General features: G+C 43.9%; 5 protein-coding genes across 7 annotated transcripts in view; 2 read left to right on the top strand and 3 right to left on the bottom strand.

Moving 5' to 3' along the window:
* Positions 1 to 35: 35 nt before the first annotated feature.
* Positions 36 to 21,369, top strand: LOC139364584 (collagen alpha-1(I) chain-like). The gene is made up of 47 exons (XM_071101448.1): positions 36 to 250; positions 2,559 to 2,750; positions 3,277 to 3,299; positions 3,558 to 3,593; positions 4,774 to 4,866; positions 5,576 to 5,647; positions 6,198 to 6,242; positions 6,720 to 6,773; positions 7,311 to 7,364; positions 7,533 to 7,586; positions 7,783 to 7,836; positions 8,067 to 8,120; positions 8,223 to 8,267; positions 8,421 to 8,474; positions 9,034 to 9,078; positions 9,241 to 9,294; positions 9,816 to 9,914; positions 10,040 to 10,084; positions 10,235 to 10,333; positions 10,475 to 10,528; positions 10,726 to 10,833; positions 11,561 to 11,614; positions 11,792 to 11,890; positions 12,093 to 12,146; positions 12,280 to 12,378; positions 12,732 to 12,839; positions 13,142 to 13,195; positions 13,305 to 13,358; positions 13,545 to 13,589; positions 13,804 to 14,010; positions 14,230 to 14,391; positions 14,726 to 14,779; positions 15,051 to 15,158; positions 15,395 to 15,448; positions 15,573 to 15,626; positions 16,006 to 16,167; positions 16,370 to 16,477; positions 16,780 to 16,941; positions 17,158 to 17,265; positions 17,565 to 17,618; positions 17,736 to 17,843; positions 18,130 to 18,183; positions 18,322 to 18,429; positions 18,535 to 18,817; positions 19,058 to 19,248; positions 19,382 to 19,624; positions 20,049 to 21,369. The coding sequence occupies exons 1-47, from the start codon at positions 169 to 171 to the stop codon at positions 20,193 to 20,195; spliced, it is 4,350 nt and encodes a 1,449-aa protein (XP_070957549.1). The 5' UTR covers positions 36 to 168; the 3' UTR covers positions 20,196 to 21,369.
* Positions 21,370 to 29,071: 7,702 nt separating this feature from the next.
* Positions 29,072 to 93,402, top strand: LOC139364583 (protein phosphatase 1, regulatory subunit 9Ba). Its single transcript, XM_071101447.1, has 11 exons — positions 29,072 to 29,397; positions 32,283 to 33,813; positions 70,087 to 70,219; positions 74,387 to 74,507; positions 74,626 to 74,730; positions 78,895 to 79,030; positions 82,355 to 82,498; positions 82,661 to 82,714; positions 82,855 to 83,084; positions 89,459 to 89,555; positions 89,741 to 93,402. The coding sequence occupies exons 2-11, from the start codon at positions 32,350 to 32,352 to the stop codon at positions 89,792 to 89,794; spliced, it is 2,538 nt and encodes an 845-aa protein (XP_070957548.1). The 5' UTR covers positions 29,072 to 29,397; positions 32,283 to 32,349; the 3' UTR covers positions 89,795 to 93,402.
* Positions 93,403 to 102,465: 9,063 nt separating this feature from the next.
* LOC139423910 (uncharacterized) lies at positions 102,466 to 106,824 on the bottom strand. Its single transcript, XM_071175551.1, has 5 exons — positions 106,727 to 106,824; positions 106,233 to 106,369; positions 105,559 to 105,690; positions 103,950 to 104,087; positions 102,466 to 103,820 (listed from the first exon to the last, which is right to left on the bottom strand). Exons 1-5 carry the CDS (start codon positions 106,740 to 106,742, stop codon positions 103,626 to 103,628), a joined length of 618 nt encoding a protein of 205 aa, XP_071031652.1. The 5' UTR covers positions 106,743 to 106,824; the 3' UTR covers positions 102,466 to 103,625.
* Positions 106,825 to 115,241: 8,417 nt separating this feature from the next.
* LOC139364582 (26S proteasome non-ATPase regulatory subunit 3-like) lies at positions 115,242 to 121,610 on the bottom strand. 2 transcript variants are annotated; one of them, XM_071101445.1, is made up of 12 exons: positions 121,540 to 121,610; positions 121,257 to 121,421; positions 120,409 to 120,599; positions 120,066 to 120,203; positions 119,721 to 119,857; positions 119,365 to 119,555; positions 118,877 to 118,980; positions 118,180 to 118,294; positions 117,979 to 118,098; positions 117,729 to 117,832; positions 116,094 to 116,300; positions 115,242 to 115,500 (listed from the first exon to the last, which is right to left on the bottom strand). In XM_071101445.1, exons 2-12 carry the CDS (start codon positions 121,414 to 121,416, stop codon positions 115,423 to 115,425), a joined length of 1,545 nt encoding a protein of 514 aa, XP_070957546.1. In that variant the 5' UTR covers positions 121,417 to 121,421; positions 121,540 to 121,610; the 3' UTR covers positions 115,242 to 115,422. The 2 variants fall into 2 exon arrangements, with proteins under 2 accessions (XP_070957546.1, XP_070957547.1); XM_071101446.1 differs by having other exon boundaries at positions 121,257 to 121,417; positions 121,540 to 121,579.
* Positions 121,611 to 141,984: 20,374 nt separating this feature from the next.
* Positions 141,985 to 144,179, bottom strand: part of LOC139423909 (leucine-rich repeat-containing protein 3B-like) — a 5,893-nt gene continuing 3,698 nt past the window's right edge. The window contains exon 3 of one of the 2 annotated variants that reach the window (XM_071175549.1): positions 141,985 to 143,907. In XM_071175549.1, the coding sequence (XP_071031650.1) occupies positions 143,021 to 143,860 (840 nt within the window). In that variant the 5' untranslated portion in view covers positions 143,861 to 143,907 and the 3' untranslated portion in view covers positions 141,985 to 143,020. The remainder of the gene's footprint in view (positions 143,908 to 144,179) is intronic. The other variant, XM_071175548.1, reaches the window with a different exon arrangement.

Below are 144,179 nucleotides of genomic sequence, written 5' to 3'. Positions count from 1 at the left end.
TTTGGAATATAAAAGGAAGGGCAAAAAGTTTCTATAGGCAGTAGGGAGTTTTCTGCGGGGTCTGGATTGGAAATACAGAGGACTGGACCCTACTTGTATGATTGGAGTCTAACGGAAAAAATAACTTCCCCCCTCGCCTCAAAGAGTCTACATGTCTAATATTTAGACATGTTCAGCTTTGTGGATATTCGGTTAGCGCTGTTGCTCAGCGCAACAGTGCTTTTGGCAAGAGGACAAGGCGAGGACGATCGTAAGTGTCAATTTTGAGTCTATCCTTGCCTCTTGTATCTATTGTCTTAACGAAGTTGATATGGAAAGACTGGGTTGAAGGAGAAAGGTGGTTTTAATAGGAAAAAGGTTTGGTGATGACTGAGCCATTCCGATTCATGTGCAAATTAGGATACATTTCTATTTTTTATCTGTGGTAAATGTTTATTGACTGGTTAACTGTTCTTTTTTTTGTGAGTGGGATTCATTAGGATAGCCTACCTCTTGCAGCTTGAGCAGAGTGTATGCGCATCATTGCTTGTGGGCCTTCTCACGCTTGATTGCGCGTGCCTTTGGAACGAGTTGGTACAGGTTCCAAGGCTTTCTCTTCCACTCGTTATTTGATGCCCTGGAGGTACATTTTAACAGCTGGAAATATTTGAACGCATGTAAGGGATAGAGGGGAAGGCTACATGGCATGCCAACTCTGTGCCCATTGGATAGAGTGGAATTGAATGGGCCTGTATGGCTCAACAGTCTGGAAGTAAAGGATAAAGTTATTCCGTTGGTTATGGAGGAATAATTCATAGCCTGAGGCTAAATGTCAGCCATGTAGAAAAGGAACAGGGTCAATCCTGAACGATGGTAATCTTGAGCCTCGAGTTTTTCTAAATGGAATATATCCTAGTATACAGTCATTCATCACAGGTAGACTATATTTTTACTTTTGTGGAAAGAATACAGTGACCTACACGTTGAAGGAGTGGACAAAGCATCATCGTGCGCAACTTCCTTTGAATAGTTTCAAGCTCAGTTATTTGGCATAGGTAGCTACTTACAAAAAGTGTATTCAAAATAGAGATAAAGTATAAGAACCTAAATACATTACCTATAGACAAACTACATAAAATCCTTTTTAAGTTATTGGCTGTATGGTGTCACCCTACACTTGAGTATAGGGTTTCTAGTTGCATCTGGGGCGTACAGATGTGCAAATTCGCTCTACGGCCCTGTAGCGCCACCATGTGGTTCTGAAATGCAATTCCACCAACATTTCAATGTTTTCGATGCGCCCCCTACCATTCCCTTTCATTTTTTTAAATAATTGAAAACACATTCAGACTTCGGAAACTTTCCACTGAGGTATAAACGCTGGTGGTTGCCAAACCGATAGTTTTCAGTTATTTCAGCAGCGTTTGGAGGACAGCAATTGACAACGTGGACCTTTTCCACTGACTGTTTCGCCCTCTACAGTCAAATTGTAGCAACTCCTGTGCACCAACATTGTTGGTTTGGACACAGGTAGTCGGGCCAACCGCTAAACGAAGACCACAAATTCGCCACCAATATAATATTGGCTATTTAGGCCTAGTTCAAGCTCAAAACACATTTTCAGAGGTAGTCAAGCCTGATGATTATACTACAAAGCCGGATCAATTAGTTAGCCATCTAACTTTAATAAAATAAACAAATACTTATTAATTTTCTTAATGATGCAGAAAAGCAATAAGTTATTTCAGAATTTTTAGGCAAGTTATCCGGGTAACTAATTGATCCTACTTTGTAGTATACCCCTCAGGGCTTACTATTTTGCGGGTGGGTATAATTTGTGAAAGTTATAACAGGAATCTGTTCCAAAAACAGGATGCCAAAAGACAACGCATACAAAGTAGCATGATCAATTCACCCAGCTAACTAGCTGCCGAATAGGTATCAACTCACCACGTAGCTTATTCTTAATGTTTGTCCATAGGCTACCAGAGTGAGGACAGATTTTTTTCGGAATAAACGTACTGAGTGAAAACGTTTGTTGGCAACCTTGTTATTTACGAAGTTTTTGTAACATATTCTTGTTGGAACGTACCACAAATTATACCCACCCCTATTTTACATTTCAAAAACATTTGTCAACATAAATGTAGGAAATAGACTTCACTTTAATCGTTTTCCAGGCCTTCTGCCCTGTTGTTCATTCCAATCAAGGCATTACAAATACATGTGTCATTTAGCGCAGCTTTTCTTAACTCCAGTCCATGAGTACCACCGACAGCACACATTTTTGTTGTTTCCGCTGACAAACTCACATGAATGAACTTGATTAATGTTAGTTGACAAGTTGAATCAGATGCGCTCGTCTGGGGCTACAACGAAAAGGCGTACTGTGGGGGTTTTCAAGGACTGGAGTTAGGGAACGCTGATTGAGCAGACACTCTTATCCAGAGCGACTTGGTGAGTACATACATTTTCGCATGCATCACCTGGTCAAGGTGTCATCACATGGGCATCCGTGCCTTCTAGGTCGACATTGAAGGCAAGCGTTCTAAACTATTTCATCTCTGCATCTTTCTCAGGCACTGCCGGCAGCTGTACGTTGGACGGTCAATTCTACAACGACAGAGATGTCTGGAAACCCGAGCCATGCCAGATCTGCGTGTGCGATAGCGGCACCGTCATGTGCGACGAAGTTATCTGCGAGGACACATCCGACTGCCCCAATCCAGTGATCCCCCACGACGAATGCTGCCCCATCTGCCCCGACGACGGTACGCCGATTTCCTCCCGACGCAACGTTCACGAAGTTTACCTTACAGGCGCAGGCACTCTCAGAATCAGTTTTGACACGTTTTTCGAGGCCTCAGAGGGACTGTTCGGCTTGTACTTTTAAGGGGTTCGACAGCATTTTATGGATGGCCAATGAGGAATAAACTTGGATTTACCTTTATTCCAATCACACCAGTCATTTTTCCCCCATTTCCTCCGAAATGGGATGGGATACTATTCAGTGCTTCAGGCACATATAATGTGCATGTCCAGTCTGGTGCCACTGCCACCTCCTAACTACCTTTGGCCTTCCTTTCAACTTTGACCCAGTCTCAAATTGGGGCTTTGTGTACATTTTCACTAGGCCTAGTTCAGACATTGTCGTCCCCTATTAGTTCTAAATCTAATAACATTGGCCTTATGTACAATTTAAATGCACCCTACACATATTTTATTTGTTTTACTGTTCAGACTATTTCAGATATTTCACATTTTAATCTAATTGTTGTTTTTCTGTTGCTACCATAGGCTTCCAGGAGCCAAAGGTTGAGGTAAATATGAAATTATGATCCTTATTGTTATTAACTATTAGATAAGGCTATTATAATTAGATTTGCTATTATTGTCAACGTTTAAAGCGTACTTGTACATGTATTTATTATTTTTTTTAATTGTTGATTCATTATAAATACATCATTGCAACAAAACTATTTTATCTTGCACTGCAAAACTAGTAAGGCCATGGCACAATAAGAACCACATCTTCAAGTGCAACCACGACCTAATGCTGCTGTTTCCCCGTCAAATAGGGACCCCAGGGTGATCGTGGAGCCAAGGGAGAGCCAGTACGTTTCACTTCCTTATTCCTAGCATGCTTTTGTATTCACTTCCTGTCGGGCCAAAACCTGACAAACATGAGATGCGTGCAAAACATTTAACGTCACAGCCCTTTCACTAATCCTCCATTGATAGAGGTGTGTGGAGGTTAAAGGTTTGCACCTATATCCCAAGGTTAGGATTTGGCCCTTATGTTTCTGGTGTCTTTTTGGACTTGCGTGCCTCTTGTCTCAGTTTTAAAGGACAGGCCTAGCATCTTGCACACATCACTCATAATGACTGTTGTACTAGCTCGTTAGTACTCATAGCAGAGTTTTGGCCCATAAGATATTAGCTATTAGTAGATTCAGTTTTTTTAATGTTGGTAATGTCTGACATGGGGTTAGATTATAATCGAAGGCAATGGATACACCTGTACATCCAGAGTCTTTGGAGTTTACCAGTGGAGCTAAATGGCTAAATAGTCGGCCACCATCTTCCTTCTTTAAATCTCAATTCATGTTTTTCCCAATGGGTATAGATGTTTTACTTTCATCCAAGCCCAACCTGTCTAGATACCCATTTGGTGACTAGTATTTTGAGATATGTGTGGATTTGTATTGGGCCACCAGCATATGCAGGTATATTGTGCATTCAGTGAACTAGAAATACAATTTCTTATCTTGGAATAGTTCTACTCCATTTCAAATGAATTTGAAGAATAATGTGGTGCTCACAATATCTGGGACAGTGACTGGTTGGGCCCTAACCAAGTACTTGAAGTGGGTACAGTGTGGTGTTCCAATCTTCATGACTTAAGGTACTTGGGATTGTCTTGTAACTGAGACCGTGTCATTTCATCTCCGATCCATTGGACGGATGGATGGACTGACAAACAGACTGGTAGATAATTATACGGTTGGATGAACAAAGAGAGAGATTGATGTATGGAAGGACAGGTAGATAACTTGACTAATGTTCAAGTGATCTGAAGGTATTACAGATATGACCCATCAATTTGCTTGTATTATACTAAGGGCTTATATGCCTCGAGTTCACCCCAAACCCTAGGCCCTATGTTAGCTTTTCCCTTGTCACTCTTCACTGATGCCTTATCCCCCATAGATAACAACGAAGCCCTTTTCCCTGTTCACTGACTACTGCTATAGTTCATCACTAACCAGCTTCTCTCTCTTGTCTCTACTGCAGGGACCTGCTGGTTTCCCCGGCAACGATGGTATTCCCGGCCAGCCCGGCCTTCCTGGACCCCCAGGCCCCCCTGGACCCCCTGGTCTTGGCGGAGTAAGTATCTCAGGCCAAGACGGACGTTTAGCCTACTTAGCACTGACCCAGAGTCAGCTTTGACCCAGGTCAAATGGTTAAACGGTTATGCGTTGTACAGAGGAAACAGATCCTAGATCAGAGATTAGGGGCAGCTTCTGTTGGGGGTTAGTAACTTAGATTTAAAGAAAGTGGAGAAAGTGGCTAAGTCTGACAGCTGGGTGGAGAACAAACCAACACCCTCTTATGATGTCACATATCTTAACCTCACTGATCTCCATGTAGTCTGGACAGGCTCCAAATACAGTGTTTGCGCAGTGAATACAACAGGAACTGTTGTGCTATTCTATTCAGAATGGAAATCTCCAAATCATAATGATAAACATCCCAAAATAGTAGAGGCAAGAGCACGGGAGGTGTGGTGCTAAGCTATCCTGGTTAGAGCGCAGTGCAGTTTGTATTTCAGCACCAGGGCAGGTGGACAGCGCCCAGCCAGGAGTGGACAGGGAGGTAACGCCTAACACAGCTAGGAAACGCCAGAGAGGTAGTGACCCTGTAGATATGTAATGGATATGAACAGATCTGTCATTGATATGGACAGGCCTAGTGCCTTGCATTCTCTAGCCGGGTTAGGCCCATCCATATACTCTATCTCGGGATCACTGTACTGTTCTCATGATTCCCAATACTGACTGACTGTAACACATCTCTACCTTGTGTCTCCCTATAGAACTTCTCCCCTCAGATGTCTGGTGGTTTTGATGAGAAGAGCGGCGGTGGCATGTCCATGCCCGGCCCCATGGTAAGGGCATAAAACGACACAGAGCCTGTTGGCCTAGTTGCATCACTGACTCGCGGTATCTGTTTTGTGTATAGACACTACCAAAAAAAATATGGCCATGAGAGATTTTTGCTTAGCAGAAGTCCTGCAAATTGGCCTCTGTGGTACTCCATATGTCACAACAAATACTATCCCATAAAAAAGATGTACTTATGTACATCTTATGTACTTCCATATTCCATAAACGACTAGCACCACGCATTACATGTTTGAGATATCTGCATAAACTTTGACTCTTCCTACTTTGTCACTTCAATAATAGCATCAATTCCCCTGTTACCACTGTGTATAGGTCTTGAAAGGTTACTGATGCCACTATTCTAATATCACTCTTCATGGTGCGACTGTTGGGCATTAGAATGTATACTTTGGGAGGACTTTAACCCTCGCCCACCCAACCTTTGGTTGATCCTTCGGTCAGTTGGCTCCTTCTCAAAGATATATTCTAATGGGAAGACTGATGTGATTGGTCAATAATTTACTGATCGTTTCTTTGCCTTTTGATTGACAGGGCCCCATGGGTCCCCGTGGTCCCCCAGGACCTCCTGGCTCAAGTGTAAGTATCCCTTCCCTTTGTGTTCTAGCTGTTTAAGTGACATTTGTCATGTAGGGGAAGAGACCTCGGGTCAAAGGTCAAAAAGAGGTCAGTTTATGACTAGGTGAATCGCATGATGGGAGTTGAAGTCGCTCTCAAGTTGTTTAATTGTAGGTGTGTGTTTTTTTTTAAGCATATATGGCTGTATGTTAACTTGGTTTAATTTGATAGGTTCCTGACCATTTCTATTTAGTATCTGTTAAGTTCTTGTCATTTTATTTTTCATTTTAGTAAGCTGCTAGTCTGTCATTGGCTTTACTTAGTTGACTCTTTTTATAGATTTTTTTTTCTCCTTTTTTTTTTTTTTACATTCAGTTTCAGTCTTCGATAACTATAATGACAGTGGGAATGTTTTACCCACAGGACTTATTGCCCGTTGTCAAAAAAACTATGAATGAACATCAAAGTCTGACATTATCTCTTTGTCTCCCCCTATAGGGACCTCAGGGTTTCACTGGCCCCCCTGGTGAGCCTGGTGAGGCTGGTTCTTCTGTGAGTATCTCGTTCCGGAATATTCCAGAAAATGATACGCCACCACCTCAGTATCTGAATCCCTCATAAACACACACTTTGAGCTAAATTCTACGCCATATTCTGCAGGGCAATATAATGCCAAAGAGCAGAAAAATAGCTCAACATACAATGACTACACTTAAAAAAACTACTTCCAAACAACCTCCAGGCTACTAAACCACCCATTACCTGCTGCATAGGTCCTGCTCTATCCTGATGCTTGGAATGGAGTCAACTAAGGTCACAGGGTCACCAATATATGTTAATGTGCCCCCCCCCACACACACACAACACAGACCCCCATCGCCACCTTCCAATAGTATTTTGATTTAACTACCTATTAGGTAATCACATTTCTAGATGAATGACAGATGATCCTAGATTATTTCCATCACTGACAAATTGTAATAATATTTCTCATATCAAGGTAACTCTCTCTCGCACACACACACACACACACACACACACACACACACACACACACAGCCTTCTCACCCAGTGGTTTATCTCTTACAGGGTCCCATGGGCCCCCGTGGTCCTGCTGGTCCCCCTGGCAAGAACGGAGATGATGTAAGTCACCAAGATATCCATAATTGAAATCAACCTATGTCCCAGGACAATTTCTGGGTAAGATATTCATAAAGGGGATGGATTTGGATCATCGTTTATTCCTCACCTTGTCTCCTCCTCTCCATCCCACTCCTTCCTTCCTTCCTACCCTCCTCTACTCCCATCCAGGGTGAGTCTGGCAAGCCTGGTCGCCCCGGTGAGCGTGGAGCTTCCGGCCCACAGGTGAGTCGCAATGTCATTCTAATGTCACTCCATACTCCATCCATACACTCACTCTAGAACGTTAGTCTCAAGAGCAATAGCACCTAATAGTCAGACACCATGAGACATCTCATATCCTTCAAGGAATGTTAAGCCATCAACTGCACTGATAACATGTCCCGTTATCTTTTTTTCCTCTTTCTCTCTCTCTCTCCAGGGAGCTCGTGGATTCCCCGGAACCCCCGGCCTTCCCGGCATCAAGGGACACAGAGTGAGTCACCGCACCCCCAAACTGTATTGGTAGCTGTTGCTCTCCAGAACAGATCCAGGATCAGCTAAACGTCTCCATGCCTAACCTTAATCATGAAGGGGATTGCATGCTAAACTGATCTTGGACCAGTGTCTGGTGTCAACATCAGCCTATACTTCCCAAATAGCAGCAGTACAATCTGCCCTGTTTTCCTCTCCTCTAATATTGTCTCTCTCTACTTCCTTCTCTAGGGATTCAGCGGTCTTGACGGAGCTAAGGGAGAGTCTGGCCCTGCTGGACCCAAGGTGAGGCCCCTTCTCGTCCATCTCCCCTGCTAATGTAGAAATCACACATAATTCCCCTCGCTCAACCTCCCTTCACTGACCTGTCCGTTTGTCCTTCCTCAGGGAGAGGGTGGTGCATCCGGTGAGAACGGAGCCGCTGGAGCCATGGTGAGTCCCACCCTCCATTTTTGTCAACAGTCCTACACAAGAAAATGAGTGTAGAGAGAAGATCACACTAATTTTTAGCATTCTGCAATACAGTAGCAATGTGAATGGCAGCCATGATTACTTACCGTGCCAATATCTGTCCCTCTCTTTTAGGGACCCCGTGGTCTGCCTGGTGAGAGAGGCCGTGCTGGTCCCAACGGAGCTGCTGTAAGTCAACCCCAAAACCACCCCCAGGAACCAGTGGTGGAACAAGTTCCCAATTGTCATACTTGAGTAAAAGTCAAGATACTTTAAAGTATTTTGACTTAAGTACTTTACACCACCCCCTGTAACCATAAACAAGGGGTGCACTATCACCATCACAACATAGTTATGAGAGACACTATTCCTGTAGCTCAAGGGTCATCGCGTTTCCCAAGCGTTTTGCATATATTTCAGATGTTTACTGATCAGTCCAGGGCTAATTTGTTGGAAACAACCATTCTTACTCTCAATCTACAAAAGGCCTCACAACCTGATTTACTTGAATGCCCTATATTGTGGAACATAAGCATTGTACCGCCTTGTATACTGGCCTCAGTAGGAAGCCATATTTCACATGTTCTTACAACTCAGTGTGTCAGTTATTTAGTTTTACAGTGTCATGTTGGATTCTGACATTGAAGGGTCAGCCATATTGAAATTGGACCCTGAAGGGGTGATGGCTAGTTGCATCTGACCCTGTTGTGCCTCTCTCTCTCTCTCTTTGTATCTTTCTCTCCTGCAGGGTGCTCGTGGTAACGATGGTGCTGCTGGTGCTGCTGGTCCTCCTGTAAGTACTGACGGCAGCTATCTATTCACACATAAACAGTACACAACCATCAACAGAAACATATTGGTACACAAGCACACTTATGCAGTATTCATCATTTAGACTGTAACTCATTTCTCTCTCTCTCTCTCTCTCTCTCTCTCTCGTTTTCTCGTATTCTAGGGCCCCACTGGCCCCGCTGGTGCACCTGGTTTCCCCGGTGGCCCTGGAGCCAAGGTAAGATGTCAACTTGCACCTATCCGTGTTCACACACCTGTATACCTCCTACCTTCTTACTGTCTATCCTCCACCCTCTACCCTCACCTCTAAGCTCTTTCCCAGGGGGCAGTATTTGGAGAGGTAGATGAGATAAAAACATACATTACATCCATTCTAGCACAAAAAAAAAGCGGCTAACTACATCGGCCCCAAGTGACGAATCATCCTCTTTCTTTTATAGAACAGCTGTTGGGTTGGTGCTTATCTGAAGGATGACCCCTACAGGGGTCATGTGGGGTCAGAGGTCACATTGATTTATATGGGGTCATGATGTAGACATCATTTAATTGAATGGCAGCATAGTACAGTACTACCATAAGGAAGTAATAGGGAGTAGGGTAGTACAGTACTAGTACAGTAGTACTTAACTTGGTAGCAGTAGTACTACTAGAGTAGTACTTGTGTAGGGTAGCACTTAGGGTAGTACTAGTACAATATTAGTTCCAGGTTCTTGCCCTGACCTATCTTCACCCCAACAGGGAGAGGTTGGTGCCCAGGGAGCTCGTGGTGGCGAGGGACCCCAGGGATCCCGTGGAGAGGCTGGTAACCCCGGACCCGCTGGCGCTGCTGGCCCCGCTGTGAGTCTCAGCTCTAGAAACCTCTAGTGAAATACACCTCTGGACTGCGTTGGAGACTTTAAGTTACATTTGCTGTCCCTGTGAGAGACGTTCCCCTCTAACCCGTTGGTTTGTGTCTCTTGTAGGGAAACAACGGTGCTGACGGAAACCCCGGTACCAAGGGTGCCCCTGTAAGTATACACCTCCCCCCACTCCTCACTGAACTAGCCATTTTAGTTGTCATTGGTTTGTCTATTTGCCAATATTGTTGTCACTGACTGGTCACTCAGTGATGATGAATCCAGGAAGTATAATGGTTGTCTCTCTGCTGCCTCCTCCAGGGTTCTTCTGGTATTGCTGGTGCTCCTGGCTTCCCTGGACCCCGTGGACCCCCCGGACCCCAGGGTGCTGGTGGAGCTCCCGGACCCAAGGGTAACACTGTAAGTCCAGCTCTCTCTGACTTCCATCACTAGATATTGTACAAAAAATGTAAAATATATGTTATCTTAATTTATATTGATGTTATAACTTGGTCAGAATGCACAGACCATTGAGTGTGGATTCTGATTTCTTCAACCTAGGGTGAGGTTGGTGCTAATGGAGCCAAAGGAGAGGCTGGTGCTAAGGGAGAGTCTGTAAGTACACCTTTTTACTTCCTCTTTGGCCAAATACGATCCACCAAGTCACCCATAGCACGTACTCTGTCCGCACATGCTCAGTCAGCAGTCCGTATGTGTCTGAACTCTACCACTGTACTGATCCACATCTCAGCACAATGCCTTGCCACCCTCCATTTCTCTGACCTTCATCTTGTTTCTTCTCCATTACCCAGGGCCCCGCTGGAGTCCAGGGACCCGCCGGCCCTGCTGGTGAGGAAGGCAAGCGAGGAGGCCGTGGTGAGCCCGGTGGTGCTGGTGCCCGTGGAGCCCCCGGCGAGCGCGTAAGTAACCCAGATAGACACAGTGTCCCCTCTTCATCATACTGTTCTCCTGTCCTTTACACGTAGGTGTCCCCCCCCTTCCCCTTCTCTTTAGGAGAGAGAGAGGAGGAAAGTATGCTATAATGACGGAACTAGCCCGGTGTTAGAATCTGTTGACCAATATCTCCTTTTCACTGTCTTCCTATCTCCTACTTTTAGAATAGCACCCCCCCCCCCCCCCGGCTCACTAAACTCTGTTGTAGTCCTCCAAATCTACAATACTCTTGCTCCACTGTCTTCCTATTCCAAAGAACCACCATTGCGTTACTGCCTCATACCCGTCAAAATGATATGATTTGAACCATCCAATATAATGCTTTAAATCAACTTTAGGAACTGGGTCAGTAGTAGAGTGCTATACAAGAACTTGGGCATTTGGTCTTTTTATACATTGCTTACTTCCTCACAGTACAGCTAGTATTGGCACATGCATACACAAATATGATATCTATACCACTATTCCATCACATAAATAATCACATTGACTTATGAATGCTTATCTCTTTTTGGAACCAATAGCTAGCTCATAACCTAATTTGGCCACCAGAGGGCTGTGATTGCTGAGCAGTAATGTAATGTTACTGAATGGCTGTGTTATGGTACTGAGGTAGCAGGAATGTTGTGGTACTGACGGAGTGACAGACAGTGTTGTGGTATTGACCTGTGTTGTGTTTGTCGCCCCCTACAGGGTGCCCCTGGTAGCCGTGGTTTCCCTGGTTCTGATGGAGCTTCTGGCCCCAAGGTGACTACACACATATACCTGGAACATACACACATGTTCAAATGTATATACCACAATTCACCTCCAAACGTTGCTACATGCTATGGCCAATAGCTAAGTATAGCAAACTCCTCTCTCCACCCTTCTCTTTCCATCTCTCTCTCTCTCTCTCTCTTTCTCTCTCTCCCTCCATAATAGGGTGGCCCTGGTGAGCGTGGTGGCGCCGGAGTTGCTGGAGCTAAGGGTAACACTGGTGAGCCTGGCCGCAACGGCGAGCCTGGTATGCCTGGATCCAAGGTGAGTTAGACAGGGGACCGGTCTCAGATCACAGGACCTTTTTGTTATACTTTATCATTGTTGGATAACTATTCAACAACTAATAGAAACTATAAACATGAAACCAATATATTCATGGTAATATGGCATGTCAAGATGTGTATGCTGCCTATGTTATGTGCCTGACCTTTGCCCTCTCACCTCCCCCCCCCCCCATCTCTAGGGTATGACTGGTAGCCCTGGCAGCCCCGGTCCCGATGGCAAGACTGGCCCCTCTGTAAGTTCCTCAGCTACAGATTCACCTGACCCTCACGACACCAATTCAACGACACTGAAAGACACTGATGACCTATGGCTACTTCCACCGATTATCACTGTGGTCACTGACTCTCTGCCCTCTCCTGTGACAGGGTGCCGGTGGTCAAGATGGTCGCCCCGGACCTCCCGGCCCCGTTGGAGCCAGAGGCCAGCCCGGAGTCATGGGATTCCCCGGACCTAAGGGAGCCGCAGTGAGTAACCCTTCTCTCTCATGCTGCTCTTATTCGGGCACAATCATTTACGGGCTAATTTGAGAAATGAGATCTGAAAATGAGAGGTAACCCAATGTATACAGTGGAGGCTGTTGAGGGGAGGAAGGCTTATAATAATGCCGGTGGAATGGAGTCAATGGAATGGTATCAAACATATGTGGTTGATACCATTCCATTGACTCCATTCCAGCCATTCCTATGAGCTGTTCTCACTTCATCAGCCTTCACTACAATGTATGACATAGTTGTCCATAGCCTAAAACCTAGGTTTCAGTATACAGAATTGCTCTCTGATGGGAAATGAGCTAATGGGTATTTGTCTTCCCCTGTAGGGTGAGGGTGGCAAGCCTGGTGAGAGAGGAGTCATGGGACCCGGTGGTGCTGTTGGTGCTCCCGGCAAGGATGGTGATGTTGGTGCTCCTGGTGCTCCCGGTGTTGCCGTAAGTATACTTCCACTCTCCAGCATCCCATAATGCTTCACTCCCATTCTCCCCAAAGCTTTGAGAGGACAACATTCTTCAGCATTACCTGCACTGCGTCACACTTGCACACAAGCAAACACTATCACTAATACAAGCCAGCATGGAATCTCCTAGGACTCCTAGGACTCTCCTAGGACTGCAAAACCACTCAGTTTGTGTTTCCTTACATGATATGGGGGTAACCCCATCACAACCAAGGTGTAGCACCCACCATTATGCCGGTCACACTGATTTTCCTAACCGACTCTTCTCCTCCTCAGGGACCTTCTGGAGAACGAGGCGAGCAGGGAGCCGGTGGCCCCCCTGGATTCCAGGTACAGCACTGAACTATGGGAAATGATCAGCACCTGACCAATCGCAGACCTACTTCAGGACCTCTGACCCTTGCCTCACCTGTCTCTCACTTGTCTCTTTGTATAACAGGGACTTCCAGGACCCCAAGGCGCTATTGGTGAGACTGGAAAGCCCGGAGAGCAGGTAAGAATACTACAGGACTGCAGCACCTTTGGTGTAGTCACTCGCTGCCCCATGCCTTGTCCTTGCTACTCATTACTACATGACACTTGACTTCCTGTCAAGATTTGGGACTTGACGCAGCTGAACATTGAGCATCACAAATGCAGATCTCTAATATCTTCTCTCTCTCTCTCTCTCTCTCTCTAGGGTCTTCCCGGTGAGGGTGGTGCCCCTGGTTCCGCTGGATCCAGAGTGAGTATCCCAGAATAATAATGGCATCACTTCCTGGGTGATGGACTGCTACAGCTACACTGTGGCCTAGCAAACTTTGCCAAGCAGCAACAGACTAGCACTTAGCTGACCCAGGCTAAAGACATTAGCATTGGCATCGATGACATCCTTCACCTTGTATACACGTGATGCTCCAGAACCAAAGCTGATGCCCTCTCTTCTCTCCGTACCCCAGGGTGACAGAGGTTTCCCCGGTGAGCGTGGTGCCCCTGGCCCATCTGGACCCGCTGGTGCCCGTGGCTCTCCAGGCTCTGCTGGTAACGATGGTGGTAAGGGAGAGGCTGGTGCCGCAGGTGCCCCCGGTGGCCAAGGACCCCCTGGCCTGCAGGGAATGCCCGGAGAGCGTGGTGCTGGTGGTCTGCCAGGCCTGAAGGGAGACAGAGTGAGTACCAGTGTCCAACCCTTAACTTATCATCCTCCATGCCCAAATGCATGTTCATCAGTGGGCCTCGACTTCATACTTCTGTGACACTCCGATCCATCCAAACTCCCACTTGCATTAACAGTGGACTTGACTGAGTCCAGAAAAAGCTCTCCTCCGTCTCTGTATCTGCATAACCCACAGATTACAGTACTAATTCAGCTGCTCTTGTGTCGACAGGGTGACCAAGGAGTCAAGGGTGCTGATGGTGCCGGTGGTAAGGATGGCGTCCGTGGTATGACTGGCCCCATTGGACCCAACGGCCCTGCTGGATCTCCTGGTGACAAGGGAGAGACTGGCGCTCCTGGGCCTGGTGGACCTTCTGGTGCCCGTGGTGCACCTGTGAGTACCTCCGTCCCACCCGGTTCCCATCTCGCCACAGACATGACACAAAAAGACCTAAAAAAAAATTGCTCCCCATGCATCCACGCCACAGGCCTCTCTCTATGGGAGTCAGTCTTGAAGCTTCAAATAGAGACCACGTCGCCACAATGCACGAAGAAAAGATGAAATGGTGCCCGGAACGTACCGAGCACCAAAGCGAGCAATAAAGAATGAAACTTAAGTAGAAATGAAAGGTGTATAGAAGAGAGAACTGACCCACACTCATATGATGCTTGTCCCTGACCTTTAACACACCCCTGACCTGACTAACCCTAACCTTCTCCTCTCCCAGGGTGAGCGCGGTGAGTCTGGCGCCCCTGGACCCGCTGGATTCGCTGGGCCTCCTGTAAGTACACACACACACACACACACACCTCTTTACCTGTCCTCAATTCACACAGAAATTGGCCTCAATTCACACAGAAATCAGTTGCCAATTAAAACGGACGTGGGGTGTCAATCAAGATGACGACTCGCAACATCTTGCACACTATGGCGATTCTAAATTGATTTCATTGGCATTAAATGAGACGGGCTTCTCTTACCATAGCAGCCAGTCTAGATGAACCGCCACACTAATCTGCTCTGCATTCACTCAATTACTTCTTCTCCTTCAGGGTGGTGACGGTCAGCCTGGTGCTAAGGGAGAGGCTGGAGATAACGGTGCCAAGGGTGACGGTGGTGCTCAGGGACCCGCTGGACCTACAGGAGCCCCTGGACCTCAGGTATAACACGTGGGACTGACCACTGGGTACCCACCCTGGACCATCTTAAATGGTCCTCTGTAGCTCAATTGGTAGAGCATGGCAGTTGCAATGCCAGGCTAGTGGGTTTCGATTCCCAGGATGACCCATATGTAAAATGTGTGCATGCATGACTGTACGTCGCTGTAATACATCGTATTACAGAGGTGTTTGTATTGCTCTTGCTTACGGACTGAAGCACTGCTGTATCCACACAGGGTCCCGCTGGAAACACCGGAGCTAAGGGCGCCCGTGGTGCTGCTGGTCCCCCTGTAAGTAGCTTTGTATCTTATCCTCTCATCTGTCTGACTGTAAAAGATGGCGTTTGTAAAGTAGTATCATGCTTCCCAATCTGATACAACTAGGTTGACCAGTGCCTCTCTTTTCTCTCCGTAGGGTGCCACTGGTTTCCCCGGTGCTGCTGGTAGAGTTGGACCTCCTGGCCCATCTGTAAGTACTTCTTTCTCCACCACCATTCCATTCACACTGAACCATGCCCATCCTCCATCAGTATGCCAGTCAATACCCTGGCTGTGGCCATAGGTTCCAGATTCAACCATAGGCTAACACTAAGCAAGCGAACGGCTCGATGACAGCTTAAAACAGCAATCCCACAATACAACAGCACAACTATCAAGAAAACATATTATTGTGCAACCAACCCAAGACACAATGGCATTGCCTGATGCCCAAACAAGCATCTAGCTAGGCGTTAGCTTAGCATGTAGCTGATCACAATACGGTCATTGATAACAGCCATTGATACTGGTGTATTCGGTCAACTTTGGGCCGCATCTCATACTCAACCATCCTCTCCTCTTTCTTTCAGGGCAACAACGGACCTCCCGGACCCCCAGGCCCTGGTGGAAAGGAAGGACAGAAGGGTAACCGTGGTGAGACTGGCCCCGCCGGTCGTCCTGGTGAGCTCGGCGCTGCCGGACCCCCTGGTGCCCAGGGAGAGAAGGGACAGCCTGGTGGAGATGGTCCCAATGTAAGTACCCCTTTTTTTTTGGGGGGGGGGGGGGGCGTCACCGTTACCCTAACAAAGTAACACTCTGACCCCTACACTGACAAGCCAGAACAATACGAATACTCCTTTTGGAGTGCACCTGTAACACACGCCGCTGGAGTTGAGATCTGACGCTTTAGAAAAGGGACGCCTCGATGACCTATTCTCTCTTTCTCTCCTACAGGGACCCTCTGGAACTCCCGGACCTCAGGGTATCGGTGGACAGCGTGGTATTGTTGGTCTGCCCGGACAGAGAGGCGAGCGCGGTTTCCCCGGCCTCGCCGGACAACTGGTCAGTGCTGTAGAGAGCTAGTTGTAGAACTTCACGTTAAATGCCGTTAGGCTTTTGCAGAGGAGACCAAGTTCATGGTGGAGATCCCTAGTTGTTCAATAAGGCAGTGATTGGATAGTCTACAAGCCTGCCGCAATGATGCTAAAGGCCCTCTATGCTAGCTCTGCCAAGATGGCAGCCGACAAGTGCAACGCTCTTGCAGTAGCTTATTCATACAGTTGAGTCGCCATTGCTCTACTTCAGTCGTGGTTACTCTCGTGTTGTGGTTGAGATCTAACCCTGTTCTCTGTTTCCTGCTTTAGGGAGAGCCTGGCAAGCAGGGACCTGGTGGCCCCTCTGGTGAGCGTGGACCCCCCGGACCCATGGGACCCCCTGGACTGGCTGGAGCACCTGGTGAGTCTGGTCGCGAGGGAACTCCTGGTAACGAGGGATCTGCTGGTCGCGATGGTGCTGCTGGACCCAAGGTGAGAGCTCTGCTCATACACATGTCCTCAAGACAGATTCAACCCTTCACTTTGGGAACCAGCCTGTTGGTATACTGTAGACAATCTACACTGGGCACCATTACACAACTACTTGCATGGCTGAAATAGGCATCACATACTGTAATGTATTGGGATCATGTCCAGGAGGTTGATCTTCTCTCGGCCCGTCTCTGTTCCTCTTTGTCCTGCCTATAGGGAGAGCGTGGTGAGTCTGGTGCCGCTGGTGCTTCCGGTGCCCCCGGACCCCCTGGTGCCCCTGGACCCGTCGGCCCTGCTGGAAAGTCTGGTGACCGTGGAGAGTCTGTAAGTGTCCAGATCCTCCACCATTACTCCCTTAGACTGACGAGGAATACATAACTGGGCGGCAATTCAGACTCGATAATGTTCAGAGACCTTACTGCATGTTAAACTGTTGTAGCCTCAAAATGGCCGCCTATTGCAAACTAGTTAAGGCTGTAGAAGGGGTTGAGGGCTTTGTTTGTAGTGCTGTTAGAATACAGCATATACTGGAGGTTCCTAGTAGTTGAGCTACATAGCCTTTATGACATGCCAGTTGGGATTATCAATGGAATTGATTGTCATAATCTCTCTCTCTCCTTCAGGGTCCTGCTGGCCCCGCTGGGATTGCTGGCCCTGCTGGTCCCCGTGGCTCATCAGTACGTGTATACTCCATCACAGACTCATAAAACCATCACGAGGAACACAATATCCGCTCTTCCACTCTGAGTCTGAGGAAAGGGTATACTGAACACACCTGTCCTTTTCTCACCCAGGGACCCGCTGGAGCTCGTGGAGACAAGGGAGAGGCTGGCGAGGCTGGAGAGAGAGGCATGAAGGGACATAGAGGATTCACTGGCATGCAGGGACCCTCTGGCCCCTCTGTGAGTACCCCTGCTGATTACAAATCGACAACAATAACGACACACAAGTGACTCCAGCAGAAACAAGGGAAATGGCTACCCTTTATCCACATTGCAGTACACCATAAATGGCTAGATTTGGACATGCCCACAAAAGGCACAGGGGAAGAGATATTTCTGCATGAAGCCGAGATATCACAAAACCTAGCAAGTGGGTGGGTGGGGGAGGGGGGTGGAAATCAACCTTCTCCCTGTAATATTGTTGTTTGATATAACAGGCACCTAAATCTATTGTTTCTGCCCATAGGGACCATCTGGAGAGTCAGGACCTGCTGGAGCCTCTGGCCCCGCTGGACCTAGAGTGAGTATGACCCACATTACGACAGCGGTCACACAACTATCAGCACAGCAACGTTCCGACTGTGGATCACTGCTCTGGTGACAATATGACGTGGATAGTCCACGCTGTCGTATTAAGCTATGGCTCTCCTTACACTAGGGACCTTCTGGATCTGCTGGTGCCGCCGGTAAGGATGGTATGAGCGGTCTGCCCGGCCCCATCGGACCTCCCGGACCTCGTGGTCGCTCTGGAGAGATGGGACCCTCTGTAAGTCACATCAACCACTTCAAAATCAATATATTTTGCTCCTTGTACTCCTCTTATTCTTCTTTACATCCTATCTTGGTTGGCCTTTGCTTCCTCCACATATAGGGACCCCCTGGCCCTCCCGGTCCCCCTGGCCCCCCCGGACCTCCCGGCGGTGGATTCGACATGGGCTTCATTGCTCAGCCCGCTCAGGAGAAGGCCCCCGATCCCTTCCGTCACTTCCGCGCCGACGACGCCAACGTGATGCGCGACCGCGACCTGGAGGTTGACACCACTCTCAAGAGCCTGAGCCAGCAGATTGAGAACATCCGCTCTCCCGAGGGCACCAAGAAGAACCCCGCCCGCACCTGCAGAGACCTGAAGATGTGCCACCCCGACTGGAAGAGCGGTGAGTCATAGACCCATTCTTGACTACAGTTGGTCGCTCCTCGTTAGTCAAGAAATTGCTTGGCTTTGAGGAAAGCATGGAGCTGTATTGGTTCTTTGAAGCTTTAGCATAGGGTGTAAAGACGTCTTCAGTAGACACATGCTCTTTGAGTTTCTGGTGAGTCTTGCTGTCCGTGTAGTCTCTCAACAACAACAATCACATTGGATGTTCCTGACGCAATCCACTCTCTTCTCCATGTAGGCGAGTACTGGATCGACCCCGACCAGGGCTGCACCCAGGACGCCATCAAGGTGTACTGCAACATGGAGACCGGCGAGACCTGCGTCTACCCCACCGAGGCAGAAATCCCCAAGAAGAGCTGGTACACCAGCAAGAACATCAAGGAGAAGAAGCACGTCTGGTTCGGCGAGGCAATGACCGATGGCTTCCAGGTGAGAACCTCGGCGTGACAACCTGGGCCGTTGGGAAAAGAGGACCCTAATCGCACCATTCTCTGGGATGACGAGTCCTTGATGCTAACTCCAAACCATGCTAACTCTTATCTCTTTCTCCTTTCCCTCACAGTTCGAGTATGGCAGCGAGGGTTCCAGCGCTCAGGATGTTAACATCCAGCTGACCTTCCTGCGCCTTATGGCCACTGAGGCCAGCCAGAACATCACATACCACTGCAAGAACAGCATCGCCTACATGGACCAGCAGTCCGGCAACCTCAAGAAGTCCCTGCTGCTCCAGGGCTCCAACGAGATCGAGATCAGAGCCGAGGGCAACAGCCGCTTCACATACAGCGTCACCGAGGACGGCTGCACGGTGAGTCCTCCTTCCTCCTGTTACACACAGCAGAGAGTATCTTAGCCTGTGTCCGCTCAGGGACTTCTCTAGAAAGAATCCCTCCTCTCAGGAATGGTTCAAGAGAGAATTCTCTCCTCTTGAAGAGGGAGTTGATGTAAGACTGTGGGTATGAGCAGCAGTAATCTTGTTAAGGTGAAATTGTAAAGGGCTTTTGGGATTATGGTGTTGGTATAGGACAAGGGTCACTAGTTGGAAGCAGAGATGAGGGATTAATGTGAGGGGCTTTGTGATAGTATCTGAGATGTTATTCCTCATAACTCTGTATTTCCAGGAGCCATCTTTTGAAAGGGTAAATGGTGAGGGCAGGGAATGATTTAAATTGATCAGGAAATGCAACTATGGATTCTGATTGTGCCGTTTTCATCTCATTTTCTCATCACAGTCGCACACCGGTGCATGGGGCAAGACAGTCATCGACTACAAGACAACGAAAACATCCCGTCTGCCTATTATTGACATCGCTCCTATGGACGTTGGTGCACCCAATCAGGAATTTGGCATTGAAGTTGGCCCAGTCTGCTTCTTGTAAAAAAGAAATCTGGACTTGAAATTGTTTGTGTATGTTTTTTTTCTAGCAGTCATCCCTCTCAAACTTTTTCTATGCATTTAAAAAAAAAACTAGAGTTTCATTTGGCTGTTCAAATGGTCCACTTGCTTAAAAACTGCACTTCTGAAGACAGTGGTTGTGTGTCATCAAGCTTTTTTTGAGACCACTATTACCACCACCATCAACACCGAGGACACTTTAGAAGACTCAATGGTTTTACTGGCAAAAAGAAAATAATATATACTTGTAAAGTGTAAAATCCCCCCTGGAGTTTGACAGAAAAAAACATCCCAGATACAGGTGACTTTTTTTTACCACTGCGGAAGGACAATGAAAAATAAAATAAAATGCTTTGTACCACTTTCAGGTGATGTCAAATAAATCTTAAAAATGACAGTGAAGTGTCTTGTTGTTGTACTCACCTGTAGAAGCAGTTGTTGTTCCTTCTGAAGTCACACGAAAGCAGAATTAAAGGCATGGGTTCAACTTATTTTTTAATCTTATGGCTACCTCAAAAAGGAAATCCACGTTACCCAGTGTTAGTGAAGCCCAGGTTAGATTTTACACGGCAGAAGTATGTTTGAAAGTAACAGCTGCAAAAGGTGCTATTCTTCATGAGGTCCTGTCAATGGAGGGTGATCGGAATTGTGCTACTATGTTGTCATTCTTGCTTGCAGGACCTTAGGTGCTAAACTAGCAGATTATCTTGATGTCAGTCGTAAAAAGAGGTTTCAAGTGTTGGCTAAGATCTCTGCAACAGAGGCGTAGCAAGAGGTATACTGTAGTTGAGATGCACACGGTCCTGTCTAGTGTAGAATGAGCAGGTGGATTTGTTGTCTGTTTTGTTTTTAACATCTTTGACACTTTTTGGTTGTTGTTTGTTTCGTTTTTAAATCCCCCCTTTTGTTGTCCAATTGCTTCTAGCAGTACCCCCCCCCCATTGTTTTAGTTTTTTTGTTTTGTTATTTTAGAAGGGTTTTGGAAAAAATTGAACACAGAAAAAAATGAAAATATCATCAAATTATGAGAGAAGCAGACACACCGTTGGGGGATTAAAACAAGAGGATCTGTACCTATTTTGTATATGTATAAAAATTTGAGATGTTTTTAATTATTTTGGATGCTGAAATAAAGCATGTTAAAGTGGTCTACCTTATGTTTGTCAGACATGATCTTGACTATTCCCTGACTGCCCAATGGACTTGAATGAGGCACAGCTTGCACCTGTTACCGTTGTTTTGACTGAAAGGAAGATTAAAGAAAATCTCGGAAATGTTTGCCTATGTTTGCCAATGGTGACCATTGCTATTATTAAAGACAGTTCAATAGTACACAGCACAGAAGCTGGATACTTCAATACTCTACCTTTACGATATATGCTAAATGGTTTAATCCTTTTTCTGATTTAAAACCGCTCAGGGCAAAATCCGGTTTGAAAATGCATATCCAAGACATTTGGCTTTCCCACGCTGATCATGTCCTTTCGACGCGGTTGATTCGAAAGATATTCAATTCTGTCCTACCAGTGATGACCATAACCGTCCACATTGGCGCGCCCTTGGAGACAGCAGCGGTGCCCGAAACCTGTATGCAACAAAATCTATCGTGCCCACAGTTTGCGCATTGATGTTTACGCATCGATAGGCAAAAGCAAAACCACTCCATAATTGAAATCCAATTGGTTTCAAGCATAGTTAATCCGAAATAGAAAAATAAATACAACAGGATAATCATCCGTAAGACATTCTCTCTGATAGGCATTCAGTTGTGGAGACCCGGCACCGTAGTCTAAACGTCTCTGCCTTTCAGTGGCACAAATTTCAGGTGGGCTCTACTGTACCAGTTAGCCCCGAGTTGGCTTTACAAAGGGCCCGTTTGTCCACTCTGTTGTGTCAGCAGGCAGCAGCATAGTAGGCGGCTACCCCCAAATTCCGGAGAGGGCTGTCTATAGGGGTTTGAATTCGTCTGTAAATTCCAACTTTTGGCCTCACATTTCTCGGGTATGCAACATCAATATTAACCAACAATAACGGCTTTTTGGCTAAATAATCCAGGCTAGGGGTAAATGGAGAGTTTGAAAGAGAGGGTGTGAAGAATAATGAATCATGTATTCCGCAAATGAATGTACTTGTAATTTCCCTCTAAAAGGATCTTTATAACAATGTTATAATCATTGTTCAATTAAAAATAAGTAGGTTATTTTCTAAATCGTATTTTTCCTAACCTCTAACCGTAACTCCAAACCCTTAAACATAACCCTAAAATAGCCTTTTCCATGGGGGGACTGGTGAAATGTCCCCAAATTATTGTGAGGATTTCTGGTCCCCACAAGGATAGTAAAACAACGCACGCACGTGCACACAAACACAGAGAGAGAGAGAGAGAGAGAGAAAGAGAGAGAGAGAGAGAGCGAGAGAGAGCGGGATAGTTAAAGCCACATTCTGTATGTGAAATTCCAGTCATTGGAATGGATGAGATTATTACTGTCTTGCTTTATCACTAAACATGCTTGATTTAGTAAATTGTGTTGTTCTCATTACATGTCATTCCCCAGGCCCAGATTCGATTTTTTAAAATTGAACCTTTATCTAACTAGGCAACTCAGTTTTATCAACACATTCTTATTTACAATGACGGCCTATGTCTATTGGCTATAGAAATGAAGTAGACCCACTATTTGCATTGCATGCATTTCGCCTTTGCTCTGTTGTTTCCATTTTTGTTAGCGACCCACTCTTTGATTCATGGTGAGCATGTTGTTTTTTGTGCCGTTTGGAGAGTGCAAGTATGTTTTATGTCACTAGAGGAAATGCTGCCACCTAGTGGAACCAGGTGGTTCAGGTCATATGAGCTAGGCCTAGTAGCACTCTCAAAACAGTAGATGTATCCCTAAGGCAATAGAAAACAAAGATAATGGAACAGATAGACTGGAGACTTCTAGTCTTGCATCTGTATTTAGAGGTTGTTACTATTCGATTTTATTGCACCATCATAGGCCCTTATGGCTCTTCGGACCTGAGCAAAGTATTGCCAGTCACTGTTTGGTCAGTTGCTTTTCAGAGGCCATTCATTTTCAAATGGAAGTAAAGTGATGAGAAGCGATGTGAAAGGGGGGGGGGGGGTATTGGGCGATGCAAATAGGGCATGGACAGGGCGGGACTTGGGGATAGATTCCCTTTATGTATAAGACTCGATATCGCAGCGCAAATGACCAATCGAAGCTCACTATAACTTCCAGACCATACTGGATAGGCTGTTGATACCTAGGCTTGCACTACTGGGCATGCTGTCACTTTGCTAGAAACTACATGACGTGCCACTCTGGACAAAGCTGGCATGGCTAGGCAAAGCATCGCTGCCTGTGGATCACAGCTTTGAGAATAAACTTATTTTGGCTTGATGCCTGACAACATGTGCACCACCACCACCCGCGGTCGCTATTGAGTCATTTTGGCTGTCACATGAATCACATGTTGCCTGGGGAGGCTCCAGTCATCACAGTGAGTCTCCAGACAGAGAGACAACAGGCTGCACAAATCTGGGTCATTACTGTGGTGTGTGTGTGCTTGTGCAGCCACATTACCACAGGCAGGGGAGGCGTTGCCACGGAGACTCCTCCACAGCTGTGTGTGCGTGCGTGTGTGCGTGCGTGCGTGTGTGTGAAGGCCACACTTGAGTTGAGAGATTCAAGTCCTCAGCTGCAATGAATCTCCTTGAGAATGGGTGCCTGCTGTGAGCCAACCTGCTGCAGACACAGTGGACCCTACAGAACATGGTTCTGGTGGCACTTGGCTGCAGCATGCTGCTTGCAACACCACCAGAGTTGTGGGTTTGAATCTTGAATAGGGCCACATATACAAGTATAGTACAAGTAGCTTTGCAGCTAATACTCATTTTATTATACAATGTGGATGTGGACATTCCAATGATGTTACATGGAAATCATTTAAGCCCGTCCATATTAATGATACATCTGTGCATCTTCTGACAGACTCACACTGTGTGATTTTAAGAACCCAGCTCTCTTTTGTTATCCAAGCTGGAGAAGGGAAGGGGTGGCTGTTTTGTTGCTCTGCCATCTGCTGGCTGCAAATGGTCAGTAGCAATAAATCGTTACATTTGAGCAGGCTGAAGATATTCATATTACCACAACCATTATTACTGTTACCACTAGTCCTATTATCAATAGGTAGGAATGATGTTCATGGTATATAGTGAATGTGTTCGTATACAGGGATATATAGGGTTCAGTCAAGGCAACATCTCTTACCATCCTGCCTCTTCTCTCTGCAGTAAGTATGCAGTGTTGAGTCATTGGTTTAGTGAGTTGGTATGCATCCCAAATGGCACACTATTCCCTAAATAGTGCCCTTCTTTTTCCAGAGCCCTGTTCAAAAGTAGTGTGCTATGTAGGGAATAGGGTGTCATTTGAGACATGGTTAACCCCAAAGGATGATCATTCTGCCACTGGAGTGAAATTATGTTTATTTTTTTGCGTCAGTTAAGAACAAATTCTTATTTACAATGACAGCCTACTGGGTTAACTGCCTTGTTCAGGGGCAGAACGACAGAGTTTTACCTTGTCAGCTCAGGATTCGATCCAGCAACCTTTCGGTTACTGGCCCAACACTGTAACCACTATGCTACCTGCCACCCCAGTGTAGACTAGACAGATGGAATCCCATTATACACTGGAAGGTAAAACATGTACACAGGGTTATTTTAGAACATGGTTTTCTCACCATGTCTTCTTGAGGGCTCTGTGCCCATCAGGTCTGTTATTGGAGTGTTTTACATGCCCAGGGACCATTGTGGTGACACTGACAGGAAGAATCACCTAACCGAACAGAAAGAAAGGCAAGGGCAACACGTATAAGAGGCCTTCTCAAAGTAAAATTATAATCGCTGAACATGAAGATGGTATTTGTTCTTTAAATAAACAATACAAAAGGATTACAAAAAAATGACAGTACTGCAATTCCTTTATAACTAAAGTCTTAACTGAAAAATACAGCATACAGTGAATTCGGGAAAGTATTCAGACCCCTTGACTTTTTCCACAGTTTGTTATGTTACAGCCTTATTCTAAAATAGATTCAATTGTTTTTTCCCCCTCATCAATCTACACACAATACCCCATAATGACAAAGCAAAAACAGATTTTATAAATTTTTGCTAATTTAACTACAAATTAAAAAAAACTGAAAAATTACATTTACATAAGTATTCAGTCCCTTTACTCAATATTTGTTGAAGCACCTTTAGCAGAGATTATAGCCTTAAGTCTTCTTGGGTATGACGCTACAAGCTTGGCAGACCTCTATTTGGGGAGTTTCTCCCATTTTTCTCTGCAGATCCTCTCAAGCTCTGTCAGGTTGGATGGGGAGCGTCGCTACACAGCTATTTTCAGATCTCTCCAGAGATGTTCGATTGAGTCTGGGCTCTGGCTGGGCCACTCAAGGACATTCAGAGACTTGTCTCAAAGCTATTCCTGCGTTGTCTTGGCTGTATTCTTAGGGTCGTTGTCCTGTTGGAAGGTGAACCTTCGCCCCAGTCTGAGTTGCTGAGAGATCTGGAGAAGGTTTTCAACAAGGAACTTTCTGTACTTTGCTCCGTTCATCTTTCCCTCGATCCTGACTAGTCTCCTGTCCCTTCTGCTGAAAACCATTACGACAGCATGATGCTGCCACCACCATGCTTCACCGTAGGGATGGTGCCAGGTTTCCTCCAGACCTGAAGTTTGGCATTCAGGCCAAAGAGTTCAATCTTGGTTTCATCAGACCAGAGAATCTTGTTTGTCATGGTCTGAGAGTCTTTTAGGTGCCTTTTGGAAAACTCCAAGCGGGCTGTCATGTGCATTTAACTGAGGAGTGGCTTCTGTCTGGCCACTCTACCATAAAGGCCTGATTGGTAGAGTGCTGCAGAGATGGTTGTCCTTCTGGAAGGAACTCTGGAGCTCTGTCAGAGTGACTATTGGGTTCTTGGTCACCTCCCTGGCCAAGGCCCTTCTCCCCCGATTGCTCAGTCTGGCCGGCGGCCAGCTAGGATGAACTCTTGGTAGTTCCGAACTTCTTCCACTTAAGAATGACTGTGTTCTTGGAGACCTTCAATGCGGCAGACATTTTTTGGTACCCTTCCCCAGATCTGTGCCTAAGCACAATCCTGTCTCGGAGCTCTACGGACAATTCCTTCGACCGTATGGCTTGGTTTTTGCTCTGACATGCACTGTCAACTGTGGAACCTTATACAGACAAGTGTCAGCCTTTCCAAATCATGTCCAAACAATTGAATGTACCACATGTGGACTCCAGCTAAGTTGTAGAAACATCTCAAGGACGATCAATGGAAACAGGATGCACCTGAGCTCAATTTTGAGTCTCATAGCAAAGGGTTGGAATACTTATGTAAATAAGGTTTTTTATTTTTAATACATTTGCAAAAATATCTAATAACCTGGTGTCACTTTGGCATTATGGGGTATTGTGTGTAGATTGATGAGGAACCATTTAATTTAATCTATTTTAGAATAAGGCTGTAACGTAACAAAATGTAGAAAAAGTCAAGGGGTCTGAATACTTCCCGAATGCACTGTATAGCCTATGGTATTCTTTCTATAGAGGGTGAGTGAGCAAATCACAATGGTAAGAGCCTATGAAAAGATGCCTATATTTTCGTCTCATAAAAATATCTATAACATGACACTTTCCAAAGTGCCTCCAAGTGCAAACTGATGACTCTATCAATTTATGAACCATAACACAATGACATCCCTCATAGATTACACGTTTCTCTTTAATCCTGCATGTTATTATAATGTTCAGTGGGATAGGCCTGCATTTTAAGAGATGGCTTGGTTTATTCCTCATTTTTCATAATTTTTTACCAGGTTAGTCTCATCGAGATAATAATCAATTTTTCAAAAGAGACCTTAATTAAAATACATCAGGGCTCCCGAGTGGTGCTGTGGTCGAAGGCATTGCATCTCAGTGCCAGAGGTGTGACTACAGACCCTGGATTGATTCCAGGCTGTATCACAACCGGCCATGATTGGGAGTCCCATAGGGCGGCTTACAATTGGCCCAGCGTAGTCCGGGTGAGGGTTTGGCCGGGTTAGGCCATCATTGTAAATAAGAATTTGTTCTTAACTGACTTGCCTAGTTAAATAAAGGCAGAAATGTCTAAATAAGTCTATATGTGCAAGTAGCCTACACTCTGAGAAAAAAATACACTATCTAGAACCTTAAAGGGTTTCCCCATAGGATTCTACATGGAAGCTAAAAGAGTTCTACCTGGAACCAAAAACGGTTCTACCTGGCCAGTTTTTTAACACAAAACAATGCCACAGATGTCTCAAGTTTTGGGGGAGCATGCAATTGGCATGATGACTGCAGGAATGTCCACCAGAGCTGTTGCTAGAGAATTTAATGTTAATTTGCCAACCAAAAGCCACCTCCAATGTCATTTTAGAGAATTTGGCTGTATGTCCAACCATACTCACAACCGCAGATGAGGTATAACCACGCCAGCCCAGGACCTCCATATGTGGCTTCTTCACACATGGGATTACACGTGGGATAGTCTGAGAACAGCCACACTGACAGCTGATGAAACTGACTAGAATTTATGTCTGTAATACAGCCCTTTTGTGGGGGAAAAAACGAATTCTGATTGGTTGGGCTGGCTCCCCAGTGGGTGACTGCGCCCCTACACAGTCATGAGAAATCCATAGATTAGGCCCTAATAAAATGATTTCAATTGACTGATTAAAATCGTTGAAATTGTTGCATTTCTATTTTTGTTCAGTATACATCAATGAAGGGTAATGGACACACTTCTAAACAACATATGTTTAATGTAATGAAAAGGCACTTTAACGCCTGTTGCCTATCCGATAAACTCGACAAAAGATCTCATTTTAGATTAGGCCTTCTTAGACCCCCTAAACCCATAAACGTTAAAGAGATTTTTGTTGTAATCTAGGAATAAGGTATTAGGCTCAAGAGAAATCCTATTTATCCCAGCATTTAAAAAAAGCAGCTGCCCGTGGCAAATGGTGCTTGCATGGAAGTGGGACATTCTTCAAAGGATTGTTTAAATTTGACTACAAACCAATGAACAGAAACTCGTCACACTTATCACCATCGCATAAACGATCTGACAAAAAAATAATTGCGGGTGGATAATCCTATGATGATGTGTCAAAATGAAAGTGGTGCCATTTGGAGGTGCCACTGGCTGTTGTTACACTGCTGTGCACTGTACACAACACGCAAATAGTAATGCAGGCCTAGCGTACCATCCCGTCAAAAATAGTTAATTGTGTTTCTGTCAAATGCGGTGATTGCTTTTGAATAGTGAGCATAAACCATTGTTCTTCTTGTGTGATCACAGATTTCCTCACGGGGTCGCTGCCGACAGTCACATTTTTGTTGCATTACCCAAGGAACAGCCTAACAACCAGTATTTGTTTTACTCTTCTTAATGATACTTTTTTATGATGTGTGTAACGTTTCATTGGGCCATACATTGATTGAATTTATTTCAGATCGACCTATTTGAAAGTGTAGCTTTTGACGTTTCGGTCACCAGCATGCCTAATGGTCTTGCGCAATAAGGGGCTATAAACTCAATTATACATAACAATGTCATTTGTAATTATTTGTGTGCTGAAATTAGTATTTTTTTTATTTTTATAGAAACGTCCTTTTAAGTAACGTCGGAGTTCCAGTTCGCCCACACGAGTCGCCGCTCAACTCAATCATACATCGTGGAGTTGAGTTGAATCGGCTATAAACCCGCAGGTCTAGCGGGCTAATAAATAATCCATAGGCCTAACCGTTCGATTGTTGTCCCGAATTGTTTTGTCGCCAATAGGCCTACGAGTGGCATGTCTCTTACAATATAAAATAGAGGGAATCTAAAAGTCTATTTTGTTTTGCTCTACATCAAGGGTTAAGGTTGCCTGTGATGCCATATGCTGTTGGTGGGGAGGATGGAGGGGAGTGAGTGAGTGAGTGAGAGAGAGAGTGAGTGAGAGAGAGAGAGAGAGAGAGAGAGAGAGAAGGCATCATCAGTTCGCTACGATCGCGGGGGAATCAGAAGCGAAAACAGAACGTGGACACAATGGAGTCTCTAATAGACCGATCGTAACTTGAACCAACCTCTGTGAAACACGGTGAGCAAGGTACGGTAACCAAACCTTAGTAAAGACGTAACGACATTTCCTTTTTTGTTGTTGCTTTTATCTTGCTCGTTTTGTAGAGAAAGAGAACTGTTATTCCGACTGCAGAAGATGCAGGAAGCGACATACAGCCATCATGCAAGCGAGGTGTTCGAGGCCCTTCATTTCCGCAGGGTCCTAATGTTTTTGACAACACGTTGTTTTGACGGACGCTCATAGGCTTTTGTCGGGGATGTTTAATGAAAGTGTATTCCACATGTCCTGTGTAGACATATTTTATGAGCAGTGCCAGCGTTTAGAGCGAACAGACTAAACTAAAGCGCTCCGTAATCCTAACTGTCTGTCTGCCAGGTAGGCTATTCCTCACAACAAAAACCTATCATAACATGACAGTCCATGATGTGTTCATTTTAGATGCTCCGTTGCACATCAGACAAACTTTGCTACATTTTACAGAGTACCTATTTGGGAACTTGTCGTTTCCTGGTACAATGTATCGTACCGTTGTTGGACTGTAGCTGAGAAAATGGCTATTTTGTGTCAATATGACGGAATGGTCTATACGCCGAGAAGATGAGTCACTGACAAAATAGCATGTTCTATGCCTAAAGAACTACGGGTAGATTGTGTTCGTGTTTTGTAGAGGATGACCTTTTGTGCCATCAATTCATATAGGCTGTTGCAATAGGTTATTCCATTCATGGAAATAGCAACGATCAAATGCGGATATCCGGATTCTCTGTCCGATTTCAATTAGGCCTGATGTTGAATAGATTCTCATCATAAGACAGTAGGCATATTTAAATCCAACTGAAATCATACATGACATGTAGGCTACAGCAGTCTGCATAACATAGGCCTATGTGTAGTGGTAGCAGGATACTGTGCTCTCTTTGTAAATCAAATTAGAAAAGTGTTAATATACAATAACAGGAAGCTGGATCAATGCAGTGCTGCTGATTGAAGAATTAAGGCATTGTGGCTGGTATTTGCATAATCCAGCCTGATATGTTTTACATGATTTGCAACAACAATTAGGCATGTTTATTCTATTACATGGTCTGAGTTACAGTATATATACAAAAGTATGTGGAAACCTTTCAAATTAGTGGATTTGGCAATTCACACCCATTGCTGACAGGTGTATACAATCGAGCACACAACCATGCAATTTCCATAGACAAACATTGGCAGTAAAATGGCCTTACTGAAGAGCTCAGTGACTTTCAACTTGGCACTGTCAGTTAGGCAAATTTCTGCCCTGCTAGAGCTGCGCCGGTCAACTGTAGGTGCTGTTATTGTGAAGTGGAAACGTCTAGGAGCAACAACGGCTCAGCCGTGAAGTGGTAGGCCACACAAGCTCACAGATCTAAAGCGCGTAAAAATTGCCTGTCCTTGATTGCAACACTCATTACCGAGTACCAAACTGCCACGTCAGCACAATAACTGTTTGTCAGGAGCTTAATGAAATGGGTTTCCATGGTGGAGCAGCCACACAAGCGTCAGATCACCATGTGCAATTCCAAGCGTCGGCTGGAGTGGTGTAAAGCTTGCTGCCATTGGACTCTGGAGCAGTGGAAACACATTCTCTGGAGTGATGAATCACGTTTCACCATCTGACAGTCCGAGGAATGAATCTGGGTTTGGCGGATGCCAGGAGAACACTACCTGCCCCAATGCATAGTGCCAACTGAAACGTTTGGTGGAGGAGGAATGATGGTCTGGGGCCATCAATGATGGTCTCTATTTTTCATGGTTCGGGCTTTGTTCCAGTGAAAGGTCATCTTAACGCTACAACATACAATTACATTCTAAACGATTCTGTGCTTCCAACTTTATGGCAACAGTTTGGGGAAGGCCCTTTCCAGTTTCAGCATGACAATTGCCCCCATGCACAAAGAGAGGTCCATACAAAAATGTTTTGTCGAGATCACTGTGGAAGAACTTGACTGGCCTGCACAGAGCCCTGACCTCAATCCCATCTAACACCTTTGGTATGAATTGGAACGCCGACTGCGAGACAAGCCTAATCGCCCAACATTAGTGCCCAACTTCACTAATGCTCTTGTGGCTGAACGGAAGCAAGTACCCGCAGCAATGTTCCAACATCTAGTGGAAAGCCTTCCCAGAAGAGTGGAGGCTGTTATATCAGCAAAGGGGGGACCAACTTCATATTAATGCCCATGATTTTGGAATGATATGTTTGACGAGCAGGTGTCCATATACTGTTGGTTAAATAGTGTATTTGAGTAAGCTTAAAGACATTTGGATTTGTATTCCTCTCTCAGCCAGACTCGTGGCTCTGATTGCATGAATGAGGATTATTGTAATACAGTTAACTTTAAAGAGGTGTCTTTCTACTTTGCAGCAGCTTTTGCTGTCGGTGGTGAGACCTGAAATCTTAAGGCAGCTGACAAAAATCCTAGCGATCAAATTATATAATGACTAAGGGACACAGCAAAAGTTGGATTTCTGCCGGGCCTACTCCAATTTGCAATCTGGTGTTATTGTTGTAAACCCTAGACTAGTCATATAATGTATATCTCATATCCTTCACTGCAATTCTCCTTAAGTGTAGGTGAATATATAGGGGATTTTCTGTGCCCCAGACTGTTCCCTATTTACGTCAGAGTAAACTTCCCTCACACCCACGTGTAGCTTTTTATTTTTTCTCTATCTTGCATCTAACTTCCTCCTTTTCAAGCCTCTATCCATCCTTCCCTTCCTCTCTCGTGTGCAGAATTGCTATCTCCCTTTGGTTTTCACTAACCCACTCTCTCTTCCCCACTATCGCTCGATGTGGTCCTTGCATTTGTGTCTGTCTACCCCATGTGCAGGCAGACTCCCTCAGGTGAAATTGAGTGGTTTTGTTTGTTTTTCTCATCCAGGGGGAGGAAGACCGACAGAGGAGCTATGCTGTTACTTCCAAGTCTCAGTGGCTCAGTTTGATTAACCATGATGAAGACTGAACCCCCATCGGCGGGCAGTGCCAGCTCCACCCTCCGGAGCCCGTCCCCCCACAGGAATGCCTACGAGGCGGGCATCCAGGCTCTGAAGCAGGCCCACGACGCTCTGAACAATGCCGCCAATGGGGACGACGCTGCCAAGGATGGCAAGCCACCGCGGCCTACCGGCAGAGGGCGCCGCCAGTACGGCTCTAATGTCCACCGCATCAAGAACATGTTCATGCAAATGCAGTCACCTGGCGACGAGGACGACCCGTCCAAGGCCAATGACCAGGCGGTGCGGCTGTCCCTGCCCAGGGCCAGCAGCCTCAACGAAGATGTGAACCACAGCGCCCTGCTCAAGCTGGGCGCCACGGTCTCCGAGCGTGTCAACCGCTTTGACCCCAAGGGCGGCAAAGTTGGTGGGTCCCGAGGGGCATCAGCAGGGTACTCCAAGCTGCAGGAGACGAGGAAGATCTTTGAGCAGCGCCAGCTGCAGGAGAAGCAGTCGGCCACCAACCGCATCCTGCTCAAGAAGGAGCGTCCGGTTTCGTCCGCTGTCCAGGACAGCCGGCTGGACGTGGTAGTGCGCTTCAACGGCAGCACGGAGTCTCTGGACTGCCTGGATACGGTAGGGGGAGCCGGTGAGGCGGTGTCGCCCACCGTAAGCCAGCTTAGCGCCGTCTTCGAGAAGGGGGACCTGAGGAACAACCTGCACCGGCCCTCCTCCACGTCCCCGTTGCCCTCCCGAGAAGAAAGCCCCACTCCGGTAAAAACAGCAGAATGCCTCAACTCCAAAATCATCGCCAGGAAGGTGCAAGTCTTGCCCCCAGGCAGTCAGGGGGATGGGAGCAGCCAACACTTGGACCAGGAGGGTTCCCCCAGAAGCCCCAGGAACAGAGCAGCTCCCCGAAACGATGACGGCTCCTCAGGAAGTACACAAACAGGGGATAGGACCTCTTCTGCTTCTACCGAAGCCAAGTCTGAGAGGGAGAGAGGGAAGGAAGCCAGGGGCTCAAGTACAGGAGGCGAGCCTAGCAGAGAACCCATACCCAGGGACCAGGAGGACTCCTCCGCACCCGAGGCAGGGAGCCGGCTGGTGCAGGCCGAGGTCCATGCCTCACTGGAAAATGGAGAGGCCCCTGGGGGCCCCAGCGACCTGACAGGGCGCCAGGAGGGAGAGGGGGGACACGGGGAGGAGCCTGGGGAGGGGCCCCAGTGTGAGGGACAGGAAGAGGATGGCCTGGAGGAGGAGTCTCGTAAGGATGATTACTCGGAGGGCGACCTGGTGGACATCAGCGCGTACAGCGGCATCGGAGAGGACTCCGGCGGCAGCCAGCTGGATGAGGATGAGGAGGAGGAAGATGAGCCTTACGAGCCAGAGTCGAGCTGCTCTGAGGTCCCGGGACTGCCTGCCGAGGAGGAAGCACCGCCGGAGAACAGGAAGATCTGCTTTAGCACTGGACCAATAAAGGTGAGTCTGGTTCAGGTGGGTAGAAATGACGAACAGTTTATCAAGAGATGATAAGGGAAGAGACATCAATGCTAGTCTGAAGTGGAGATCAGAAGATGTCTGTAGTGGTAGACCATTATTTCTACCTGTAGGCATAGTACTTGAGTAGTTTTATTATTTGTTTTACAGTAGTATTCAGAAGACTATGCTGTCTGATTAATTTGTGTAGAAGCCATAGTAGTGGTTGGTTGATACTGCCCCATTTTTTTCCCCACATTGGCCTATTTTCTCTACACTGACACAATTGAATGACTTAGCATTTCCTGTATTGGTGAAAACAACTTGTGAAAGCCTGTGCAAAGGTCAGCATCCACATGCTTCCTTCCATCTTCAAATCAAATGTAATTCGTCACATGCTTTGTAAACAGGTGTGTACTAACAGTGAAATGCTTACTTACAGGCTGACTACACCGCTTGCGTCGCAAATAAATGTAGAAATCTATATTATTCAATTATTGCAACATCGCACGCGCCAACGAGCGTCTGCGTTGCCAAGGGCTAAAGTAGAAGTCAGTTCTATTTGTGACGCAGATCATGGTGCAAGTCCTGCCTCTCCCATCCGTTCATTGGTTTATAGAAGCAGATACCCACGTGCCATCTCCTCATTGGTTATATCCATGTGGGTGACTGAAAGACGAACAAGGTCGGTGGCGGCAATGCACCTAATTTATGAAAGTTGCCAATCGCATAAAAAGTCAAGAGAAGAAAAGTTAGCTAGCAACAGCAGGCTAGCTAAATAGGACAAATTAGCTAGCAAGTGCAAGCAAGCTAGCTGAATTGCCATAAATGTTAAATGCTTTTCGACCTGTCCCCAAATTAATATAATTGGTTCAGAGTTTGTTTTGATATTTTAACCTGCGTGTCGTGATCGTGTTTGGTGTGGGGGGACAAAATACATCTATGCACGATGGCGCACGTGCGCAGACAGTTTGGGTTCTGTGTTAGGGGCCCTTTTCAACAATGCAGAGAAAGAAAATAGAGAAATAATAAAGTAACACATATAATAGATACACAATGAGTAACAATAACTTGGCTATATACAGTTGAAGTCGGAAGTTTACATACACCTTAACCAAATACATTTAAACTCGCAACCAAACTAGTAAAAATCACTTGTCTTAGATCAGTTAGGATCACCACTTTATTTTAAGAATGTGTAATGTCAGAATAATACTAGAGCGAATGATTTATTTAACCTTTAAATTGTTAAACTTGGGTCAAATGTTTGGAGTAGCCTTCCACAACCTTCCCACAATAAGTTGGGTGAATTTTGGCCCATTCCTCCTGACCGAGCTGGTGTAACTGAGTCATGTTTGTAGGCCTCCTTGCTCGCACACGCTTTTTCAGTTCTACCCGCCAATTTTCCATAGAATTGAGGTCAGTGCTTTGTTTTGGCCATTCCAATACCTTGACTTTGTTGTCCTTAACTTTGGAAGTATGCTTGGGGTCATTGTCCTTTTGGAAGACCCATTTGCGACCAAGCTTTAACTTCCTGACTGATGTCGAGATGTTGCTTCAATATATCCACATAATATATGTGGATAGAACGGCTGCGTGGTCCCATGGTGTTGTTCCTCCTGCCTTGACACCAGACGGGTTCATCATTCCATAGCTTAATTCCTCTGAGATCTGTATGTTATATCATGGTATCTCAAAAAAGTTGGCCGTAGAAAATTGATTTTTTTAAATTCCTAATGCTGACTGCTGCTCCAATGATATGTAATTTCCTGCCAGGTATAGGCCAGGTGTTCTCATGGGCTTCAGTCTGAACCACAACTACATTGTTTACATAAAATGTAGGTAGGTAGAGATTAGCTCTAGGCATGTTGTCATTATGAAATGTCAGATGGTTATGCCAATGGCCTTTCTCTCCTGTCCCTTGGTGACTTGCCATTAAATGCCACCAGCAGGTAGTGTGGATTTCATCTCCCCACCATGCACAGCATGATAACCAACCGGGCAGCCACCATATCACTGTAACGATATGTTATGTGAGAGGGATTTTCAGTAGCAATTTTTGCCTTTTAAAATATATCTTCACCTCTTCTCAGTCAGTCAGTGTCTGAGATTTCATGATTGTGATTAGGGCACAATAGATTTGCAGCACAGCCTTGTAATCCTGGTAAAGGATTGACTGCTTCGCAGTAGGCCACCCTTAAGCACAGCCGCTTGTGACACGTGTAGTGGCATGCCATGACTTTGCTGTCACAGCAAGCAGTATCCCTTTATTCCTCAGTGGAGGAGGATAGAGCGCTATCATATAGGCTAGTCCATCCGTGTAGAGTGGAAGGTTTGATTTTGTTAAGTCTACTAGACCACCTATCTCTGCATAGCCATTGCTGTTGCCCTTTTGAATGTTACACTGAATTGATCTGATCTGTGCAAGAACAGATGATGACAGTTCAGCATCTTAATAAGTGTCCTTTCTGACCTATCGACCCTGTTATGATGTTACGGCTTTAACTCAACCAAGGGTGTGGCTTAACCATGACACATTTACTGCACCTGGGAGTTCATTCTGCGGTCAGCTTCCATTGTTGATAAACTGTGCTGGTAATGAGTGTCTTGTTTTGTCTGCAGTAGTGCCTGATGTACCATGGGTGACTGACTGACTCCCTCTCTTAGCCAAGGTGAGGGCACTCCGTGAAGGGAATGAATTTCAGTTAGGCGTTCAGCAGTCCATGGGGATGACTTGTTGAATCGCCCGTGTTGTCCTTTTTGCATAGATAAGGACAGAACAGGCAGGTCCATTCTCCTCTCAGTCAGCTCCAGAGTTTCTGGGTCACTGAAGGTCTGCATCCCAAATTGCACCATATTCTCTAGATAGTGCACTGACCTGGTCAAAAGTAGTGCACTATAACAAATTAAATTCAGACATTGGCCTCATTACGGAAAAAAATGCCATCATTGATGCATTTAATCATCATTTGATTTCAGCGGGTATCGCTTTGAAATAACTACTTGTAAGCCTATTCACAATGATATTGGGCTGGATGCTGATTGGGGAAACTTGCTGAATGATCAGAGAAATTATAGTCAAAGCTTTTCTTTTAGGCTATTTACAGAAAAGAAAGTCCTGGATGCTTTTCTAGCAATAGACAACAAGAAATCCACAGGGGCCGACCAATTGGAACCTGGGCTGCTTAAGTGTGCAGCGCCCATCATTGTTGGCTCAAACCCACTTTTAAATTGTATTTTTATTGTTGTCAAGAAATATTCCAAAAGTATGGAAATCAGCTCTTGTTCTGCCACTCCATAAGGGCGGGGATAGTAGTGATCTTAATCATTATTGCCCCATTTCAAGGCTTCCTTGTCTAGTTAAGATTCTTGAATCCTTGGTAAATGTACAACTTTGCTATTTTTTTTAACTGAGAAATGTATTTACGAATTGTAGTACTATTACAGCAACCATATTAGTTAATGATATTCTCAATGCTTCAGACACTAAAATTAAATGTGCTGCTTTGTTTGTGGACCTGCCCAAATATTTTGATACTGTTGATCATGCTAATTTATTGAATAAGTTGTCCTCAATAGGCCTGAGCTCTGACGCCTGTTCATGGTTTCATGATTATCTTAGTGACAGAACTCAGGCTATCGTGATTAATGGGACTAAGTCTGAATTTCTTGATGTACATAAAGGTGTACCACAGGGGTCCATTTTGGGACCTGTTCTCTTCACTATTTATATAAACACCATTGGTCAATCTGTACTTAAAAAAAAAAACGTAATCTATATGCGGATGATACTATATTATCTGTGCTGTTGATCTGGCATTTTCAAAACTACAGTCAGATTTTATAGCTATGATTGAAAACTTAATATGGCCAAACTAAATACATGTTGTTTTTAATCTGAAACATTCTTACGAGAGTTTAACTACATGTTCCCTCGTTAGATGGTTCTCCAATCGAATGTGTTCCCGCATTTCGATTGATATGGATTTGACTTTTTTTTTTAAACATATAGATGAGCTGGTTAAGAAGATGAGATTTAAAGTTGTCTTTTTTTACAGAAACAGATTGTGCCTTTCTCTAAACTGTAGGAGGCAGATTATTTAGTCAACCTTTTTTATCTGTTCTTGATTATGGTGATATTATTTATCAAAGTTCAGCTGCTACTACTCTTAACCTGTTCAGGCCTGCCTTTGCTTTTTCTTCTCAGTGGTTGATTTATTTAGATTTTTCAGACTGATATGGCATTCATACCTCAATGACAGTGAAAGCACTGTAATATGACATGCAAACTTAATATATGCTCCATCTCTTCCTCTAAGCAGGCAAGCTGTCACTCTTATCAGACACAATTTTTACTTTCCATGGTGGAGAGCTGAGAATAAACACCAAGTCCCTCTGCATTTAGGGCATGCTAGCCCCTGCACTTTCTCTTTCTCCCTGTTTGTCTGTGTCAGCTGGCTGGCAGTACATTCCTTCAGTCCCCTATGTTATACCACCCTGCATCCCACTGCTGGCTTGCCTCTGAAACTAAGCAGGGTTGGTCCCTGTCAGTCCCTGGATGGGAGACCAGATGCTGCTGGAAGTGGGCCAGAGGACCAGTAGAGGGCACTTTTTCCTTTGGTCTAAATAAATATCCCAATGCCCCAGGGCAGTGATTGGGGACATTGCCCTGTGTAGGGTGCTGTTTTTCACAGCGGACGTTAAACAGTCTTGACTCTCTGTGGTCACTAAATATCGTATGGCACTTATCGTAAGAGTAGGTGTGTTAGCCCTGGTGTCCTGGCTAAATTCCCAATCTGACCCTCATACCATCATGGCCACCGAATCATCCCCAGCTTCCAATTGGCTCATTCATCCCCCTCTCCCCTGTAACTATTCCCCAGGTCGTTGCTGTAAATGAAAATGTGTTCTCAGTCAATTTACCTTGTAAAATAATTTGCCCAATCTCAGATCAGTGAGAGTCTGGTACATGCATAAACTGACAGCTCTGTGAGTTGGTCCAAACTGTGTGTTTATATGCGCACACATGTTCATTGTGTACATGCTGTCATGACGTTGACCTGGGGGTAGGTTTATGACAGTCATAAATACCTCTCCCCCCCCCCCCCCCCCCCCTTTTCCTCTCTACCCTACTGAGGTTACATTTGCAAACCCCTTGGTTAACATAGATTCTGGGAACATCAGAAGGTGGGGGGAAATTAACTATATTCTGGTAATCCGACCAATTGAACATATGCGGTGGTACTTAATGAATATGATGTCAGTTCGGTTGTCATCTGAGACATTCTCATCAATGATAAGATGACATAAACTCCACAGTGGAAAATCAACACATCAGAGTTCTCGGATTCACATGGAATTGTTGTTCAATTTAAATGTTTGAATATGAAATTATTCGTGATGGGATGAAATGTGATTTTAGCTTCTAAAATATGATAATTGGGTTTTCATAAGGTTAGGGCTCTGCTCAATCAGTGGCCCGCCCCTGAGAAGAGTCATGGGTTATAAAACTTTTCAGACACACCCTTCTCGCTCCACCATATAAAGCCTTGACGAAAATGTAACCTCCTGTTCCAAGGATGTGAGGACGACGGTCCGATGTCAGAATGCTTCAGATAATAACTACAGAACGAAGCCAACATCAGCGTGAGCTTTGGTTGCGAATGGTATGAACTTTGAACTCATATTCACTAATGAAGTGATACCTCCTAGCCGTTGAGCTAGCAACAGCAGCTGCAAATGAGGGTTAGGAAGGAACAGACAAGAGTATCCCGTCTATCACACAACGACGTTACTACAACGTATCCAATTGACCACCAGAGACATTCTTCAAAGGACTCGGTTTGGCAACACGGCCTTCCATCTACCACCAACCTACTGAAGCGCAGCTCAGAGTAAATATTTATTGCATTTTCCTTTTCCAAATGGGTGGTAATTTAGAATGCATAAGGTACTGTATTTACGATAGCACAGTCTTCCCGCTCTTTCACTCAAACCCAGCCCTTTTCTTTTGTGTAACCAGCTGTCTTATCTGTTCCGCCCTCTAGGGACGTTTTCCTTTATGACGTAATTTGTAATCAAGTTATATAATTCATTATTTGTAAATGTAATTCTGTGTGATTAGTTAGTATAGCATGTCATATCACTTAATCCGGCATAGCCAAAGACATGACAATGCCTATTCAAGTGTGGTTGAGTATTTGTATGTGGATGAGAGGGTTTGTTTCTGTCCATCCTTGCATGTGTGATTTGTGAGAGAGTGACCCTGTTAAGTTTTTCCTGATCCCAGACAGACTTGGGCGGCCCCTCCTTATCCTCTCAAAGGGAGGAAGCAGTAGAGAGGGAAGGTGGGGGCAGTTTAGGGTGAAGTTGGGGACATGACTGTGGGGACGCAACCTTATCCAATTCCGAGGTGCATATTGAAGATATTGGAAGAACTGTCCACGTACTATTCATCAGCCAACAAGATGAGTAGGCCTAACAAACAGCAAAAGCACTAGCCTATGTCAATCTACTAACCCCCTAGTAAAAAAGTGTATCTATTCTGTGCGAGAAAGAAGTATTCCAAACATAGTCTGGGACAGTTGTGGGATGGGATAGATTGCAGATTAATACAACCACTAGCATAAAAAAGCTATTTCTTTACATTATAAGCGCAGCAATGCGCACGTGGCAGTAGGCTATAAGCGCAAATGTTCCATTTATTTATTTTATTTAACTAGGCAAGTCAGTTAAGAACAAATTCTTATTTTCAATGACGGCCTAGGAACAGTGGGTTAACTGCCTGTTCAGGGGCAGAACGACAGATTGTTTGAACTTGCAACTAGTCCAACACTCTAACCACTAGGCTACTCTGCCGCCCCATTAGTGGGGAAAACACCATTCTCAAACGTGACCACAAATGTGATTATGCATGTTATGCTTTAATTATAAAGGTGCGTTTTTATGGTGAGAATTATCTTCCCCAAACTTGAAAAACCTGTGCTATTTATGTATGTATGCCAGTTAGGCTCTAAACCCATTGTAAAGCTGATTTAATGTACTTAATTTTAAGAAGTTATTTGGCTACTTTAGTTGTGATACAAACCTAATCAAAACATATAGGCCTATAGGCTAGGCTACATGAGGTGTGCAACAATGATTTGAAAAAGTTGCAAAAAAAAGACGTGTTTCTTGCCTTACAGCAAACTGGGCATCATTCACAGGTGATAATATATAATTCGCAAGTGATAGGCTAATATTGTCACCCATCAGACTGTTCTTGATTTAATCTTGTCTTTACATATACTATATAAAATATGTGTGAAACCTTTCGGGAATGGGCAGAGGGAAAAAAATGCATGTCATCAAAATAGCAAATGGAGGGCGCTTTTCCTGTGGTTCCTTTTCATGCCAGCCAGGTAGGTTATACTCCTGTTGTAAAGAGAAGATATGTGCTTAATATTAGGAAAGTTGAGAAATAAATATATTAGGCCTAGCATATAGAAAGCTGATGGGATCCTCCTATTTTTAGTAGAGGCCATCACTCTGTTTTCTCACGCAATTGCATAGCCAATAGAAATGTTCCGCAACAAGAGCTCATGAAGTGATTATTAGATTTTCGATTACATTAGCATTGATATCAGAGTGATTAGAGGGACAATAGAGTACTGAGTACCAGGCAGTTAGTGAGTTTTGTAGGCTACTAGTGTCTGCAGGGATCTGAACCTGTCTTGTAACCAACCGGTCAATGTCTAACCTTCCTCACATTGAATAAAATTGGCTGCCATCTGTAGTATTACAAGCTGACATCCTTCAATACATCTAGTAGATTATTCGTGTCCAACTAACCCCCAGCTACTGTGATTGCGTAAGTAACAATACTGTTTTTGATGCATCTTTTAATTTAAAAAAATTCTTTAACCTTTTGTTAACTAGGCAAGTCAGTTAATGAGAACAAATTCTTATTTACAATGACGGCCTACTGGCCAAACCCGGATGTCTCTGGGCAAATTGTGTGCCGCCCTATGGGATTTCCAATCACGGCCAGTTGTGATACAGCCTGGAATCGAACCAGGATGTCTGTAGTGATGTCTCAAGCACTGAGATGCAGTGCTTTAGTCCACTGCACCACTCGGGAGCCCTAGGGCTGGGTGGGGGGGGGTATGTCGCCTCGGTTGGTAGATCTAGCACATGCATTCCAAAGGAAATGACTTATTTGAACAAATGACCTTCTCATCAACATCTATCCATAGCATCGGGGTATAAGCGGTATATAGTCCCATAACCTGGTCCATTGTCTTGTACAGTGCCACAGTCTAAGTAGTGAAACAGATTAGCGGAACGCCCTAGTGTTTATAAATAGAGGTCTACCGCTCTGAACGTTCCCATAATCCACTGCTTGATTCTTAGAGCCTCTGTACTGCCGTGCGGGGTTATTTAAAGACGTCTCCCTGTGTCAGGATGCTAGGGTGGCGCTGCAGGGGGGCAGGTCTGGAGGCCACTTAGGTTAGGTGGACATACTGTACCATAGACGTCACGCTGCCGTAACGTGGATCTTTTCTTCTGTTTCTCTCCCCGTTACACAGAGGCCCTTATCTTTCCGATGCAGACTGTGCTCTTCAGTCAGCAGCCTTTCTGTTCACATTTTGATCGTTATCAGTAAAAGTTCCATCATTCCATGACGGGTCTTTATAGTCTTAAACGGGCAGCCTTGGTTAAAATGTTGCCTAAGGCTTAGGAGGGGGGAGGGCGTCAATAGTGTCAGTAGGCAGGAAGTCTTAACGTCTCCAGTTGCGGTCCCCTCGTCACCACCTGATGATGACACCGATAATGTCATTTGTATAAGAATGTCAAAAGGGTGAACCTCTCGTGACTCATTGTTTGGGTTAAGCTAGTTAGTAGCCTATAAGACCAGTCACCAGACAGGACCAATGTACTGAAGTTCACTCCAAATAACACAAACCTAGCTGTAAGTTGTTGTAACATTTCAACTTAAAACATGTTTTTCATTTTTTTTTTGCACTGCATGGATCACCGGTGCGGTTGAATACAGCAGTGCTGTGTGGTGCACTCAAAATGTACTGTAGGTGATTAGCCAGCGTAGGCTACTGCCCAAACGTTGCTCTGATAGGCCAACATGTTTCTCCTTAGCATGGTGTTTTGTTGCAGTTTTTTTTTTTGGGGGGGTATTCATTGTAAAGCTTTAAAAACCGAAGCCAGACTGCAACAGAACCTTAGCTAGGACTGTGATGTGTCTACACTTTCCCTCCACTGCGAGCGGTAAATGTGACACACGATAGCAGCGCAATTGACGTTGAATTCACCGATGCCCGCGCAATCAGGCTGTTATTTCATAAAGTAGATAACTCATTTATACTTGCTTGTGTGTCCTGTTGTAATTCATACTCCCGTGTAAATCCTTTATCTTCAAACTTTTTGACAACCAAGATGACATTTTCTGTAGGCATGGACATTTAGCGACAACAACTTTTAAACATTTCGGTCTGGTAGAAGATTTGGTCAGTGCCGTTAGTGATGATATGATACTGGCTCGTGTGTGTGTGTGGCAATGAACTGCTGTTTGGCGTTCAGCACGTTGGCGGTGACTTGTACTGCGGCGCAACGCGGGCCGTATTGAAGCGGCCCAAAATGAATTGACAACTTATATCATTGCGCGGGACAAATCGTAATGTGTCACTGGCCGGATCCTGTCCACAGGCCTCGAGTTTGACACATGGAGAATCCATTTAGACCACATGTCTGTGGGTGGACTGTGTGATGGCGTTGAATGGTGAGCTGTGTGTTTTTTGTGTCAGTGAGTTTGGAGAAACTGGGTGTATATTATTAAAGAGGAGGAGGAGAACAATACCAATGGCATGTCTGAGCAGCACAGCAGACCTCCCTCTCTTTCCCTCCCTCGCCTCAGTCTGCCATTTATTTAAATATTATTTATTTTAAATTTATTTAAAAAATCTGTCTCTTTCTTTCTCCCAAATCTTCAACAGGAAATAGGCTATGCCGTGAGTCCCATTGTGCCAGTTCACACCTCAGAATTACAGCATAGCTTTTTCATTCTTTGTTTCCACAGTGTGTGGTATTTTTGGTTTTGAAAACAACTTCACATTACCTACAGATTGTGCCACAACAGACATTTTGTGCCGCCGTCTGACGTGTTTGCTCTCTTGCCGACAGCGGTTTGCATCCAAAAGGCAGGAGTTATTAGCAGAATTCTTGAGGACTGCTTCTGAGTTCCGAGTAGAACCTCCAAGAACAGGAACAGGACAGAGAGCATGTTCCATTTCTTCCAATTGTATTGCTCACAAACAGCATGTTATTATTCTCCACTGTCCAGGCTGGTTTTTCTTTAACTCTTTCTATGCCACTTCTAGACAATATTACTCATACTGAACAGTTACTGTATTACCAATGGCCTTAACTCAATTTAAACAGATGCTTTTGTATTTGTTCTTGTTCATTAACCTAACCTTGGGAGTCTCTCTACCAGAACACTGTTAGCAGGCTGTCTGTGTGAATGATAGCTCCTAATGATCCTAATTATCTGCGAACCTCATTCCATCTCTCCGATACTTTTTTAATTGCCTGCTCTTCAGAATTGGGGGGTCAGTGGAAGCTTTGGAACAAATGAGGATATAGCATGACTTCAACGTTAGCCGTAAAAGCCAATGTAATTCGACACAGGTGTGAGTCTACTGTTTGTTTCTGCCCACTGGAAAACCACTGGTTTGTGACGCTCCTCATCCACAGTTACTGTATCGTCTTTGTCTCGTGCCTTCATGTTAGAGAGAGCCTACTCCTCTGTGGACGCTCATGCCTGACTAGAACCTGAACTGAAACGCGCTTCGAATGAGGGAGGAAGAATGTTATTCCTGGCCATGAGGCGGCCATCTTGGTAGTCATGTAGGCCTATGTGACATGCTCCATTATGGAAGTAGAGGCATTCTTACTGTACAAGACACAACCTCACAAATGCTCTAACTTCAGCGATGTACTGTATTGTACCCCCAGTCAGTGTATGGGGCCAAATGAACTGGTCTTGGCTGTGCTTCAGCACTCCATGTGATGATTTAACATCCTACTTCTCCCAGGATTTATTCCGCTGCTGACTGTAATGGCACAGTAACTCGCCTGATTTAAAGCGGCGATTTTATTGAATATGGTGTTATGAAATATTGACTTGGGCTTGGTTAAATCACAACCCGAAACAGGTTAGGCATTGACAGCAAGCAGACTCTGTTTTTCCCCTCAGGACTTATTCTGCAGTTCTACGTAGGCCTACTCCGATCTCTTCTACCTCCAGCATGTTCCCCACAAAACAAATCTACTTTCAGGTGCTGTCACAGCCTGACACAAAGCCAGGTCACAGGGAAACATTGTCAAGCGCACACAGCTTTTGTACATGTATCATGGGCAGTGGGTAGCCCAGCTGCTAAGGACTTGGACCTTTCGGTGGCCGGATTGAACCCTGGGCCGAGCAGTGCAAAAATGTGGGAACTGTTCGTGCCACTGGAGGGCTGCTGGGTTCAACACATGTTAAAAGACATCGCCCTACCGTTAGGCCCCTTGAGTGAGGCTCTTAACATGCTCTCCATCCAGGTGTGCTGATCCTGTGCTTTTAGGAAACAAAATGATAGCGTGTGTCTGAGTGCCTTGCCGTCGGGGTGAGATCGGAACAGCATTTAACCGTATGCCTGTGGACCTTCAATCCCAGGCTGTGTTTTGTTTTATAGCCCCAAGTATAGGCAGTGTCTTAAGCACTGACTGCCATAAGCCACGACTTGTTTTATCTTCATTTGAGCAACGTCCATAGTGATCTCTTCTCAGTGTTTTCTCCCAGTTGGCGGAGTCTGACATTTAGAGGAGGAGGATGGTGAGAGTGGATTGTTTGTGCCACATCGATTTAAGAGGCTGGAGTGTCATTTTGGGCGTTGCAGGGTCTGAATTGAGCTGGGATGTAAGTTAGTAACCCTTTACATCCCTGTCATCACAAGGTTACAATGAAACAATTGTGTAATAATGATTAATAGACTACCCAGTGCCTCTTGGCTCTCATTGTAGCAAAAATAGTAATTCCCCGTAAAAACATTTCCTATAATTTCTCCTTAAAATAGTTCGCCTTCAGGCCTCCCGAGTGACTCAGTGGTGTAAGGCACTGCATCGCAATGCTAGCTGTGCCACTAGAGATTCTGGGTTCGAGTCCAGGAGGGCCATGGGGGGGATATCCTTGTCTCATCGCGCACTAGCGACTCCTGTGGCAGGCCGGGTGCAGTCGCCAGGTGTACAGTGTTTCCTCCGACACCTTGGTGCGGCTGGCTTCGGGGTTGGATGGGCATTGTGTCAAGAAGCAGTGCTGCTTGGTTGGGTTGTGTTGCGGAGGACACATGGCTCTCGACCTTCGCCTCTCCCGAGTCCGTACGGGAGTTGCAGCGATGAGACAAGTCTGTAACTACTACCAATTGGATACCACAAAATTGGGGAGAAAAAAAGTGAAAAGAAAATAAACATTTTAAAAAGAAAAAATCCTTCATCAAACCTTTATCTAGCAGCTTTCTCATGTGATTTGGCTTACGTTCACTCAAGTGACCCATGAAAGCACCTAGCCCTTGTGTAACGCATTCAACTTGAACCTCATACTTGCCATGCCGTGGCACGACGTGAAGCTAGCCACATTACTGCTACATCTCTATTTGATAACAGCAACGCTTACTAGTATATACAGGGAAGGGTGGCCATGTTGGAATCTGAGATTCAGAAATATACAATGAACCAAGATCAACAAGATGGTACACTTTGCAAGTGTAGATCAATAACCAAACTTTGTGTTATGGTGGTCTTTAAATAAACAACCTATTGTAGTTTGATGACCATGTGAACACGGTAAATCAAGCCATCAGTCTCAGGGAAGGCTTTGACCTTATTAATGGTTGTTGACGTGATTGTTGCCCAGGCAACTCCAATCGCTGCTCTGTTTCAGGATCAGATTTCTACCAAAGGCCATGACCATTATGCGCTAACAAGCAAAACAAATCTCTGCAAATGAATCTACTTAAATGACATTTTACACTGAATGTTAATCATTGTTTTGTTCTCTTTCTCTCTCTCTCCTGGAGAATGGCTTTCCCCTGTCACTCTCTAAACTGTGGCAACCTTCATTTTCATTTGTTTCTATTTCTATCTCGCTTTCCTACTCACACATTTATATTAAGAATTTTCTGTCTGTGGCGCAATCATGGCTTTTTCTTCCTCTCCCCTGTACATACGTACCTTCTTTCTGACACCATATTTACCTGTCTGTCTGCTAGGCTGTCTGACACAACACATTCAATGCATTCCTGCACAATACCCCCGTGTTTAATCTGCCTCTTTACCAAGATATCAACACCAATGTCATCTAAAGCAGGACTTACTTATGGCTCACACTTTTTCTTTTTTTTTCCCCCCTCAAAGCAACACGCAGGGTTGCCAGTACTGGACCTTTTCAATCCACAATTTCTAAAGCACTTGGGTTTGATTTAGCCTAGTTCTTATAGAGGCTGTCCAAGGAAGGTTACAGTAGGGGGACAACTGGCAACCCCCTCACTAGTTATGACTCACACCCTGGTCTCCGTCTCAACATGCTCCAGAAACTTGATTCAATCCTGCTGCTTTCATTCATTCTGTGTTTTTCTAATGCTCTCTTTATTTTGCTCTCTTTTTTTGTCCTTTCGTTCTAGCTCTTTACCTGGCTCTGACTGACTGCTTTCTCTCTTTCTTTATCGTGTGTGTGTGTGTCTTTCTTTCTTTCTTACTCTTCCTCCCTCTTGAGTCAATTCAAAAGCCATTTATTTTCTAGGGGAATTTTGAATTTCTATCCACACCATGAATTGAAATGGAATGGAGCCCAACCCTGAACGATACCATATAGTCATTACACTCCAATGTCACAGTTCATAAGAATCCAGTTTAATCGCTGCACCTGCAAACATTGCATTGTGAGGGAGGCCTTTTGGAGGCTTTTTAGTCCTTTTGGATACACGCTTAGCTAATGACTTTCTCAGACACACAAAGAAGCTAGGCTAGAGCCTGCTGTTATTGTTATTGTGTTTTCTCCTCGACATGTTTTTCCTGGTGTTTGGGAGAGACGCCTAGAAGGGCACTTGCAAGTGTGAACTGCGCCAGCCAGGAAAAGGAGGGAAAGGCGAGGAAGGATGGTGGAGTGGAAAGAGGAGGAAGAGAGGGAGGGCAACGGAGAGAATATAGAGTGCAATTAACGGTGGATTAGTTTTGGTGGGATGGAAGGAGGGAGAAGGGGGAGAAAGAGCGGGGGGGGGGGTTGATTCAGGATGTCTCTCCCAGACTGCAAAGTCTAATGAAGTGCGTACTCACTCGCGCACATAGCCAATCAATTTCTCCCTCTCTCTTTTAATTCCATCCGTCTCTCAGACAGTTGATCACTTTATCTGAACCCCTGAAACATGTTTCTCTCTCTCTCCAGCCTCTCTCAGCCCTCATCAGCTCCCCTCCATAGATCAACTGTGGTGGAGAGGCTTTGTTGTGGTGGTGTGGCAGCCTGGAACTCCCACAGCCTCCGTTTTTAGAATGCGATTATTATTGGTCTTCAAGCTGTCTGCGCTGTCTGCTCTCGCCTGTCACTACAACTACTCTGCTCTTTCCGTCACGATGTAGCTACGGATTAGCCGGTACTGCTGTTGATCACTTTATGCTCACGTTAATTATTTATGCGACCTCGCAAATCTAGGCCTATATAGTGCATCCCTTTTAACTAGGACTTTTAGGTTGAGATTTCTGTCTCAAGTCTGGTATTTTTTGTTGTCGAGGCAGGGTCTTTTTTAAATATCTAAACTAGAATCAATTCCATCCCTGTTGAACCCCACTTTTTTTTGTAGTTGTTTTAATGTGTTTCTTCCTATTTGGTATGCCCTTAGTGAAGGGAGCCTTAGGATATTGCAGACTAAACCATGATTGTATTTGTCGCTGCTGGGGCTTCTATTGAAGTTTTAAAGGGAACAGTAATATTATTTTATAAACATTTGAAACGTTCCTTTAAAAGTGTTCCCGACACCTCTTGGTGGTATGCAAACAAAACTTAAGGAGAGTTGCTTGTTTGGTCTATGGGCTCACAGTAAAATCTCAAGTTTCCGATGCATCTAGTGGTGACCGACTCTCGTTCTTACGCAACCCTCTTAATTCAGCTTCCCTGCACTTCGATCTCCACTCTTGTGTTAGACATTTTGGGGGCCATACTGTATGTGACACATGTGTAATGGTCACCGCGAGAAGGGACTCATTCTAGCTGATGCCCATTTACAATGGATGGCTGTCATGTCATGGCTTACAGCAGGCTGTCCCTGCTCACTGCTAACGGATCACCTTGTAGATGAACACTGAATACGCATCAAGCCTATTGTTGAGCGTCTGATTTCTGCAGGTCTAGTTTCCTAGGCCATAATCTCTCAAAAGCCTATGTACACTAAATGTAACTACGACGTGATGAAAATGCTCCTGCACAAGTAATCAGGTCTATAAAAACATGTTACGTCCTCCCATCCATCCTCCCACTGCCCTGGCAGCTCTGTTGCTTTTAATGGTTCTGCCGTTTCCTTCCAGTTTCTCAGAAACAAGGAACACTAGTTAAACAAAAATGTTCTCTGGAAGTCAGCTAGCTAGACATGACAGCCCGTTGTTGTGCTGTGATTCCGATGTCGGTGTCCCAAATAGCACCCTATTCCCTGTATAGTGCACTACTTTTGGCCAGAGCCCTCATGGGCCAGTGTGGAAAATAGTGTTGACGGTGTGGAAACGATCAATAACCAGTCGAAAAAGTGTCTATCAATAAAAAGTGAAAAAATAAGTGTTTGTTGTGAACTTTTAGAAGTGAGATTTTCACAGGGGTGGTTACTGTAACCATTTGTTACTAGTATCACCTTGTTACAGATTGGGACGACACAACGGCCATTTCAAAAGCCAATCCAACAGGAACCTGTCGACGGCAAGGTCTAATCACATGACTTGTGAGGGCCGAGGTCATGAAAGACTTAGCAATATGAACTTGTTTACGAGAGCCGAGGGCAGGCAGGAAACAGCAGTTAGAGCTGAAGAGAGAGAGAGAGCTGTGTTCGTGTTGCACCAGTGACGCACAGCTGAGTTTTACAGTCACTTAGCTAGCTGAGCTACAAGAGGCCCGGGAGGAGGAGGAAGTGCACTGAAACCAAGGTGTTTCGGTTTTCGCATCAGGCAGCGTAAAACGTAGATGTATAAGTAATAGCTTGGGTATTACCGCAACCAAAGTGTGATAATTGTTTCCGTGTAGAAATAGCTCATTGACTCGCCTCAGAGAGAGAGAGAGAGAATGAGGGTCTTTTCTGCTAATACTACATTTCTGTGTCAATTTTCAAATTCAGTGCCCTGCTGTCTCTTCTTCAGACAATGTCGATCTGATCTGACATGTTTGGTGCTTCGTTCATACTTCCTGATTTGTGTGGCAGTTGCGAAGTCCGTTCTACAAATGCTACAAATGTGTTACACTAAAAGTGAATTATGTTAAAGTGAGCCTAGCTGACTTTCGCCTCATGCTTTTGACATTACTCTAGATGTGTTTAAAAAATAAAATTATACCCAGTAGCAGATATATAGTGGATGTGCGCTCCACACACACTCCATTGTGACGTGTAAAGTCTGTGCCATAGCAATGATCCCCAGTGGCATCGGTAGACTGAAACCTATTTCCCTGGCATTTAGTGTCTGTGTAACACTTTTAAGGCAGCTTCTGCCTGGCGAAGGGCTTATCCTGACGACGTTGTGACCGTTTGGCCCCCAAAATGGCTGCCGTCAGTGAGGAATGTCACTCTGGCTCAGTCGCCTCCAGGGCTGTTTTTGCTCTCGCACGTTGTGGCTAAAAGACCCAGAGGAGGAGAAATAAGAGGAGAGGAGACCATGAAGAGACCCTTTTAAGACGAGCTTTAATCGTGTGTCCTACTTTTCTACCTTCTATCACGTTCATAATTTCCACAAATTACCTCTTCTCCGATGACAGCCAAGCTTTGCCGTTTTAGTTTTGAGCTCTCTTATGCTAACTATTTAGATGCACCCAGACTTTGAATAGACTTTTGCGGTTCTTCTGGTTGTTGTGTTCTTGTTTTTTTTTCTCTGCAGGATGGTCCCCGAGGGTTGTTTGGTCTCGGAGAGGAAGTACTAATGCCACTGCCACAAAGGCTATTTTCCTCTCCTACTCCTCCTCCGCGTGGGAGAAAATGGCGTCTGTCTTTGGCTGGAAACACAGGGAGTTGGTTGTGAAGAGAGGCACTCCGGGTCAGGCTGAGGTGGAAAGAGACAGAAAACGAAAGAGCTCTTTTCTGTCTCTCTCTCTCTCTTCACATCCCTTTGATAGTCCTCCACTGGCTAGAAGCCTGTGGAACTGTTAGAAAGAGAGAGAGAGATAGTGTGAGGGAGAGAGCGAGCACACTGCCATCTCTGTTCTCTTTCACTCTCTCTCCTTCACTTTTTTTTTTTGCTCATGAGATTTGTGCCTCTCCCTGCCCTCTCTGCCACTCTCTCTCCCACTGTGCCTCTTTCTCACTTTTCCTCCCCTCATCTCCTTTTCTTTCTTTCTTTCTTTCTTTCTTTCTTTCTTTCTTTCTTTCTTTCTTTCTTTCTTTCTTTCTTTCTTTCTTTCTTTCTTTCTTTCTTTCTTTCTTTCTTTCTTTCTTTCTTTCTTTCTTTCTTTCTTTCTTTCTTTCTTTCTTTCTTTCTTTCTTTCTTTCTTTCTTTCTTTCTTTCTTTCTTTCTTTCTTTCTTTCTTTCTTTCTTTCTTTCTTTCTTTGCTGTCTCTCTGTCAACCTCCCTAGTTCTCTGTCAGTTAGTACCACTGTCTCCCCTCCTCGCTTGATCACCCCCCTCTCTCTCTCTCTCCCTCGACACTCCTTTTTACTAAGTCCTCCTCTAACTTGTCCTCACTTAATATCTCTCTCTCTCCTGCATCCACCTCACTGCGTATCCATTCAAAGCAACCATTTGAAATAAAAAGTCTCATTGGAATCGCTGCCACCCTGCCTCTGGGTGTCAAACTCATCAAGCCCAGAAAGCCGACTCACTACTCCTGCATTATGTATGCGTTGTTGTGTATGCCTGGTGGGTCATGTTTTTTTTTTCATGTGTTGGTAATTTTGTTTCCGATCCACAGGGTACAGGAGGGACCATTTTTTTGCCACTAAGCGGGTCTGTGTGCGCTAGGTTAACTGTTTTCTAAATGGGATTCCTGGAGCTAAACATTTATCCACCAGCTGGGTGGTTGTGGAGGGGGAGAGGAAGGAGGGATGGGGGAGGGAAGTAGAGATGCAGTGGTTTTGGGAGAGATCATGATTGTTTTGTTGTAACTGATGCTTTTGGGTGGGTCTTTCTCTCGCTCACTGGCATTTTAGTAGTTCAGTTAAAGTAGCTGTATGTTTTCTAGTAGCGGTAGGCTAGAAGCACTGGCAGTTGTCTCACTAACATGATAGTAACTGCAGAGTTCACAGTTAACACAACAGTAGGAGCTACTAGCAGCTGTGACCTCGGAGGCAGTAGCCAGTCTCCGTCAATGGGACAGAGAGGCTGAGACCGAGACAGTGCCCTGGGGGAAGGAGTAGAGATGCAGTGGTTTTGAGAGAGATCATGATTGGGGGGGGCATGTCTTTTACCTTGACCCTTTTCCCTCCACACCGTCATGGACAGTGTAACGCCCGTGATTGGCCTCGGTCCAGCGGGCCAGAGAGAAATAAAGGACCTGTGAGAATCGAAAGGGCCGCGGGCATAATCAGGCTTTTACAGCTGCTAAAGCTGAGATGGAAGTGTATACTGTATGGAAACACCATACATACATACATACATACATACATACATACATACATACATACATACATACATACAGTGGGGCAAAAAAGTATTTAGTCAGCCACCAATTGTGCAAGTTCTCCCACTTAAAAAGATGAGAGAGGCCTCTAATTTTCATCATAGGTACACTTCAACTATGACAGACAAAATGAGAAGAAAAAAAATCCAGAAAATCACTTCAAGGTCCTGGAGTGGCCTAGCCAGTGTCCAGATCTCAACCCCATAGAAAATCTTTGGAGGGAGTTGAAAGTCTGTGTTGCCCAGCAACATCCCCAAAACATCACTGCTCTAGAGGAGATCTGCATGGAGGAATTGGCCAAAATACCAGCAACAGTGTGTGAAACCCTTGGGAAGACTTACAGAAAACATTTGACCTCTGTCATTGCCAACAAAGGGTATATAACAAAGTGTTGAGATAAACTTTTGTTATTGACCAAATACTTATTTTCCACCATAATTTGCAAATAAATTCATTAAAAATCCTACAATGTGATTTTCTGGATTTTTTTTCTCATTTTGTCTGTCATAGTTGAAGTGTACCTATGATGAAAATTACAGGCCTCTCTCATCTTTTTAAGTGGGAGAACTTGCACAGATGGTGGCTGGCTTAATACTTTTTTGCCCCACTGTACGTACGTACGTACATACATACATACATACATACAGTGGGGAGAACAAGTATTTGATACACTGCTGATTTTGCAGGTTTTCCTACTTACAAAGCATGTAGAGGTCTGTAATTTTTATCATAGGTACACTTCAACTGTGAGAGACGGAATCTAAAACAAAAATCTAGAAAATCACATTGTATGATTTTAAGTAATTAATTAACATTTTATTGCATGACATAAGTATTTGATCACCTACCAACCAGTAAGAATTCCGGCTCTCACAAACCTGTTAGTTTTTCTTTAAGAAACCCTCCTGTTCTCCACTCATTACCTGTATTAACTGCACCTGTTTGAATTTGTTACCTGTATAAAAGACACCTGTCCACACACTCAATCAAACAGACTCCAACCTCTCCACAATGGCCAAGACCAGAGAGCTGTGTAAGGACATCAGGGATAAAATTGTAGACCTGCACAAGGCTGGGATGGGCTACAGGACAATAGGCAAGCAGCTTGGTGAGAAGGCAACAACTGTTGGCACAATTATTAGAAAATGGAAGAAGTTCAAGATGACGGTCAATAACCCTCGGTCTGGGGCTCCATGCAAGATCTCACCTCGTGGGGCATCAATGATCATGAGGAAGGTGAGGGATCAGCCCAGAACTACACGGCAGGACCAGGTCAATGACCTGAAGAGAGCTTGGACCACAGTGTCAAAGAAAACCATTAGTAACACACTACGCCGTCATGGATTAAAACCCTGCAGCGCACGCAAGGTCCCCTTACTCAAGTCAGCGCATGTCCAGGCTCGTCTGAAGTTTGCCAATGACCATCTGGATGATCCAGAGGAGGAATGGAAGAAGGTCATGTGGTCTGATGAGACAAAAATAGAGCTTTTTGGTCTAAACTCCACTCGCTGTGTTTGGAGGAAGAAGAAGGATGAGTACAACCCCAAGAACACCATCCCAACCGTGAAGCATGGAGGTGGAAACATCATTCTTTGGGGATGCTTTTCTGCAAAGGGGACAGGACGACTTCACCATATTGAGGGGAGGATGGATGGGGCCATGTATTGCGAGATCTTGGCCAACAACCTCCTTCCCTCAGTAAGAGCATTGAAGATGGCTTGTGGCTGGGTCTTCCAGCATGACAACGACCCGAAACACACAGTCAGGGCAACTAAGGAGTGGCTCCGTAAGAAGCATCTCAAGGTCCTGGAGTGGCCTAGCCAGTCTCCAGACCTGAACCCAATAGAAAATCTTTGGAGGGAGCTGAAAGTCCGTATTGCCCAGCGACAGCCCCGAAACCTGAAGGATCTGGAGAAGGTCTGTACGGAGGAGTGGGCCAAAATCCCTGCTGCAGTGTGTGCAAACCTGGTCAAGAACTACAGGAAACGCATGATATCTGTAATTGCAAACAAAGGTTTCTGTACCAAATATTAGGTTCTGCTTTCCGGATGTATCAAATACTTATGTCATGCAATCAAATGCAAATGAATTACTTAAAAATCATACAATGTGATTTTCTGGATTTTTGTTTTAGATTCCGTCTCTCACAGTTGACGTGTACCTATGATAAAAATTATAGACCTCTACATGCTTTGTAAGTAGGATACACTGACGATTTTGCAGGTTATCAAATACTTGTTCTCCCCTCTGTACATACCCATACATACATGCACGCACGCACATACATTCATTCATTCATTCATTCATTCATTCATTCATTCATTGTAGTAACCCAATGTGTGGCCAGTTCTACAGCTAGTGTTTCCCTGTGACATAATGTGCAGTAATAGTCCCCTACCAGTAGACCACAATGGATCACACTGCTGATAGATAGATGGTACACTACAGTACACCAGCTGCAGGGTTATTTATGGGTGTTCATCTTTAAAAGGCTGCAGGCTGAGAACTGCCATGACCTCTAAAAGAGAGAGAGGCATAGCTCAATGGCTGCCCTGTTAGCGAGGGATTCACACACGCAGCCCTGTCAGCAGAAGTGTGTGTGTGTGTGTGTGTGTGTGAGAGAGAGAAAGGGGGAGACCATGTCTGTGTTCTTAATGTGTATCAGTGGCCGACTGGCCAGTGTGTATTATGAGAGAGTCTTCGTATCTTTATGCAAGTGTGTGTGCGTGTAGTTATATATTTTGGTGTGTGTGTAAGCCCTCCTCCCTTCCTTCTCTCGAAGCTGATTGGACGGTCTCTGACAGCCAGGGTGCTCTGTGGCAGCAGTAGCAGAGCTGTTCTGTGATTGGTCCAGCTGCTCCAGTGGCGGGTGCTGTCACAATTGGGGTGGTTGGTGACGTCAGTACTGCTCACTGGGTCAGCGTTGCGAGAAGGAAGGAGAGTAAGAGGGGGAATGATGGAGGAGGAGGAGGGAGCAGGGAGGGGACACTGCAGCATTCAGAACCTTCCAATGCATTTTCTTCCCAGGTTGTTTCACTCTCAGAAAGGAGGGAAGATGGAAAGGAGACGTTCATGTGAACTCTCCCTCTTCTGCAGTAACACTACTGCTGGTAGTAGTCAGTCGAGGGCCTGCTATTTTGAATGGCAGTTGTGCAGAAGGAGTGGGGGGAAATTTCGGGGGGAGGCGTTTGACTGTTGTGGCTTCTGCTGTGTTGAATTCTTGGTGGGCAAGGCTTGTTGTTTTAAACGATGCCGCCAAGATAGAATGTGGTTAACTTCAAGGTGTTAGCAAGGCTCACACCGTTAGAAAGATTGATAACCGGCCTGCCAGTAAAACACTCAATTCCTTTTTTTTTTTTACTCTAAACGGATAGTGTTCAACTCTGCACGCTGACTTGGTGGGTCGTTCTGACCTGCAGTACTGTCCACATTCATCATGGTGGAGGACCAGAAATAAACGGCTCAGGTACCTCACCGTTTCCAGCCAGATACACTCTCTCTCTCTCTCTCTCATATTTCTATATTATATATAGGGCTGATAGCAGAAATGAAGAGTGCTCTATCCTTCTTCGTTTTCTCCCTCCCTCACTCCTGGTGAGAGAGGTAGTGTGTTATTAGAACAGAGGGAATGCTGCATTCCTCTCTCTCCCTTTCTCTCTCTCACCATTGTTGATCAGCAGGGAGGAGAGCGTCACTCCCGCTATTGCTCTCCTCCGCTCTCTCCCTCCCTCATCACCCCCCCACCCCTGTCTTTCCTCACGCTCATTTTGTCCCTCCCTCAGCACGTTTCTATAGGTCCAATCATTTCTAGTGGTTGTGTCTGTGTGCCCCAGAAGGGTTAAACATATTGACAAGCGAATCCTCTGGGTTCTGTCTGTTGTGTGTGTGTGTGTCTTCCTGCAGAGATGAGAGAGAGCAGTGCAATGTGCTAACAGTGCAAAGCCCCATATCCACCATTCAATACTGTTATATTGGATATAAGAGTCATATTGAATGTTGATTGGACATGCGTTGATTATGTGACAGAGATGATGGTGAATGATGGTGCTAGTAGGTAGGATGACTAGTCTATGATGGCTGTTTTGTGACGGGCATGATCGTTTTCATGTGACGGTGATTGTGTTGCCGAATGACTCGCGTTACCGAGTCTCACATTGAGCTGCATCACCTTATCCATCAACGGAGGGGTACTCTGTCAACCGATACGCAGTGTAATTACAGGGACATGATGAGGGGGTAGCTTCCACCCCTGACGCCTCTCCTCCTCATACAGCTGGGGTGTAAGTAAGTAGCCTTGCATGAGCTTTGGCTTCTGCGAGCCGGAATGCCTCATAGGCTCCTATCTCCTGTTTCTGTAGCGTGAGGAAGCTTGATGTGCAAGTACACCCCCTGGACAGGATGCTGGACTACCGCAAGGCCTTACCCTCAATCTATCTCAATGTTGAGTGCAAAGCAGAGACGCATCGGGTCCCATTTTTACAGTCTTTGTTAAGACTTGGCCGGGGATCGAACTCCCAACCTTCCAATCTCAGGGCGGACACTCCAGTTGGCCACGGAGTTGGCTACAGCTGGGGTGTATACCGTCATTTTGGGGCGGCAGGTAGCCTAGTCGTTAGAGCGTTGGGCCAGTAACCGAAAGGTTGCTGGATCGAATCTCCGAGTTGACGAGGTAAAAAATCTGTCGTTCTGCCCCTGAACAAGGCAGCTAATCCACTGTTCCTAGGCCGTCATTGTAAATACGAATTTATTCTTAACTGACTTGTCTAGTTAAATAAAGGTTAAAAAATCAAATGTGATTGGTTTATTGATTGGTGACCACTAAAATCAGCCATACTTCATGGGATCAATAACATTTATTTAAGCTTTGATCTTTTAACCCCAAATGGGGTTTGGAACATTGGGAGATCTGTTGTCGTTTGTGGCCTCCAGGCTTGGGGCGACACATTTTTGGGAGGCAAAGCACTCTGTGACAAATGACCTTTTTATGTAATGTAAAACCAGAGGAGGTTAATTGAACAGGAAATTGAAAGTCGCTTCGTCCCCGATGGGCTCCGACTGAGTCGTTAGCTAGTGCGGTTTAGCTACTACAGTGCCTTGCGAAAGTATTCGGCCCCCTTGAACTTTGCGACCTTTTGCCACCTTTCAGGCTTCAAACATAAAGATATAAAACTGTATTTTTTTGTGAAGAATCAACAACAAGTGGGACACAATCATGAAGTGGAATGACATTTATTGGAAATTTCAAACTTTTTTAACAAATCAAAAACTGAAAAATTGGGCGTGCAAAATTATTCAGCCCCCTTAAGTTAATACTTTGTAGCGCCACCTTTTGCTGCGATTACAGCTGTAAGTCGCTTGGGGTATGTCTCTATCAGTTTTGCACATCGAGAGACTGAAATGTTTTCCCATTCCTCCTTGCAAAACAGCTCGAGCTCAGTGAGGTTGGATGGAGAGCATTTGTGAACAGCAGTTTTCAGTTCTTTCCACAGATTCTCGATTGGATTCAGGTCTGGACTTTGACTTGGCCATTCTAACACCTGGATATGTTTATTTTTGAACCATTCCATTGTAGATTTTGCTTTATGTTTTGGATCATTGTCTTGTTGGAAGACAAATCTCCGTCCCAGTCTCAGGTCTTTTGCAGACTCCATCAGGTTTTCTTCCAGAATGGTCCTGTATTTGGCTCCATCCATCTTCCCATCAATTTTAACCATCTTCCCTGTCCCTGCTGAAGAAAAGCAGGCCCAAACCATGATGCTGCCACCACCATGTTTGACAGTGGGGATGGTGTATTCAGCTGTGTTGCTTTTACGCCAAACATAACGTTTTGCATTGTTGCCAAAAAGTTCAATTTTGGTTTCATCTGACCAGAGCACCTTCTTCCACATGTTTGGTGTGTCTGCTTGTGGCAAACTTTAAACAACACTTTTTATGGATATCTTTAAGAAATGGCTTTCTTCTTGCCACTCTTCCATAAAGGCCAGATTTGTGCAATATACGACTGATTGTTGTCCTATGGACAGAGTCTCCCACCTCAGCTGTAGATCTCTGCAGTTCATCCAGAGTGATCATGGGCCTCTTGGCTGCATCTCTGATCAGTCTTCTCCTTGTATAAGCTGAAAGTTTAGAGGGACGGCCAGGTCTTGGTAGATTTGCAGTGGTCTGATACTCCTTCCATTTCAATATTATCGCTTGCACAGTGCTCCTTGGGATGTTTAAAGCTTGGGAAATCTTTTTGTATCCAAATCCGGCTTTAAACTTCTTCACAAAGGTATCTCGGACCTGCCTGGTGTGTTCCTTGTTCTTCATGATGCTCTCTGCGCTTTTAACGGACCTCTGAGACTATCACAGTGCAGGTGCATTTATACGGAGACTTGATTACACACAGGTGGATTGTATTTATCATCATTAGTTATTTAGGTCAACATTGGATCATTCAGAGATCCTCACTGAACTTCTGGAGAGAGTTTGCTGCACTGAAAGTAAAGGGGCTGAATAATTTTGCACGCCCAATTTTTCAGTTTTTGATTTGTTAAAAAAGTTTGAAATATCCAATAAATGTCGTTCCACTTCATGATTGTGTCCCACTTGTTGTTGATTCTTCACAAAAAAATACAGTTTTATATCTTTATGTTTGAAGCCTGAAATGTGGCAAAAGGTCGCAAAGTTCAAGGGGGCCAAATACTTTCGCAAGGCACTGTATGTGTCATGCATTTGTCTGGTTTGAGCCCTGGTATGAATCGATATTCAAGTCAGCCAATATTAAATACAGTAAATAACTCAACACGTTATTCATATAAATGCTTTCCTTCAGCGTTTGAATCTTGCCCCGTGTCAGATTCTGTCTCAGACCTGGTCTGGTCTCAGCCCTGGTACCCTGCCCTAGCAAGCTCCACGTGTCGATGACAATGACAGCCAGAAGCCCTGCAGCTAGTCTGCACCCTCTCCTCTCCCTCCTCCTCCCTTCACAGAAAGAGGAGCGTCTATCCCTCCCTTCATTTGTTATCCTGGGCTTGCTTTGGAGAAGTGGACAGAGCGGGGAGAAAGGGAATGTGGGATATTCTCGTCTCATGTGGATTCCATCCCTTCAGTAGACCAGAGCTCGGTCTGTCATAAAAAAAAAAAAAAGCCTACTGCTATTCTATATTTATAATGTGATTTAATAGAGGTGATTTAATATATAGTATTTCCTACGCTTCCTGCTCATCTAGCAGTTTGAGATGTTGTACGATGGAAATGGATCTAATGAATGATTTTAGCTAGCTGAGAGTTTGGGCTACTATTAATAACTCATGATTGAATAGCTCCTAGCTGCTACCCTGCCAGGCGTTTAACATACCATGACATGCATGCCGTCTGACATATATCCCCACTCTTACATGGGGAAACTGCTGTCGTGCCTGCAGTGTTCTCCGAAGACTACATTTCCTGCTGCTAATCTAATACTTTACAATGCCGTCTGATCGCAATGGAGCTAATGCATATTCTGTGCTGGTGTCATTGATCTTGATAGCCAAGGGATGGCACATTACTGGAGCTAGCGTGGCTATCTCCGTGATGGCTAGCTATATAGCTAGTTGCTACGTTTACTGTAGATAACGTACATAGATCAGACTGATATGCAGTCGGGCTCCGACCGAGTCTTTAGCTAGTGCGGTTTAGCTACTATGTCATGCATTTGTCTGGTTTGAGCCCTGGTATGAATCGATATTCAAGTCACAAAGTATCCTGCAGTGTTTAGAATTGTTTCTAGTTTCAGAGGATCTCGGTACACAGTATGTATATCTAATAGTTTTTGAAGCCATCTTTTGAGAATGCATCTAGGGAATGGTTTGATTTAGTCTCCATGTCGTTTACTGGCACATCATCCTTCCACAATAGACTGCCATAGTCCCTCCCCCTGGCTATGGTAAGATGCCATAGTAATATGATAACTGCTGTACAGTACAACCCGAGGATTTTGCAGAAAGGCACATGGGAGCGTTCTTGTATTTCAACTGTGAATGGTCGTTTTTCACATGCCAACTGGTGTGTGCACCTTTCTGAGTAGTTGAATGAACTAGAGCAGTGCGCTGTGTTTCTCTGTAGGCCTACTAATACAGGCTAGAATGTACAATGCTTTAGCCCCGTGTTTCCCAACCGATGGGTTGCGGCGGATTTCTTTGGGTTGAGTCACGAGGCTGGGCGCTGGGTGTATGTTTTTGCTTTATTTGTGGCTTATAATTCATGGGAAACACCCAAAAGCTCTATTGAAGATATATACACACACACACACACACACACACACAGGAAGGGAAGACTCCCCCCCCCAGTCTGACAGTGGAAACACACCGACACGCACACACAGGCCTGTCACAAGGGAGGTGGAACAGAAGCCGATCAGTATCAACCACTTCCTGTCGTCATGTTGTGCTTCCTGTCCCTCCCCAGTAGTGTCTGAAACTGTTCCAGAGTCAGTCTTGAGCGTATTCTACTGACTATAGACCTATGATACAGCGCTTGCACCACGGTGTGGCTGACGCCATAGCAACTCCTTAGCGACATGGATTTTTGCTGTTGTTGCCCATCACCCTTAGCTGTCAGGGGTAGTGACACGTGAACCCCCTAGAGACATAAAGACAGACTGAGGCTAAGTGTGTGTGGTGTGTGCGCGCGCACATCTAGACAGGAAAACGTCTTCATCAAAATACTCTCTCCTCACCCGCCCATCTCTCTCCCCCCGCCTCCCTCCCTTCCTCCCCTTCCTCAATGCTAAACCCCAGCAGCGTGGACCCCCCCCGCCCCTCCACTGTTAAAACCAGCATGTTTCCTCAGGTTCATTATCAGATCACCAAGTGGATTATTTAGCTAGGCAAACAGCCTCCTCCTGCCCCTGCTGTGGTAGCCGTTAGGCATAACAACGTTAGCCTAGCGTGCTAAGGCAGCAATGTACAATAGTGGCTGGGACAAAGTTGGCGTTTATAATGTGGGATTCGGGATTTGAATTAAAGGCGTAGACCTGCTGTTTTCCCTTGAGCAACGTGTTTGAAAAAATAATAAAATGTACACTCAGCAAGGGAGGCTGCAAATTGGAAGATCTTGGCAGATTTGAACTGTGTTGCCTCCACATTATGCATGATGACGCCATTGCTGAGTCTACCTTTTTAAGCCAGATGCTGCCGTGCACGTGTCCAACTCGTTCAATTGAGGGCCGAGTGTCTGCACGTTTTCTCTCCTCCCTTGTACTTGATTGATGAATTAAGGCCCCTAGTTAGTCAGGAACTCCCCTTCGCCTGGTCGCCTAGGTCTTAACTGAAATGAAAAAGCTAAAAACCAGCAGACACCAGATCCATGGAATGAGTTTGACCGCCCTGCTGAAGTGTTTTTAAGATCCTCTACATGTGGACATATTCATGCTCCCGTTGGGAGAATGGTGTCTGTGACTGGTAGTGTCCCCTCCCCCTCCCCGCTGCATTCTGTGTGTGTGTACAGTATTGTCAGTGACCTGCCTCTCATTGAAGGGGACAGTACAGAGCAGAGGCGAGGACGTCCTCTGTGACGAGCACTGTTAAGGCCTGCTGTGTGTAACGATGATGCACTCTGCTCCTCTCTCTCTCTCTCTCTCTCTCTCTCTCTCTCTCTCTCATTTTTAAGAGGGATAAACAAGTGATTGGTGATTTACACACAGAAGAAGGACAACATGGTGAATTAAGGGGTGAAGGAAAAATTATTGTTAAAGTACAACGCCTAATCAAGACGAAAGGCTGATAGGCAGAGAAGTTACTGGGATGAGGCTTTTTACGTGGAATATCCACATCTTTTTTTGGTTTTGAATTTGAAAGAGTTGAAGCTGTTGCAGTGCCTGGAGATGTTCTGGGAGACTGTTCCAAAGAAAACGGACCTCAGTAGGAGATGGGAAATTGACCCAGTCTTGAATGTAAACAGGGGGTGTGGGACTCTGTGGCAGTAGTTGTGGACCCCTCTTCTCTCCACATTCCCCTCCCTCTATACCATCTCTCCCCCCTCTGCTGTGTTTCTCTTAGCCCTTCTGGTGAGTATCACAATCACTGCGGGTTGCCACGTGCTTTAATCACATGCATGAGCCCTATTGCCCAAACTGATTGCATTTATATGGTGTTTTTCCGTGAGGGATGCTGAAAATACTCTAGTCACGTTCCCGGTGTCCACAGGCTCGACTGAGAGCTGTGTGTGTCCATGGTAACCAGGCCAGCAGTGTCAAACATTGGCCCGCATGCCCAATTTACATCGCTCTTAAGGCGCATGAAACCATTTGCTTCTTTTTTTAAAAGGAACAACAGCTTGTGAAATAAAACCTAGGCACACTCTCTGCCCCGCCTCACTGGAGTCTAAACCGCTGACTGTGCCAGAGCTTTTACGTACACTCGTCCGTGGTGTTCGCCTGGCTCCAGCCAGCCACCACACCCCCTCCACCCCACCGCAGTACACGTACAGCTGGGCGGAGCCAAGGGAGAAGGTACAGGCTATGCTATGGTTGTAATTGCTCTGCTGTTAGCGTTAGCGACATGCTATGCCGTTGCTAGCATAGTGCCAGCCACATGCCAGCTAAATCCTGTGGAATGGCTGAGAGGCAGGGAATGGGAAATGGTTAAACCCAGTGATCAGCCCAGCCACATTCCTCACTGTCTCTGCGTCCAAAATTGCGCCCTATTCCCTATACTTTTGATCTAGGCCCATAGGAACGTTCGGGACGCAGTCACTTTCTACTCACCTCGCTCTCCCCTAAAGTAACCTGCTAAAGGTAGGGGTCACCTTGAACCACAGATCTAGGTTCAGATTTAACCCGCGTTCTTCATCTCAACCGTTAGGGAGATTGATGGAATAATAGCTGATCCTGTATAAGTGGTTAAGAACAGCTCCCACAAACTGAACACAACCAGGACATCTGTTTTATCCTCTATCCTTCTCCTCTCCTTCCTTCCTCATTTCCCCCCACCCCTCTCTCAATTTTCTTCTTTCTTTCTCTCTCTCTCCCTGAATTGGGTTAGTCCATGGCAGTGTAAGAAATCTGTCTTCCCTCCTACTTACTAAAGCTACACACCATTTAGAATACACTGTTTAGTAAGAACGAAAGCAGTAAGCAACATACTAGGCTCATCCTACTTAGAATGTGTCATCTGACGCATAATTACGCCATTCGTTCATTTTGGTACAGCGTGTCCCCTCAGCTGATTACCAGCTGGCTGTTGTCAAACACACGTGGACGATTATCTTCCTCGATAGTGTGCCGGGTATTCTACGAGATGAAAAGCCGGAAAAGGAGTACGACACCCTGGCATTTTAAAGCGTACTACATTTTCGAAATGTCACACTATAAAACGTTGTATTTTTTGCATACCCAAAATACCCTAATATTTAGAATGCGAGTACGGGTATTCGGACATGGCCCATGCGTCGCTCTCCCTGCCACAGCTGGCCACTTGTATCAATGTACAGCTTCAGGGGGACGGCAGGCAGGGGAACAGGACAAGCTGCCAGCTAGGGATGAGGACTTTCCAAACTGGTCACATCAGGCCAGAGCAGGGCCCAAAATATACTATATACTGTACTATCAAAATGATTTATTCACGTCTGTGTGCTATACAATAGCCTGCACATCTACATGGATACATTATCTGAAAATAGTTGGCTACTGTAACTATCTTAGTCACTACAATAACTTCACTCTCATTTTTTTTTACTGGTTTGCATTTGGCTGGTGTTTTATGGCTGTGAAATCATGCTGGGCAGCTGTGTTCATTTTCCACTGGTCATATCTGGATCTCTGAGGTCATCTGGAATCGTCTCTCTCTCTGTCTGTCCTCATTCTCATGTTGTATTTATGCTGGTAACCACTAACCATTTTATAATAGCAATAAGGCACCTCAAGGGTTTGTGGTATATGGCCAATATACCATTGCTAAGGCTTGTATCCATAATATACTGAACAAAAAATATAAACACAACATGCAACAATTTCAAGGATTTTACTGACTTGGAGTTCATATAAGGAAATCAGTCAATTGAAATAAATTAATTGTGCCCTAATCTATGGATTTCACATGGGTGGGCCTGGGAGGGCATAGGGCCCACCCATTTGGGAGCCAGGCCCAGCCAATCAGAACAAGTTTTTCCCCCACAAAAGGGCTTTATTACAGACAGAAATACTACTGCGTTTAATCGGCAGTCCGGTTGGCTGGTTTCCGATGATCCCACAGGTGAAGAAGCCAGAAGTGGAAGTCCTGGGCTGGCGAGGTTGTGAGGCCGGTTGGACACACTGCCAAATTCTCTAAAATGACATTGGCTTATGGTAGAGAAATTAACATTATATTATCTGGCAACAGCTCTGGTGCACATTCCTGCAGTCAGCATGTCAATTGCACGCCCCCCCCCTGTGGCATTGTGTTGTGTGACTAAACTGCACATTTTAGTGGCCTTTATTTGTCCCCAGCACCAAGTGCACCTGTGTAATGATCATGCTGTTTAATCAGCTTCTTGATGCCACACCTGTCAGGTGGATGGATTATCTTGGCAAAGGAGAAATGCTCACTAACAGAGAAATAAGCATTTTGTGCATATGTAAAATGTCTGGGATCTTTTATTTCAGCTCATGAAACCAACACTTTACATGTTGCGTTTTTAGATTTTTGTTCAGTAATATATGCCATTAATGCGTGCCTACATTTTACCTACGAGTGGTCCTGAGAATCAAACCCACTATACTGGCGTTGCAAACGTTATGCTCTACTAACTGAGCTACAGTAAAGACCACTCTCTCTTGTCTGTCCTCATTCTCGTGTTACAATCATAAGGTCCATTACAGCTCTGAAAGCCATTACTTAGCTTTTGCCCATAGTTTTAGTACAGCAAATGTATAATTGACTCTCTATAGGAAGATGGAGAGATTAGTATAGAGATCATTGAGCTGGTCAGCTTGTTCATATCGAGTGAAGGAGGGCGGTATCCTATGTTTTTCCCGCTGTGGAAGCTTCCGCTGATTTTCGACCTTATTGTCAAAGGTATTGTAGATTTATGTTTTCAGATGTCAAATAGTTAAATTAGATGTTCACTATTTAGCTGAGCAATACGCCATGACAGTGGAGACACTGAAAGCACACAGGTTTTTTTCAATGTGTGCCGTGCACGTTTTAAAAGGCGTGTGAGTGTTTGTGTGTATGTGCATATGTGTAAAATTAATTCCCCGAAGTCTAGACAGAGAGAGACGCTGAGACTGAAGAGAGAGAAACTGCCCTCTGACTGCAGCCTGGGGAGAGAGAGAGAGACAAAGAGAGATACGAGAGAGAAACTGGTGTCAAACTAACATTTGCTAAGCTGCGGGTTGCTATGGCGACGGGCACCATGTGACCACGGCGATGGTATTCACACGGAGTGGGGAAACTGTTGAGAGAGCGCAGGCGAGAGATTCTTGAAAAGCAGAGAGTTGAGATTACAATGCATTTGATAAAATATTGATGCTCCTAGGCAGAGAGAGTGATGGGATATGTGTGGAGGAGGAAGGGGTCAAAAACAAGGTTGTGAAATAAAGGGCCTAATGGATATTTTAAGGATTTGAATGGTTGTTTTTATTTCTATTTTCTCTCACAGACCCAATCATTCCATCTCTCTCTCGCTTTAAGTATTCCCATTCTTTGATATGGCAAGCTTAAAAACTGTACGTTCAGGAGTAAAAATGTGCTTAACTCACATAAGTTGCATGGACTCTGCAATAATAGCGTTTACATTTTTTTTAGAATGAATACCTCGTCTCTATACCTCACACATACAATCATCTGTAAGGTCCCCCAGTCGAGCAGTGAATTTCGAACACAGATTCAACCACAAAGACAAGAGAAGAGTTTTCCAACGCCTCACAACGAAGGGCACCTTCTAGGTAGATGTTGTTTTTTTTAACACAAAAAAAAAAAGACATTGAATATCCTTTTGAGCATGGTGAAGTTATTAATTACATTTTGGGTGGTGTATCGATTACACTCATTCACTACAAAGATAATATTAGGCGTCTTTCCTAACTCCGTTGCTGGAGAGGAAGAATGAGGCCAATGGCGACTCTAAAACAGTTACAGAGTTGGATGGCTGTGACAGGAGAAGACAGAGGATGGAACAACAACATTGTAGTTACTCCGCAATACTAACCTAAATGTTAAGAGTGAAAAGGAAACTTGTACAGAATACAAATATTCCAAAACGTGCACTAAAATAAAACTGCAAAAAAATGTGGCAAAGAAATGAACTTTATGTCTTGAAGACAAAGCGTTATGATTGAGGCAAATCCAACACATCACTGGAGTGCCACTCTTCATATTCTCAAGCATGGTGGTGGTGGCTGCATCATAAGTATTCTTGTACTCAGTAAGGACTAGGTGGTCATTTTTTTTTAGGATAAAAAATACATGGAATAGAGCTAAGCACAGGGAAAATCTTAGAGGAAAACCTGGTTCAGTCTGCTTTCCAACAGACACTGGGAAACAAGTTCATCTTTCAACAGAACAATAACCTAAAACACAAGGCCAAATATACACAGGAGTTACTTACCAAGACGACATGTTTCTCGGTGGCCTAGTTACAGTTTTAACTTAATCGGCGTGAAAATCTATGGCAAGACTTGAAAATGGCTGTCTAGCAATGATCAACAACCAACTTGACAGAGCTTGAACAATTAAAAAAATATATATTGTACAATCCAGGTGTGCAAACCTCTTAGACTTACCCGGAAATACTCACAGCTGTAATCGCTGCCAAAGGTGATTCAAACATTGACTCTGGTGTGAATACTTATGTAAATTAGTTATTTCTGTATTTATTTTTCAATAAATTAGCAAACATTTCTAAAAACATGTTTTCACTATGTCATTATGGGGTATTGTAAGTAAAAAAAAATCTACATGGAATCCATTTTGAATTCAGGCTGTAACACAACAAAATGTGGAATAAGTCAAGCGGTATGAGTACGTTCTAAAAGAGAAAGGGGATACCTAGTCATTCGCACAACTGAATGCATTCCACCGAAAATGTGTCTTCTGCATCTAACCCGACCCCTCTGAATCAGTCTGGTTGTAGTTATCTAATAGGTGGAGGGTAAAAACAGCATCTTCGCTGGCTGCTACATAGAGCCAATAATATGATATTATGTGTTAACACACCTCCGGTTTATGTGCTATAAAATGTCTGTTACTTTTCTTATGCTCCCTGTGCTGTAACTTATCCAGAGCTGTCTTTAGGATGAAATGTTTCTGTATTTTAAACATCTGGGTGGCAGTGCTGGGTTTTCACCAGCTGAGCTGTAAAATCAGAGGCATAGTTTGTAGGCTTATTTTCCATTTGGGGGGTGTTATGCAAATTCTATGTAAAAGAAGCCCCCCCATCAGTTAAATACATGTTGATTTTACGGTTGGGCTTAGTTCAGTGTGGCTTTGTGATAAGTAGTCCGTCTCTGGTGTAAAAGAAAGCTAACAAGTGTTGGTATTTTACTAGGGGTAGTGATCTCTCTTTCTCAGTAGTAAATATGAATCTTCTGCCTTTTTGGAGCAGTGGGGCGTGGCACAACTACTCGCAGCCCTGAATAGAGCGGCTGATAAAGCGACGTCTTTCGCTTGACAAGAAGACGCATCACACTCCTACATGTTATTTAGGTGTAGTATTTGTCATCTTGTTTAAAAAAAAAAATAGTTGTCCTCTTTTGATGTTGAATCCTGCATTGTTGGGTAGTTATTAAGTTAAGTATTTCACTGTACATTTCACTGTACATTTCACTGTACTTTCACTGTACTAGTGTCCGGTCTCGGCTTCTTTTAGTAAGAGCTTATTGAAGCAGACAGTGTTCATATCACTCTTATGGAAAACTGAAACTTGAAGAGGAGATTCGAGGACTTGAACCAATGCTGAATTCCATATCCTTATTCTCTTTCCTCTTTCTGCCTCTCGCACAGTCAATCTGAATTTCCCCATAAAATACCACACGGCTTATTCAATTCTCCCTCCTTGTTGCCTACTTTGAACGATTTCTCACATCTGTGCCCCATCTACCTTCTTTACTCTGCTCCAATGAGCACAAGGTGTTGAAAATGTCTTTCATCAAATTTTGGACTAGGCCTCTAGGGGGTTTGGGGTTAGAATTCTAGCAGTACAAAATCCTAAAGGTTGAGGGTTGTGTTTATCCTTTTAACCTCAGCAAGAGAGTATCTACCTTATTTATACGCGCTTGTGGATTACTGTTGTTGTTGTTCATTTGTTGGTGGCGGGTTTTTACTATGGAAATTAATGCATATGAATAATGTCGTCATGGCAACCCTGAATCAGATCAAATTAAATTAAAGATTCCTCCCAATTTATGATATGAATAATACATGTGAAACTCCGTGTGTGTGTGTATGTGTGTGTGTGTGTGTGTGTGTGTGTGTTTGCGTGCGCGCACGTGCACGACCCCATTTCAAATATGAAACCTCATCCCTCTGAAAGCAGAACGTCCCCCCCAAAAAACGCCATTACCTCTCCAGACCTGCCCGGACACCTATCTAATGCAGGACGGGAGGTTATGAAAAATACATCGCCCTGTTAAATATAAATCACCTGAGTAGCTCTAAAATACACCCCACCTAACCGCTCACTGGAGCACCCTCACCACTGCACTCCATACCCACAAGTTGCCAGAGCAGCAGGGCACACCAACACCACCCAGAAGTATGTCCTCGCTGCCAGAGTGAATTTGGCTGGCTGCAGAGGGAGGAGAGAGGCCTTAAATGCACACACGAATGCACATGTGCACACACACGCTCTCTCCTCTCTCTAGCGCACTCACACACATTAAACTAGATAGACTTTATTATGTTGGATGAGAAGCCATTAGCTCAGTGAGAAGCCATGAGGGTGTGTGTTTGTATCAGCGGGCCGTATATAACACCACCCCTGTCTGTCTGGTTATTGGAGACGTCTCCTTCCACCCTGTTTGCGCCTTGGCCGCCTGGCTCTCCTTTTAGCTCTGGGTAGAGGTCTGTATGTCTGTTAGCAGAGATTTTTAGGATCAGCTTACTCTTCCCGTAGTCTTATCCTTAACCATTAGTGGTGAAAATGCTAAACTGACCTTAAATCATTTTCTAGAGCAGGGGTTCCCAAACTTTTTCCACTCGGGGGGGGGGGGTGCCTTTTCAGCATTGGGGAACATCCTGCGCCTACTCTGCGCACACACATGCCACGTCTATTTTTCTGGGCAAGAGCACTGTTCATAACACAAACTGTTCACACCTGGTGCGCTCCCCACAGTTTGGGAATGACTCTCCTAGTGGAAATGTCTTCTCTATGGGAAACCTGTTGTGGTGTAAACCTTGTGTGTTGGTGAGTGTCAAACTGACCTATGACCTTTTGTCTTCTCTTGGCAGGTGTTCACCACGTACTCCAACGAGGACTACGACCGGCGTAATGATGACGTGGACCCCATGGCGGCGTCGGCTGAGTACGAGCTGGAGAAAAGGGTGGAGAGACTGGACCTCTTCCCTGTGGAATTAGAGAAAGGTAAAAACCTGGTGGAATCTTCTAGAGCATTACAGAACATTGTTAGTCCTGCATGGCTCAGTCGATAGAGCCTGGCGCGTGCGACACCAAGGGCTGTGGGTTTGATTCCTGCTGGGGCCAACCATAGGGGCGACAGGGTAGCCTAGTGGTTAGAGCGTTGGACTAGTAACCGAAAGGTTGCAAGTTCAAATCCCCAAGCTGACAAGGTACAAATCTGTCGTTCTGCCCCTGAACAGGCAGTTAACCCACTGTACCTAGGCCGTCATTGAAAATAAGAATTTGTTCTAAGCTGACTTGCCTAGTTAAATAAAGGTAAGAAAAAAGAAAACATAAAATGTATTTAAATATATTTTTTAAATGCAACCTTTATCAAAATCATATAAAATGTTATTGGTCACATACACATGGTTAGCTGATGTTATTGCATTTGTAAAGAAATGTTTGTGCTTCTAGTTCAGATATTACTTAGATATTGCTGCACTATTTAACAATTCCACAACAAACGCCTAATGGAATGGAATAAGAATATATAAATAAACTCAGCAAAAAAAGAAGCGTCCTCTCACTGTCAACTGCGTTTATTTTCAGCAAACTTAACATGTGTAAATATTTGTATGAACATAACAAGATTCAACAACTGAGATATAAACTGAACAAGTTCCACAGACATGTGACTAGCAGAAATTGAATAATGTGTCTCTGAACAAAGGGGGGGGGGTGTGTGTCAAAATCAAAAGTGACAGTCAGTATCTGGTGTGGCCACCAGCTGCATTAAGTACTGCAGTGCATCTCCATGCATCTCCTCTACATGGACTGCACCAGATTTGCCAGTTCTTGCTGTGAGATGTTACCCCCCTCTTCCACCAAGACACCTGCAAGTTCCCGGACATTTCTGGAGGGAATGGCCCTAGCCCTCACCCTCCGATCAAGCAGATCCTAGACGTGCTCAATGGGATTGAGATCCGGGCTCTTCGCTGGCCATGGCAGAACACTGACATTCCTGTCTTGCAGGAAATCACACACTGAATGAGCAGAATGGCTGGTGGCATTGTCTTTCTGGTGGGTCATGTCAGGATGAGCTGGCAGGAAGGGTACCACATGAGGGAGGATGATGTCTTCCCTGTAACGCACAGCGTTGAGATTGCCTGCAATGACAACGAGCTCAGTCTGATGATGCTGTGACACACTGCCCCAGACCATGACGGACCCGCCACCTCCAAATCGATCCCGCTCCAGGGTACAGGCCTTGGTGTAACTCTATTTCCTCCGACGATAAACGCGAATCCGACCATTACCTCTAGTGAGACAAAACCGCGACTCATCAGTGAAGAGCATTTTTTGACAGTCCTGTCTGGTCCAGCGACTATGGGTTTGGGCACAGTCCAGCGGTGATGGGCACAAATGGGTTTGTGCCCATCACCGGCAACAACGTCACGTTGTTGCCGGTGATGTTTGGTGAGGACCTGCCTTACAACAGGCCTACACGCCCTCAGTCCAGCCTCTCTCAGCCTATTGCGGACAGCCTGAGCACTGATGGAGGGATTGTGCGTTCCTGGTGTAACTCAGGAAGTTGTTGTTGCCATCCTGTACTGTCCCACAGGTGTGATGTTCGGATGTACTAATCCTCTGCAAGTGCTGTTACACGTGGTCTGCCACTGCGAGGACGATCAGCTGTCCGTCATGTCTCCCTGTAGCGGCCTTAGGCGTCTCACAGTATGGACATTGCAATTCATTGCCCTGGCCACATCTGCAGTCCTCATTCCTCCTTGCAGCATGCCTAAGGCACGTTCACGCAGATGAGCAGGGACCCTGGGCATCTTTCTTTTGGTATTTTTCAGAGTCAGTAAAAAGGCCTCTTTAGTGTCCTAAGTTTTCATAACTGTGACCTTAATTGCCTGCCGTCTGTAAGCTGTTAGTGTCTTAACGATCGTTCCACAGGTGCATGTTCATTAATAGTTTGTGGTTCATTGAACAGTCATGGGAAACTGTGTTTAAACCCTTTACAATGAAGATCTGTGAAGTTATTTGGATTTTTACGAATTATCTTTGAAAGACAGTGTCCTGAAAAAGGGACGTTTCTTTTTTATATCCATGATCAATGACAGAGCGGCATAGGCTAAGATGCAATAGATGGTATAGAATATACACTTCCATTCATAGTTTGGGGTCACTTAGAAATGATCAGAAATACAGTAGTCATTGTTAATGTTGTAAATGACTATTGTAGCTGGATTTTTTTTTAAATATAACAATTCTTATAAAAATGTAAATGGCATATCTACATAGGCGTACAGAGGCCGATTTATCAGCAACCATCACTCCTGTGTTCCAATGGCACGTTGTGTTAGCTAATCATGTTAAAAGGCTAATTGATAATTAGAAATCCCTTTCGCAGTTATGTTAGCAAAGCTGAACAACTGTTGTGCTGATTTATAGAAGCAATACAACTGGCCTTCTTTAGACTAGTTGAGTATCTGGAGCATCTGCATTTGTGGGTTCGATTGCAGGCTTCAAAATGGCCAGAAACAAAGACCTTTCTTCTGAAACTCTTCAGTCTATTCTTGTTCTGAGAAATTAAGGCTATTCCATGTGAGAAATTGCCAAGAAACTTGAGATAAAAGCTGTTTTTCAGTCCCAGCTTTGATGCACCTGTACTGACCTCGCCTTCTGGATGGTAGCGGGGTGAACAGGCAGTGGCTCGGTTGGTTGTTGTCCTTGATGATGTCCTGTGACATCGGGTGCTGTAGGTGTCCTGGAGGGCAGGTAGTTTGCCCCCGGGTAATGCGTTGTGCAGACTGCACCACCCTCTGGAGAGCCCTGCAGTTGTGGGCCGGGGGCAAAGTTGCCGAGGTTGCCGTACCAGTCGGTGATACAGCCCGACAGGATGCTCTCAATTGTGCATCTGTAAAAGTTTGTGATGGTTTTGGGTGACAAGCCACATTTCTTCAGCCTCCTGACTAGGCAAGTCAGTTAAGACCAAATTCTTATTTATAATGACTGCCTACCCCGGCCAAACTCGGACGACACTTGGCTAATTTGCGCTGCCCAATTGGACTCCCAATCACGCCCGGATGTGATACAGCCTGGAATCAAACCAGAGACTGTAGTGACGCCTCTTGCACCGAGATAAAAATAATAATAATAATTAAAAAAAAACATTTAACCAGGCAGATGCAGTGCCTTAGACCGCTGCGCCACTACGCTCCACACGACTGTCGCTTTGGAGTTCAATAGCATAAACCAATACAACAGAAAGATGACTAGAGAGAGAATTAACTGTAAACATTTAACTGTAACTATTAAAGTTACAACAAGTTGCTAAACATTTTCAGTGAAGTCTGTAGTTCCCATTAAATTGCTTCAACTAGCTAGTTGAAGTCTTTGAGTAACCTTTTACTTTTTTTCTCACAAATCTGCTAGCCACATATTTACATGACGATGAAACACCTTAGTGGTCACTAAGTGCTAAGTGGTCGCTAATGAATTCAGAGTCACCCGTTATCTCCTTATTGGATTTATATTACACTAAATTAGCAGTGGCTAATTGGGTTCTAATATGGATAATGGCGTAGTAGTTTTAGCTAGCTACTCTATCTTTAAGTCAAGGTCCCCCATTTTATTCCATTTATTTCCTTACATCTGGACGGTAACATTTATGAGGTTAGAGTTCAGGTGGGCCTTCTCGCTTCAGCAAACAAAGGAAAGGAGGGGTGCTCAACAACAATGACACAAATCATGAGAATGGCTTACCAAGAAAAACTTCCAAAAGGACGAATTCAAGGTAAAAAAACGAGTTGGAGCACTAAAACAAAAAAAGAGCAGATTGATTTATTTTTTCTCTCACTTTAATCCATTGTACAGGATGCGAACAGGTGACTGACGTTTCGACGTCAAGCTGACGTCTTCCGCGGAGTGACCTGACCATTGCACTTAGCTCCTATTTCTAGCCTAGTGCCCCATTGAGACACAACAATGGATCCTGTACAATGGATTAAAGTGAGCAAAAATACACCTCTGCCTTTTTTTGTTGAGTGCTCCAACTCCTTTTTACCTTGAATTAGACATTTTTAAAAGTTTTTCTTGGTAAGCCATTCTCATATTCATGGAGGTTATTGTAGTATTTGATTAAATACAATTTCCCCATATCCTATCCCCTCCTCTCCACAGATGGGGACGGTCTGGGGATCAGCATCATCGGCATGGGTGCCGGGGCTGACATGGGTCTGGAGAAACTGGGCATCTTCGTCAAGACGGTCACTGACGGAGGAGCTGCGCACAGAGATGAAAGGTTCTGAACAATCTGTGTTTAAGCAGTGTATCCAAAAATGGTGTTTTTCCCTTGCTCCTTGTCCTCTTTTCCCATTGTTCACTATCACTCTCCCCCCCCCCCCCCCCCCCCGGTGCAGGATCCAGGTGAATGACCTGATTGTGGAGGTGGACGGGACCAGTCTGGTGGGCGTGACCCAGGCCTTTGCTGCCTCCGTCCTCAGGAACACTACCGGCACTGTCAAGTAAGAACCCTCACCCAATAGCTGTCAATAAACACTAGGTTTCAACATCGAGCTATTGGTACAGTATATATTGTGTATTTACTGCACTCTGGTCAAATATGGTTCAACAGTACCCTGACAAAATCTGTCAGGGTACTGTTGACCAGATCACAATCGGGATCCCCCTCTCCCCATTCCCCCCAAGGGCTAGGCGGTATACCTTATTTTATGATATACCGGTATTGATGCAGGGACAGATTTGGGTTTTTACTTGACCTTCTATACCGTTATTTGAATGTTTTGTTTGTTAAATGTTAAACGCTGTGTGTAACATCCATTTTGTTAGTTTACTTCGCTACTTGAGTCATCTCTCTCCACTCTTTCTCTCCGTGCCACTTTCCACAGACCTAGCCACGCCCCCTGTCACTCAAGGAGCGCATTTGATGTTCCTCAACCAAGAGACACTTGCGTTCAGTCTGCATGGTCAATGCAGCACATGCAACAATGTTGATGACATCAATGCTGTTTTCACTTTGCTTCTTAATATAAATCCCCTAGCATTCTATATTGACACTATTCGTTTGTGTTTCTTACATCAGCAAACAGCTAGTTTGTATTTTCTTAGCAAGTTGCCCTAAATCTTGTGAGATGCTAATTTTTAGCCGCTAATGCTAATAGCTAGCTAGCTAATACATGTACTGAGTAAGAGCAAACGTAGCTAGCTACCAGTAATGGTGTAGACCTAAATCGGCATGTTGTTTGTGCAACAGTATCTTCTAAATCAAAGAGGAATATGCAAAGCAAGAATGTTAGCTACATGTTAGATAAGTAGCTAAGATAAAGCATGCAATGTTGCCAAAGCTGATAGGGTCCCCTAGGAAACACTTATCAATAATTTAGTTCCTATACTGTCACAATAACTCCTCCCTGGCATTTTAATTCGTTGTCATTTCAAAACAACACTGTATTCAAAGTGCCCACTATTATATTCTAGCTATAGAATTAGACTAGTCTTTCTATTTCCACGATTCAAAAAGTTTTGCTTTAATTCGCAAGTCAAATCGAAATTGCAACATTTGGTTAAAAATAAGTCCTAGATTATTTGCCCATATCGTGCAGCCCTACGTGGCAGTGTGAAAATTATCTCAATTGAGCAGTGGTGTAAAGTACCTAAGTAAAAAATACTTTCAGGTACTACTTAAGTTTTTTTTTTTTTTTGTATCTTGACTATTCTTTTACTTTTATTTCACTACATTCCTAAAAAAAATACTGTACTTTTTACTCCATACATTTTCCCTGACACCTAAGAGTACTCGTTACATTTTGAATGCTTAGCAGGACAGGAAAATGTTCCAATTTACGCACTTGTCAAGAGAACATCCCTAGTCATCTACTGCCTCTGATCTGAAGGACTCACTAAACCCAAATGCTTTGTTTATCAATTATATCTGAGTGTTGGAGTGTGCCCCTGGATATCCGTAAATAATTTAAAAAAATGTTGCCATCTGGTTTGCTTAATATAAGGAATTTGAAATTATTTATACATTTACTTTTGATACTTAAGTATATTTAAAAACAAATACTTTTAGACTTTTACTCAAGTAGTATTTTACTGGGTGACTTTCACTTTTACTTTTCACTTTTGCTTAATTTTCTATTAGCGTATCTTTACTTTTACTCAAGTATGACAATTGGGTACTTTTTCCACCAATGCAATTGAGTGCAGGAAATGCAGAAATTATAAAAGTACTGAAATTTGTTTTGGTTGAATTGAACAGTATAAAACAATCAGAATGGAAAAATACTCATTAAAATCTCTTAGAATGTATGTGTTGCCACCCTAGGATCACTCACTACTCATAAAGCAAATGTAGAATGTTTACTATTCAAAAACTAAAAATACCATCATACCGTCCAATTTTTTTTTAAATACCGTGATATAATATTTTGGCCATATCGCCCTGCCCTATTCCCCCCTCATCCCCCTCCTGCATTTTTAACTGCCTGTGGGGGTCCTTGTGTTATTTGGCGGGCAGTTTGACTGTAGTGTAGCTAGGCGAGCAGAGACGTCTCTCCCTGTCTTCACATCACAGCCACCCAGAGATGGGAGAGCCTGATTAATACATGAGCCTGGATCCCAGGGAGATAGTGGAGAGGTCGGTGAGGGAGTGGCGAAGCTATTTATAAAACAGCCTGGTCCAACCTGATTCTCGGACCAAGCTCAGGTTGCTGTCTAACACTACGGACTGTAACCAAAGGAGGGGGGATGCCCCAAAAATGTAATCGCCTACCCAATCGGACTCTTGTCTCCCTTTGTGGAAGCACCTTTTTTCAAAGTGAATTTCCCACCTATTGTTCAGTTTTGTACCCATTTTAATCCAAATCCAATAAATGGATTTGTCTCTAGACAATCTCTGTGGAGAATGCTGGTGTTTGACCTCATCCAAAGGCGGATGGGTTTGTAAAGATGATGGCAGGGGGATACTTGCAGATTCACACGCACAGAGGGTTCCAGACTAGGCCTGGTTGTTTTCCACGTCGCCTCATGTCCTGCAGGCTGGATGGAGAGGGTCTCTGAGCGTGTGAATATTCATTGATTTAGCATCTGTCGATCATCCTCACAGGCTGCTGAGGGGTTGCACTGACAGGTGGTGATGTTTTGATTGGTCCAAAATTAGCGCCGTCTCTTTGGTGAATATGATTCAGCATAGTCACAGAAAATAGATGGCGTGGCTTGCTTTGAAAATGCTGGCGAGGTTAGGCGTCATATTTGCTTGGCATCTTTTTCCGTGCACAGCTTGGCTTTTCCACATAGTGGTTAGATTCCTAGCCACCATTTCTTGCGCCCTTTTGACCACCACTGTGTTATTTCTCCTCGGGCAACTGAGGGGTCCTCTAGTGGGTTCTTAACCCTCACACACTCACAACATTATCACGGAAACCACCCCTCCCCCGCTCACACTGGATGCCACAGTGGTGCCGGCGGTCGTGTTGAGTTATGTAGCTACCGCTCTCTTAGGTCTCATTGAGCATGTGTGGTAGTCTAGTCTCTCGCAGGGATACAGATTGGTGACCAGAGGGTTATTAGTTTATCTCACTTAGGGTCATTTTTATGATGTAGTGATCAATGCCATTTTTTCCCCCCTGCAGTAAACCATATTAGGTGTACAAAAATACATCACGTTATAATCGATTTAGAAATGATTGTTTTCATCCTTTTGTCTAGTGCACTTACGTCAAGGAATACGATATTCTGTTGAGAGAATCACTTTGAGTAAAAATGTGGTATTAGCGACAGCACTATGTTTTTCTTTGTGTCTTACGTGTCAATGTGCATCAGGCTGCTTTGCACACATGCTTGAGTGCGGAAAATGATCTCCAGGCAAGCGTCCAGTTGAGGTCTTTCCGCTCGGTCATTCCATTTGACAACATGTGACAGCCAGAACCGGTGTCGCGGTCTTAAGGGTCCCATGTGCAACAGGATAACTGTCAGACAGTTCTGCTACGGATGAAATGTCTCTGTAGACGCTTCGGTCCCACATTCTATGAAACATGCTCTCTCATGCTTTCTGGTCCCCAGGACTGACATTTGTTTGTTTAATTGTTATTATCTGTGATGCATAGAAAAAGTCTGTCTAAAATCGCAATCTATTCCCTGTGTAGCGTTCTGGGCAAAAGTAGTGCACTAAATAGGGAATAATGTGCCATATCAGACACCGCCATTATCTTCTCTTCTGATGGCGTGCCACACTTATTCACTGAATTGTCTTTCTCCCTCAGCGCTATCTTTATCACATTTTCTACTCATTCTACACATTTTTCCTTGATTCTCATTAGTGATGTCAACTCATCCGTCCATGTACAGTGAGTGACATGTTCCTTCCAGGCACAAGCTTTCATTTGAATTTCCCGTCAAAAGTTGCTGCCCTGGCTTGCACTTGTTTGTAAACTGGGGGCTAATGTCTTGGCAAATGTAACGGATGAGTGATTTTGAATTCTACCGTATGGTCCTTCTGTGACAATAGCACATCTATCTTCTGACGTTGCAACCACTAGACCTAAACTTAACTACCCTACCCTAGGTTTACCTTGCTACCCACTCAATTCTACCCCCGGCTTCCCATTGGCTACTCCTTGACAGACATGCCTTTCCACTCACCCCATTGGTCGTTGTTGCCCATGCAGGTTCATGATTGGCCGAGAGAAGCCAGGTGAGCAGAGCGAGGTGGCCCAGCTGATCCAACAGACCCTGGAGCAGGAGCGCTGGCAGAAAGAGATGATGGAGCAGCGTTACAGCCAGTACATGGAGGAGGATGAGGAGGTGAGGGGGCTCACATCGCTGTGTCCCAAATGGCAACCTATTCCTTTTATCGTGCACTACTTCTGACCGGTTAGCGTAGGGCCCTGGTCAAACACGCACGCACGCACGCACACACACACGCCATGAAAAAATATTAGTTCAGCCCATTCAAAACATCTCCACTCCTTCCATCAGTCAATAATATGACTGAACAAGATGGCGCTTAAGAAGCGTTTGACACTTCCTCCGCATCACTATCCGATGTTCCATCAGGCTCCCTTCACAATGGAATAATACAACGGTCATTCTAGAAGGAACACTCCTTGTTCACCTCCCCTTCACTTGATCTAACAGGACTGGATAGGTTTAAGCAATATGACGGAACCTAGGTGCACGTAGTGCTTTGTACCTGCCCAGTCATCTCAGATTTTTGAAAGGGGCTGAATAAGGACATATACAGTAGGGGAAAGTGTTGTGGAATGAAACCCAGGCCAGCAATTTTCTCAGTTCCTTGTCTCCCCTCAGTCTCTTCCATGGAGAGGAAATGCTTGAATTAATTGAATCCATCTCCTTGTTAAATTCAATCACGTTCAAGAGATGTCTGGGCTTGGGTGTGAAAGACAGACAAGTGCGAGCCAGATGCCACGACCAAGGTCTGGTATTCCATCACACTGTGTCTCCCCATCAGAACATGCCCCCCTCCCAACAGATCTGAGCCTGCATCAATGTAATTTCCTGCTAAAGATGCGTTACCATACACGTCCTTTCTAATGCGTTTAAAAATGAATAGTTCATGTTATTTGGCCTTTTTTTTATTGATAGGACAGTGCCATCTAACGATGCCTATGTGACTCCAGCTCATCCCCCAGTCTCTGCACTTTGTTAGTTTCTCCTCAACTCCGGTTGGCTATGCAACGTTCAAACGGCATAAACACTTTCAGCACGTTTGGAGAGTGGACACATCAGACAGTGTTGTTGTGACAGGCGTGTTCAGGGCTTTGATGCTTGGTCCAACTGGGAGGGTTCAGACGAGCACACAGCCCAGGGTTGATGGGGGAGGGGGGGGCTGGGGATGTGTGTGGCATTCCCTCAGAGAGAGTGACTCATTGGTGTGACAAGGTCAGGAAAAGCATTTGTTGGGGCTTGTCCCAGGCGGCTGTTGTTAAAGGAATATTTGAAATGTCTGTGTGTTGTGTGTGTGTGAGATTTTAAGGCTATTACTGCTCTTACCGATACTGCTTATCGATCCGGTTCTTTTTAGTTATTTTTTACTGAGAAAAAAACGAAACAAATGAAGAACAGAATTAACATTTGCTTTATTTTCTGAAATGTAAAATAAGTAAACTATTATTTACAGCAAAAGAAACAGCAAAGCTTTGAACAAATCACTATTATAGACTCTAATGTTGTGATGATGGGAATGTAAAACAAATTAACTAAACTATTTTCCTGCAAAAGACAATACAGTGGTATAGAGGTGGAGAGGTGGTGGAGAGGTTGGAGTCTGTTTGATTGAGTGTGTGGACAGGTGTCTTTTATACAGGTAACGAGTTCAAACAGGTACAGTTAATACAGGTAATGTGTGGAGAACAGGAGGGTTTCTTAAAGAAAAAGTAACAGGTCTGTGAGAGACGGAATTCTTACTGGTTGGTAGGGATCAAGTACTTACGTCATGCAATAAAATGCAAATTAATTACTTAAAAATCATACAATGTGATTTTCTGGATTTTTGTTTTAGATTCCGTCTCTCACAGTTGAAGTGTACCTATGATTAAAAAAATGACAGACCTCTACATGCTTTGTAAGTAGGACAACCTGCAAAATCGGCAGTGTATCAAATACTTGTTCTCCTCATTGTATACACTGACAGACTGTTAACTAAAGCCCTTGGACTCCAATGTTGCAAAGGAGTGTAGGCCTTTCACTATGAACTTGGTCATGGCTAGGTGGCACTCATTCACCCTCTCCTCAGTCATCCTCCCACTAGCTGCCAACCTGAAGGGGCTTTGGGCTTTTCTTTGGCTTGGACCAGTGGTATTAGAGGGAGGAGTGGGTTGGTTCATTGCAGCTGCAACTTTAACAAAAAAGTTTAAACTTTAAATGGGTGATTGAATTTATGAACGCACCCATAGCTAAACAATCCGCTGGCTAATGGTTACTTTTGATCATGAACCCATGTTCGCATAAATGTTGTAACTCCGTGTGTGGGCTCTAGGCTGCTAGCATACATACATAACATAGATCTTGCAACGAGAGATGAACTACGAGCTAGGCAGTCGAAAACTGTGCATTTCTCTGCCTGGTACATGATGCACTTTCCATAGATGTTTGGACAGATTGCTTGTGTTTCCGCCCTTACAAGCAAAAGTCTTGTTGCACCTGTGGTAACGAGCATTGTCAGCATCGTCTCTGGTGAAGTGTAACCACACTTTAACGTGTAGTTCTCTCCACCATCGTCACTGATTAAGAGCAGCGTGCTGTGACGTGTGAGAGTGAGCTCTCTTCTGGGTTGGGAAAAGCGAAAATGCATCATAGACGAATGTCTTCATATTATTGCAAATTAGAAACGGTTGGTGAGATACAATGTGCAAGATAACGTTTATGTAGCAATAATGAATAGGAAATGTATTTTCTTAATTTCTCCAGTACCGAAAGCAGAACCGATAACGTCGAAGCTTATCGATACTACGTTCTTTAATAATTTAGCCCCGGGGCCCGTTTAATACTGGGTTTCGGTACCCATCCCTAGGAGTGTGTGTGTGTGAGAAGGAAGGGGAAGTGTTATTTTTTCTAACAGAGATGTGTGTGTTTTGTTATTGACCTCACCAGGTCCATGTAGACAGTACAGTAGAGTGGGATTTATTGCACAAATCAACATACAAATGTGTCTATAATCAATTGTTATGTAGACTATTTGTCAACAAAGATTCACATCACTGCAGCCACGGAGTCCCCTGACAAGCTTTGTCTTCTGACAAGCTTGCCTGGTAAACACAAAATGGTGGTTGCCCAATTCTAGGGTGTCAATTCTGGCCCACTATCGTTCTACTCCTTGAGGGCTTTTTCCTCTCTGCTCAACTTCACCATCTAGTGGCCATTTGAGGGTAGAGGGAAAACATTGATTAGAAATAGAAATGGAGGCCTATCCTGTGAGGACCCCCAAAAAACCTTGGTTCCCCTTTGGTAAAACCATGTATTTACTTCACATGGTAGTTACATGGGCAGGTATGGTTACTGTGTGACGACATTGTTGGTTCACAACAAGACAGAAACATGACAGGAATGTCTAAATGCACTCTCTGAATATATTGTGAATACATTCCGAATCTTCTGAATGTCCTCCAGACAGGTGAGTATGCAACAGACGAGGAGGAGGAGATGAGCCCCATGTTCCCCAACGCCATAGAGGTGTTTGACCTGGCGGAGAATGAGGACATGCTCTCTCCCATGGAGATGGACCCTGAGAAACTGGCCCACAAGTTCAAAGAGGTGAGAAGGGAGGCTTGATGCCAAAGGCATCAAGTTCACCTCGAAATGGAGAAAAAGGTTCTATTCAATTCGACTACTTGTTGAGAGAGCGTATGAGATGAGACATTGGGCTGGAGTGAGCCATGGTGTCCATTTTTTTTTAACCGCTCTCTCCCTCTGTAGCTTCAGATAAAGCATGCAGTCACCCAGGCCGAGATTCAACAACTGAAGAGAAAGGTTAGACCTGCTCCAAAATCAATTACCCAACAAACATGGGACTTGTTTCACAGACCCACCTTAACCCTGGACTAAAACACAGTCCAGGGGTAAACTAGAAGTATACAGGAATAAACTTTACACTTTCTCCCCTCATCTAGCTGACGCATGCAGAGCAGGACAAGCTGCGCTGGCGCATGGAGCGTGCCCAGCTGGAACAGAGCGTTCGGGAGAACAAGGAGCGCATGGAGAAGCTGGAGGGCTACTGGATGGAGGCCCAAAGTCTGTGTCAGGCAGTGGACGAACACCTGAAGGAGACACAGGCCCAATACCAGACCCTGGAGCGCAAGTACAGCAAAGCCAAGCGCCTAATCAAGGAATACCAGCAAAAGTAAGGAGGATTCTGGGGTTTGTAGGAGGGAGAGGAATGAAGGATTCTGGAGTTTATAGGAGGAAGAGAAGGATGGGGGGATTCTGGGGTTTGTAGGAGGAAGAGAGGGATGGGGGGTTTCTGGGGGTTTGTAGTAGGAAGAGGATTGGGGTTCTGGGGTTTATAGGAGAAAGAGGAATGGAAGATTCTGGAGTTTGTAAGAGGAAGAGAGGAATGGAGGATTCTGGGATTTTTAGGTGGTAGTGCTGAGCGATTAACTGAAATTGCGGGGGTTTGTCATTAAATGACCTACGTTGGTTCAATTACTTTATTTTTTTTTTTTAGCTCAACACGCCGTTTCTCTAGAGAAGTCAAGAACGATGCGAGACGCTGGGCTGAAGGGAGTTGTAGTTTCCATTTAAGCAAATGAATTCACAGCAGAAATGTGGTAATTTAACTTAAATGACTATAATCAATTGCGCTTATTCTTTCCGGCATGGACAGAGACGGATACACACAGACTGCACGAGAGAGGATGATGGATAGAGACAGCTCGTGAGGTAGCGCAACCTGATTTGATAGTTGTAGTATTTGGTAATAAGCAGTCTTGAAATTATGACTTGCCTACTTATGACTACAACTACTATTCCCTGAAGGAGGGAAACGAGGTACAACATAGTTGTAGATCCTTCTTCGGGATCAGTGTCCCTTCAACGGGACGGTTGAGCTAACGTAGGCTAATGCGATTAGCATGAGGTTGTAAGTAACAAGAAAATATCCCAGGGCATAGACATATCTGATATTGGCAGAAAGTTTAAATTATTATTTTATTTTACTAGGCAAGTCAGTTAAGAACACATTCTTATTTTCAATGATGGCCTAGGAACAGTGGGTTAACTGCCTGTTCAGGGGAAGAACGACAGATTTGTACCTTGTCAGCTCGGGGATTTTGAACTTGCAACCTTTCGAGTCCAACGTTCTAACCACTAGGCTACCCTGCCGCCCACCTAGGCTACCCTGCCATTAGTTAATCTAACTGCACTGTCCAATTTACAGTAGTTATTACAGTGAAGGAATACCATGCTATTGTTTGAGGAGAGTGCACAATTTTATACATGAAAAGTTGTTAATAAACAAATTAGGCACAGTTGGGCAGTCTTGACAACATTTTGAACAGAAATACAATGGTTCATTGGATCAGTCTAAAACCAAATCTAAATTGCACCTGGGCTGGAATAATACTATATGGCCTTTCAAAGATGACGGTACAAAAAAATACTAAAGAACGGTTGTTTTTTTTCTTTGCATTATCTTTTCCTACATTACTTTCACATTTCCACAAACTTCAGTTTTTCCTTTCAAATGGTACCAAGAATATGCATATCCTTGCTTCAGGGCCTGAGTTACAGGCAAGGATCTCTTTTTTTATTTTTACCCCCTTTTTCTACCCAATTTCGTGATATCCAATTGCGATCTTGTCTCATCGCTGCAACTCCCCAAATGGCTCGGGAGAGGCATGCGTCTCCTGAAACATGACCCGCCAATCCGCACTTAACACCTGCCCGCTTCACCAATGTGTCGGAGGAAACACTGTTCAACCAGTGGTGTAAAGTACTTTTAAGTCGTTTTTTGTGGGTAACTGTACTTTACTATTTATCTTTTTGACAACTTTTACTACACTACATTCCTGAAGAAAACAATGTACTTTTTTTTTACTCCATACATTTTCCCTGACACCCAAAAGTACTTGCATTTTGAATGCTTAGCAGGACAGGGAAATGGCCCAAATTCACACACTTATTAAGAGAACATCCCTACTGCCTATGATCTGGCGGCCTCACTCAACATTGTGCCCCTGGCTATTCGTATTTAAACACAAATGGGAATGGGGTTGCCATAACACCGGGGGAAATATATTACATTTCACTCGCAGGAAGCTAAGCATGCTAGCTGACATTAGCCAGGATTTTTTCTTTTTTAGCATAATCTAGACTAGCTAGCTTCTTTGACTGTAGCATGGTCCATTTTAGAAAAAACAAGCGACTTAACACTACGTATACTCAACAAGAGAGCAACTCCACCGTGGGAATAGCTAGTAATAGCTAGCTCGCCTATGTGTGTTAGCCAACCTGGCTAGCACACTATGCAGTGCTCGCTTAGCTAGCCAAGTCAAGAAAGTCCACATAACCGAGGTGGGACCGGACCATCAACAATTCTGGGAAGAGTGGCAAGCGGAGTCGCACAGGCGGTGGGCAATACTCCCACGGACTGGTTTGAGCGAGGGGCCGCCTGAGCAGGCTGCAAGAGGAGACAAACTACACACAGATCGTGAGTACCATTCAGATAAATGGCTTAGCCGTCGTCGTCTCGTTCGTTTTCTTAGCAGTCTTAATCATCGCACCAGCAAATTGAAGAATAACACATTGTTTGTGATTTAGAAAACGTATGAGAACAAATACAAACTTCAGCACACAACGTCCAGAGGATAAGCACGCTCTACCACTATGGGACAGTTTAGTTGGCACAACGTAAGACAGTCTCGTTTTCTAATTGTTTGTTTTAGTAGCGTGAATCATTCCTGTTCATAATGAGTGGAATAATTGAAGGAATGAATCAGACCCTCATACTTATCACCTATAGAAGGCAGGGCTTCTGGCGAGGAATGGATTTCATTGGCCTGGTCAGGCGTGATTGTAGATCCTTAAAAATTTCTTAGGGATCAAATGACAGTAACAGGATCGATTTGACAACAGCCAGTGAAAATGCAGGGCGCCAAATTCAAACATCTCATAATTAAAATTCCTCAAACATACAAGTATTATACACCATTTTAAAGAAAAACTTCTTGTTAATCCCACCACAGTGTCCGATTTCAAAAAGGATTTGCGGTGAAAGCATACCATGCGATTATGTTAGGTCAGCGCCTAGTCACAAAAACAGCCATTTTCCAGCCAAAGAGAGGAGTCACAAAAAGCAGAAATAGAGAGAAAATGAATCACTAACCTTTTGATGATCTTCATCAGATGGCACCCATAGGACTTCCTGTTACACAATACATGTACAGTGCCTTGCGAAAGTATTCGGCCCCCTTGAACTTTGCGACCTTTTGCCACATTTCAGGCTTCAAACATAAAGATATAAAACTGTATTTTTTTGTGAAGAATCAACAACAAGTGGGACACAATCATGAAGTGGAACGACATTTATTGGATATTTCAAACTTTTTTAACATATCAAAAACTGAAAAATTGGGCGTGCAAAATTATTCAGCCCCTACTTTGTAGCGCCACCTTTTGCTGTGATTACAGCTGTAAGTCGCTTGGGGTATGTCTCTATCAGTTTTGCACATCGAGAGACTGAATTTTTTTCCCATTCCTCCTTGCAAAACAGCTCGAGCTCAGTGAGGTTGGATGGAGAGCATTTGTGAACAGCAGTTTTCAGTTCTTTCCACAGATTCTCGATTGGATTCAGGTCTGGACTTGGCCATTCTAACACCTGGATATGTTTATTTTTGAACCATTCCATTGTAGATTTTGCTTTATGTTTTGGATCATTGTCTTGTTGGAAGACAAATCTCCGTCCCAGTCTCAGGTCTTTTCAGACTCCATCAGGTTTTCTTCCAGAATGGTCCTGTATTTGGCTCCATCCATCTTCCCATCAATTTTAACCATCTTCCCTGTCCCTGCTGAAGAAAAGCAGGCCCAAACCATGATGCTGCCACCACCATGTTTGACAGTGGGGATGGTGTGTTCAGCTGTGTTGCTTTTACGCCAAACATAACGTTTTGCATTGTTGCCAAAAAGTTCAATTTTGATTTCATCTGACCAGAGCACCTTCTTCCACATGTTTGGTGTGTCTCCCAGGTGGCTTGTGGCAAACTTTAAACAACACTTTTTATGAATATCTTTAAGAAATGGCTTTCTTCTTGCCACTCTTCCATAAAGGCCAGATTTGTGCAATATACGACTGATTGTTGTCCTATGGACAGAGTCTCCCACCTCAGCTGTAGATCTCTGCAGTTCATCCAGAGTGATCATGGGCCTCTTGGCTGCATCTCTGATCAGTCTTCTCCTTGTATGAGCTGAAAGTTTAGAGGGACGGCCAGGTCTTGGTAGATTTGCAGTGGTCTGATACTCCTTCCATTTCAATATTATCGCTTGCACAGTGCTCCTTGGGATGTTTAAAGCTTGGGAAATCTTTTTGTATCCAAATCCGGCTTTAAACTTCTTCACAACAGTATCTCGGACCTGCCTGGTGTGTTCCTTGTTCTTCATGATGCTCTCTGCGCTTTTAACGGACCTCTGAGACTATCACAGTGCAGGTGCATTTATACAGAGACTTGATTACACACAGGTGGATTGTATTTATCATCATTAGTCATTTAGGTCAACATTGGATCATTCAGAGATCCTCACTGAACTTCTGGAGAGAGTTTGCTGCACTGAAAGTAAAGGGGCTGAATAATTTTGCACGCCCAATTTTTCAGTTTTTGATTTGTTAAAAAGTTTGAAATATCCAATAAATGTCGTTCCACTTCATGATTGTGTCCCACTTGTTGTTGATTCTTCACAAAAAAATACATACATATACATTTATATCTTTATGTTTGAAGCCTGAAATGTGGCAAAAGGTCGCAAAGTTCAAGGGGCCCGAATACTTTCGCAAGGCACTGTATGTTTTGTTCGAATCTCAGTTTACATAGGCGCGTTATGTTCAGTAATGTTTTTATTCCAAAACATCCGGTGATTTTGCAGAGAGCCACATCAATTTACAGAAATACTCATCATAAACGTTGATGAAAGATACAAGTGTTATGCATAGAATTAAAGATATACTTCTCATTAATGCAACCGCTGTGCCAGATTTCAAAAAAGCTTTACGGCAAAAGCACAACATGCAATAATCTGAGTACAGCGCTCAGCCACCAAAACAAGCCATACAGATACCCGCCATGTTATGGAGTCAACAGAAGTCAGAAATAGAAATGATAAATATTCACTTACCTTTGATGATCTCCATCGGAATTGCACTCCCAGGAATCCCAGTTCCACAATAAATGTTTGTTTTGTTCGATAAAGTCCATCATTTATGTCCAAATACCTCCTTTTTGTTTGCACGTTTAGTACACTAATCCAAATGCACAAGGCGCGGGCACTAAGTCCAGGCGAAAAGTCAAAAAAGTTCCGTTACAGTTTGTAGAAACATGTCAAACGATGTATAGAATCAATCATTAGGATGTTTTTATCATAAATCTATATTAATATTCCAACCGGACAATTTCTTTGTCTTTAGAAAGGAAAGGGAACGGAGCTCGTGGTCACGGCACGTGACTAAACTAAAGGCTTTCAACCTGACCACTGGTTGAAACAGCTCTTATTCGCCCCCCTTTCACAGTAGAGCCTGAAACAACATTCTAAAGACTGTTGACATCTAGTGGAAGCCCTAGGAAGTGCAAGCTGACCAAATTTATACTTTATATTGGATAGGCAATTACTTGAAAAACTACAAACCTTCCTTGTTGGATTTTTCTCAGGTTTTCACCTGCCATATGAGTTCTGTTATACTCACAGACATCATTCAAACAGTTTTAGAAACTTCAGAGTGTTTTCCATCCAAATCTACTAATATTATGCATATTTTAGCTTCTGGGCCTGAGTACAGGCAGTTTACTTTGGGCACGCTTTTCATCCAAAATACTGCCCCCCACCCCAAAGAGGTTTTTAAACTGAAATCACGAGAGTGCGACTCTCTATAGTATGTTGTACCGAAGTTTACTGACTGAAAGGGATCTAGTAAAATGATTTTTCGTCAGACAGCTCTGCAGCATACTTAGCCAGCTACAGCTACTAGGTTTGTCAGACAGCTCTGCAGCATACTTAGCCAGCTACAGCTACTAGGTTTGTCAGACAGTACAGTATAGGGAGCACAGAGAACGTTGGATATTTGGCTGGCTGGCTGCTATTGCCTGAGCAGAGATGAGATGATGATTAAATGAAAAATAATCAAATTTAAAAACTAAATAATATACTCTGAAATATTTTATTATTTCATAGTAATTCCCTAATTTTCTATTGATGTTTACCCAATGTGCACCTGGCAGAGACAATGAAATGTTTTTCAATGTTTCGGCAATTGAATGTAAACTATATTTGGTTTTGTCGAAAACCGTGATAATTTTTTGTATAATGAACCGAAACCGAACCGACCTCAAAACAGCACTAATCGCTCAGCACTTGTAGGGGGATGAGAGGAATGGGGGTTATAGGGTTGTAGGAGGAAGAGGAATGGGGGTTCTGGGGTTTGTAGGAGGAATGGAGGATTCAGGAGTTGGAGGAAGAGAGGAGGGTGATGGGTGGGCAAGATTCAGCCTAACCATGCCACGCTATGTGTCTCAGGGAGATTGAGTATCTGAAGAGGGAGACGGCTCAGCGCAGAGCCCAAGAGGAGACCGAGGCCACTCATAAGGAAGAGGCAGATAACCTCCAGGACAAGGTGTTGTATATTTAGGTTCTACTGTGTGTGGAAATATTTCATGACATTCTCAATAATTATGTAAGACAATTTGCTGTGGTTAATCTAAACACATAGCATGAAGATGCTACTGAGTTATGATCATTCTGCCTTGGGATTTTGTGTGTAATAAAAGCCCCCTCTCTCTCTCTCTCTGTCCTCCTCAGATCACAGACCTGGAGACCAAGGTGGATGCGCTGAAGACCTCTGATCCCTCCTAAACCTCTGGCAGAGAGAGGGAAAGGAGGAACAATGCCTTCACACTGCGGCTATCTTTTTTCCAATCCACGTTTTCCTTGACGGATTGTCAGAACGACAAAAGAAGAAGAAAATAAGGGAGAAAGGACGACTTTAGGGGCAGCAGTTTTGGGGGCAGGGGTTTCAAAAGACACCTGCAAGCGAAAATGGAAGAAAAAAAATCATGTTTTCAACTGATGTCTGTCATTTGCTTCGAGCCGCGTCAACAATCCCTATATGCTCCTTATTCAGAACCTGGAGTCCTTGTTGCATCGAACCACATTCACCTAGTTTAACTACCCAATTGATCAATCTGTGAAGGAGGGCGCTTGTCTTCTATGCTCTTCCTTCTGTCTTAATCACATGTAAAATAACTAACCAGGAAATACAGCCCCTACTGACTTAACGCTTCTATACTAGACTTACTGGTTCAATAATAAACTGGATATGGAGGCCAGAATTGGACAGAAGAAACTGATATGATGACAAAGATCCTCAAATACTGGTGTATAGCCTACTGGTGACAGATAGTGCTTCTGCTGTTATGGCTCGATCTCTTGATTTCTACTAACTGAACAAAAGGAAAATGGCCGCTTCCCCTTTTTGCTCAACTGCTCCCCTTGTATGATGGAAAGACTCGGGTTGGGTTCAAGTTCATTTGTACAGTGATGATATGCTTGTTTTGTATATATTCTTTACATATATTTAAAGTTGCTTAAAAAGCTTAAGCAATGTGGCTGGGTTGAGAGGGCGTTGAATGGAATTGACTTAAGCATCGAGAAGACTGGGTATACAGAAGATGGTCTAATTCCAAGTGGATATAGGCCACGCAAAGTGGCACATTTTCCTTTTTATATTAGCAAAATGGCAAACAGGGTGTGAATATGTGCAACCTTAACAGTTCAATGTGCTACTCGTGGTTTTACTTGCGTATGTCTCACCTTGGGTTCTGACAACGTAGAGGGTCAGTATTATTTGACTTTGTGCTTCACTCTATATCAATTTCAGAATCCGTGTTTTCCCCGCCCCAACCAGGAATGTCTTACTCACGCTCTAACGTTTGAGCCTGGAATCACTGCTAGTTTAGCAAAGGGGTTTAAATTTAGCCCCCAGACCGGTATAGCCCTTTGAATTTGGGGACTGGATGGCAATCTTTGTGTAATGTTGGGGTAACTAGAGCCATGGGATAATGTTGATGTAGCAACATTATGTAGCTTTATGAAAGCGATCGACGGAGGCAGGGGGGGAAAAATGTTCCAGCATGCCTCAAGTGGCTTCCTATCTCCTTGTCTCCTTTTCTTAATTTCATCTGATCGGAAAAAAACATAGGGGAGGTTAAAGCAAAGCAGTGTGTCTGATCTGATTCCGACCAGAGGACCTCCTGTCACCTGTCCAGTCCATCTCAGGTCAGTGCAGATGAAGGAGACGGGAGGAGGATGCCACTGTGGAATACTGCGGTGAGGTGAAAGGGCTTTGTCTGTAGACGCGATGCTCTCACTTGAATCTCCAATAATACCAGTCAGCTGCCTTGCTCCCTCTGTGCTGCTCATGTTTGTCAAGTGTCTTTTTTTATCCAAGACTAGGCATTTGTAACTTCCTGTCATTACTTCTCTGTCCCCTAGTGGCACAAACAGGTCAGACTCATTTGCCCCCACGATGTCTACATTTTTTTTTCTTAATAATTGGCCCTATTATTATTTTAATCTTGTGTCATTTCAATTGTTTTAATGTAAAAAAAAAAATATTTTAACTGTGAAAACTCTTGTCAAGTACATCTGTTTTCATGGGCCCAATGTTACTGTACATTTCTGTTGCAGTACTGTTCTAAACCAGGAGATGTCACTCTTTCAGTGAGTTGGATTGAGAGGAGGAATATCAGGTCGTGGCTAATTCCTGTTTTACCGTCTCTGGAATAAGCTGACAGGTTTTTCTGACCATATTTTGCAGTATTAGGTAATATTGGAGTCGATGTGCGAACAACTTCCACATGCTGAGAAGTGGTAGGGAACATAGAACTAAAAAGGGACTTAAAGGCCCAGTCAACATGGTTTACCTGTGTAAAATTATATATTTCCACACTGAGGTTTTAATAATAGTGTCAAATTGTATAAATTATGGTAATGCCCTTTTAGTGTAAGAGTTCATTGAAAAGACTGCCTGTGAATTCCGGCCTGTTTTGGTGGGATGGAGTTTTGGCCTGCCCCAAAAATCTAATTTTCAGTTTCCCCCTCCACACTCAGACCACTCCAAGACAGTCCTAGAAAAAGTATTGCTCTTTGCTAAGAAAGTATTTGGTTTCTTTTTGATGGTTTTAATTGAGAACCATCACAGTAAGGTACTTAATTGTGACCCAGAAATGATTTCAGATTGAGATAAAATGGCTGCATTGGATCTTTTTAAGAAAAAGGAAAAACATTCAAAAAAAAGTACTTTTTTGTGTGTTTGTCTTGTATGACATGGAACCATCATTGGCCTATTAACCTCATACAGTATGCTTGTATAGGATGCTGATCGTAACATAGTGAGTGTGCCAGTATGGAACACACACGGTCCACCTTAGAGATAAGCAAGAGCCTCTCTCATCTCAAGACCTTTTAAACCACTGTCCCCAATGGTATTATTGCTACTTTGCGCTTTCCTCTTGGCTATATGCGGTATATGTTTACCTTTTTTAAAATCCATCTTCATAGTGAATACCTTGCCCTACAGTTGTGAATCAAAACTGTTGACCTCTACTAAATAAAAAGAAAGCGAACTGCATAGAACACATTCGGATAGATAAGATGTCTGTTCATGTATTGACTGTCAAATGGACCTAACCAAGGGACTTGCTTGTAAAGTCTTCATCACAAGGCTGACTTCTCCTCTCAGATGGCGGGCAGACACTGGACAAGTATCATTTACCTACAAACTAGACTAAATTAAAAATGTTCACAAAATAATATTCCTTGGCTAGAGCTATGCTGTCAGTAAAGTTACTACCGTGGGCAACATGTCAGCAATGGGATAGTTGACCAATGGAAATGTCTGGGTGAAAAAGAGATGTGATTTACTGAAGTGGATCCTTGAATTTGACACATTGAGCATCTTTATGATTCCAGTTCTGATACTGCCTCGAGGGGTACTGTTAGAATACAGTACATATGCAGGGAAATGCGTGTTCATATCTGCACTTCAGAATAGGAAGCAACCCCAATGAGGCCATGGAACAGGAGCTCTATGATCTGGACCCGAACGAACAATTGTATGGTTTCTCACATCTTTTAACATTCCATTGTACACTTTGTCATTACTCTTTACGAGTGCATGAGATTCGATATGCCAGACAAAATGCTGTTGGAAACTCATTCTGGATCTCTGCTTCACACTAGGGACTCTTGCATTATTGACCATGGCCCATTAGTACAGTGTAATAGCTTTGCCCTCCTCTGAGGTGGAAGGAAACTAGTTACATTCCTTGTTGTATTTTTATTTTTATCATTGCCTTGTGGTTTGCAAACACAATGAGTAAGAGAAAGTCCAGAAATCCATAATGTTCGTCTCTCACATCATTTACTGTCATTGTTAATAAATGCAGATGTGTTGAACAAGAGCTCAAGGGTCACGTTGGCTTGTTTTGTGTTTATAACCGGTTGCACCTGCAATGCTTCAATGAAAGGGGTGTCGTTTTCATGAATGAAAGGTATATTAATGTTGGTGTGTTTACATTTTATGCACTGAATTTGTTCACAAAAGTCAAGAGGTTCTAAAAGAGTAGAGCTTATTTCACTTTTCAAATCAAATCAAAATGTATTTGCCACATGCACCGAATACAACGAGTGTAGACTTTACTTACTTACAAACCCTTAACCAACAGTGCAGTTCAAGAGCAAAATATTTACCAAGTAGACTATTATAAAAAGTAACAGAATAAGAATAACGAGCCTATATACAGGGTGCACCGGTACAAGCTATTTGAGGTAATCTGTACATGTAGGTAGGGGCGAAGTGACTATGCATAGGTAACAAACAAACAGTGAGTAGAAGCAGTGGATAAGGGCTGGTCAATGTAAATTGTCCGGTGGCGATTTTTATGAATTTTTCAGCAGTGTAATGGCTTGAGGGTAGAAGCTGTTGAGGAGCCTTTTGGTCCTAGACTTGGTGCTCCGCGACCGCTTGTCGTGCAGTAGCAGAGAAAACTGTCTATAACTTGGGTGACTGGAGTCTCTGACAATTGTATCAGCTTTCCTTTGACACCACCTACTATATTGGTCCTGGATGGCAGGAAGCTTGGCCCCGGTGATGTACTGGGCCGTTCACACTACCCTCTGTAGCGCCTTACGGTCAGATGCCGAGCAGTTGCCATACCAGGCGGTGATGCAACCGGTCAGGATGCTCTCGATGGTGCAGCTGTAGAACCTTTTGAGGATCTGGGGGCCCATGCCAAATATTTTCAGTCTCCTGAGGGGGCAAAGGTTTTGTCGTGCCCTCTTCACGACTGTCTTGGTATGTTTGGACCATGATAGTTTGTTGGTGATGTGGACACCAAGGAACTTAACCCGCTCCACTACAGCCCTGTCAATGTTAATGGGGGCCCTGTTCGGCCCGACTTTTCCTGTAGTCCACGGTCAGCTCCTTTTGTCTTGCTCACATTGAGGGAGAGGTTGTTGTCCGGGCACCACACTGCCAGTACTCAGACCTCCCTATAGGCTGTCTCATCGTTGTCGGTGATCAGGCCTACCACTGTTGTCATCAGCAAACTTAATGATGGTGTTGGAGTCGTGTTTGGCCACGCAGTCATGGGTGAAAAGGGAGTACAGGAGGGGACTAAGGACACACCCCTGAAGGGCCCCAGTGTTAAGGATCAGCGTGGCAGACGTATTGTTGCCTACTATTACCACCTGGGGGCTGCCCGTCCAGAAGTCCAGGATCCAGTTGCAGAGGGAGGTGTTTAGTCCCAGAGTCCTTAGCTTAGTGATGTGCTTTGTGGGCACTATGGTGTTGAATGCTGAGCTGTAGTCGATGAACAGCATTCTCACATAGGTGTTACTTTTGTCCAGGTGAGAAAGGGCGTTGTGGAGTGCGATTGAGATTGTGTCATCTGTGGATCGGTTGGGACGGTATGCAAATTGGAGTGGGTCAAGAGTGTCTGGGAGGATGCTGTTGATGTGAGCCATGACCAGTCTTTCAAAGCACTTCATGGCTACTGATGTGAGTGCCACATTGCAGTAATCATTTAGGCAGGTTACCTTCGCTTCCTTGGGCACAGGGACTATGGTGGTCTGCTTGAAACCTGTAGGTATTACAGACTCGGTCAGGGAGAGGTTGAAAATGTCAGTGAAGACACTTGACAGTTGGTCCGTGCATGCTTTGAGTACACGTCCTGGTAATCCGTCTGGCCCAGCGGCTTTGTGAATGTTGACCTGTTTAAAGGTTTTGTTCACATCGGCTACCGAGAGCGTTATCACACAGTCATCCAGAACAGCTGGTGCTCTCGTACATGCTTCAGTGTTGCTTGCCTCGAAGCGAGGCAAAGAGCATAAAAGGCATTTAGCTCGTGTGTTAGGCTCGCATCAATGGGCAGCTCACTTCTGTGTTTCCCTTTGTAGTCTGTAATAGTTCAAATTATTTCCTCAGAGTGGATCCTTTTCGAAGTGTCTTATGGGAGCTTTGGACTAATAGTTGGCCTAAAGGTATCACAAAGAACAAAACGACCTTGCGGACATGCACAACATTAGGTTGCATGACGTAATACCGTTATAAAGTCTGTTACTTTTCATCAGACATCATTACTGTTCTTCCATGTAGCTGAGACAGACGTGGATTCGAACTTCAAGTGATCAATTATGGATGAGAATAAGGTAGGCTTAGTCCTTGGAATACATGTAGGCCTGGGATTTCAAAAATTAACATAACATCTGATATTGATAGACATATTAGTCCTATATATATTAGTACTACTAGTAATAGGCTATCTACAGTGGTTGCGGTATAGAATAGCACCTAGCCTATCAGGTGCATGAGACCATTATCGTTATGACTTTATGACACCTGCAATTCTCGAATTCAGGGCGCAGTTGAAACGGGTTTGTACTGGTCGTACATGTTTTAGCAAGTATTCCCTTTTTTTTGCATCCTTCCCAAATCGGATGGAAAGCAGTTGGATTTGAAATATCAACAGGAGAGAGATGAAAGAGCCAGTAGTCTAGCCAAAGAAAGACAGGACCAGCAGTGGAAAGACAACCTGGTCTCAGAGCCTTTTGTATTATTCTTTATGTAAAACTAAGTTTGATATTTTAAGTTTGCCTGAGACAGATGGTTACGTAGTATGGTGGTTGGTCGGGCGTATAACGCAAATGTCTAGCAACCCAAAGGTTGTGAATTAGAATCTCATCATGGACAAATTTAGCATTTTAGCTCATTAACTTTCCAACAATTTTTACTACTTTTTAGCTACTTTGCAACTACTGAGCATGTTCGCTAACCCTTCCCCTAACCCTACCCCTTTTAGCTAACCCTTCACCTAACCCTAGTTTAATTATTTAACCTACCTCCTAAAATTAACCTCAACCTTACCCCTAGCCTATAGCTAACGTTACTGAGGTAAATTTCGTAACATATTGTACATTTTGCAAATTCGTAAAATATAATATGAATTGTAATTTGTAACATATCATATGAAATGGGTGATGGACCAGATGTATTACATACTATACAAAATGTAACCTACCATACTAATTGAAGTGTCTGATTTATATACAGAATATTAAGAAATGCTCTCAGACCAGGTTTGGAAAGAAGCTAAGCTAAAATGACAACTTGGTCAAAGGTTTTGATAAGGTAGACCATTTCATTATTTTGTGCCGGCCAAGGCGCATTGGTGTCTCTGCGGGGTCTTTGGCCTGGTTTTCTGACTTCCTCTCTCAAAGAGTGCAGTGTATAAAGTCAGATCATCTGCTGTCTCAACCACTGCCTGTCACAAATGGAGTACCTCAAGGCTCGATCCTAGGCCCCACGCTATTCTCAATTTACATCAACATCATAGCTCAGGCAGTAGGAAGCTCTCTCATCCATTTACATGCAGATGATACAGTCTTATACTCAACTGGCTCCTCCCTGTATGTTGTGTTAAATGCTCTACAACAAAGCTTTCTTAGTATCCAACAAGTTCTCTGACCTTAACCTTGTTCTGAACACCTCCAAAACAAAGGTCATGTGGTTTGGTAAGAAGAATGCCCCTCTCCCCACCGGTGTGATTACTACCTCTGAGGGTTTAGAGCTCGAGGAAGTTACCTCATACAAGTACTTGGGAGTATGGCTACACTGTCCTTCTCTCAGCACATATCAAGGTTAAATCTATACATGGTTTCCTCTATCGCAATCGCTCCTCTTTCACCCCAACTGCCAAACTAACCCTGATTAAGATGACCATCCTAGATTACGGAAATGTAATTTATAGATCGGCAGGTAAGGGTGCTATCGAGTGGCTAGATGTTCTTTACCATTCGACCATCAGATTTGCCACCAATGCTCCTTATGGGACACATCACTGAACTCTATACTCCTCTGTAAACTGGTAATCTCTGAATACCTGTCGCAAGACCCACTGGTTGATGCTTATTTATAAAACCCTCTTAGGCCACACTCCACCTATCTGAGATATCTACTGCAGCCCTCATCCTCAACATACAACATCCGCTCTGCCAGTCACATTCTACTAAAGGTCCCCAAAGCGCACACATCCCTAGGTCGCTCCTATTTTCATTTTGCTGCAGCTAGAGACTGGAACGAGCTGCAAAAAAACACTCAAACTGGACAGTTTTATCTCCATCTCTTCATTCAAAGACTCAATCATGGACACTCTTACTGACAATTGTGGCTGCTTCACATGATGTATTGTTGTCTCTACCTTCTTGCCCTTTGTGCTGATGTCTGTGCCCAATAATGTTTGTGCTATTTTTTTGTGCTGCTCCCATGTTGTGTTGCTACCATACGGTGTTGTCATGTATTGCTGCCATGCTATGTTGTCTTAGGTTTCTCTTTATGTAGTGTTGTGGTGTCTCTCTGGTCGTGATGTGTTTTGTCCTATATTTTTTGCCTTTTGGTAGACAGTCATTGTAAATAAGAATTTGTTCTTAAACTGACTTGCATGGTTAAATAAAGGTTAAATCAATTCATTAAAAAAAATTATCCCAACTGGATAATAGCAGTGAATTCACTGCTTCAAGCTTTTCTCTTTTCCCTTGTGAGTCATCATCCGATGTGAGTCCACGGGAGAGTGCAACCAGCACCAAAGCCCACCTGGTATCCTAATCCCACGCATCAGGAAACTATCCAGTCAGAGCTTCCAGAGAAAGCAAGGGGGAAATTGTTAGGTACTCCTGAGAAAAATGTAAGTCTTAGAACACCCTCTCAGAACTCAGACCCATGCAGCAAAGCTGCTCGCCAGACCAAGATGCCCACTATGGTAGAGGACAATGTCTCTGTGTCGTCGATGAATGTTGATTCAGAGACATCTAAAATCATGGACACATTTGTGGCGGCTGCAGAGAGCTTTGTAAAAGGCATTTGAAGCTGATGACAACACGAAGCAGTCTGATTTTGTTGACAGCATTATGAACTGGGTAAAGAATTTATTAACACAACACTGAGTCACGTACCTGTGAGGACAGCATTTTACAGAGCACACCCACCGCTTCCTCTATGAGTATGGACACAACAGCCTGTGATGCTTTTAAAATCATAGTAGATGGTGTGAAAAGCCTGTTCCAGACCACAGAGTACTCTGGTACAGACTCGGTCCTTCTTCAGGATTCAAACGATTCAGAGACCTCATCCACAGACTCAGAAAAAGGTGTTGTGTCCGAGATGAAGATGTGGTCTGTAGCACAGGTGATTTGCCAGCGTCTTCAGAGAATGCTGGGGTATTTTCTCTCCCGTTGTGTCAAAAGCAGTGCTACCATGGCTGATGCCAAAAAAGTATCCGATCTTGGTCATCATTCAGGAGGAAATTTCCAGGTCTGAAGAAGTGAAGACCTCTGGGAAGTTCGCCCAACTACATAACATTTTGGGAACTATGACGTAAAGTGTAGCGATGGCTCAATGTGAAGGCAGTGAAGCTGGAGCACACTTCCTAGGACTGCCACGCAAAATAAATGCCATGCTGAACAGATTGAACGTCACTGAGTGCGCCCCATTAGTTTGCACTATATAGATCAACGTTTTTTCGGTGGTCGAATCAACATTATATCAGCCCTTTTCAATGCAACGCACCAAAACAAATCTAACTTTTCAAGATTGAGTCTGTGATTTTGTTTTCTGCACAGCCAGAGCCAAAGGAGTAGAATTATATTGATTGGAGTAGCCCATAAGCGGTCTTTCAATCACCCGCGAGTGAATGCACTTTTCAGATCAGAGCCGCGGGTGTGCACATTTGTTGATATACTTTGCTAGTTAGCGAGTTATTAGCCCAGTTATAGATAAGTATAGGTCAGCAATGGGGAGTTACCGCTTCCTACAAGAGCACAACATGTGTAGGATACCTTTGCCTTTGAAAAGCCAGTCAGGTAAAAAGCGTATGTCTTAATTTAAGGGGCAGTGTTGTATTTTGAGACAGGCTTGAATAAGCCTATAGGCAGAGGGGTAGCCTACACTGTCTAATTCTCTGTATGGTAATAATAATTAATTTCATTTTGTAAAGTGGTTTCTTACATATTACAACACAATACAATGCAATTTACAGTCACCTATTTGGTGCATGGTGTTAAACCAAGTCAAAATTAATTAATGTCAATCCCTTCATAATGTAAACACTTTTTAAAAATCTCATGCAATGTAGGCCTGCATTGAAAATCATAGAAGTCAAAAGCTATTTCCATGTGAAAATGTTATGGGATTTAGGCCTACATCATGCTCAAATAGCCACAATAGCCCATTGGCTACTGTCTAAAACTGTATGTGTTCACTGTAAATGCGCGCCAGAAGTTGCAAAAACTCTCACAAAGCTCAAGTTTCCGCTCACAATAGTTTTTTTACCCCTCCAATTGGTAGCTACAGTCTTGTCTCATCGCTGCGACTCCCGTACAGACTCGGGAGAGGCAAATGTTGAGAGCTGTGCATCCTCCGAAACACAACCCAACCAAGCCGCACTGCTTCTTCACACAAATGCCCACTTAACCCGGAAGCCAGCCGCACCAATGTGTTGGAGGAAACACCGTACACCTGGCAACCGTGTCAGCGTGCACTGCGCCCGGCCAGCCACAGGAGTTGCTAGTGCGCAATGGAACAAGGGCATCCCTGCCGGCCAAACCCTCCCCTAACTCGGACGACGCTGGGCCAATTGTGCGCCGCCCCATGGGTCTCCCGGTTGCGGCAGGCTGCAACAGAGCATGGACTCGAACCCAGAATCTCTAGTGGCACAGCTAGCACTGCGGTACAGTGCCTTCGACCACTGTGCCACTCGGGAGGCCTGACAAGACCAAAAATTTGGAGGGAACATTGCTCCCAGGAGCTTCCATTCCTAGTGAGTTGCCTGTCTATAGTTGTCCGATTGTACCAAGTACAATTATTGATGTGAATGATGGTACAGTCCGACCCTACAGTGGGTGGCAAAACCATCACTGGTGTAGTTAACACAATCCTGGATGTTGTAAATCCAGCAGGACTACATGAAGTCATCTCTATGGGTAAGATCCTCACTCTGTCCCAATATATAGTTGATGAACTCCAAAACCTGATTTTGAAACGTGTTTGTTAATGGAATCAGTGGCAGCGGGGAAAAGTGTGTTAGACATTGTTCTAACGACTTTCACGATGAGGGAAAAACAATCAGGGAAGCTCTTTTCCGCCGAGCCTGTGTGTATGCCTTTGCTGAAATGTCAGTGAAAGAAGTTGCTGTTCCCTCTTCTCATCCCTGCTTCTTGCGAAAAGCTCTGCAGTCTCCAACAGCTCTTCACAGCTCCATGACAATGTTGTGAATCTGTTCACAATGGTCCATCAAGTCATGGACAACAATGGAACGCAAGCAACATCTGAATCATATGTTCTCCCCACTGAGTCCGAGGTTGTGACAGAGTAGGGGTGACAGAGTGATTCCTCAGACTGAGTCTGTTCATCTCTTCAACTCGAAGGTAGACAAGCATAGAGGTTCTGGTTAAAATGTTCCTATTACATTTTAAAACGCTTTTATTACAACACTATTGCAACACTATTATTTAAGTGTTGATCCTGGGTATGCTGTTCTCTTGCCACACAATATAATAATCCAACAATAACAATATTCTATCTCAGCTGCTAATGACTAGCAATGTGTAGAAGGAGTTAAAGAAATGCGCTAACCATATTGTACATTAAAAAGAAAATCAAGAAATATATATTGTGAAATGTTAAGAATATACTGTGGATCTATATGAGTGTACGGTTATACTTTATACAAGTAGTAAAGGGAATAGTGACGAGTTAGGAGCGAGGTAGAGAGGTAGATAATAACACAGAGCGGCAGCAGTGGTGTGGGTGGGTTGGGTGTGTGTGTGTGCGTGCATGCGTGAGTGAATTTGTGTTTGATGTGGGAATGCAGTCAGTGCAAATAGCCTTAAGTACAGCCAGGGGTTAGCTGTTCAACAGTCTTATAGCCTGCAGGTAGAAACTCTCTGAGCCTGTTGGTCCTGGCCCTAATGCTCCGAGACCACCTGCCAGACGGTAAGAGAGAAAACAGTCCATGGCTGGTGTGGCTGAAGTCTCTGGAAATATTCTGGGCCTTCCTCAGGCACCACCTGTCTCAACAGTATCTATGCTGCAATAGTCTATGTGCCGGGTGGCTAGGGTCAGTCTGTTATATCTGGTGTAATTCTCCTGTCTTATCTGGTGTCCTGTGTGAATTAAAGTATGCTCCCACTAACTCTCTTTTTCTCCCTCTCTCCCTCCCCTCCCGGAGGACCTGAGCCCTAGGATCATGCTTCAGGACTACCTGGCCTGATGACTCTTGGCTGTCCCCAGTCTACCTGGTCGTACTGCTGCTCCAGTTTCAACTGTTCTGCCTGCGGATAGGGAACCCTGACCTGTTCGCTATCACTTTAATTCCCAAATAAATTGCCTGCATCAGTTGCAAAAAAAGGGGTTGTGATGGTGGTGCAAATGAGGATGTGTTCAACTCTCAGTTCCGAAGCTTCTTTACTTTGTTTTGTTGTATTTAAAAATGTGCTTTGTAGCCTTGTTTCAAGTTTAACCAGAATCGGATCCACTCATTTCTTCCTTTGGACTACACATCTGTTGGTCTCGGCTGTTTCGTGGTGGCCTTTCTCTGCTGGAGATCTGTTAGCGGATTGGATTGCATACGGTTTTTTTTGCATACGGTATTTCATTTGTTTGAATGTGATTTATACCGTGTTGATTTGTGGTCAGTTGTAGTTGAAGACTACTGAGATTTGATACTCTTTCCGGTTGTATAGTAAAAGAGTTTGATATTTTGATTGTATGATTGAGGCTGGGTTTAAGCTGCACTTTTATGAACGGACAAACATTGCGTGACTAAGGTCACTTGAGTTCACTGAACTCCTTTACCGGAATGGACTCTTTTAGGCCCGAGGTACAGGACTTTTCTGGAGGAACCAGAGCTCATGTTCGTCATATGTGTGTGATCATTTATGTTGGTAATACAACCAATGCAAAAGAACAGTTGTTTTGAAGTTATTTCCAATGTTTTTAATGGTTTATGAAAAGTGTATGTCCATCCTTTTCCATGTGTCCTTTGTATTGGTGTAGACTTGACGGACCAGACGGGACTCATTCCCTCACAAAACAAAAAGGAGAAAGCAATATTTTCTCTGGTAGGCACAACCTAACTGGCACCCCTACAAACAACAACCTCAAGTCAAAACCGTTACAACATGCCTTCAAGGCAACTCGGCCGCTCGTCTAAAACCCTTTCTCACTGTTTGTTCTATACATGTCTCCCGACTTCCTACTGTCCTGTAAAAAAACTATAATATATAAATAAATCAAAGGGAAGGAGATCGGAGCTCCTGGTATATAACATCTGTTTTACCTCTCTGCCAAACCACATACAATACAAATCTTTTGACACCCATCAGAAAATGATTCTAGGGATGACTGTATCAATCAATAAAAAACACATACAGTATAAATACATTAAATAAATAAAGACATGCATACGCAAACCAAATAAATTAAAATACATAAACAAATATCCCAGTACTTCATAAATATAAATATATATATTTTAAGTATAAATAAGTATCTAAGAGACTCAACAGACAAATCAAACAGTGGCCATGGTTTATCTCACATCCGAGTTAGAGGGAGTGCAGGTGGGGACTTGCCACTATCTGGCAGCTATCAGTGTTGCTTTATCTCAAGGAAAACCTGAGACAGCAATCAGAGGTGTCGTAGAGTGGCAGGACAAGCTAAGAACAAAACCCTCATGGGGAGAAAGAGATGAAGAAACGCAGGTACTCAGTCCTTCAGTTGCTATTGTACCAATTGATGGGGAACAGATAGAACAAGGCCAGCTACCTGCAGTTATAGGATGAGGACCAGATCTTGGCAGATAGGGGATGGCACCAAAACCAATTGTGTAGCGTCCCTCTCTCTCAGATAAAGTGCTCCGCTTGCTTCATGTTTTCGAATGTCCCGTTTGACCTTGATTGACAGAATAGATAGAAAGACTGAAGCAGGCTCGAATGACGCAGCTGGCTGAGAAGTCCAATAGGCTTCTGGCATGGACAACCCCACTCCGGTCCTCCATCCATGTCTGCACAGGTTTTGCTGCCGCTGTAGAGTGCAGCCCAGCCCCTTTGTCCTGGCCTGAAAAGGAGTAGTTCAGCCGCTCTGTCCTGGCCTGGAAGTCAGGTGTTCGACGTTGCGCAGGCTGCGTTTTAGGTTCTGTGTGAAGTCACGGAGCTGCAACAGGATAAAGTGAGTGGCAACCTGAACCTCGTAGTCCCCTGGGAGGCGTGAGGCCAGTCCCGAGGCCTCGTACTGGGCCACACTGCTCATCTGGCCCGGCTCCTGCATCTGAACAGCACAAAAACACACACATACAGGAGGTTATCAACCTAAACAAACCTCTCAAGCCTGACGATATGAGTGTAGGACCTCTGTGATCTTGCTATTACTCAGGGAGTTTGTGTGTGTCAGTCTCACCTTGTTGACCTGGGCTAGCAGGTCTCTGATGTCAGCCAGGAGTCCTGTCACCTTTTCAGTGGTCACACGCTCCTTCAGCACACCCAGCACATCCTGATACAGCTGCAGCCCCGCAGACATACTGCTCAGACACACCTCCTGTAGGCGGAAGCACACAGCTGGTCAGTCAACTAAAATGGACCATGGCCAGTATGCTAGGACACAACGCAATAAGGAATCGTATCAGAACTATTCATGTCAGCTTTATTATTCTATCTGCAACATTCAGGAGAACCGTAGCAGTTTCCCCCCCTCTCACTCTCACACACACACACACACACACACACACACGCACACACACACCAGTGGAGGCTCCTCAGAGGAGGAAGGGAAGGACCATCCTCCCCAGTGAGTTTCATAAAAATACAAAAGTTGTATTGTGAAACATTAAAAAAGGTATCCTTTTTAGATAACTATACAAAATATATTCACGTCACCAAATAATTGATTAAAGCGCACTGTTTAGCAATGAAGGTCTACAGTGGAGTTAGGTTCTAAGTAAACAGAGTAAAAACTAACAGACAACTAGGAAAAGCTCAAACTAAGTTTATTCACCCAATGGGTCAGACAGCTGAAAAGACAAAGACATATTCCCACCAGCACAAGTATTTACACCACAATTTAGGCAGAGTCTCCTCCTTTTCTCCAAACATGACATATTTGTTGCTTGGCGGGAAGTTAAGTGACGTGTGCAATAAACTGTTCCTTCATGTGACCTGACCTCGGCCCACCATTCCTCACTAATCCCCAGCTCTCCACCCTTATCAGTGACCCCAACCATGCGATTGCCTTTTCCCTCACTTAGTAACTCTCCAAGCCCATTGCTCATATCCACCCTTAATTGACTCCACCATATACATTCCTCCTACAGATAACCATTAACTTCTGGTGTAACAAGTATTTCAAATTACAACCCAACAGCCTCAACAGCACTTTGTAGGATAGCACTATGGTGTAGCTGGAGGACAGCTAGTTTCCATCTTTTTCTGGCTACATTGACTTCAATACAAAACCTAGGAGGGTCACGGTTCTCACCCCGTTCCATAGACTTACACATTAATTATGACAACTTCCTCCTACCTATCAGAGCTCCTGCAGCATGAACTGACATGTTGTCCATCCAATCAAAGGATCAGAGATTGAATCTAGTACTGAACGCAGCAGTGTGTAAAATGTGGTGAGTAGTCGACTCAGAGAAAGACAATAGCTGGACAGTTTTGAACAAATCAATTTCTTCAAAAATTAAGGCGAAACAAAAGAGCGAGAGAGCCATATTTCGTTGTATTTTTTTTAAACTTTTACTTGCTTAGCTAGCTAGGCAGATCTCGACCTGTGCAACTACTTTGTATAGGTTGTAGCAACATCATGATGGGTAAAGGGAGAAAATGTATCATGTAGTAGTCTCAACCTATCGATGTTACATTGAGCTGGGTGAATGGAATATGAATGACAGTCATCCAATACACTGTAATAGAAATAAGGCCATGCTCATAAAAAAAAAAAAAAAAGATTGTCCTCCTCTATCTAAAACGGCAGCGTCCGGCACTGACACACACACTCACTCACTCACCAGGGTGAAGTCGATTTGGTTTAGGGGTCTGCAGACAGTCTTTAGTTCTGGTGCTGCGGGGATGCCCAGGGAGGTCACCATGGACTGGTACGGTATGTTCGTAGACTGGCTGGACGGGTCAAGGGTCAGGCCCTAGGAGAAGAGGAGTGGAGTGGTTATAGAGCTGGAGCCAATGTAATGCATACATGTATGTCTATGGGTTGACTGCAGATCAAGCAGAGAGAAGTTGGGGTTAGTGCCCTTTTGGAATCTGTGTTGTTAGTGGTCATGACAGGTTGTAAAACCAAACCAAGTTTAAATGCACAAAGAGATGCATTTGTTTTGCAATTTAACTAAACCTACCGTATATTTTCCTAAATGTGCCTGCAGTTACACGGTATGATTGCATTGACTAAATTTAGCAGCAGCTAAATGCGATATTGATCTTTGTTAGATACATGCTTGTGCATTCTTCAACGCAAATATGTCCTGTCGTGTGCTATGGTTTGTTTTATGCAAAAACAACACAATGTTTACATGATCTAACGGTCAACGTGATTTCAACTCAAATCAAGCATTAAAGACCATGCAAAGCTGCGTAATTTTACCCATAAAAGTTTGCGATTAAATTACATACAGTAAAGACCATACACACCACGTAAGAATAGGGCATCGTCGCCGTCCAACAGACTTACCGGGATTTTGACACTAGACCCGTGAACCATGGGGATGTTGCCTAATATTTTTTCGACCAAACTCCTTGCGTCCATTGACCTCTCCGGAAGGTGTGCGGACCGGACCAGAAAAGCTAAACAGCAGAGCAGACCTACAACTTGGAGAAAGAAAAAACAGCTGCAGAACGACTCTATGACGATACAGATTCTGAACAAGTTGAACTGAGATACAGCCAGTGCCTCCGCAGAACATTACGCAAGAAAGGGGCGCGTGTCAAATGTAGTGCGTTGAGGTACGCAGTAGCCATGCACAATAAAATGCCTGGAGACAACCACTCAAAATATGTCCAAGCTATTATGACTTTCCTCAGACAATTTTGTTTTTAACAAAATGTTGTTTCCAAGTTAAAAAAAAAAAAAAAAAGAAAAGAAAGTTGCATCGAGAAGAAAAAATACACAAATGAATAGTCCTAGTCAAATGTATTTATAAATATATCATATAAAATATCACTTACTTTTGAGAGTGTTCATTCCGTGTCAGTATGGTTAGTCTATTTTGCTAAATATGTAGGATTCTTTCTTATCTCCCATTTGAGGGAGACTTGAAGTATTTATATGATTCAAGTATGTTTCATGGGAATTTCCACTGGAGGGTGATTGTACTGGAGGGTCATTGTAAACCTGCAATAGTGAGTGACTAATAATTTGGGCTCTATTCAATCTGATTTGCGGAAGTCCAGCTTTACAGCGTGGTTGAAATGTAAAGGCAATGTTCCCGCTTTAGCAGAGACTGAATTCATGGTAAACGCTACATATGTAGTAGGCTCAATCGGAAATTAGGCTACCTTTACATTTCTATCGCAGGATATCTGTAACGCTTCAGTTTTACATATTGAATAAAGCCCGTAAGAGATAGAAATGCTACATCCTGATGACCTTGTGATAGCTTGGCATGCATTCAAAAATCAGAACATGAGCAAACATGTAATGCATGTGATTAAAACTGCGTTTATGATTTTTTTTAAAAAGACAACCAGCCTAATTAGGCTTTCAATACAGAAACTATATATAGGCTAAGCCTAATTGTTGTATTCTGCTGTTTTATATCTATTATAAAGCTATTATTTGTATTTTATTAGGCCAATATTTTATTTCTTAGAGCTTATTGTAAAGCACTTTGAGCTGCACATTATGAATCAAATAAACGAAACAAAGCTATTAATTGCCTAATATTGATTGGATCCATTCTGCACTCTCCATCCACTCTGTCCTACCCTGTGATCCCTCACCTTTCCACCTGGCTGTCACTGTCTGGACTCTGTCCCTCCTGCCATACTGGACTCCCTAATGTTTAACTGTATGTGTTCTAACCCCATGTATTAAACAACATTTTATATGTAAAGTGTGTTGAGACTTATGAAATGCACTTTAAATAGGCCTAGCTGGTGACTTGATTTGATTAACAGGTCTATACGTCTTATTATTTTACTCTTTAATTTACATTTGTGGATGGGAAATTAGTTCCAGCTTATAATTCAGAAAAATGTCATGTTATTATTATGTTTTTATTTTTTTATTCAATAGCCTGATGTGAACGGTCACGCTGCGGACAATAGGCTGTGATTGAAAATAGCCATATGCGCTCTACAAAACAGTCGCACATCCAAAAACAATGCAGGGGACGTTCGCACGTGCAGCTGTGTTGACATCATGGCAAGCCCAAGACGGAAACAACCTTATGGCATTTTCAGTGACGTTCATGTAGGGCTATATTACCCAGAAAAAAAATTCATGTACATCATTTCACAACTCTAGTTGTAGCAATTCGACATGTTATGTATGCTACTCTCTGAGCAGGCATACTAAGGAAATCAGGTTGGGTTACCTAATGCTTAGTTCCTATTTTATTTCCTGAGAACAATTGAAGACTAATATCCCCGTTTGTAAAATCCTTATTTGCGCAAGTAAATTAGTCTTACTTCAGGATTTGGCCATTGCGCAATGACATCAAGCCCACGCACATCTTAATTGCAAGGTATGCTCACTTTTTCTCTTGACTACCAACCCCTTTCTTAGGTAATAACTGACCTCATTCCCAGGGTCTTAATTAAGCAATAAGGCCCGAGGAGGTGTGCTATATGACCAATATCCGTGTTAACAGCCCTTAGCGGTGGTATATTGGCCATATATCACAAACCCCCGAGGTGCCATATTGCTAATATAAACTGGTTACCAACATAATTACAGCAATCAAAAATACATGTTTCGCCATACCCATGGTATATGGTCTGATATACCACGACTGTCAGCCAATCAGAATTTAGGAATCGAACCACCCAGTTTATAATGTACCATTTATCATGCCGTTTGTGAATAGCTCATATCGTTTCCAGAATTGGCATATAAGCGAGTTTTGATTGCATAAATTATTTTCTAATGTAGGATTTTTTCCCCTCCATTTGTTGTGCCTACCAGTAATGCTAGACTCTTGAATATAGAATGTATCATTATGGCTGACCCCGTGTTCAAGAGCACATGGTGCCGCGCGGTGAAGCACCGCTTCCCATTAATTTTCATGGGGAATGCCAACTAGGTTGCGGTACATTGCCGCGTGCCGCTTACGCCGCCCATTGTGACTCGCTTGTGGGCGTGCTGGCAGCGTATGACAGCAGCACGTTCGATTGTGCGTCAAGAATTCTGCATAGCATGTTTGTATGAAGATTAAAACATTTTAAAAATTTTGTATGAAGGTCTGGCTATTAAATGGGTAAATATTTCAATAGTAATATCCTCTAAAACACTCTGGTGACAAACACACTTTTCTGTCCTGTTTCTAATTGTCCACAAGGCTGGGAGAACATATTCAAGTAAATACATTTCGAAAAAGTAAAATAAACCTAACTAGCTACAGTGCAGGCTAACTCAAATGAGCTGCTAAATGGGCTAGCTAGTTATCTAGCCAATTTCATATAGTGTATAGATAGGTAGCTGGTGATATTTAATTAAGTTAGCTAGCTATCTTTATGTATTTATCACTATAAAAAACAAACTCCAACTGCATTTGTAGGTAGCTAGCTAACAGCCATGGAGGAAGGTGAAAGGATAATAGCCCCAACTGTCAAAGTGATAGAGTAGGCTATTCCGGATAGGGCAGGTACTTTTGTGTAGTTCCTGTCTCTAGAAGTATGGACGGAGATAATAGTAACATACTATTCAGTGCAGTGTAATTTGAGAATAATGAAGACTGTTGTGAGGTTTTCCATTCGGATAAAGAGAGCTATGAAAGTCTGGCGACGTATGTAGAGGTCCCAATGAAGAGCAGCGGTTCTCAGTCCTGGTCCTGGGAACTCAAAGGGGTGGCCGTTTTTGTTTTTGCCTTAGCACTGCACAGCTGATTCAAATGATCAACTCATCATCAAGCTTCAAGTGATATTTATGTATTAATTTGTGACGCTATCCTTGATATGATCCTGTTAATGTCACATGCTACACATACATACAGTTGAAGTAGGAAGTCTACAAACACTTAGGTGGGAGTCATTAAAACTCGTTTTTCAACCACTCCACAATTTTCTTGTTAACAAACTATAGTTTTGGCATGTCGGTTAGGACATCTACTCTGTGCATGAAACAAGTAATTTTTCCAACAATTGTTTACAGAGAGATTATTTCACGTATAAATTCACTGTCACAATTTCAGTGGGTCAGAAGTTTACATACACTTAGTTATGTAAACTGAAACGGAACTAAAAAAGCGTCTGCGAGCAAGAAGACCTACCAGCTCTGTCAGGAGGAATGGGCCAAAATTCACCCACCTTATTGTGGGAAGCTTGTGGAAGGCTACCCGAAACGTTTGACCCAAGTTAAACAATTTCAAGGCAATGCTACCAAATACTAATTGAGTGTATGTAAACTTCTGACCCACTGGGAATGTGATGAAAGAAATAAAAGCTGAAATAAATAATTCTCTCTACTATTATTCTGACATTTCACATTTTTATAATAAAGTGGTGATCCTGACCTAAGACAGGGAATTTTTACTAGGATTAAATGTCAGGAATTGTGGAAAAACAGAGTTTTTAAATGTATTTGGCTAAGGTGTATGTAAACTTCCAACTTCAACTGTGTCTGCCCATGCATCTATCAATCCAATGTTATCATACTTTATTATAAGGGATATTATACTTTAGTAATCCACAATGACCTGGTGATGTAAAAGTCTAATAATTACATTATCTTCCATATTCCTACAGTTACCTTGTAACTGGAGATTCCTTCAAAACGATTGCCTACAGTTAGTGGACACTGCAAGGTTGGGTGACCAGGGCCATCTGGGACTGCCTCCAGGAGGAATTCAGGCGTGTGAAGGCTACCTGTGTTCTGCATAACTTCCTGAGGATGGACACAAGGACAAGGAGGGGATCTGCAGCTCGCCACCGTGTGCCAGAGGAGAAGTCTGCTGCTCTGCAGGATGTTTCAAGGATGGGGTCCAACAACACAGCAAGGGAAGCGATCCGTGTGCGGGAGATATTCACCTCCTACTTCTTCGAAGAGGGTGCTGTTCCCTGGCAACACCATAGACTACACTATGCACAACCAAAGGCTTTTTTAAGTCATCCACATTGCAATAAGAGTATTATTCTATTTACTTAGCTATGTCAACTGCAGTTATTCAATTCCTAGTTTCTCTCCATTTGATTTCTACTTCTCAGGTGAGGGTGCTGTTTAAGTAAGGGTGTGATGTCTGTGCAAAAACAACAGACTATTTCAAGTCACCCATACTGAAAGAATGTGGAACAATTAGACACCCTATAACCCACACCTAAACACTCATGTATCAATCTGATTGATGGATTGTGTTGTGCAGTAATCAGGCTCAGGATTATAACTGTGGCTCCTTCCACCGTCAAAGAATAGGCAAGAGGGCCAACCATGGAGAATAGTAAGACACTTCATTATTTCTATAACCACGCTATATTGTTTGTCCTTGTGTGTCCGTTCACGTTTTTCAGTATTAAGTACTCTGCAGCCACTTAGTGTGGACACCAGGTGAGGCCACAGATTCCTGTTGAACACCTTCTTTAACTACCCTATTTTCTCAATAACAGTCTCTCTCCTTCAATCTTTTCAGTCTCCTGAGGGAGAATAGGTTTGGTCTGCTTGGACCATGTTAGTTTGTTGATGTGGACGCCAAGGAACTTGAAGCTCTCAACCTGCTCCACTACAGCCCTGTCGATGAGAATGGGGGTGTGCTCGGTCCTCCTTTTCCTGTAGTCCACAATCATCTCCTTTGTCTTGAACACGTTGAGGGAGAGGTTGTTGTCCTTCCACCACATGGTCAGGTCTCTTACCTCCCCCCTATAGGCTGTCTCATCGTTGTCTGTGTTCAGGCCTACCACTTCTGTCATCAGCACACTTAATGATGGTGGTGGAGTCGTGCCTGGCCGTGCAGTGAACAGGGAGTACAGGAGGGGACTGAGTACGCACCCCTGAGGTGCCCCCTTGTTAAGGATCAGCGTGGTGGATGTGTTGTTACCTACCCTTACCACCTGGGGGCAGCCTGTCAGGAAGTCCAGGATCCAGTTGCAGAGGGAGATGTTTAGTCTCAGGGTCCTTAGCTTGGTGATGAGCTTTGAGGGCACTATGGTGTTGAACGCTGAGCTGTAGTCAATGAATAGCATTCTCACATAGGGGTTTCTTTTGTCCAGGTGGGAAAGGGCAGTGTGGAGTGCAATAGAGATCTGTGGATCTGTTCGTGCGGTATGCAAATTGGAGTAGGTCTAGGGTTTCTGGGATAATGGTGTCGATGTGAGCCATGACCAGCCTTTCATGGCTACAGATGTGAGTGCTACGGGTCATTAGTCATATAGGCAGGTTACCTTAGTGTTCTTGGGCACAGGGACTATTGTGGTCTGCTTGAAGCATGTTGGTATTACATACTCAGACAGGGAGAGGTTGAAAATGTCAGTGAAGACACTTGCCAGTTGGTCAGCACATGCTCGAAGTACATGTCCTGGTAATCCGTCTGGCCCAGCGGCCTTGTGAATGTTAACATGTTTAAAAGTCTCTCACATCGGCTGCGGAGAGCGTGATCACAGTCTTCCGGAATAGCTGATGCTGTCACGCATGTTTAAGTGTTACTTGCCTGGAAGCGAGCATAGAAGTTATTTAGCTTGTCTGGTAGGCTCGTGTCACTGGGCAGCTCTCGGCTGCGATTCCCTTTGTAGTCTGTAATAGTTTGCAGGAACTTCTTTCAATGAAGTGTTTCACAGTCTCTGCTGGTTGAAATTAAGTCTCATTTGATGAAATACTACACCTATCCTGTGTTTATCAGATCAATGCAGATGAAAGAAATTCGTTTTTCTATCTGTATATATGAATTAAAAATCAGCCTTTAATTAGTTAAATCCTGTTTCTAGTCTATTAGTTACAATGTGTAACCATTGATGTCTCAGGACCAAGATTGGTAAGCACTGAAGTGTATAATTGTAATACAAACTCAGCAAAAAAAAAGAAATGTCCCCTTTTCAGGACCCTGTCTTTCAAAGATCATTTGTAAAAATCCCCCCCCCAAAATAACTTCACAGATCTTCATTGTAAAGGGTTTAAACACTGTTTCCCATGCTTGAACCATAAACAATTCATGAACATGCACCTGTGGAATGGTCGTTAAGACACGAACAGCTTACAGACGGTAGGCAATTAAGGTCAGCAGGCCCACAAGCGAAGGCAATTTACCGCTTGCTAGTGAACACGAGCCCTAACAATGTCAATACATTTTGCCTAGAGCTTTAATATTACATTTTCATCTTAGCGAATGAGTAATCAAGTACGATGCTCTAGAACCACCATTACCTTGCAATTGCCCCATTACTGTATGTCTATGTGTGTCCCAATAATTTCTTCTCCCTCCTGAAGTATGACTCATTCACTAGTCTGCAGATATTGAAACGCACTGGATTGGTGTTGGCATGGGCATTGTTCACTTTGCAGGAAGTGACTGGTATAGGACTGCATTATGACTGGTTTATACAGTGCTGTCATAAGTATTCAGAACACTTCCCCTTTCCCACATTTTATTACGCCTTACTCTATAATGGATTCAATTAAATGTTTCTCATCAATCTACACAAAATACCCCATAATGACAAAGTGAACAGGTAAAACATTTTTGCACATTTTTATGTACTTTTACAAATAAAAGGAAATACCTTATTTACATAAGTATTCAGACCCTTTGTTATGAGACTCAAAATTGAGCTCAGCTGCATCCTGTTTCCAATGATCATCCTTGACATTTCTACAACTCGATTGGAGTCCACATGTGGTAAATTCAATTGATTGGACATGATTTGGAAAGGTCCCACAGATGACAATGCATGTGAGAGCAAAAACCAAGTCATGAGGTGGAAGGAATTGTCCGTAGAGCTCTGAGACAGGATTGCGTCAAGGCACAAGTCTGGATACAACAAAAAAGTCTGCAGCATTGAAGGTTCCCAAGAACACAGTGGTCTCCATTCTTTAATGGAAGAAGTTTGGAACCACCAAAACTCTTGCTGGCCGCCCGGCCAAACTGAGCAATTGGGGGAGAAGGGCCTTGGTCAGGGAGGTGACCAAGAACCCGATGGTCACTCTGACAGAGCTTCAGAGTTCCTCTGTGGAGATGGGAGAACCTTCCAGAAGGATAATCTCTGCAGCACTCCACCAATCAGGCCTTTATTGTAGAGTGGCCAGACGGACACCACTCCTCAGTAAAAGGCACATGACAGCCCGCTTAGTTTGCCAGAAGGCACCTAAAGGACTCTGACCATGAGAAACAAGATTCTATGGTCAGATGAAACCAATATTAAACTCTTTGTCCTGAATGACAAGCAATATTTCTGGAGGAAACCTGGGGCAATCCCTAAAGTGAAGCATGTTGGTGGCAGCATCATGTTGTGGGGATGTTTTTCAGAGGCAGGGATGGAAGACTAGTCAGGATCAAGGGAAAGATGAACAGAGCAAAGTACAGAGAGATCCTTGAAAACCTGCTCCAGAGCGCTCAGGACCTCAGACTGGGGCGATGGTTCGCCTTCCAACAGGACAAAAACCCTAAGCACACAGGAGAAGTCTCAATGTCCTTGAGTGGCCCAACCAGAGCCCGGACTTTACCACGATCAAACATCTCTGGAGACCTGAAAATAGCTGTGCAGCCAACACTCCTCATCCAACCTGACAGATTGAGAGGATCTCCAGAGAATGTGAGAAACTCCCCAAATATAGCAGTGCCAAGAAGACTCCAGGTTGTAAGCACTGCCAAAGGCACTTCAACAAAGTACTGAGTAAAGGGTCTGAATATTTATGTAAATGTTGTATTTCAGTTATTTATACATTTGGCCAAATTTTCTAAACACCTGTTTTTGCTTTTCATTATATTGTGGAATTGTGTGTAGATCGAGGGGAAAAATATGATACTAACGTATCAATATGTGAGAAAAGTCATGGGGTCTGAATGCACTATTATACCAGTCATTGCTTTTAAAATACATGAAGCTAATGGAACAAAAGAGATAATTGGGATGCACCCTATGAGGCAGGAGGAAGAGGGAGCTAAATGAAGAAATCAGAGGAAGGAACAGGAGCCGTGAACAATGAGGCAGAGACAAATCTAACTAGTTGAGCTCAACGGCACACAGTTCTAAAGAGGGACAACAAATTAATTTTGTTAAGGTATTTTGAAATACGAGTTTCCATATCTGCATTCTAGAAAGGGCTGCTGTCAAGATATTGAATTGCATTGCGCAGCAAAAATAACAACCAAGGAGCCAACATAAATTCCTGACAGAAAACCTTACAAGCTGCTCTGTGCCAAAGGGCTCTTAGTTTGCTAGACATTCACTGTACAAATGAGTGTTCCCCAAATTAGATTAAAATGACAAAGACTGGTTTTGCGTGCTGGCCTCAAACTCAATACAGATACACAAAATGCCTCTCCCAGCAAGTTGACAGTGACACGCAAAGTCTAAAAGCAGGGACAACGAGGACCAGTGGTAGGGTTGAATAGAGGTGTTCTTATTGTATGTTACAATGCTAACATACATATGTTATAAATGGCCTTGTGCCTGCAGAGAAATAAACAAAACAACTATTACAAGAGGGAGGAGGAAGAATAGAGGGGTGAGAGAAAGGGAAAAAACAATAAGGCATCCTTGTACTCGTTCCTCTCAGAGGATCATGGGAAACTGTCATCGTCATCTTCCGCCATCTCCTTGGCGAACTCCAGGTCCTGCTGCTCCCGCTCTCTGCGCTCCTGAAATGCAAACACACACACTAAAGCTGCAATATGTAACTTTTTGGGAGACCTGACCAAATTCCCATAGAAATGTGTTATAGATCTGTCATTCTCATTGAAAGCAAGTCTAAGCAGTATATCTGTTCTATGTGCCCTATTTCTATGCCTCCCATTCTTAGGTTTTGTTTTTGTGTCTTTTAAATTTAGTTTTGTACACCAGCTGAAAATATAATATTTTGGGTTATGGAAAAGATATTTCAGTGTTTTGATGGTACAATGAATCTCACAAACTGAAATTAGGCAAACTATTAGACTTAACAACCAGAAAATGGTGGAGTGATTTATGCATAGTGCATCTTTAAAATGATTAAGTTTGCAAATAGCTAACATTTTAGAATGACAGTTAGCATTTAGTCTGAAATTCTAGTCCCAAATATAACATTACAAAGCTAGTTAACACTGCCCCCTTGTGGTCATAACAGTGAAATACAGCATACTGGTAGTTCAGCAGCACAGATAAAGAACAAATTCATATTATCTCCTACAAAAGAACCCTCACGACAGTCAATTTCAGGGGCTAATACAAGGAGTAGTAAAAAGTTGGTACACACCTCTGCTGATTCTAGGTCCTTGTTGTAAGCCTTGGGTGGAAACCTCATGGCCTTGACAGACATGTTGTGTATGTCCAGGCAGAAGGAGATCCTCTGGTGGAAAGCCAGCTGGGGCTCCCTGGTACCGTAGATGTCCATGGTCTCTTTAGACTGAACATAGCCCTTCTCATGGTTGATGCTGGCTTCGATCACTCCATCACGGATAGCCTGGAAGAGAGGGATGAGGTTGGGAGAAAGAAAATCAGTAAGAGACCGAGGTAGTTTTCCCTTGCCACCAGTGGCTTAGGACAGTTGACTGCATTTCATATTTATCACACACAAGTGATGTGCTTCTCTATTAATGCTCTTAAGGAAATCCTTGTATGAGCTGATGTAGAGCAGGCGGTGGGGATAAATCATGAGCTTAAGGTACAATACAATATACACACACTGAACAAAAATGAAAAGGTCCCATGTTTCATAAGCACAAAAAGCTTATTTCACACAAATTTGTTTACATCCCTGTTATTGAGCATTTCTCCAGCCACATGACAGGTGTGGCATTATAAAGAAGCTGATTAAACAGCATGATCATTGCACAGGTGCACAAAGCCACTGTGTCAAGTTAAGGGAGTGTACAATTGACATGCTGACTACAGGAATTTCCACTAGAGCTGAAATGTTAATTTCTCTACCATAAGCCACCTCCGACATTTTAGACAATTTGGCAGTACGTCCAACCGGCCGCACAACTGCAGACCACATGTAACCACGCCAGCCCAAGGACCTCCACATTCGGCTTCTTCACCTACTCAATCGTCCGAGACCAGCCACCCGGACAGCTGATGAAACTGTGGGTTTGCACAACCGAAGAATCTCTACACAAACAGTCTCAGGGAAGCTCATCTGCATGCACGTCATCCTCACCAGGGTCTTGACCTGACTGCAGATAAGCATCCTAACAGACTTCAGTGGATAATTGCTCATCTTCCATGGCCACTGGCACGCTGGAGAAGTGTGGTCTTGATGGATGAATCCAGGTTTCAACTAACGGGTAGATGGCGTGTATGGAGTCATGTGGGTGAGCGCTTTGCTGATGTCAACGTTGTGAACAGAGTGCCCCATGGGGTGGAGGGGTATGGGCAGGCATAAGCTATGGACAACGAACACAATTGGATTTTATCGATGGCAATTTGAATGCAGAGATACCGTGACGAGATCCTGAGGCCCATTGTTATGCCATTCATGCGCCACCATCACCTCATGTTTCATCATGACAATGCCATGTCGCAAGAATCTGTACACAATTCTTGGAAGCTGAAAATATCCCAGTTCTTCCTTGGGCTTCATACTCAGACATGTCACCCATTGAGCATGTTTGGGATGCTGTAGATCGACATGTATGACAGCGTGTTCCTGTTCCTGTCAAGATCCAGCAACTTCACACAGCCATTGAAGAGGAGTGGGAAAACATTCCACAATCAACAGCCTGATCAACCCTATGTGAAGGACATCTGACACGCTGCACGAGGCAAATGGTGGTCACACCAGATACCGACTGGTTTTCTGATAAACGCCCCCCTAGACCATATTGACCCCAATCTGGGCTCGGATCGCGGTCCACCAACTGAGTATGGCTGTAGTATATCATGTTACCTTGGCCACTATGAACTCAGCATCCTCTGAACTGTCCAGCTGGAGCTTCTGAGCGATGTCTGCCAGGGATATACGCGAGTATGACAGGCTGATCATACGCACACCTACAGGGAGAGATGGTGTTAAATATCAACAAGTCATTCATTCACATGTTAAAAATGAAGAGCCATGACCAAAAACTGTTAAAGAGAAGAGGAAGCCATCTGAGAATGTGGAAGAAGAGCCCGAAGTGAAAGGCCTGGTCACTGACCTGTCTTGATGACATTGTGTCGCAGGCGGATGATCAAGGTATAGGTGCCGTCTGCCTGGAACTTCTCTCCAAACTGATCCAGAGCCTGGTTGAACTTGGCCAGGTTACCCGTCCTGACAGCTGTGTGGGAACAGAGACCAGGGTTCACATCTTACTCGCGCTTAAGACTCATTCTCATGACCCAGCTTGCCGGCAATTTACCCTGGGTGAGCAGGAAGTAGGGCGCTAGTGATCTCTTCAGAGGAGCCTGGCGGAACTGCAGCCTGTCTGGTATCTCCCCAAGCAACAGCTCCACCACAATCAGCAACTTGTGAACCTGATAGGGATAGAGAGAAGATGTGAACAACCTGAATTTTGTGGCATACGGTGGGCTATATTATTTGTTAAGCACTTAGAAATGCATCCCCTGAATTATTGAAATAGCATTAGCATGTGGGTCTTGGCAGATGAGATGTAGTCATTGTGTGCGTCTCAGTTGTTTTTCGTGTATGACGAGGAGAAATATATATATATTTTTTTAAACAAAATATTATTAAAACAAATATGAAATGCATCATCCCTTGTAAGAAATGTGCTGTACAAATAAAGTTGGATTGATTGACAATATAGTCAGGCAACACACTATGGGAAATTTGAGTGACAACTTTAAAACCTTAACAATAGTTTCTCATTTTTAATAAGGTAGCCTAGTGGTTAAGAGCATTGGGCCAGTAACCAAAAGTTCTCTGGTTCAAATCCCTGTGACGACTAGGTGAAAAATCTCTCGATGTGCCCTTGAGCAAGGTTCTTAACCCTAATTGCTCCTGTAAGTCGCTCTGGATAAGAGTGCTAAAATACTAACGTAAGTGTGCGCAAAATGTAATAATTGCACACAAAACTGCATGCTGGGTGTACTAACTGTCTGTTTGAAGCCCACAGCTGTGTGTTGGGGGGCCTTCCTCAGGGCGTTGGTCAGGGTCCTCCTGGCCTCTGTGTACTCCAGCTGGATGGCCTTGATACGACCTGGAGGGTTGAAGGAGAGAATGATCTGAGTGGAAAAGCAGCAAACTAAGCCACAACTACAAATTCATTCATATTCTGAGGCAGTTTCTTATGGTCACTTGAAAACCTGTAGAGGCCTGATAAACGTAATTCAATTGAATGTGATTAAACTAAACTTCTGATGTCTTACTAGTAAAATGTATACAGTTCCATCACGGGTGACATCTTATGTCAACAGAAATTGGTATGCTTAGGGCTTCTTCCCAGTCCCTCTCCTTCCCAGTCCCTCTCCTTCCCAGTCCCTCTCCTTCCCAGTCCCTCTCCTTCCCAGTCCCTCTCCTTCCCAGTCCCTCTCCTTCCCAGTCCCTCTCCTTCCCAGTCCCTCTCCTTCCCAGTCCCTCTCACCTGTGTAGTAGAGGTAGCGGGCCCACTCGTTGTTGTTGGCCAGCTCAGGGAAGACTGACTTGGACACCAGCTTCTCAGCCTGGTCGTACAGGTTGTACTGCAGGTAGTTCCTCAGCAGCAGGTTGAGCAGCGTGGCCTGGCCGTCGGCGTCGTGCCGCAAGGTGGCCGTCCTCAGGCGCGTGTGCAGGAAACTGAGAGAGAAGGGTTTTTAGTTTAAAATCGATCGAAGGCATTACATTTTAATCTGCATAGGTTCAAACTGGCCTACTGCCTTCTGAGACAACCTCCATCTTTCCCCACTATGTGTTTAAGTCAGAAAAAACAAAAACAGTCAGTGAAAGTGTTGGTGGGCTTACCTACGCACAGTGTCCAGCTGGTTGAGGAACTCGTAGACGCGGGAGTGGTAGTAGTAACACTTAGCGGCCACCAGGTCCAGAGCACGCCGGTTCTGAGGTCCGATCTTTTGCAAGAGCTCATCTGACACTTTCTGGGCCTACAGAGAGAAAAGTGAGAAGCTAACAACCAAGACAGGCAGTCGGGAATTAATCCAGACATTTCTTTCTAATGACTACTGTGTGGTGAGCATTGTATATACCAAAGAGAATTCAGAGCTCAATCCAACATAAATATGTACTGTGCATGCATGAGAGCGAGAGACAGAGGCGCGATAGCGAGTGAGTGTGTGAACTCCGTCAGCCCACCTCTGTGTAGCGTTTGTTGTTGGTGAGATAAACCAGCAGGAGCAGCTGCAGGTAGGCCTCCGCCTCAGGGATCAGGGGGGTGGCAGCTGCCTTCCCTGTACGGGGCCTGAACTGGACATCTCCCTCGGTGTCCATGGGCTGGATGGATGCAAGAGATGGAGGGGAGAGGGTGTGGGTAGAGGAGGGAAAAGGAAAGACCGAAGCGGACAGAAAGGGACCAAAGGAGTCAAGTGGGCAAAAGGAGACAGAGATAAAGGCAATGAGTAATAGTTCATAGTCAAGGTTTCTCAGCAATAGAAGTAGTAATAGTAGTACCAGTCTTTTCTATCTGCACTAATCATACCTCCTCTAGGAAGCTGAGTAGGAACTCTTTGCCAGCGGCGTTGGAGGTGTAGAAGCCAGACACAGCCTTGTGCAGCACGTTGGGGTTGAGGCGGCGGCTGGTGGAGGGCAGGGCACGCAGGGCCCTCAGCACAAAGCGAGGCTCCTTGCCCGACACAGCCTTCTCTATCTGCTTCACATGCTCCTTGATGTCTGCAACGGGAGTTGGAGGAGTAAGGTCATAAGGAGAGACTTATGGAAGAGTGATTAAAAACAAACAATCTGACAGCTAATGTCAGTTCTTTCACTCAATTCAAAACTGAAAAGATTTGTAAATACAATGACCTGTCAAGCTAGGTAGCTACAATTGGATACACAAAACTATAAAAGTACTGCTTTGACAGGTTACGGCAGTAAAGTGATTTCCAACTGACACAAATTGAAGTTAACATTGCTAGCAAACTGATTAACTAGCTAGCTGGCTAGCTATGACTAGGGGATTTCGTTGTTAGGCACCCAGATATCTAGCTAGCTAACGTTAGCTACCTAGCTTGTTACTAATATAGCGAGTGAATTAAAAGTCAGACCAACGTTAAACGCAGTTAGCCTGTTACTATATGTTGACTAACTAGGTCAGCTAACTACATTCTCTAACGATAGTTACACTTCAAAGTGTTGCCAATTTAAACAGGCAAATTAGCTAGCTAGTTACATAGAATAACAGCAGCTTGCTAACTAACATTCGGTACAGTGACGTTAGCTAGGTAGCAAAAACCCGAAGCAGTTGCAACAGTCCGTATCTGACATTGAGTTTGAATGTATCCTTTCCAGTGTTTGTGTTAAACCGCAGCTAACCACCTAGCTAGCTACCTTCAAGTGTGAGGGTATCAAGTTCTTTGGGTTTCTTTTCTGCAGTGGCCGAGTCCTCCTCCGGCATCTCCACATCCTGCGGCTCGGGGCCCGCATCCTTCTGTTTCTCAGCCTTGGAGTCCTTGGGTTTCTCGCGTCTCTTGGCTGTTGTCTCTTTCATACTGTCTGAAATCAAATGTGCAAGTTTAAAAAAATGAATATAAAAACGTACCTATCAATAAGCCAGGTCAAAATAAACCAGGTAGAATTCGCAGTTAGTTATTTGACTCCATTCAACACTCACATTCGTCTCGTCGGCAGAATGACTGGCAACTATTGCGAGACGCAAAGGATTATGGTGACATACCATACTAGTTGATGCTGATAATATCGAGCAGTCAAAAGTAATAGATAGCTGCATAAAGTGATCATTTTCACTGTAACGCTACTTTTAGTACGAATTGTTGTTTGATGTAGATATAAAACAGGGTGATCTGGCAATAACAATACTTTTCTTAATCCAATTTAAAGAAATATTGAATTTGTTTCAGGCTCCACTCATCTTCCTTAATAATCCAAACCATTTATGGCGAGTTTTGATCAAATAAAATATGTATTGTAGGCCTATTGTGCTTTGACAGAGTTGTAGCCTGTGTTGTCATTTATATGACGTCCATTTCTCGCATTGACACATATATACTGAACAAAAACATAAACGCAACATGAAACAATTTCAAATATTTTACAAAGTTACGGTTCATAGAAGGAAATCAGACAATTTAAATAAATTCATTAGGCTCTAATCTATGGATTTCAAGATTGGGCAAGGGCACAGCCATGGGTGGCCTGTGAAGGCATAGGCCCACCCACTTGGGAGCCAGGTCCACCCACTGGGGAGCATGGCCCAGCCAATCAGAATGATTATTTTTCCCCACAGAAGGGTTTTATTACAGACAGAAATACTCCTCAGCACCATAGAGAAATGAACATTTTGTGTGTATGGAATATTTCCGGTCTCTTTTATTTCAGCTCATGAAAAATGGGACCAACACTTTGCATGTTGCATTTATATTTTAGCTCAGTATACATCCTTAGTGGGATAATTTACTTTGTGAGCCAATCCACTTTCAACATTACGCTTAGGTGCACACATACAGTAATTAAACTGATTGCAATTTCAACATTATTTCTTTGATCATCTGAACACTATGATAATCCCACTGAAAATTCCATGCATGCCACACATATTTACTGTAAAGATACCAAAACCAAAGGCAAGAGATGTGTCATAAAGTTATATAATCACAACTCCCTTGACAGTCTTGAAAGAGAAAAGGGAAAGGATAGATCAGGGAATGTTTTCACAAGGAGGTAAACATGAATGAGCCATTACCATGGACATGGCGAAAGTGCTGGCATGTCAACAGAGTGATGAGAGACACATTAAAGGCTGGGAGGATGGTGGGGGAGGTAGTGGAGGGGGGATGCAGCGATCCCGTCCCATGCTGTGCTATCTCCGGCCACCATGGGGCTCTCTCTCTCTCTCCAATAAGAAGGGGACATGCGATCTCACACAGACGGTTAACAAACCAAAGCCTGTTCCACCCACACGAGCCCAGAGTGGCATTCGGGACAACATGAATGTTGTGGGTGGTGTATGTGAAGTATTTGTGTGTGTACCTAAACGGACTGCAGAAGGGGAGACCCACTTCCTGTTCAATAATATGAGCATATGTCACTTATGGACTCTGCATTATTCAATTGTTGGCATTGTTTTCCCTCGCATGTCTTTCGGACGGTCTTTCATAATTTGTCCATTTGATAATAATTGTGAACCCTTGTAACGAATAACCATATATGTGCATTTGGAAAAATCAGATAGTATTAAATATTTGTATTGGGAATGTGTATACAACATCAAGTGCCATTAATGAAAGATAATGTCATCACACTTTTCAGTTTCAATTATACTTGCTAGTTTGATTTAATAATTTTTTCCATATTGTAGAAATGATTCATGAAGTCTCCTTTTTTTCAAAACACACATTGTTTTTGTCTGTATAATTAATGATCCATCTTCTCCTCTAATAACACTGAACATTTGTTTTTAAAGCAACATGTAAAGTGTTGGTCCCATGAGCTTAATATATATTATATTATGTGGATATATTGAAGCAACATCTCAAGACATCAGTCAGGAAGTTAAAGCTTGATCACAAATGGGTCTTCCAAATGGACAATGACCCCAAGCATACTTACAAAGTTGTGGCAAAATGGCTTAAGGACAACAAAGTCAAGGTATTGGAGTGACCATCACAAAGCCCTGACCTCAATCTCATAGAAACATTGTGGGCAGAACTGAAAAAAGCGTGTTCAAGCAAGGAGACCTTACAAACCTGACTCAGTTACACCAGCTCTGTCAGGAGGAATAGGCCAAAATTCACCCACCTTATTGTGGGAAGCTTGTGGAAGGCTACCCAAAACATTTGACCCAAGTTTAACAATTTAAAGGCAATGCTACCAAATACTAATTGAATGTATGTAAACTTCTGACCCACTGGGAATGTGATGAAAGTAATAAAAGCTGAAATAAATCACTCTATTCTGACATTTCACATTCTTAAAATAAATTGGTGATTCTAACTGACCTAAGACAGGGAATTTTTACTAGGATTAAATGTCAGGAATTGTGAAAAATTGAGTTTAAATGTTTTTGGCTAAGGTGTATGTAAACTTCCGACTTCAACTGTATGTTGCAGGGTGTCAGTAGATGGGCCATCGCAGGAGGAAGTGGCCAACAAAAAAAGAAGAGTGAGGTGTGACATCTGCTATTCAAGTCAATGACAACAACAACTGAGGCAGGGACAGAGAATTAGAGACAAGGACAGAGAAAGGAGGATACCTAGTCATTTGTACAACTGAAATGTGGCTTTTGCATTTAACCCAACCCCTCTGAATCAGAGAGGTGCGGGGGGGGGCTGCCTTAATCAACATCCGCGGCACTCAGAGAACAGTGGGTTAACTGCCTTGCTCAGAACAACAGATTTGTACCTTGTCAGCTCGGGGATTCTATCCAGCAACCTTTCAGTTACTGGCCCAACGCTCTAACCACTAGGCTACCTGCCACCCCAGACAGGGATAGAGAAACAGAGACAGGGACAGACAAAGATAGGACTGTTGACATGGAGTTTCAAGCTATAAATTGTCTGCTTTTGTACGCTTTGTGTCAATACAGCTTAATAAATGTTCCTATTTTCATTTTGTCACGTGCATTCATTTTATACATCCATCAATGCACTGTACACAATGTTATGTTACATCAGTTGGGCTAAAGATGGTAATGCTTATTGCTAATAGCACACCTGCCTGATAATATGGGCCATGTATCGGCTATGGTAAACGAGTAAGTGCTCTCTGTTTTAGACGGTGTCAACATCATTTTATTTTCACTCATTTTGGAGTAGAAGGTCCTTTGAAAAGTCACCAAAAATTAATCTCATAGACCTTCTACAAATGTTTTGTTTTCTCCATAATTCTTCAATATTCAACACCTAATCCCTAATCTTTGAGAACTAGCAATCACCTAAATAAAGGCTGGGCAGAGAGTCCAGCCCAATCTGAGCCGCTTCACCGTACTGTCCATCATCCGGACGTTCCAAAACAAGAATAGGTAGGTCAAATGTCTGCAGTATGTATCTACTCTTACTGCTTGACAGTAGTACAACATAAAGCACAGTAAAGACTGTAGCTTCCGATACATACTGTAAGGGGAAACAATGTAACAAAATGTTTCATGTGTGTCTGTATGAAATAAGGAGCTATACTTCTTTGTACGTGTTTATCTTGTATACTGTAGTGTTTACTGTACTGTATGCTATTTTGTTTTTGTAGAACTGAAAGACGACCCCCACGTGGTGGTAGAACGCATCTACAGTGCATTGCGAAAGTATTCGGCCCCCTTGAACTTTGCAACCTTTTGCCACATTTCAGGCTTCAAACATAAAGATATAAAACTGTATTTTTTTGTGAAGAATCAACAACAAGTGGGACACAATCATGAAGTGGAACGACATTTATTGGATATTTCAATCTTTTTTAACAAATCAAAAACAGAAAAATTGGGCGTGCAAAATTATTCAGCCCCCTTAAGTTAATACTTTGTAGCGCCACCTTTTGCTGCGATTACAGCTGTAAGTCGCTTGGGGTATGTCTCTATCAGTTTTGCACATCGAGAGACTGAAATTTTTTCCCATTCCTCCTTGCAAAACAGCTCGAGCTCAGTGAGGTTGGATGGAGAGCATTTGTGAACAGCAGTTTTCAGTTCTTTCCACAGATTCTCGATTGGATTCAGGTCTGGACTTTGACTTGGCCATTCTAATACCTGGATATGTTTATTTTTGAACCATTCCTTTGTAGATTTTGCTTTATGTTTTGGATCATTGTCTTGTTGGAAGACAAATCTCCATCCCAGTCTCAGGTCTTTTGCAGACTACATCAGGTTTTCTTCCAGAATGGTCCTGTATTTGGCTCCTTCCATCTTCCCATCAATTTTAACCATCTTCCCTGTCCCTGCTGAAGAAAAGCAGGCCCAAACCATGATGCTGCCACCACCATGTTTGACAGTGGGGATGGTGTGTTCAGGGTGATGAGCTGTGTTGCTTTTACGCCAAACATAACGTTTTGCATTGTTGCCAAAAAGTTCAATTTTGGTTTCATCTGACCAGAGCACCTTCTTCCACATGTTTGGTGTGTCTCCCAGGTGGCTTGTGGCAAACTTTAAAACAACACTTTTTATGGATATCTTTAAGAAATGGCTTTCTTCTTGCCACTCTTCCATAAAGGCCAGATTTGTGCAATATACGACTGATTGTTGTCCTATGGACAGAGTCTCCCACCTCAGCTGTAGATCTCTGCAGTTCATCCAGAGTGATCATGGCTGCATCTCTGATCAGTCTTCTCCTTGTATGAGCTGAAAGTTTAGAGGGACGGCCAGGTCTTGGTAGATTTGCAGTGGTCTGATACTCCTTCCATTTCAATATTATCGCTTGCACAGTGCTCCTTGGGATGTTTAAAGCTTGGGAAATCTTTTTGTATCCAAATCCGGCTTTAAACTTCTTCACAACAGTATCTCGGACCTGCCTGGTGTGTTCCTTGTTCTTCATGATGCTCTCTGCGCTTTTAACGGACCTCTGAGACTATCACAGTGCAGGTGCATTTATACAGAGACTTGATTACACACAGGTGGATTGTATTTATCATCATTAGTCATTTAGGTCAACATTGGATCATTCAGAGATCCTCACTGAACTTCTGGAGAGAGTTTGCTGCACTGAAAGTAAAGGGGCTGAATAATTTTGCACGCCCAATTTTTCAGTTTTTGATTTGTTAAAAAAGTTTGAAATATCCAATAAATGTTGTTCCACTTCATGATTGTGTCCCACTTGTTGTTGATTCTTCACAAAAAAATACAGTTTTATATCTTTATGTTTGAAGCCTGAAATGTGGCAAAAGGTCGCAAAGTTCAAGGGGGCCGAATACTTTCGCAAGGCACTGTATTTACAGACATACAGGAGGCTGCCATTGTGCCAATGGTAGTTGAAAACAATGCCATGAGACTGAAATCCAACAACAGATTATTGAAAACCCTGCCATCTTCCATAACATCAGAGTGAGCTTATCAACCATTGTCCGCATCCTTAAGAAACACCATCTTCGGACAAAACAGATCTACAGAGCCCCATTTGAAAGGAATAAACGGTACGAAGTGAAGGATAAACGGTACGAATATGTGCAAGTAATGTACTAGTATTACACTCTTGAAACATTAGACTCATTGATGTTGCCAGTGAACTTTACCATACAGCAATTATTGTATTTACTGTCATTTCAGAGAATAATGGAATTGAATGCAAGTCCCATCCCCCAGGAACTCATATTCATAGATGAGGCTGGATTGAATTTAGCGAAGACGAGGAGAAGAGGAAGGAACATCATTGGTCAATACGCCATTTAAAAATATATTTATTTCACCTTTATTTTAACTAGGTAGGCCAGCTGAGAACAAGTTCTCATTTACAACTGCGACCTGGCCAAGATAAAGCAAAGCAGTGCGACACAAACAACAACACAGAGTTACACATAGAATAAACAAACATACAGTCAATAACACAATAGAAAAAATCTGTATACAGTGTGTGCAAATGAGGTAGGACAAGGGAGGTAAGGCAATAAATAGGCCATAGTGTCGAAATAAATTACAACATAATAATTAAACACCGGAGTGAAAGATGTGCAGAAGATAAGTATGCAAGTAAAGATACTGGGGTGCAAAGGAGCAAAATAAATAACAATATGGGGATCAGGTAGTAGGATGGGATATTTACAGATGGGCTATGTACAGGTGCAGTGATCTGTGAGCTGCTCTGACAGCTGCTCTGACAGCTTAAAGTTAGTGAGGGAGATATGAGTCTCCAGCTTCAGTGATTTTTGTAGTTCGTTCCAGTCATTGGCAGTAGAGAACTTGAAGGAAAGGCGGCCAAATGAGGAATTGGCTTTGTGGGTGACCAGTGAGATATACCTGCTGGAGCGCGTGCTATGGGTGGGTGCTGCTATGGTGACCAGTGAGCTGAGATAAGGCGGGGCTTTACCTAGCAAAGACTTGTAGATGACCTGGAGCCAGTGGGTTTGGCGACATACGTAGCGAGGGCCAGCCAATGAGAGCATACAGGTCACAGTGATGGGTAGTATATAGGGCTTTGACAAAACGGATGGCACTGTGATAGACTGCATCCAATTTGCTGAGTAGAGAGTTGGAGGCTATTTTGAAATCGCCGAAATCGAGGATCAGTAGGATAGTCAGTTTTACTAGGGTATGTTTGGCAGCATGAGTGAAGGATGCTTTGTTGCGAGGAAGCCAATTCTATATTACATTTTGGATTGGAGATGCTGAATGTGAGTCTGGCAGGAGAGTTTACAGTCTAACCAGACTTCTAGGTATTTGTAGTTGTCCACATATTCTAGTCAGAACCGTCCAGAGTAGTGATGCTGGACGGGCGGGCAGGTGTGGGCAGCAATCGGTTGAAGAGCATGCATTTAGTTTTACTTGCATTTAAGAGCAGTTGGAGGAAACGGAAGGAGAGTTGTATGGCATTGAAGCTCGTCTGGAGGTTAGTTAGCACAGTGCCCAAAGAAGGGCCAGAAGTATACAGAATGGTGTCGTCTGCGTAGAGGTGGATCAGTGAATTACCAGCAGCAAGAGCGACATCATTGATGTATACAGAGAAAAGAGTCGGCCCGAGAATTGAACCCTGTGGCACCCCCATAGAGACTGCCAGAGGTCAGGACAACGGGACCTCCAATTGTACACACTGAATTCTTTCTGAGAAGTAGTTAGCGAACCAGGCAAGGCAGTCATTTGAGAAACCAAGGCTGTTGAGTCTGCCGATAATAATGTGGTGATTGACGGTAGAGTAGATTCAAGACATAATGTACAGACAAAGGTATGGTAGGTTGTGAGTACAGTGGAGGTAAACTTATGCATTGAGTGACGATGAGAGAGATATTGTCTCTAGAAACATCATTTAAACTAGGCGAGGTCACCACATGTGTGGGAGGTGGAACGAAAGGGTTAGTGAAATAAGGCAATAAACGCTAAGCAAAATGGACGAGGCATATTGTCATTAAGGAGAGGCATGCGTAGCCGAGGGATCATAGGGGTCCAGTGAGTAGCTCGGCGGGCTGGAGACATGGCGATTCAGACAGCTAGCGGGCCGGGGCTAGCAAGCTAGCAGAAGGGCCTTAGAGGGACATCGTGACGGAAGAAGTCTGTTGTAGCCCCCTCGTGCTGTTACTTCGGCAGACCAGTCGTGATGGACCAGCAGGGCCCGTGTTGTAAAAGGGCCGTCATTGAGGTACCTGGCCAGCGAAGGGGGAAATGCCACAATATGCGAGGCTATGAGCCACAACGGGGTCCTCCACTGCCATGCCACCCTTGGACCATACAACACTGCCCATCTCCTTAGTTTCCTGAACACCTTACTTGACAATCTTTTTCAGCCAGAGCAGAGAGTGCCAGGTGATCCAGAGCAGCAAATGTATGTTCTAATTTCGAACAATGTGAGTTCCCATCGGGCTTCTCAGGTCCGCAACTGGCTCCATAACCATCTCACACAATATCAGGCCGTCATTGTGAATAAGGATTAGTTCTTAACTGACTTGCCTAGTTTAAAATAAAATAAATATATATATATATATATATATTTCCCATTTCTCAACCCCATTGAGGAGTTGTTTTCAGCATGGCAGTGCAAGGTGTATGATCACAAACCCCACAAACGTATGGCCCGTCTCCAGGCAATGGCCCGTGGTGACTTTCCAGCAGAGTCCAGTCTGGGGTGGATGCGTCATGCCAGAAGATATTTCCCCCGCTGTCTGGTCATGGAGAATATATCGCCTGTGATGTTAATGAAAAACTGGGGCTGGACTAAAACAACAGACATGACTGATTTGGTTTTCGCAGTGGTTTCTTGACTTCTGATTTTACTATATTTCTACAGTTGACCTATTCCATATAATTGATCTAATAAGCAGTACAGAAAATGCCTATTTTTCTTCCTTTGCATATGCAAAATATATTTACTGTATTTTTGCATTTTCTTTCTTATTTGAGTACACAAACAATATACAATATAACAACAACATCTTAGTCTTTTCACTGAAATCGGTTCTGATAGTAAATGGTGTTTTGAATATGTCACATTAGTGTGATCTCGGTTGTCGCTAAGTTAGATTCATGTGTGTGTATGTCTCATTTGTATGCAGAGTTTCATTTTGAGCCGGTAGGACATGATTATGATTGCTGTGTTTCATTTTGCAAGATGTCTGCGGGGGTTGGAGAAATTGGCTAACTGTTTTGTGTTTAGAGTTTTGAGTATCCGAGATGAAGTTTCAGAAAACTTGTCTTAACAGTTGGGAAAAACTGTAATATAAGAAATATGATATTTTGATACTTAACCCTTAACCCTTGTCTTAAGGGTAAAAAATGACCCGCCACTGTGTTTAACAGCAGAGAAAACTCCCTAAATTATATTTTTTCAACTTGAACTTTGATGGCTTTTCCTTGAGTGACCCCAACATTAGAAAAAGTGAAACATCACCGTAGGGTCATTTTTGACCCAGCAGTTATAAAATCATTTACACACCACAAAAACCACAAAGACACACACACACACACACACACACACACACACACACACACACACATATATACACAATGAGAAATTGAGATTGTGTGTGCTACTGATTGAAGTCAGCCAGCAGCCCCTGAAGAGGAACATCACCATGGTTGGCACAGTTAGAAAGAACAAGCCTGAGCTCCCCCCTGCACTCCTCGCAACAAGGGGGAGAGAGGCCTTCTCATTAAAGTTTGCCTTCACCCCCACCACCACTCTAGTTTCTTACCTCCCAAAGAGGAACAATAATGTGGTCCTCCTGAGCACACTGCACAAAACGGCTGAGGACAGGAAGCCAGCCATCATCCTGGACTACAACCACAACAAAGGAGGCATGGACAACCTGGACAAGGTGATTGGAACTTACAGCTGCAGGAGGATAACTGCCCGCTGGCCCATATCACAATGCCTTTGTGATATGGAACAAGATCAACCCTACCTGGATGCCTGATAAGCGGAACAAGAGGAGGCTGTTCCTGGGGCAGCTGGGAAAGGCACTTGTAAACCCACACATTGAAAGAAGGGAGCGCCTCCCACGCACAGCAGCCTCTGCAGCACTTGTGAAAGCTGTTCAGGGGGCTGAATGTTGTCCTGATCCACCTGAGGCTGCAGCTGGGTTAGGCAAGAGGAGGAGATGCCAATTCTGCCCCCAAGGAAGGACTGTAAAAACAAATACTATGTGTTGCACATGTGAGAAATATATCTGCAAAGTCCATCCACACATACTTGCATACTGTCCTACATGTGCTAGTTAGAGTTGATTGATTTATGTTCTTCACGTTTTTGTTTTGTATCTATTATCTTATTCTTATTTATTGTTGTTGTTATTACAACTTGTGGGTGGTGGCAATGGTTAAAAATGGGGGAAGACGACTATTTTGTAGTTGAATTCCTCATTGTACAGTATATACAAATATATCACTATGTTGCCAATAAAATGCATTCAAAACTACTTTCTGCACATTTCTGCTACTTTCTTAGGCTATACAAGTGCTATCTCTTGCAACAACAAAAACATGTTTACACCTATGCAGTACCTTTAGCAATAATAATAATAATAAGCCTCTACTTTTGTGTTGTAATAAAAAATTAGTAGTGTCCAGTGATTGAAATGCAGTCGTTCTGCATTGTGAAAAGTGACAGGTTGTTTCTTCATGCAAAATAGATTTGGGGTTTAAAATTCAATTAAGCTGCTTTTAGGGGTTTAGGGGTTTAGTGGTTTAGTGAAGGAGGTTAATTTTTGACCCTTAGGACAAGGGGAGTATACAGAATGTTAAGTCTACACAAGGGTGAAGTATATTTTAGCAATTAAAAATGCTACTCACAGTTTGTTGCACACACAAAACAAATATCTTGATCCAGGAGGGGATTCTCTGCTGTTACCAAGCAAAACTTGATCTTGGATCAGTAAGTGACTCAAAAGGCACCGGACTCTTGTTGTTGTGCTGGTAAATTTCAGTCTCTCGATGTGCAAAACTGATAGAGACATACCCCAAGCGACTTACAGCTGTAATCGCAGCAAAAGGTGGCGCTACAAAGTATTAACTTAAGGGGGCTGAATAATTTTGCACGCCCAATTTTTCAGTTTTTGATTTGTTAAAAAAGTTTTAAATATCCAATAAATGTCGTTCCACTTCATGATTGTGTCCCACTTGTTGTTGATTCTTCACAAAAAAATACAGTTTTATATCTTTATGTTTGAAGCCTGAAATGTGGAAAAAGGTCGCAAAGTTCAAGGGGGCCGAATACTTTCGCAAGGCACTGTACATACTTACATACATACATACATACATATATATATATATATATAAATAAGTATTTTATTTGAATGTTTATTACATTTTTTATTACATTCATTTGTACAAACAATAGTACGCAAGTATAAACACCATGGGACCACGCAGCTGACATACCACTCAGGAAGGAGACACGTTCTGTCTCCTAGAGATGAATGTACTTTGATATGAAAAGTGCAGATCAATCCCAGAAAAACAGCAAATTATCTTGTGAAGATGCTGGAGGAAACAGGTACAAAAGTATCTGTATCCACAGTGAAACGAGTCCAATATCGACATAACCTCAAAGGCCGCTCAGCAAGGAAGAAGCCACTGCTCCAAAACCTCCATAAAAAAGCCAGACTATGGTTTGCAACTGCACATAGGGACAAAGATTGTACTTTTTGGAGAAATGTCCTCTGGTCTGATGAAACAAAAATATAACCTTTTGGCCATAATAACCATCGTTATGATTGGAGGAAAAAGGGTGAGGCTTGCAAGCCGAAGAACACCATTCCAACCGTGAAGCATGAGGTTGCAGCATCATGTTGTGGAGGTGCTTGGCTGCAGGAGGGACTGGTGCACTTCACAAAATAGATGGCCTCATGAGGATGGAAAATTATGTGGATAACTGAAGCAACATCTCAAGACATCAGTCAGGAATTTAAAGCTTAGTCGCAAATGGGTCTTCCAAATGGACAATGACCCCAAGCAAACTACCAAAGTTGTGGCAAAGGACAACAAAGTCACCCAACTTATTGTGGGAAGCTTGTGGAAGGCTACCCAAAACATTTGACCCAAGTTAAACAATTTAAAGGCAATGCTACCAAATACTAATTGAGTGTATGTAAACTTCTGACCCACTGGGAGTGTGATGAAAGAAATTAAAGCTGAAATAAATAATTCTCTCTACTACTATTCTGATATTTCACATTCTTAAAATAAAGTGGTGATCCTAACTGACCTAAAACAGGGAATCTTTACTAGGATTAAATGCCAGGAATTGTGAAAAATTTAGTTTAAATGTATTTGGCTCAGGTGTATGTAAACTTCCGACTTCAACTGTATATATAAAAAGTATGTGGACACACCTTCAAATTAGTAGATTTGTTTATTTCAGCCATGCAATATCCATAGACAAACATTTGCAACAGAATGGCCTTACTGAAGAGCTCAGTGACTTTCAATGTAGCACAGTCATACCTTTCTTTAACTAGTCAAGTTAGTTAAGAACAAATTCTTATTTTCAATGACAGCCTAGAAACAGTGGGTTAACTGCCTTGTTCAGGGGGAGAACAACAGATTTTTACGTTATCAGCTTAGCGATTCGACCATTGCAACCTTCCGGTTGCTAGTCCATCGCTCTAACCACTAGGCTACCTTCCGCCCCTAATTTTGTGAAATGGAAACGTCTAAGAGCAACAACGGCTTAGCCGCAAAGTGGGTTTGGCGGATGCCAGGAGAACGCTACCTGCCCGAATGCATAGTACTAACTGTAAAGTTTGGTGGAGGAGGAATAATGGTCTGGGGCTGTTTTTCATGGTTTGATCTAGGCCCCTTAGTTCCAGTGAAGGGAAATCTTAACGCTACAGCATACAATTACATTTTAAACGATTATGCGATTCAAACTTTGTGGCAACAGTTTGGGGAAGGCCCTTTCCTGTTTCAGCATGACAATGCCCCCGTGCACAAAGCGAGGTCCATACAGAAATGGTTTGTCGAGATCACTGTGGAAGAACTTGACTGGCCTACACAGAACCCTGACCTCAAGCCCGTCGAACACCTTTGCGAGCCAGGCCTAATTGCCCAACATCAGTGTCCGACCTCACCAATGTTCTTGTGGCTGAATGGAAGCAAGGCCCCGCAGCAATGTTCCAACATCTAGTGGAATGCCTTCCCAGAAGAGTGGAGGCTGTTATAGCAGCACAGGGGAGAACAACTCCATATTAATGCCCATGATTTTGGAATGAGATGTTTGACAAGCAGGTGTCCACATACTTTTGGTCATGTAGTGTATGTATCCTGTGTGTTCAGAACAGCAATGTCACCGGAATGTGTAACGAACATGAAATGTACAACTGAAATACTGTTGTCTCAACAATGAGCTACAATATTTTTAATCAAGAAAAAGTAAGGAATATTAATGAGACTTGAAGGAAAAATACGTTATTTTTATGAATTTATTCATACTATTTCATCCTTCCACAAGATATCGTCCCGACTCAGAACTAGGGTTGGTAACTATGCCGGCTGGTCGTTCATTCTATTGGTTTGACTGCCAGAGACTCAACCCAGTCATTCAGTCTTTTTGTTCTGTATCCATGGATGCGACCCAGTCGTTCAATGTTCCATTGCCATACTGGTTGGCAACGTTCTTATCCCTTGCTTGTTAGCTAGCCAACTACGGCTAATTTACAGTCACGTCAAACAAAATGCAGCCAGAATAACAACGGTAGCTGCATTTGCATTTGTTTAAACTGTTTTCTAGTGACATTTATTTGGATACATCCAAAGCAATGAGCTAATGAGGCGTGATTTCACCTGGCATTGAAAATGTGCTCTCTCGCCAGGACACTGTTGTTCAGAGGAGATAGCCAACAACACAGCTAACACAATCACTTCAAACTAAAGCTGGAAAGACTGCATTTAGTTTCTTTTGACCTTTTTTCAATTGATTTTTCCTTGTATATATCCATAAAAATTATGCTCATTCATGATTTCGACTGGCTGAGAAACGCTGCCAGCCTGTCTGCCTCGTCCCGACACCCGACACATTCATTACTATGGGACAGCTGGAGAAAGAATTTTAATATTGAAACAATGTTGCAAATGTTGGCTGGGCTGATGAGACAGTGGATTGCGCAGTCAGATGGAACAGAGTAAATAGGCATGTCATAGATTTAGCCGGTGGTAATTTGTGGATTATTAACTTGATGGTTCAAGCCCTTAATGCTGATTGGCTGACAGCCATGGTTTATCAGACCGTATACCACGGGTATGACAAACATTTATTATTACTTCTCTAATTATGTTGGTAACCAGTTTATAATACCAATAAGGCACATTTGGGGTTTGTGGTATATGGCCAATATACCATGGCTAAGGGCTGTATCCAGGCATGCCGCATTGCTTACTTCTTAAAGAACAGCCCTGAGCCGTGGTATATTGGCCATATATCACACCAATTCGGGCCTTATTGCTTAAAAAAACACTGGCTGGACTGTGGTTTTAACCAATTAGCGTTCAGGATTAGACCCACCCATTGTATAATAAAGCACAAACACGTGCACATACAGTTATCATTCAAGTCGTCATTCTACAAAGGCAGGACCACCTTGCAGCATCCCATCCTGACACCTGATATACGCCTGATCCAGAGCAGGCCAGAGGAGCAGAGAGTTGGTGGAGACAGAGCACGCTCCATTAGATTGGATGGATGTGTGACACCCTATCCGGAGTGGCCTGTGTCTCATTACCTGATGGGGTAATGCTCCCCCCTCTACAAATGTGACATTTAGATCAACAAATGATTTTGGCAAGGACGACAAGCACAATGCATGCAGTATTAACGGAACAAAGTTGCCAATTCTTACTACATTACCACTGATGTGGTGTTTTCTTTTTGACATTGCAATGATCAAATCAAATCATATTTGTCACGTGTGCTGAATACAACAGGTGTAGGTAGACCTTACTGTGAAACGCTTACTTACAAGCCCTTAACCAAAAATGCAGTTTTAAGAAAAAAATTAAATAAATTTGACAAAGGATTCAAGAGCAGCAGTAAAATAACAATAGCGAGGCTATATACAGGGGGTACCTGAACAGTGTCAATGTGCGGGGCACCGGTTAGTCGAGGTAATTGAGGTAATATGTACATGTAGGTAGTTATTAAAGTGACTATTAAAGTGACGAAAGTGTAGCAGCAATGTAAAGGGGGGGGGGGGGGGGGGGGGGGGGGGTAATCCAAATAGTCTGGGTAGCCATTTGGTTCAGGAGTCTTGTGGCTTGGGGGTAGAAGCTGTTTAGAAGCCTCTTGTACCTGGAGTCTTTTGAGTCTTTGACAATGTTTACAGTGCCTTGCGAAAGTATTCGGCCCCCTTGAACTTTACAACCTTTTGCCACATTTCAGGCTTCAAACATAAACATATAAAACTGTATTTTTTTTGTGAAGAATCAACAACAAGTGGGACACAATCATGAAGTAGAACAACATTTATTGGATATTTCAAACTTTTTTAACAAATCAAAAACTGAAAAATTGGGCGTGCAAAATTATTCAGCCCCCTTAAGTTAATACTTTGTAGCGCCACCTTTTGCTGCGATTACAGCTGTAAGTCGCTTGGGGTATGTCTCTATCAGTTTTGTACATCGAGAGACTGACATTTTTTTCCCATTCCTCCTTGCAAAACAGCTCGAGCTCAGTGAGGTTGGATGGAGAGCATTTGTGAACAGCAGTTTTCAGTTCTTTCCACAGATTCTCGATTGGATTCAGGTCTGGACTTTGACTTGGCCATTCTAACACCTGGATATGTTTATTTTTGAACCATTCCTTTGTAGATTTTGCTTTATGTTTTGGATCATTGTCTTGTTGGAAGACAAATCTCTGTCCCAGTCTCAGGTCTTTTGCAGACTCCATCAGGTTTTCTTCCAGAATGGTCCTGTATTTGGCTCCATCCATCTTCCCATCAATTTTAACCATCTTCCCTGTCCCTGCTGAAGAAAAGCAGGCCCAAACCATGATGCTGCCACCACCATGTTTGACAGTGGGGATGGTGTGATCAGGGTGATGAGCTGTGTTGCTTTTACGCCAAACATAACGTTTTGCATTGTTGCCAAAAAGTTCAATTTTGGTTTCATCTGACCAGAGCACCTTCTTCCACATGTTTGGTGTGTCTCCCAGGTGGCTTGTGGCAAACTTTAAACGACACTTTTTATGGATATCTTTAAGAAATGGCTTTCTTCTTGCCACTCTTCCATAAAGGCCAGATTTGTGCAATATACGACTGATTGTTGTCCTATGGACAGAGTCTCCCACCTCAGCTGTAGATCTCTGCAGTTCATCCAGAGTGATCATGGGCCTCTTGGCTGCATCTCTGATCAGTCTTCTCCTTGTATGAGCTGAAAGTTTAGAGGGACGGCCAGGTCTTGGTAGATTTGCAGTGGTCTGATACTCCTTCCATTTCAATATTATCGCTTGCACAGTGCTCCTTGGGATGTTTAAAGCTTGGGAAATCTTTTTGTATCCAAATCCGGCTTTAAACTTCTTCACAACAGTATCTCGGACCTGCCTGGTGTGTTCCTTGTTCTTCATGATGCTCTCTGCGCTTTTAACGGACCTCTCACAGTGCAGGTGCATTTATACGGAGACTTGATTACACACAGGTGGATTGTATTTATCATCATTAGTCATTTAGGTCAACATTGGATCATTCAGAGATCCTCACTGAACTTCTGGAGAGAGTTTGCTGCACTGAAAGTAAAGGGGCTGAATAATTTTGCACGCCCAATTTTTCAGTTTTTGATTTGTTAAAAAAGTTTGAAATATCCAATAAATGTCGTTCCACTTCATGATTGTGTCCCACTTGTTGTTGATTCTTCACAAAAAAATACCGTTTTATATCTTTATGTTTGAAGCCTGAAATGTGGCAAAAGGTCGCAAAGTTCAAGTGGGCCGAATACTTTCGCAAGGCACTGTAGGGCCTTCTTCTGACACCGCCTGGTATAGAGGTCATGGATGGCGGGACGTTTGGCCCCCGTGATGTACTGGACTGTATGCACTATTATCTGTAGTGCCTTGTGGTCGGAGGCCGAGCAGTTTCTATACCAGGCAGTGATGCATCCAATCAGGATGCTCTCAATGGTGCAGCTGTAGAACCTTTTGAGGATCTGAGGACCCATGCCAAATATGTTCAGTCTCCTGAGGGGGAATAGGTTTTGTTGTGCCCTCTTCACGAGTGTCTTGGTGTGCCTGGACCATGTTAGTTTGTTGGTTATGTGGACAATCTGCTCCACCACAGCCCCGTCGATGAGAATGGGGGCGTGCTCGGTCCTCCTTTTCCTGTTGTCCACAATCATCTCCTCTAAGTAGATTAGGTTTGCCCATTCAATTGTTGGGAGCATATAAAGTGTGCAACTTCCTTTCTATATATCTTATTGTTTTTTTTTTACTGCTTACTCATGGTCAGTCAGCCCCTCCTAAAACGTTTTTGTGTGTGTGTCAGCTCATGCTTTTCACTAGGAAATTGTAGTGAGTGACATCCTTTGTTCAATTCAATTCTTCCATTGCTATTACTAATCCTGCCACTTTCTTTTTATTATTATTTTCTTTAGCCCTTTTTTCTCCCCTATTTCGTGCTATCCCTATTTCCCTATTCCTATTTCCCTATTCCTATTTCCCCTATTTCGGCACCAATGTGTCGGAGGAAACACCTAGCGACCTGGTCAGTGTGCGCTGCGCCCGGCCCGCCACAGGAGTCACTAGTACATGAGACGAGACAAGGATATCCCTGCCAGCCGAACTCTCCCTAACCCGGACGACGCTGAGCCAATTTTGCGTCGCCCCATGGACCTCTTGGTCACGGCCGGCTGTGACAGAGCCTGGGCTCAAACCCAGAATCTCTGGTGGCACAGCTAGCACTGCAATGAGACCATTGAGCCACCCGGGTGGCCCCATCCTGCCACTTTCACAGAAAGCAAAATGCTGCAAGTACACAAATTATTATTTTAAAAGTATGTGGAACCAAAATTAAATCCCCTACCAATTTGAGGATATTCAGCTGCCTCAGGTGAAATAAGAATGGAACTGCTAAGTGGCTGGCTAGCCCTACACTACACTGGCCATTCGGGTTCATTTAGCTATTTTACCTGTATCTATCAAAGAGGATGGAACGCCACAGTCTAGAACAGCAGATACCACAGTGTGTGGGAAGTGTGGACCAAGCTCATTACTACACAGGCCTGTCATTATACCAGCACACACAAAACCTAGGAGCTGTAGCCTTGAATCTGCAGTTCTACCATGCAGTAACTACAACGTTATGTCTAAATGAAAGGCTGAGAGAGAGCGAGAGAGGGAGAGAGAGGGAGAGAGAGAGCGAGAGAGAGAGAGGTCAGAGTGCTCATCCATTCAGTAAGTGTAGGTGGACAGAATAGATTATGGGAGGCCTCAGCCAAGGCTGGGTGTTAACCTTGATTCCGTTTTTCACAGACTCGCTCCTTCTTGGTTGGCTAGGCAACAATGTAAGTATAGCATCCATCTGGGTTAAAGCATGGCATTGGTGATGTGGGGACAAAGTGGACTCGCTTACCAGCTGGAGTAGGTTTTGTTCTGCAGGCAGCTGTAGCAGGACATGATTTGGCTCCCGATGTCGGCCAAGCTCCCAGTGGTGACTCTGCCCCAGGCAAGGTTACCCATTTAGATGGTGGGTATGCACACAGACACACACGCACACACACACACACACAGTGGTTAGCAGCCCCACTGACTGCACCACACTAGCTAGCCAGTGGGAGAATCAAACAAGGAACTAGCCAGTGAGATAACATCTGAAGAAATAGATATGTTGCATCAAGCATGGAGCCCCTTTACAACTCCCACAGAGACAGTTCCTTTCAGAGAATTATATATATTTTTATCTTATCTTTGATGCACTATAATATCAGACACAGCTGGAGATTGAAATTGGAAGCAATTAGTGGACTTGATTGCAGAGGTGAAATCAAGCAAACACAAGACAATTTAGGAAATGAGGGAGACAGAGAACAACTGTTCTAAGATCTAATCAGGAGCCTGAAACTGTCAGATATATGTGTATAGGTGGCAGGGAAGTCAGGCACAGGAGAGTCAAACAGAGTGTAAAATGGAGTCTTTTAATAAATGTCCAAGTAACATGCTCCATAACACAAATAAGAAAAATGAATAATAAACAAATATGGGTACGAAGACCCGTCGCGCACCTATACAAACAACACTACACTGACAATAAACAATCTCTGACAAAGACATGAGGGGAAACAGAGGGTTAAATACACAACAGGTAATGAATGGGATTGAAAACAGGTGTGTGGGAAGACAAGACAAAACCAATGGAAAATAAAAAATGGATCAATGATGGCTAGAAGACCGGTGACATCGAACGCCGAGCACCGCCCGAACAAGGAGAGGCAACGACTCCGGCAGAAGTCGTGACAGAAACCAAAGCTTCATTCTCTCTGCTGCGTATTCTCTACCTTTTGTAAACAATTGAGTGTTGCATTGCAGAAGTAATCAGTGAAACTCCAAAGCTCATTCAGGGACATGGACTGAGAGGACTTGTTCCCTCCACCTGCAATTAACCAGCTGACACATGGGGAGGAGAAAGTTTAGTAACTGAAAGGGTTGGATATGAGCTCAGAAGCAGTGTGTGTGTTCCTATACCCATCTTCTACTTTCAGCAGTATGAGCTATTCGCCTAACACAACGCAAATGAGTCCTCAATTTGATTTCCGAGAGGACACAGCATTTAAAAATGAAGGGGAGAGATTTGCGTTTCCTTCTCCTGAGAGAAAGCCTTTGCACTTACTACAGAGTGTAACTGAGGAGCAGAGCAATGAGTCTGGTTTCAGAGTGACAGTGGTGTCTGAGAACAGGGATGTTCTCAGACACCTGGACGCTGTTTGAATGACACCTATCAAGCCTGCCTTACATCCAGGACACTGTTTGAATGTCACCTATCACGCCTGCCTTACATCCAGGACACTGTTTGAATGTCACCTATCAAGCCTGCCTTACATCCAGGACACTGTTTGAATGTCACCTATCAAGCCTGCCTTACATCCAGGACACTGTTTGAATGTCACCTATCAAGCCTGCCTTACATCCAGGAGAGCGAGAGTGAGTGTGTTTAATGACGTTCAGCTAAGAGGAGACCTCAGACTAACAATATGATAGTTTTTAGCTGTAGGCTATACACTCTTTTATAAACTGGGTAGTTTGTTCCCTAAATGCTGATTGGCTGAAAGCGGTGGTATATCAGACCATATACGGGTGTGACCAAACATTTAATAAGCCACAGGTGTGTATCCGTGTCTGTAGGGCAATGTATCCGTGTCATGACTGACATTTTTAAGATCGAACAGGCTATACTGTATAATTATGTCAACTATATTTATTTGTGTGTGCATGTGCGTGTGCATGATTGACCCTCAGGGTGCAGTATCAGATTGGTGGTGTGTATGTCACCATGGCCATTAGAGCTCAGCTGCAATTTCCACAATGACAGATAAATGCAAGGGAGAGAGGAGAGAGAGAGAGAGAGAGAGGCTACCCCCATTTTCCCATCCTCCACAAATGAGCACTTAAGATAGACAGAAAGCGGACAGACTGTGGCTAGATACTGTACCAGGGTCAAGGGGCAGGGTTTTAATAGCTCCAGTAGGACAGGAAAACACCATTCTGTATTGATTCCCATCCTACGTCATGATGTGGGAGGCCAGGGGGGATCCCATCGGCAGGCCCAGTTTCCAAACGGTGAGCAAGGATCAAATCTATATCATTTTTATTTCAGCCTGAGTGTGTGGAGTTTTACCGTGTGCATTGTGGCTGTCGTGTGTGTGTGTGTGTGACAGAAGTCATATTCAGTGCAGTCTGTCCCTAAAGCAGATTCATAGTTCTAAAAGACATACCCGTTAGTGAGATCAAAGGAATTCATGAGGCTTGGAGGAAATTGAAATGAGACTTCAGACAGTGAACTCTTTTAAACGTTTTTTTACAATTACTTGTTGGACCCACTGATTGAAGTTGCGCAATTCATATTTCTAAACTAGTTTTGCCATCGTGCACTACAGTCTGTCAAATATCATAATTCAATATAATGAACACATTGTTCATTTAAAATAAATGAAAAGGTGACATGTTCAGGCAGACTTTGTGTGAAATGAAATATTACATGCAATACAACTGTGAATAAATATGGTATTGTGGCCAAAATAAAAAAGGAAGGAGCATTTCATGACTTCATTCTTTCTGGTAAAATGTTTGATGATTACATGGGGCTTCTCATCCAGAAAATAAAGTTCCAACATTCAATGAGTGCAGATGCTGGTCGAACAATGCAGTCTCTGTTATACTGCCAAGCACAGTATCATCACTAATATGGGGACATTTGATGACATCGTACATTCCTGATTAAAAACAAAACGGTGCCCTCGGCAGTCCATTGTGAAATAGTTATGCATTTGACAACATTTCAATACCTCGTTGGAACTCAATCATTTTCAAATACAGAGTGTCTTACATAAAGACACAGACTGATTTGCAAATACATTTAGAATATTCACAAACGTGTCAAATAATTCCTTCATTCGTATAACAAACAGCTATGTGGGGGGGGGGGGGGGGGGGGGGAAGAGTCTTCATTTAATGACGATTTATCAAAGAGTGTGAATTTGTTTGAATGAAATGTTACCGTGAAGTATTGCGTTTCCAATGGATTACTGGTGAAAACCTGTACAGTACAGTAGTATCCCGGTCTATTTCCAAGTTTGTGCATTTCCTTTTATGATCCCTTTGACGTGTTTGGCTGTTATTTCCTGTGTCTCTACCTGACCTAGGTAAATATATATCAAATACTTTCAGATACTACAGGTGCGCTTGATTTAGCTTACCTACTACCTAAGAATCGTCCCAAAAGTGCAAACTCTACCTCCTTGCACAGCAATCAAGCTAAATCAGGCACTTCTCCAGAATTTGAAAGTACCTGGCAAAATGCATTTTGACCCAGGTCTGGTAATTTACTTCTCACACCACTGTGCTGAGTTTAGAGGACTCCTCTGGCCTGTCCAGTTTGCTGGGAAGGGACTTGAGGTACTCCAGGTGTCTCCGTGCGTCCTCCTGGTTGTTCCTGACATAATACACCAGGTAGGAGATGACCATGGCGAACCAGCCGAACATGGTCACCAGCATGGCCACGTCCGTGGTCCTCTTGAGCCCTGCGCACAGGTCCAGGTCGGCCGCCACCATGATGAAGGGCACCCCTGTATCTATGCCAACGTCCTTGGGCTCCGAAGTGTGGCACATCACGCCAGCCAGTGAGGCCGGTTCCAGATCCAGCCGGGGCATAGCCACCTGGAGGCGGCAGTCACAGTGCCAGGGGTTGTGGGTGAGGTTGGCCTGGGCCCTCAGGCCCCCCAGGACCTCGGGCTCCAGGGTGGTCAGTCTGTTAGAGGACAGGTCCAGGCTCCTGAGAGAGGGGACCAGACCCCGGAAGGCCCCCGGCTCCATCTGAGTTAGCTCATTGTGGGAGAGGTCCAGCTCGTTGAGTAAAGGAAGCCCTGCAAAGGCGTCGGCGGGGATGGTGGTAAGGAGGTTACCGTCCAGGTAAAGTCGGCGAGTGTCATTGGGCAGGTCATGCGGCACCTCCGCCAGGTGCATGTTGCTGCAGCGCACCACCCTCCCGCCGTCGGCCATCTCGGAGCAGTAGCAGCTCTCTGAGCAGCCGGTGTTTGCCCCGTGGAGGCCCGCGGTGGTGGCCCCGAGCGCCAGGCTGTGCAGCAACAGGCATGCCACCAGGGAGTGGCACAGCAGCGGCATGGTGGGATACAGGCATACCCTCCTGGAAGGACACAGCCCCTGGACCATCAGCCAAGACAACCCTGCATAGGTCACAGCTTCACCAACCAGCCAGCCTGAGAGAATGAGGAAAAATGTCAGAGCGAAAATAATGAAGAAAAGGAACGAGGACAACAAGTGATTGCAAATGACACTAATATCAGTGTGGCAGAAGCAACACCTAACCATCTCGGTGTGAGTAATCCGAATTTCCATACAAGTGCCAGGTGTTATTTTTAAACCCACTTTGATCCTGACTGGGCTAATTGTAATGAATTGGCACTTGTGACATGACGAACAGAAAATGACAACACACAGCTGTAGTGTAGAGGAGGAGTGGGATAGAGAT

Source organism: Oncorhynchus clarkii, chromosome 13, assembly GCF_045791955.1.
Source record: "Oncorhynchus clarkii lewisi isolate Uvic-CL-2024 chromosome 13, UVic_Ocla_1.0, whole genome shotgun sequence".
NCBI classification, from domain to species: Eukaryota; Metazoa; Chordata; class Actinopteri; order Salmoniformes; family Salmonidae; genus Oncorhynchus; species Oncorhynchus clarkii.
The sequence above is the reverse complement of the archived record's forward strand: the minus strand, read 5'-3'. Positions and strand labels throughout refer to the sequence as shown.

Excerpts from the sequence above, each read along its gene's own strand:
- LOC139364584 (XM_071101448.1), top strand. The coding sequence starts at position 169 with ATGTTCAGCTTTGTGGATATTCGGTTAGCGCTGTTGCTCAGCGCAACA. Across the intron at positions 3,594-4,773 it reads GTGGAGCCAAGGGAGAGCCA|GGACCTGCTGGTTTCCCCGG; the intron begins GTACGTTTCACT and ends TCTCTACTGCAG. Across the intron at positions 13,196-13,304 it reads GTGGCCCCCCTGGATTCCAG|GGACTTCCAGGACCCCAAGG; the intron begins GTACAGCACTGA and ends TTTGTATAACAG.
- LOC139364583 (XM_071101447.1), top strand. The coding sequence starts at position 32,350 with ATGATGAAGACTGAACCCCCATCGGCGGGCAGTGCCAGCTCCACCCTC. Across the intron at positions 70,220-74,386 it reads CCCTGTGGAATTAGAGAAAG|ATGGGGACGGTCTGGGGATC; the intron begins GTAAAAACCTGG and ends TCCTCTCCACAG. Across the intron at positions 79,031-82,354 it reads ACATGGAGGAGGATGAGGAG|ACAGGTGAGTATGCAACAGA; the intron begins GTGAGGGGGCTC and ends AATGTCCTCCAG.
- LOC139423910 (XM_071175551.1), bottom strand. Across the intron at positions 105,691-106,232 it reads GGTCTAGTGTCAAAATCCCG|GGCCTGACCCTTGACCCGTC; the intron begins GTAAGTCTGTTG and ends CTCTTCTCCTAG. Across the intron at positions 104,088-105,558 it reads ACCAAATCGACTTCACCCTG|GAGGTGTGTCTGAGCAGTAT; the intron begins GTGAGTGAGTGA and ends TTCCGCCTACAG.
- LOC139364582 (XM_071101445.1), bottom strand. The coding sequence starts at position 121,416 with ATGAAAGAGACAACAGCCAAGAGACGCGAGAAACCCAAGGACTCCAAG. Across the intron at positions 120,600-121,256 it reads TGATACCCTCACACTTGAAG|ACATCAAGGAGCATGTGAAG; the intron begins GTAGCTAGCTAG and ends CTCCCGTTGCAG. Across the intron at positions 117,833-117,978 it reads ACACAATGTCATCAAGACAG|GTGTGCGTATGATCAGCCTG; the intron begins GTCAGTGACCAG and ends CTCTCCCTGTAG.